At 39.2% G+C, this 126,216-nt stretch overlaps 2 protein-coding genes across 4 annotated transcripts; both read right to left on the reverse strand.

Moving 5' to 3' along the window:
* Positions 1-3,963: 3,963 nt before the first annotated feature.
* LOC119048245 (cytochrome b5 reductase 4) lies at positions 3,964-91,504 on the reverse strand. Of its 3 annotated transcripts, none has more exons than XM_053664851.1 (16): positions 91,298-91,504; positions 86,969-87,122; positions 55,406-55,506; positions 52,018-52,099; positions 44,304-44,333; positions 40,334-40,394; positions 38,740-38,797; positions 35,944-36,037; positions 33,886-33,918; positions 31,951-32,073; positions 24,366-24,506; positions 22,975-23,127; positions 17,764-17,914; positions 17,345-17,431; positions 8,904-9,068; positions 3,964-5,372 (listed from the first exon to the last, which is right to left on the reverse strand). In XM_053664851.1, the coding sequence occupies exons 1-16, from the start codon at positions 91,370-91,372 to the stop codon at positions 5,318-5,320; spliced, it is 1,563 nt and encodes a 520-aa protein (XP_053520826.1). In that variant the 5' UTR covers positions 91,373-91,504; the 3' UTR covers positions 3,964-5,317. The 3 variants fall into 3 exon arrangements, with proteins under 3 accessions (XP_053520826.1, XP_053520827.1, XP_036999714.2); XM_053664852.1 differs by lacking the exon at positions 91,298-91,504 and adding an exon at positions 71,824-71,904 and having other exon boundaries at positions 86,969-87,056; XM_037143819.2 differs by lacking the exon at positions 44,304-44,333.
* A 2,165-nt stretch (positions 91,505-93,669) lies between these two features.
* RIPPLY2 (ripply transcriptional repressor 2) lies at positions 93,670-97,674 on the reverse strand. The gene is made up of 4 exons (XM_037144035.2): positions 97,565-97,674; positions 97,298-97,373; positions 96,905-96,969; positions 93,670-93,842 (listed from the first exon to the last, which is right to left on the reverse strand). Exons 1-4 carry the CDS (start codon positions 97,672-97,674, stop codon positions 93,695-93,697), a joined length of 399 nt encoding a protein of 132 aa, XP_036999930.2. The 3' UTR covers positions 93,670-93,694.
* Between the last annotated feature and the right edge of the window lie 28,542 nt (positions 97,675-126,216).

A 126,216-nucleotide genomic window follows, 5' to 3' on the forward strand; every position in this document is an offset into this window, starting at 1 on the left:
TCCAGTCACAACACAGCAATGGACAGACCGCACTTCAACATGGAAATGACCTGTTCCCCGTTCTCCTTCATGGAGACAGAGTTAGGACTTTCATTACCTAGGGTGTTTCCCGTCACGGTCCTGCTTGTCATTAGCTGCCTGCCTCTCGGGCTCGTCCCCTCTAGGATGGCCTCTCCACTCTGCCACGAGCATGCTTTTCCTACGGTTTGTCATTCACATTTCAACGCCTCATGTTCTATTATCTAGTTTACATTTTTATTGTGCTCAAATCTAAATTGATTTGTGTCTCTAAGCTTGTTCATGCCCTACACATTAATAGCTGTGAAAGCACACATATGGTTCACTGTCGCACTATAGAAAATGTTCAAGAAACTTACCTGATAAAGGACTTGCATGGGGAATATGTAAAGGACACTGAGAATTTAATAAAAAGAAAAAAACAATCCAGTTTAAAAATGGCAAAAGGTTTAGATAGGCACCCTGCAAAAGACAATACGCCAATGGCTGATAAGCCCATGATGATGACGATGATGATATGTTCATCACTAGACATCAGACAAATGCAAATTAAAACCCCAATCAGATACCACTACACACTAAAATTTAAAAGATTAATAGTTCAAAGTAGGTGAGGATGTGGAATAATTCAAAGTATCATACAATGCTGGCAGAAATGTAAAACTGTACAACCAGATTATAAAAAGAAAACAAAAATCCTAGCATTTCCTTAAAAGTTTGAAATATGAGGTTTGTATGGAAAAAGTTCAGCCATTGTTAATACAACAAGAATGGTTTGCATGACATGGATGTAACCTGGCAGCCTAAGAGCGTGGACTGGAATGTGCAAGCATGTACAGTGATGATTTCACTGTACTGGTCAGTGGGGGCGGTAGACACTGTTGAATGAACATGTGTGCTGTGTGGCCATCACATTCAAAATGACTGAGCAAGTATAGCAACAAATCTGCATCACATTTTGCGTTAAGCTTGAACTTTCCCCCACATGAACTACTAGGTGATTCAGAGGCTACAGCTATGGGTAACTGGTGAATGGCAGCTTCATCATGACAACGTGCCCACTCATGCATCATGATTCGTGCATAGGTTTTTGGCAAAACATCAAATCAGCCAGGTGACTCAGACCCACTACAGCCCAGATTTGGTGCGCTGAGACTTCTGGCTTTTCCCAAAACTATAATTACCTTTGAAAGGGAGCTATTTCAGACTGAGATTTTTTGATGAGATGTAAAAATCTCGTCAGAAAAATATGGTGGGGCAGCTGATGGCAATTGGGAGAACTGTGTGAGGTCCCAAGGTGCCTACTTTGAAGGGGACTGAGGCATTGTCCTGTATACAATGTTTCTTGTATCTTTTCAATAAATGTCTCTATTTTCCACATTATATGGTTGGATACCTTCTGGACAGACCTTGTAGTATATTCAAAGAGCCTGATTATTTATCTAGTATACATATATGCATTTGACCTAGAAATATACAGAGAATAAGTAGGGTTAAAAATACAGTTACTACAAAACCCAGCAATTTCATTTCTAATTATTCATTCTAGAGAAATGAAAAAATATGCCCCCCCCAAAGGCTTGGACATAGATGGCCTTAGGGATGCGGACAATAGCAAGCTTCTCCCTAAATGACAGGGCATTCTAAAAGCCGAGCACATGCTGAAGGGGTGGGGGTAGGCAGCAGCCTCAGGTCCGCTCTCTTGCTTCCCCTTGGAATGGGGCCACTGCCTCCTTTCACAGCCTGATATTGGTGTGCTGCACTCAACGCAGGGCTTCGGTTGCATAGTGGGGATCGGGCAGCAGAGAACGTTAACCAAAAAAGAAAACGTGCTTTTGCATTTACATAGATCACTGTCTTTGCTTTTGAGGCCTGCCACACCACCAACCCTGGGTGAAGGTAATTCACAATAAAACCAAAGCAGAAAGTTACCAACAGACTGGGACAGGTCGAGGTTTCACTTTTCCTTTTTGACCACTTCGCCCCAATTCTGTTACAGAATAAACAGACTCTGCTTCATCTGCATAAAGAGAGGGGTCTGTGGCTATCAACAGATGCACCCTCAAACTAGTTTAGGTCAAATTCATGTGACCAAAGGGGGAGTTGCAGCCAAGTCCTCGCCAGTACGATGACATTGAATATGAGCACGCCTTGTTTTATTGCACTTAGCTTCATGGTGCTTCACAGTGTTGGAATTTTTTACAAACTGAAGGCAAGACCCTCCACCAGCAAAAAAGATTGCAACTTGTTTTACTGCGACATTCACTTTATCAATGGTCTGGACACGACCCCGCTCTGTCTCTGAGGTATGCCTGTCTTCTGGAGCCTGAAAGCCAGTCTCACGACACTGTTACACCAAGGAAAACACTGAGGGCCCACAGTGGTATCCAGACAAAGCGCAATTCTTACCTTGGACAAGCTTCTCTTGGTTCTTTACAGACTGTGGTAAGCAGAAAAGCTCCCCCAAGATGTCAGCACCCTGATGCTTGCAACCTTTGAAAATGTTATGTTAAATGCAGCCATCAGGTTATAGAGACTAAGATTGGGAGATTATCCCAGATGACCTGGGTGCACCCCATCTCATCATGGGAGGCCTTAAAAGCAGTGAACTTTCTCTAGCTGGAGCAAGAAAGAAGGGAGGTTCGCTGCTCTTACAAGCAAAGACTGGTCCCCAGCTGACAGCGAGCAAGGAAGTCGGGGACTCAGCCTACAGCTACAAGGAACTGAGTTCTGAAAACAACCTGAATGACCCTGGAAGTACAGGCTTCCCCCGGGCTCCCTGGAAATGCCTGGGCCAGCTGGCAGTCTGATTTCAGCCTCGTGAGGCCCTCAGCAGATGACCCTGCGGGGCTTGGCTGTGCCCACATGTCTAAGCTACGTAAATGTGATGTAATAAATGTGTGTTGTTTTTAAGTCCCTAGGTTTGAAGTGATTTGTCCTGGCAGCAATAGAAAAGTAATACTTAACACATTTTTAAACAAAGAAGCAAGTAAGCAGAATTCTAAGCCAAAGTGACTTTGAGTATCATTTTTTCCCTCACTGCAATTAAGTGATGTAGGAGTCTTTGAGTTCTTTGCTCAATAGTTACAATGTGTACTCCCCACTGTGCCCCACTGTATGGAGACTGAGGCTCTGGTCAGGGGATGTTCTCTCCAAGGCGTCTGAGGACACACTGGGATGGAGAATGAGCGTCAGGGAGACAGGACTGCCGCAGGAGGACCAGTGAGGAGGCTACCACTCCCTCAGCAGAGGGACTTGGGGGCGTGGTTTATCTGGTACGGAGATCGGATTGGAGAGGGAGATGCTGATACTTAATGGCTCTAGAAAGGATGGTCAGCGGGTGCCAGTCCCAGTGAATTAAAGACAGAACTCAAGAGGAGGACTAGACTTGGGGAAAGATGATCATAAAAGTTTAGTTTGGGACAGGTTGAGTTTGAGGAGCTCAAGGAACATCCAGGTGGTATCCAGCAGGTCAGTGAATACTGGAGAAACAAACTCAGCTGATTCTTAATTTGAAAATTATTAACATATAAGTTGATAAAATCATGACAGTGAATGAGATAACCCAGAAGAGACATATGCGTTTTCTTTTGCTTTAAAGGGTAAGAAAAGGAATGAAGAAAAGGTATGTACAGAAAGTAACAGAAGGTTTCTTTGCTTGAGGTAATTAGAAAATGATTAGAGGATTCCTCTTAGAGGAGAAAGAGGAGGTAGTTGGGAGGCGTGAAGCTAGAGAATGGCCACCAGTGAGCACTGCCAGCCCAGGACGACTAGATGCTGCCTGGGTGAATGATGACGTGGCCGCTCATAGCACAGACACTACCAGAGGGAAAGGGGCGTGGGGCGGGTGGAAAAGGGGGTATAAATGGTGATGGATGGAGGCTCGACTTTGGGTGATGAACACACAATATAATATACAGATACTGTATTATAGAACTGCACATCTGAAACCTAATAATTTTATTAACCAGTGTCACCCCAATAAATTCAGTGAGAAAAAGTACATATATAAAAGCGGGAGGCACAGGAAAAGATTACAGTGTTCAACTAGCCACTTGTCCCCAGGGAGCTTGGTAATAAGCTGGTGTCAGTAATTCGAGCAATGTTAACACTGTGTTCCTCTTGGGTACATTCATTCAGTGAAGACTCAGCTATTACAAAACCATTTACGGGGATACTGGAGACTCCCCCCCACCCCGTTTCTGTGAAAGCACTGCTATCTGAAACAAGACTGCAAGATCCATTAGCTCATACAGTAGCCACCTCTGCAAGAACGGTTTCCTCACGAAAGCTCACACTGACTTCTCCTGATGCCCTTTCTGGGTCCCAGCCTGGGAAAGCGCAGGCAGGCTGCACTCACGGCAGGGAGGGAGACCAAGTGCCCCCCGCCCCCACAGAGCACAGGAGGGCTCCCTGCTGCACTGCCAGCTGTGAGAAAGCAGCCATCGCGGGGAAGGACCGCTTTGGACACAGTGTTCCTCATCTTCCCAGCTGGTCTGGACAGGCTCAAAAAGAATTAAAGTTTAACCCACTCCAAAGCATCAAATGATTACTTTGGGCCACAGGACCAGATGCTATGCTTCATTATCTTTCCTGAAGCCTCTGGTTTTGGCTAAGAATAAACACAGCTTTCAAAGTAAACTCTCTAACACACCTGACTCAAGCTGCACGTCTGAAGCATCTCCAATATCTTTTACTGTTTGCCTTAGACACAGACCCAGTGTTGCTGCATTCAGACACATTTCTAGGACAAGGATTAAAAATACGTAAGTATATTTTTATCCTCCTCTGTATCAATGCCAAACACACGCACATACAGAAAATGTTTAGATCACATACTAAGTTATAACATTCCATGTTTTAATATTAACAAGAACATACATGATCATTTCCTGAGTTGACAGTGCAATGTAAAATTTAATCTGTATTGCTAAGATATTTTACAGCATAGAAACATGATCAAAATGATCGTTTACTTTATCAAGTCATAAAACACAGGAGCTCATTGTCGAACAGTGATACAATTTAAATGGCAAGGAGCTGTACGATTCATAACAAACCACCTGTATGGGTTTGTTGCCATGACTGACTTTCCTGACCGAAAGTCAATAGTAAAGTAAGTTATGGTACAAAATAAAGCCAACAGTTACCTATACTGAAGGAACATTTGATTTCATTTGAGAAACTGAAGCCTGGAGCCTGGTTAACCTTTCAATATATAAAAAAGTTGTCTTAAAAAACCCTAAGCAATCACAAATTTAGATAAAACAGCTGAGTAACAGACAGTGACGGCTCTTCATCATCCTGTAAAACTATGGACCTCATCTTTGGAAAAGTTCAGATCGTGCAGCACCCTGAAAAAACAAGTACAAAGCAAACGAATCTTAGGGAAAATGTTTATAAATAAAGAAGTAAATTCAAAGTTTATAATCATAAATATAGTACTTAAAAAACACAATTATCACTCCTAAAAAATTAATGGTAATTCTTTAATATCATCAAATATCTAGTCACTTCAATTTTTCAATTGCAAATAAAGGCCATAAATTTTAAAAGTTTGTTTCAATAAAGATCCGATTAAAGTCTACATCTTATGATTAGCTGATAAATCTTTCAAGTATCCTTTCATAAGATTCCCCTCCATCTCTCTCTTTGTCCTGCCATTCATTTGACCAAGTAAGACTTCTCCGTGCCAAGTCACCCCCAGCCCTCATTTCGCTGCGTCCCTGTGGTACGTGTTAATGATATGTACTCCATCCTCCTACTGCCCATAATTTAATACTTGGATCTAGGGGATGGATCACACACAGGTTAAATTCTTGTTGACAAGACTCCTTCATACGGAGTATTCTTCCATCAGGAGGCATGTGTGGTTGCTTCTCTTTCTTAATGCTAACGACTATCGATGACCTACGTATAGATCCATTATCAGTTCATTAGGGACTGAAATTGGTGATATTCTACTTCTGTCACATTCTTTCTTCATTTATAAGCTGAGAAAGTCTATAAAAAATCTCATTTATTATGCGGCTGCCCTGTAGTATAGCTCATATAGAAAAGGCTAAATAAACGCTGGCGTTCCCCAACCTCTATTCACCAGTTTTCAAAGTAAGCAGGAGACGCCCGCAGCACTGCACCTTCACTCTCTCCACTGAACCGAAAAGCAGAAACACTTGGACGACACTCTAAATGAAGACACGTCTTACAAACAGCTGTTTAAAATGCTCCTGAACATAAGAAACATTTATCTAGTACTTACTCTCTGAGCTAAGCACTTCACATGTGAGTATTACTTATTTCCTTTCACAGGCGAGCACAATAAAGCTTAGACGGGTTAAGTAGCTGACCTAGGACACCCAGGTAACGACAGTAAGATGACTGTAGGTGGCAGAGATGGAATTCAAACCCAAATTAGCAGCTTCCTGAGCACACACACGTGTCCTGGCCAAAGAAAGACCAGGATGCATGGCGCGACACGCCCCTCCCCATCTGGACCCACTGACCCGCCTTCCCAGCTGTGCCTCCTGTCTCCCCTGGCAAGTGGCTTCACACCGGCCACGCCAGTCTAGTCTTCTGAACACCTGCATCTCTGTCCCATCTGCTCCTTCTCACCCTGCCTGTACCACGCTTCTCCGCCTCCTCTGACTAGCGACGTTTTAGTCCTCATTCAAAGCACAGGCCTTTCTGACTGTAAGTGGAGTTATCTCCACCACGCACACCCCAAGGTGAGAGTAACTGGTCTCTCCCTGCGTTTCCGTAACACCTTGTGTTTATTCCTAGTAAGAGCATTTATGGTGCTGTGGTCACATTTCAGTTATCCGTCTGCGTGTCTGTTTCCATCACGAGAAAGCTGGGCCTTGAGAGCAGAGCCTGTCTCATTCGTCTCTATAATAAACAAGGTGGGCATCTAATGGATAAAAGAAACGTTACTGGCCAAATAGTTTTGAGCTTTTATTTATATGAAGGAAATAAGTTTCTGAGTTGTCATATCATAAAAACTTGACAAATTTTCACCAAATATGGAGAGCATGTTTGGAGTAGTTATGCTTATACTACAACCTGTGCAGTGGACTAAAATTAACTTTGGGGGGGCACTTAGGAGTGGGTATCCCAGAGAAAGAGTCATATTTCGGGGTAGAAAACACTATGATATCGTAAGAGAGCCACGTACCTGCCAAGTAAGAGAGCTATGTCACATCCATTACAAGGGTGAGGACGGGAAACCAAAGAAATAAGAGTCCTGGGCTGAAATTCACGAGGGCTATGAACTGCAGGTACTGACTTGAATTAACTACATCCCCCAGGTAAACTCTATGCAGCATGTTTAAGGGTGAGCGGCAGCAGGGATCCACCCACATATGCTGATTGACAACACTCCTGAGCGATTCCGGGCGAGTACAGGATAGAAAGGTCAGCTCTGAGGTAAAGCTGAGAGAATAAAGCTGTAGAGATTACAGTGAATTTTAAAAATGCAGAAATACTGGAACCATGGCTACCTTCTCTTCAGTTACACGTGTACTGAGGCTCCAGTATGCGAGAGCAGGCTAAGCTTTGCATGGAACCAAAATGAAGAGCCCCAGAAGCCGATAATTCCTGGGGGAAAACAACCCACTCCCACACCCAACAAGGGGTTCCTCCTCCGTCAGCGGAAAGTGGACTAAGTGGCCTTAGCATCAGCCTCTTTCTTGAGGAAGAGTTTATGATTCCCATCATTTAAAAGAATTATTATACTGCAATCTCCAAAGTAAACATTAAGATACTTCCAAAATAGAAGTGTCAATAAAGTAGAAGAATGTAGCTCTTAGTCTTTTCTGAAAATTATTTTACTTCAAACCATATTATTAGCCTTCACTAAAATTTTAATAGTTTTCTTTGAATTTAAAAAAGTAAAACTTTAATAGTAATTAAAACTATTTTTAAGTTAAAAGAGCTTAAGTGGAAGTACATTTTCCTGAAAGTATTAAAATCCAGAAATACACTTAAATTTAACCAAAATAGCTTTTAAATTCTAGTAAAAAACACTTTTTTAATATCTATTTACTTTTGAAGCCAAACTTTTTCATAATTAAGATTAAAAATAAAATAGTAATAAATGACTATCTAGAAAATATTAGGTTTAGTCACATACCAAATAAAGAAAAACATGGCATTTAAGGCAGTCATATTTTAAGATCACCTAGAAATCCAACAGTGACTATATTTAACCAATATTTTAAAGTCTCATTTTTTGACTTATTATGTTCTAGCACTGCCTTTTTGACTTGCTGTCTGGCTTTTAATCACTGTATAATTTACTAATTTTCACCCAGTTGCAAAGCATGAAGAAAGATCGAAAGCTACAGTGAGATCACCACTGCTTATTAACTACTAGATGTTACAAAGCTTTGGTGGAAGAAGAGGTTGAATCCAGGGTCCCGGATGAGCTTGTGGCACCAATCCCGTGAACGCACCCACACTGCCAGTGATCAGCAGAGACACAGAGCTGGCTGCTTCTGACTGTTGTGGCCACATCTAACTCTACACATAATCCTGGCTTCCAACCCTCCGCCTGCATTAAGAGTAAAACCTGTCATTTTCTTAGGCTGTAAGAGACTATTAAAAGTGCAGATTTGGCCCTGGCTGGGTGGCTCAGTTGGTTGGAGCATAGCCCTGTGCGCCAAAAAGACTGGGTTCAGTCCCTGGTCAGGATGTGTGTGGGTGGTAACTGATCTGTGCTTCTCTCGTTCTCTCACTGCCACCTCCAATCGATAAAAACATCCTCAGGTGACTTTTTAAAAAGTGCAGGTGCCTATGAGTAGAAGGAACCGAGAGCCAAGTCAGCTGTTTCTTACGGAAGATCTTCATTTCGGTCTCGAGGAGTCTTTTTCTACCACAGCGCTGCTCACCTTATTCCCTGCTCTGTAAATGGCATTGGTCCACAAACGCAGATGAGGACTTTGGATCTGTCTGAACTTCTTTTCAAAAATTCAGAAAGGAGACCTGATGAAATGTATCCCGTTTTGCCATTCCATTCAGAAGTAGGTGCTGAGAGAACAAATTCAACATCAAATCTAGGAAAAAGAAACATGTTTGAAGGTCTATTATGTTAACATAGGATTAACATGTTCAAGTTTACTAAAATATCTTTTTTGCCCTTGAAAGTGACATAATATGTAAAAACTGGTAACACTGGTTAGAAAAGCAGTGGAATAGGTTACACTCAAAGATTTAACAAAAACATACAGGTAAATCCACGTTTACTGAGGATTAGCTTCAGCTACAAATGAGAAGAGGACTTGGCATTTTCTGAACTCAGAAAGAGGTCTGAGGGACCTCAGAGAACTACACATTTCTATTAATAATCTTCTCGTATAAGTCAGAGTAAACAGCAATTACCAGTGACATGCGCCTTTTAATCTCTGACTCAAACCTTTTGACTTCTAGACCCTTATTTACAACCAACAGCCTGTCTGACTTTTTACTATTTCCGCCTCAGCCTCATCTCGTAACCTCCCCAGCCCACACCTGACTTTCCCTTTGGGAATGGCGCCACGGTCCCCCGGTTGCATAAGCCAGGACCTGGGATTTCTCCTGGGACCCCTCTCTGCCTCACCCCCACATCCACATCCTCAGCAAGCCCTTCACCGGCACCACACTTCCATTCTCCTCTTCCTCCCGGAATGCTTCTGTCATCACGCCCCATTCTTCAGTTCTTAGCTAAGCACCACTTCCACTGCAGCCATGGGGTTCTTGGTTCTATGTGTTGTAGAAACAGTTTCCTTTTTCTTTTCCTCATAGAGCTTAGTTCAGGTTTTAAATGCATGGTCTTTAAAACCTGAAGTAAACTTCCTGAGAGCAGAGAGCACCTTCGCTCTGGCTATCACTAAGTCCCTAGTGGCCAGAGGCACGCAAGCACTATGGAATGAAGCACGTGAAAGAGACAGAAAGGGTACAGAATAAAAACGAGAAAGAACATCAAACTAAGCTTCACAGTGTAACTATGGACCATTTTCCCTCCACAGTTTTGTAATCTGTTAAGTGAATGGTTGATGAAGAGCCACGTAAATGATTCAAAATTCTATGCTGTACCTGCTCCCATTACTCCATTTCAGCAAAACACAATGAATTCTTACCATTTTCAATAGTATTACACCAAAGGCATTTCTACACTTTCCAGTGAGTAACTGAGATATTTTCTCATGAGTAGAAGGAATGAATTATATATTAATCTACTAAGGAAAAGTTGCAGTTTCTCTTGTGAGGGGCCCGAGCAGTCAAATATGAGACTGCAAACATGGCGTGGCTGGTGCTGCCGCCCTCACGTGGCTGTGCTGCCCTCGGGTCACGGTTCCCACTGGCTGATGGGCCCAGTTCAGGCACACAGACCAACTCCGGGACAGAGAAGCAGGCCCAGCTCCCACCTAGACCCCAGCCTCTAGGTTTTATTTGTGCATTTGTGGAACAGGTGGGAAAACGACACCATCTCTTATAATTGTAATATTCTGGTTTTATATTTTTTAAAACCTATACAGATTTACATCTTCTTTCTACCTTCAAGGTTCCCATGTAGTCCTAGCAGGTACACAAATCCACCTTATACGAAACAGCCTCCCCAAATACTTTCTTTCACTGACTTACTTTTCCTTTCTGGCTGTGAAATTAAGATAGTTTTAGATAAATTTGGAATGTAATATTTGTTTAATATACCATGAGAGCAAGATCCTTATTTGTCTTGTTCAATGCTGTCCCCCAGCCTGACTCAAGGCAAGTGCATGAAAAACACTTATTGAATGAATAGAGGAATTTATTTACAAAGAAGCCACAGTGACTAAAAATAAAAACTGAGTGGAGGAACAAAGCGGTGAGCTGGCATCTGTAACACCACACAGAAGAAGGCCCGTGGTTCCTACGTGCCTTCTTCTAGGAGGAAGGGCCGCAGCTTTTGTCAGATCAGCCACGGGGACCCAGAGCAGCTGCAGAGCCCCTTCCTGAGGACATTTCCAATTATACACAAGACAGCTGGGTAAAAGATAGCCACTGCCTTGTTAAAATTAAAAAATGTCCCCTGGCTCTGTTTCCAACACATCCATCACTGGAATAAAACTGCTAAGATACATAAATCTGTCATTTGAAAATATTCATAATTTTCCTTTGCTGGGATGCTTTAAAGAAAAGAGCCTAGTCAGTGGCGGCATGCTGTCCGCAGGTGTCTGCTACAGAGTGCTCCGTGCCTGAGACCCTTACATAGAGGCCGAGACCGTCCCGTGCATTTTGTATTTATTCACATAACGGTCCCTTGGCCATAACTTTTGGACACTCACTAGAAAAAATTAGGAGGGGCATGAATACAAAGATAACTGTACAGAGCCTGCTATCCTGCTTCTCTCCACAGGACCAGGAGAGAGCTTCACTGGAGCAGGAGCAACCCCAAGTTATGACTCAAGACTATTTGAAAGAAGGATATCTTACACCGCATCTAGGCACCAATGGGTCCCATGGAATCAACCTCTTCTGAAGTGTTCTGCGTGAAAGCCCACTCCCTCTCTAAAGCAATTACAGCCTCGAGGTATGAGACGGCACAGATGCAGCGCCTGCGGTCATCCTACAACCAACTCTCCTCTAGCCACTCGGCACCAAAACCACCCTCCGGCCCATTTCTCACACACGCCCCCTACCTTTGTTTTCACTGCCACAACTCCAAATAAGGCCCTCGCGTCTCTTGTCTAAAACACTGCTCCGATAGCCTTGGCCCCAGTCCATCTGACATACCACTGCCAGCAGTTCTCCTAAATACCCAGAGCCAATCATACAATAAATATCTTCGCTTAAAAAGCATCAGTGGTTTGTCACTGCCCACCGAGGATTATTTCATAGTATTAGGGGCCCGGCCTTTTCTGGTTTCTCTAACTAAACACAAATTACTACAAAAAAGAGGAAAACTTGGTGTTTGCTCACAGAAAAAACAGCTCACAAAATAAACAACTACAAGGTAAAATTACACAAAATCTACATATTATGAAAGCGTTTCTCAAAATGCAGCTATGAAACACCAGTGTTCCTTCAGATGTAGTGGTATTTCACAAAAAAAGGCTAACTGTCAAATACATTTTAGACTACTGGGTTTAAAATAAGTTTAACAGATTTCTTTAGAATTTCTCAAAGCCCTGAATATGTTAAGTTTAGGGTAAATCTTCAACACACAATTTCTCAAAGTTATTTAATCACAGAGCCCTTTGAGGGAACACACAAACATTCAGGAAACACATTCTATGCAACGCACTAGCTGAGGAGCATCTGGGAGGAACAGAAAGGGGTAGAAGGGCCCAGATTAGGGGCCCACATATCTGTGGGCATCACAGGCTGGGGAAGAAGAAAGGGGTTAAGGCGCACTGTTCGATTTACTTATGCTTCTGCAGTCACGGGCTTCTGCTGTCTTAAAGGGAATAACACACCGCTCGTCCCAATACTGACGGTAGGGCACAGAAACGTGGTGGGTCGTTACCTCCAAAGCCCGTCAGTAATAAAGGGAGACAAGCTGCCCAGTCTTGATGGGGCTTCCTGTGGCCATCCAAACACATTTATTTAATATATGAATTACATTCAAGGTCTCCTATCGCCTGACTTTAGCCTACAGGTTTTTTCAACTGTAAAACAAGAAGATTAGAAGGGATTGCCACTAAGATGCCATCTAATATATTCATAAAGGTTTAATAATCATTTTATTTTTACCAAGTTATTTCACATTGTTCTCCTTCATGCACTGTATTTACTTCAACAAAACTGGACCCTTACTCTTGCTAAAAAAACTCTGAACATCCGGGCCCTCATGTTCTCTGCTCATGAAGTCCTACAACCCAAATTTCTTTTCCTGTCCACCAAATGCCAATTGTCTCCCAAAGCCCAGCTCAGAAGCCTGACTCTCTGAAGCTCTTATCTCCCCTCACAAAACTAGAATTACTTTCCCTAGACTTCTCTAACTAGTGATTTGTTACTCTCAAAGCACAGACTTTACAGCTACTGCTGTACTTCAGAACTTCTCCCCCACTAGGGTATTCTCACCATTTCATGGCTGTTTCCAACATTAAACACATTTTGCAAACAGCCAGCACACAAATGCTTGAAGTGAGGCACGGGGTCTGCTGGTGCATGTAGCTGGGCACACGCTCCTTTGTCTTTCGTGCCCCACTCCTTTGCCGTTCGGAATCCTTTCTTTTCCTCTTTCTAGTATGCTCCAACTGTTGCCCTCATCCTTTCCAGAGGGAAAATGAGGACACTAACAATATTGTGTGTTAGGTACAACATTTTTTACCTTCCTAGAGGTTATTTGTCAAAATGCTTCAATTTCAATATCCTTACTACACTTTCGACTTAGTGACTCTTAAGATGAATTTTTAGCCTGCATAGTTACAGAGGTACGACCAACTTCTATTCACTACGTCAAACAGTAGGGTATTGGTTAAATAAATTATCGTATGCTTACATGACTGAATAAAATGCAGCCATTAAAAATCCTGGTGTAGTGCAGGTTTTCCCAACCGGCACTATGGGCATTGCTGGCCAGCTGTTCTCTCTTGCGGAGGCTGTCCTGTGCACTCAGGACATTAGCGCCACTCCTGGCCTCCCCCAGCTGGGCACCCATGGGATCCCCACCATCAGCTGTTACCATCAAAAATGTCTCTAGACATAAATGTCCCCTGGGCCATAGTGGGGGGAGGGAGACAAAATCACTCCAGATTGAAAACCAGCGATTCAAAGCATTCTATACATAGAATATATAAAATACACTAAGTAGAAAATGCAATTATAAAAAGTATAGCCAGAATAACCATTTCATTTAAAAAATACAGATCAAAAAAGTATGTGTGTAGGTGTCAGTGAGTATGTACGTGTGTATCCGAGAGCAAGGGGGGAGAGAGAGCAGGAGGGAAATGTGGAGAATGGAAAGAGACAGACCATGGATGGTACTAATTGTTCTTTAAATGACAGGGTTACGGGTGATCTTCCTTACATTTTTCTCTATATAAATATGTATTAGTTTTGTAAACAGAGGGGGGAAATCAGCAAATCAACAACTTCTACTAATATACAAGTATATGCTACCAGATTTACTAAAATTATTGTCTCCAAAATTACTGCTTTGAAAAGAAGGAAAATACTTGCCATATATAATAAATGGTGCCCAGAATTCAGCCTCATTGTCAAACTGTCCAGTCCCTTCAAACTAATCTGCGAAGGCCGATACCTCACAGACTCAGTGGATTGTGCTGAGGGGAGGGGTGCACAAGTGCATGACAGAGTCGACTGGGCCTCACAGCACTGCTCAGTAGTTAAGAGCTGGGTGTACTTAATCTGGATTTCAGTTTACACAGTAATTAGCTACATCTGCTACTGTACGTATTGGCTTTCTGCTTAGCAATGTGAGAAAATGAAGATGCACATTCCTGGACTACATAAGAAAATAAGCCCGCACCGTATCTTGCTCGCTGCTGCACCCCTGCATACAGGCACACAGCAGATGCTCATATGTATTTCATGGATGAGTGAATGTTACAAACATGCTAATTCTGGGCTAGGCACCTACATGTGCTATCTCATTGTCCCCCATCCAAACAATTCTGTACTGTAGGTATTGCTGTCCCTGTTCTGCAGATGGAAAACCTGAGGCTCAGTCCAATTAAGTACTTGCCCAAGGCCATGAGTTAATAAGTTTCATTGTACAATGACATTTCTAAGAATTTCATTTGCTAATCAATGATATTACCAAGATAAACTCTGAGGACAAGCATAGCACGCTTGCTGAAAAAAAATATTAGACCCTAAACCACTCTCATCACCTGCCCTCCCTATCCTTCCTTGCTCCACAAGCATTGAGCAGCAGCTAAACCCTAATCCAAAAGACAGCAGTAGAGTATTTCACTTGTTTTAGCTATAGGTGTAAGGAAAAACAATTCTTATTTTCATAATCCAATAAAAATTTAACCAGTGAGATATGTTCATATGTCCATTTTGTCAGCAGAAACTTTAGTTCTAAAACCAGAAGTGGCATAAGAGAGTCAAGATGTAGAAAAGGGTGATTTAATATATAAAAATATAGCTTTAAATGCTAACTAAATAATAAATGAGAGTAACTAAAATTACCATATAGTAAATATGAATGATTACTTTCCTTTCATGTATGAAACATCAATTATGTTTGTGAATAAAGAGTACCAAAAACCCATCAATAAGGCTCGGTCTCTCCTATATGTGCACAACGCCTCAGAATATGGTATAATTCCTGGTAAATGTTCCAAAGCTATGTAGACAAGAAAAGCTTTTCCCTGTCTGGTGCGGGCCTGCCCAAGTCTCTGGGGACCATAAACTACCCAGTGCTAGAAGTCAGGGCCAGAGTGCCTCAGCAAGAAGCCCTGTCTCCAGAAAGAGGACGAAGGTTAGGGAGCAGGCAGGTGAGAGCAGGAAGAGAAAGAGGAGGAGAAGAGGGAGGAGGACGAGGCAGGCCAGAAGTCCGAACACTGTCACTTCTCCCTGCACGCTGGGGAGTCTCCCTCACCTGGCGAGTGCTGCCGGAGCCAGTCATCCAGCAGTGGGGAAAAGGGGCCTTCCCTCAGCCTCCTACGCCACTGCACCAACCCCAATTATGTAGACCAAAACAAAACAGGACAAGACAACACAGTTGACTTTGTTAAAGGACACTTTGTGTTCAGAGGCTCTCAATACGTTCCCTTTTACCAATTACATCTTAAATTAAGTTAAACTCCTATTAAGAGACTGAAAATACAACATTTGCTCATTATAAGGGAACTATCTTAAAGAATATAAAAACACTGCCAAAAATACTTTTTAAAAACCTAGTTAAAAAAGGCTTAGCTATGTGTATTTCATTCTTTTAAATGTTTAGGAAAACAAGAGTTCAAACAGTGAATACAGAAATGAAACCCATGTGTATTCAGGTCCTCTATAACCACAATTCAAATATCTGAGGTAGGGCTTCAGTTTCCAGGGCATTTACACTTTTCTAAGCAGGAAAGTTGAAAAGATATTTTATTTTGAAGCTAGACAAACAGGCCCTCAAATTTAACTAATTTTTAAATAAAGTTTCAAGCTAGTGAATGTAGAATGAAAACTAGAATTTAGGTCTTTAGGCTTTTCAATAAATGCTACTTCCACTTCAAAAATTGGTGTAAAGACTAGAAAACCTAGGACTTTGCATTTTGTTATAAATCATGCTCTGAACTGCTATACAACTACCTATATATGGTAAATACTGTTTATGTAAGGTTTATGTCTTAACTGTGTGAGAAGAGTAAATACTTGAAGGACGAGTAAGTTCAGGTCATCATTAATTTGTGAAACTCCTTTATTAAAAGAGAAAGAAGAGGGTGGGAGACAACAGGAAGAAAAAAAACTAGAAAAGACCATGGCATTACCTTATTAAGAATATTTGGAAAACATTCAGAAGTACCTGCAGCCACCGGAAAAATAGCTGAGTTTGTGATGTCTTTAACTTTTATAAAGCCTAAAACTATTTATACTATACTATGAAATAGTTACTTCAGATACTTATAAGGTTCTGAAATTATTAGAAATAGCTTTTACTAATTACAGAAGTACATTAGGTTATCCGATTCATTCTTTTTCTAAAAAATTTACTTAGAATTTCTTACTGCTTTCAAATTTCTTTAGGGGATGGGGATACAGCCACTTAGACGATCTTGTTCCAGCTGCCTGTGTGCGAGGGCGCGTTTTTGGAGGAAACACACGTTCACTGTGCTATCTATCCTGGCTGCCTCATGCTCCACTGACTGCGTTCCAACTAACTCGAATTTCTCCTTCCGTCTACACCAGCATTTCCCGAAGTGTGCACTGAGGACCACTGGTGATACAGCTATTAGTGTATCTTAATGTACACAAATGAAAATGAAGAGAATCTTGCTAAACAATGGAAGAAACTCCCTCCCCCCACTTTTTGGAAAGTCACTACGGACACTGGCATATGAAAAGCTCCAAGAAATCCTGCAGTGAAGAAACATGCTTATTTTTGCTTAATCCATCTTATCAAATTTATCCCCGTTATAACAAGAAAATCTTGGCCACACTGAAACCCAACTCAGTATAAACAACATCACATAAACATCAAACCAGCACGTACATGATGTCACACTGATCTTATCACACTATTTTTTCGGAGGAAGGTGTAACATTACTTGCATTTAGAAAGTTGTTAATTAGTTTATTTTTCCTTTGAAGAAGCTTCCTGGTCAATTAATAACTCCACCCAAAGGAAATAATGGCAAGACTCACTACATATGCAAAATATTTAAATACAGAGCTAGTACCAGCTTAATACCTTTTATCTTTAAATGATAATTTCTCCAACTGGCTTCTCCAAATTATATCATCTTCTGTTTTATTGAAGAACATCAGCTTCACTTTCCTTAAAAGAAAAACAACAACTACTCAAAAAAACTATTTCAATTAGTTTAAATTTAAAATATGCCTGAATAGAAATCTAAAATATGCCTGAATAGAAATCTAAACGTGAACTAATACAAATGTTTTTTAGTGCCAATAAAGTAACTGAAAGAATCAAAATAAAATGAATCAAATTAGTTAAATTGCCAGGACTTGAGGAGGCAGAGTTAAGAAATAAATGAGGAAATGAGAGTATGTCTATATTAAGGTCCACTGAATAATTAAATAATTTAGAATACTTTATACTAATCTAACAGCTTCACAAAGATAGTAGTTAAAGATAAAATTACATACCTGAGACTGGGTACATTATTCAAAGCATAATTCAATACTTTGACCATTGGTGTGAAGCCTGTTCCAGCTGCCAATAAAAAGAAGTCTTCTAATTCTTGGAACTGGGATATTTTAAAATTGCCCTCAGGACTGCTTACAGAAACAAAGTCTCCTGAAAAATGAAATATAGACTAAATCAGAAAAAAAAAATCAGAGGAACTGAGAAGGCTACATCTAGCTGAATGCAGAACACTGGTGAGTAACAGGATGAAAGTTTAACTTTCAGACTATGTCTCAGACTTAGTTTATGTAAGGAGTACTCATTAGACCCCCAAGTATGTCTGGATTATATCACTATAATCAAAGTAATAACGAGGTTTTATTCATTCACTTCCCAACATTATTTTCCCAAACCATCTGGAGTCTCTAGTTTACAAACTATTGCCAAATACTTAAGTACAAATTGTCAATAAGTAGATGGCTAAATTATAAGCACCTCAAAAGCAGAGTCCATGTCTACCTGTCTTGCATCGTACGGGGTAGAGAACAGGTTTTTGCTACTTTACTTCTATTGATTCTCACCCATAATATAGTAATAAGACTAGTAGGAGAGAAAATTGAAATAAAAATGTATTCTAAAATCTTACATTAGTAACTGTGCTAACTTCACCTTCATCAAATCTTTGAACAGACTAATGGATGAAAACAACAAGAGCTGTTCTGAATTCAATCCCTATAAAAACAAAGCAAGATCAGAAACTGTACTTGGAGCATGCTACTTCCCAATATAGAATCTGAACAGTTGAAAAAGCATTTTCTGAAATGCAGTTGTTATAACCAATATATACCATTCATATAAGGGAATTGCCTTTAGGATATTTCAGAAATGTTTAATATAATTAAATAAAAATAAAGCTGTCCATATTTTAAAAGCAATTGAAAAATTTTAAATGCTTGAATGCTCATAATTTTTTCTTTCTTTTCCATAGCAGGATAATCTTGCGGTAAATGATGACTTAAGCATTAGGAAGTAACAAAGCTCCTTGTTATAGTTTGAAAGTAACCATAAGATCAGAATATCCACAGGATATTATTGGGTTGGCCAAGAAGTCTGTTCAGTTTTTCCCATACCATGACTCTAGCAATGAGTGCTTAATTGTCTTAACTTCATTTGAAACAATTCTATTAGACTGTACTGTGACAGCTGTCATATCAGCATACATTAAAACTTCTCAAAATTGAATTTTCAACACAGCCACTTTAATATTGAACATGGAAGAAAATACTCAACATTTTCTGTATATTATGCTTTATTATTTTAATAAAGGTAAAAATGCAACTGAGATGCAAAACAAGATTTGTGCATTGTATGAAGAAGGTGCTGTAGCTGATCGAATGTGTCAAAAGTGGTCTGTGAAGTTTCTTGGTCCTATTGACATTTAGGCCAAATACTTCTTTGCTGTGGGGCTGTCTTATGCTTTGAAAGATATTTAGCAGAACTCCTGGCCTCTACCCACTAGAAGCCAAAAGCAAGAGATAGCTGACATACTCAAAATCAATAAAGTTATTGATGAAAATGAAAAGTGAGCCTTTTATTTTACAGAAAAAACATAATGGGCATTTTGGCCAACTCAATAATAAAGAAGTTTCACAGAATGATGCTAACTTGGCAACTTTTGTACACAGTCCAGGCCTTCCGACATCATAAAACTGATTAGACAAAGGCGCAGTACCTGGTGCTAATCAAATTCCCAGGAGATGAAAGTACGCATGCCAGGATGGCCACTGATTTACAGCCAGGCTCCCTCCATCTAGTCACCTGAATAGTACACACCCCATCTAGGGCATCATATTCATTTGACATGTGAAAGGCCAACATAACCATATAAAAGTTGCTTGGTGAACATGGGATTGAGACAGAGAAGTGGGTAATGTCACCGCACCGCCCGATCAGGCGATGCTGAGGCTGTACGACTACCACTGCCATGCCAGGCCAGCTCCCTGGAAGTGAAACAGGCGTTGGTGCCACGTCTGGGTCCCTGTATAAAGTTGAGAACTATATGCTTGGAGCTTTATGCTTTACTTTTCCAAGTTTTAGGATAACTCTTCACCTTGCTCTGTTCACTCAATCTCTATAAATAGGCTACAAATACAGCTGGGTAAGTTTTGGCTTGCTATTACAGTCAGGTGTCAGTCCCTCCCAAGATGACAGTAACCTTTGCTGGATTTGTGGGCATTCCAAAATTCTCTTTTTTAAATTTGTTTTTTATTTTAATTTTATTATGCCATTACAATTGTTCTATTCCCCCCTTCATTCCCCTCTACCCTGTACCCCCACCCCCACTATTCCCCCCCTTTAGTTTATGACCATGTGTCTCAAGTTCTTTAGATTCTATATTTCCCATACTATTCTTACCTTCCCCCTTATCTATTTTCTACCTACCGTCTATGCTACTTATTTTCTATCCTTCTCCCCCCTTCTCCTCCTCCCACTCCCTGTTGCTAACCCTCCACGAGATCTTCGTTTCTATGTTTCCTCTCCTGATCTAGCTGTCCTCTTAGATTGCTTTTGTTTTAGATGCAGTTGTTAATAACTGTGAGTTTGCTGTCCTTTCACTGTTCATATTTTTTATCTTCTTTTTCTTAGGTAAGTCCCTTTAACATTTCATATAAGGGCTTGGTGATGATGAACTGCTTGAATTTGATCTTATCTGAGAAGCACTTTATCTGTCCTTCCATTCTAAATGAAAGTTTTGCTGGATAGAGCAATCTTGGTTGTAGGTCTTTGGATTTCATGACTTGGAATACTTCTTTCCAGCCCCTTCTTGCCTGTAAGGTCTCTTTTGAGAAATCCGCTGACAGTCTGATGGGAACTCCTTTGTAGGTGACTATCCCCTTATCTCTTGCTGCTTCTAGGATTCTCTCCTTCATTTTAATCTTGGCTAATGTAATGATGATGTGCCTTGGTGTGTTTCTTCTTGGGTCCAACTTCTTTGGGACTCTCTGAGCTTCCTGGATTTCCTGGAAGTCTATCTTCTTTGCAAGATTGGGGAAGTTCTCCTTTATTATTTGTTCAAATAAGTTTTCCACTGGTGGCTGTTCCTTTCCCCCTTCTGGTAACCCTATAATTCGGATGTTGGAGCATTTAAAGATGTCCTGGAGGTTCCTAAGTCTCTTCTCATTTTTTTGAATTCTTGTTTCTTCATTTTTTCCTGTTTGGTCATTTTTTCCTTCCTTCTGGTTCATTCCCCTGATTTGAGTCCCAGTTTCCTTTCCATTACTATTGGTTTCCTGTGCAATTCCCTTCACTTCAATTAGTTTAGCCTTCATATGTTCCTCTAATTTGTGATTATAATCAACCAGTTCTGAGAGCATCCTGATCAGCAGTGTTTTGAACTGTGCATCTGAAAGTTTTGTTATTTCTTTGTTGCTTAGAGTTATGGGCTCTGGGGCTCTGAGATCTTCTTGAGCCATTTTTGGTCTGTTTGCGCCCGTTAAGTATAAGGAGAGGAGCCTTAGGGGCGGGGTGGGGCCACCAGGGCGGGGTCCCTGGTTTGTGATGCTATATGTGGGGGCGGGGTCAGAGCTGGGAAATGGCGGCTTTCTCTGCTGCCTCCTCCGCTGGGGCCTGCTCAGTCCCACCTCACTGCCCACTCCCTCGCCGGTCTATCTGCGCATGAATGCACAACCACAGTCAATCGGCCACCCTGCGCCCTCACTGGGTCTGCTGATCGCTCACTAGGTCCGCCCACTGCAACCCCACACCTGGGATTCGTGGGCCTGAGTCCATCTGATCGAGTTTTCCAGTGCAACCCCACTCCATCAGCTGCTGGCTTTGCCCCTCTTACTGGTCAGGCTGAAGAATTCGTTGTCATCAGACTTCCAAAAAGTTCAATTTTCTGTGTTCTGGCTGTGTTTTCTGTTGCTACTATTTTGTTTTCTCTAAACCTGGTTGTGTGAGAAAGCACGGCGTCTCCACCTATGCCTTCATCTTGGCAGAAGTCTCAGGTGTTTTTCAGTACTCCAAAATTCTTTTGGTTCACATTTATAGTCAATATTTTGACTCTGTAACCAAAGATGACTAATTATATCGTTACATACAGATTTCTAAGCTTAACTTTCAGAAAACAACTTAATTTTCTTTATTTCAAAATCTTAGTCATCGATTTCACTGTTACTCCAAGGTGCTGCCTTACAAAAGGGAAGAACAGGTTTACTGTTAGGTGAAGGCGGTGAAACGCTGAAGACACAGAAGAAGGGGTGGAAGCAGAAAGATGTTCTGAACCTTAATAAATTTCATTAGAGTACTTTTATTTTTTTCAAAGTATTTTCACTAAGAGCCTATGATATGCCAACTGCCATGCCAGGTGCAGGAAGTACAAAGATAAGTAAGACACTACCTTTAAATTCAAAGTCTTGTAAAGAAGAAATATTACTTATTCTTATCCCAGAGCTATGCACAACATGTTAGGTATTTCAGGGGAAGAGGCAAGATTCATAAAAGAAGTGGTATTTCGTTTGGTTCTTCAAAAAAGGGGCACTTTATAGGTGGAGAAAGGGTCGATAAGCATCCTAGGTGAGGCAACTGTATTTCTCTATAAGTAAGGATGATGAGCCTGTGGAACCCTGAGTAGCACAAGGATCTGTACTCAAGAGATGAAGCTGGAGAGATCACAAAAGTCTTTGTAGGTCATGCAGGGGGGGTATGTAATCAGGTGATGGACACCCAGCAGAGGTTTCAGAGAATGACATGGTTCACTCCGTCCTCAGGGCGGCTTGAAAAAAGAACTGATAAATAGAAAGAGAAAGTCCCCAGCTACAGGGAAATAAGAGAGGCCAATTAGAGGCCAAGAGAGAAATGATGGAGGTTTGATCTAAGAGGGTGGCCAAAGAAAAAGAAAAACTAGCAAGTCACTGGCAGGTTGGCTCAACAGAACACAGTGGCTGACTGGACTGGGGGGAGAAAACAGGAAGACTCTAAGATGGCTCAAGTCTCTGCACTGGGTCAAGAATGAACAGTGGGAGAGGCTGCAGATGAGTATGGAGTGATAATGAGTTGGATAAGACAAAGAGAACATGACTCTGATTGCAGAGATGCTGAGCTTCAGATCTGTGACAGGGTCCCAGATGGAGACAGCTAGAAGGCAATGTAACATGTGCTCCAACTGAGAGCACAAGTGAAGTAGAAAACAAAACAAAAAATAAACAAACAAAAAAACACAAAATACTAACCAATCTGAAGATGATCAAGCTGTGGTGTGAAGAGACCAGCAGGATAGATTTTGATCAGAAAGTAGATGTATTTATTGTTGGGAAGAACTGGTTCCTTGAACTCTGAGAATAAGGAATCAGGTACAGGTGTATATGGCTTCACTATTTCAGTTCCTAGAAAAAGTCACGACAAAGAAATTCAATTATAAAAATCTAAAAAGCTCTGAATGAAGATAAAACACACACATTTTATAATGCAATCAGTATATATTTAAGCCTGTACACCTAATGTTTACATAATTCTAACTATGTTCCATATGTATATAGTACAGGTATATATATATATATCCCAAGCCCATATGTGCTGAACTAATTTTAACAGATCAATATTTTATCAGTAATATAAACAATGTTTTTATTAAGTGTGGTATAAAACCAGGATTTATGTTAATAAACTCAAACAATCTTATATTCTACCAGCATGCAAACCTGGTAATAGGACACAAGAAAAATGGCATAAAAAGTTTAGAGATTTGAGAAGGTACTTACATAATAATTTTAATTATACATCAACATTTTAACAATGGTTACTGATCATTTATTTGGGTGTGAGAAAGGGAAGAATTTCACATTTTACTTTGTCTATTTTAAGTTATTTTAATGTTTATTAATTTACTTTGGTAACTGAATGAAAAGAATATTAATCCAACTACTTTTGAATGATGGCCTGACATTAAATGATGCAGAGAAAAACATCATGGTTCCATGATAACAGGCCATACCCACCAGATTCTGGCTGGTGGTCCATTAGACCAGTTGCTGGGAACACCATGATGAACAGGAGAATGTTAACTTTGCAGTTTCAGAAGGCCAAAAAAACATTAGACATCAGTAAGAAGGATATTTGAAACAAATAAACGAGGTAACTTTAGGGTGAAAAAAGGAATTCACATAGTAAGGAATACATTTACAGATCTTCTTATACTGGGGAAATGTATAAAGAAATCATTTGTAATCATCCACTCATCTTGAAATTTTATAAATTCAACCTTATAAATGACGATAGTAAGTGGCTTCTAAGAGATGCTGGTACGTGTTTCTAGGAGCTGTCTTCACGGAGGGGCACGTGTGCACGCCTCACTTCTTTCCTCGGAGGCTTCTTTGGTGATAAATTACAGTGCCAGTGGGACCACCGCTGATCGGGGGCAAGTCCTTTGTTCCATACGGCACAGCTGCAGTTCCAACATGTGGGAACACTGCACCCACAGACCTAGAATCTGGCCATCCCTAAATCTAGCTGCCCAGAAATATTTCCTAACAATCTAAAAGGGTGCTTTCTAAAGAGATTAGGAGTGATTTTGAACCGTTTATAAAAGAAGAAACTCTTCCCCCAGAGCTTCTATTTGCCTTACCTGTAATAGTTAGTTTGAGGTAAACATGTTGCCCAACTGGCACCTGAAGGTGAGTGCTTCGTGGCAGCATCAGACAGAAAAACTTCACATCATGAGTAACAGTTTCCTTGGAAATTAACTGGCACTTTCTGTAGTACAGACCTAAAAAGTGATTCATTTTCTGTTATTCATGAATATACTAAGTAAGAATAACACTAGACCCACTAAGTGAAAGCACAGACTCAGCTTTGCTCTCTGATTGGGCCTGAATTTCACTAGGAGACATACATGTTTTTAAAATTCATCAGTATTTTAAAAACCTGATTGTGTTAACTTTTTTCATTTTATTTCCTGAGTATCTATTTGCTAAAACCTGGAAAGTATAAAACCCTTTCTAATTTCAAAATAAACTTTATAAAATGAGTATTATATTGCTCATGTCTGTTATTATAGCATGCTAAAAACATTACTAGGAAATTAAAACCTAATTTATTTCTTCCTAAATTCACTTTTTTATAATTCTATCTTTTAAATCCTTACATTTACAAGTTATATAGTGAATTATGGATATGAAACGTTATTTGACAAACAACAAATGTACATTCTAAATTCTTTACTTATAGGAAAGAAAAGTTCTGTAACTCAAATATTGAAAGTTTAATGATATTAGCACTATTAAATAACTTTAGAAATATTTCTTTTATAAAGGCAGGGAAATATACATTCTTGTGTGTATACATTTGTATATCAGGTCTGTCCAGAGGTATCCAGCCATATAATATGAAAAATAGAGACGTTTATTGAAGAAGATATAAGAAGCCTCGTACACAGAACAATGACACCTCAGTCCTCTTCAAAGTAGGCACCTTGGGACCTCACACAGTTCTCTCAATTGCCATCTGCTGCCCCATTGTATTTTCCTGAATCTCATCCACAGTATGAAATCTCTTCCCTTTCAAAGGTGATTTTAGTTTGGGGAAAGCCAGAAGTCTCAGGGCACCAAATCTGGGCTGTAAAGGGGCTGGTCACTGAGTGATTTGATGTTTTGCAAAAATGTCTGCATGAGATGTGATGCATGAGCTGGCACGTTGTCCTGATGAAGCTGCCAATCACCAGCTGCCCATAGCTTTGGTCTTCTGAATCATCCAAATAGTTTCCATGGAAGAATGAATGATCAAGCTTAATGCAAAATTTGACATGAATCATGTGAGCAGGTTCACTGCTCTACTGGCTTAGTTTGAATGTGACAGCCACACAGTACACATGCTCACTCAACAATGTCTACTGCCCCCACTGACTGTTACAGTGAAGTCATCACTGTTCATGCATGTGCATTTCTGTCCACTCTCCTTGGCTGCCAGTTACAGCAATGCTGCTCAAACCATTCTCGTTCTCATTATATTAACCCTGGATGGACATTTTCCAGACAGACCTCGTATATGTATTCATATATAAATGAATTCTAGAACATTTTAACTGTCAAAAATGATTAAAACAAAAAAATATATTTCAGAGTGTAAGTCTTGATTAGCTAAAACACTCAATTTAAGTGAAAAACTGAAGATACCAGGTTTGTGGTACTAAAACACAAATAAATAAAAGGAATCAAGTAGTTCTATAAATATTACAAATATTTTAAATTAATAACCCAAGTTCAGAAAATATTATTTGTATACATAGCAAAATTATACCACTTGGGTTAGAAGAACTTGTTATAAACCATCTGAAAGCCTTAATATTTTCACCTGTAAATTCTCTTTTGGATGTAAACAGCACACCAGAGTAGACTGATGATAGCGGTTTGTTTCATTATTTCCTTTCATAAAAAAGCATTTACATAGATGTATCAAAAATCAACCTTGAAAAAGCATTTCTTATATTAATTAGTCTTTCTCTCTCTACTAACCTAAAAAAATTTTCAGTATGTACCAAAAAATGTATTCAGATCACAGGACAGGAAGGCCTAATATCTAATAATCAATGGTTAGTAGGAGACTAAAATTCACAAATCTAAGACATTTTTTAGGCCACAATTTCATCCAATTTCTCTCTTCCCTTGTCCCTTCTGAGCCCCCCAAACCCCAGTCACTAAATCTTTCTACCTGCTAGCACAGTAGCTTGGTATGCATATGCGTTTAGAGTGCATCGCTGTACGCAAAAAACTGAGGCATCGTTCAAGTCACTGCATTCTAGTACAAGAGCATAGCTGGGACCAGATAACAGCTAAGGGCACCACCCTAATGTTATTCAGGAGGCCTAATCCAGTACTGGGCTGACAAAACATCAAAAGATAGGCTTACAAGGAGACATGAAGGTTCAAATGCACTCATCACTTCCAGACCCTTCTGAAACCCAGACCCAGAGAATACAGAGATTCACATACTACATGCTTAAATATTTAGCTTATAAATAAGATGAATAACTGTTAAATAAAATATATTCTGTGCTGTATCTTGAAATATGTCTTCATAAATATCTTAGGAGGCTAGGTTCAGATTCCAGATTCTTGAACTCCTCACAGTTCCATGCAGGAAGATGGCAGAGAAATGAGAGCTGCACCCCCACTGACTGTCTATGGCCTGCCACCTTTATCTCTCGGCCCTGTCTCTGACACTGAGTGACGTGCAGGCACACCCTCCTACAGCTCTCCCTCGAAACAGCCTTGGGTAGTATAGCACCAGACGGAAGTGGATTTGGAGCCACTCAGGCAGGGAATTCTGGGGTTTCCATATCTGAAATGTGGTGTTAAAGAAAGAGCGTGAACTCTGGATGGGACTTTCTTGGCCTTGCACACTCATTCTCTGGGAAGGGCGCAGCTGGAAGGGAGCCACTGTGGAGTTCTCCAAGTGTGAGTCCAGGGCAGCTGCCCCTCTAGCCCAAGTTCGAAGGCTACAGTGCGTTCCTCTAATCAAATTTACTGTGTGCCCTTCTGAAAGCTTTACTGCCAGAGGAAAGAGTTCGCCTCCTGACTCGACCATTTCATGTCAGCTCTAGCATTTGCTGGAAGGGATCTGCTACAGTAAGTCTGCTACAGTAAGTATGCATCTTAATCATACTTAGAAAACAAGGAAGCCGTGGGTGTTAGAGCAACTTACTAGCTTCCCTTCTTAGAGATTTAACACAGTAAGAATTATTGCTATTTAACACCACTGAGGAAATTTAAGAAAATTTTCATATTTCAATTGGGCTGAGGAGAGCGAGAGAGCTACAGCTGACATATGAGGGACAAGGAGTGTGAATCTGATGCCCTGGCTACTGCAGTAGGGACAATGCCATCATTTAAGTTTAAGTGTCAGGCTTCGGGCTTTGTAAGCATGGATAATTATACCACAAAATGAGAAGGTAAATTCTAGGTCTGACACGAGAAGGCACTGCATTAAAAGTCTTCAACTTCTATGTTATTTTCAAACTAAAATCCCTTAGCTAACAAATTTCAGTAAGAGGAAGCCAGTATGCTAATCTGTAATTTTAGTAATTTATACTGAAGACCGAAGAACCAGGTGATGGACTTAAACATTTAAAGATACTGACATCAAGTTAATCATAATACATTGATGATATAAGCATTCAGATTTGCTATAGTGATTAAAATAATCTATGGGTTTTGTCCTGGTTTAAAGAAGGAAAATGACAAAGAAATTATTTGTGCTAATTTAGTCAAATAAATGAAAATACCCCCTAAACTCTGAGTCATTTTCCAAAGTAGAAAACCCAACTCACTGAAAAATACACCTGAGGCTCCAGTTTCAGACAAGAGAGCTAAAGCTAACTATGGTGGTACCTGACTCGAGGAGAAGTGTATGGCCACAATGAAGAGCTCATGGAAAGCCTCAGGAAATTACAAGGGAAAAGTGAGCAGTGTTCATTCTATTTCCAAATGGAGGTCAGCCTTCATTCTCAGCATCATTTGTTTCTTAGATTTGGCTTTTACTGGGGCAAGAGTTTCACTTTAATAATAGGTTTTCATTTTACTGTCTTTCACCCAATCTCTTTGGATATGTTAGATCATTCTGTTATTCCTCTATGTTCTCTCTCTCCACTTAATACCATAAAATTCAGACCTACTACTCTGGTAAAATTAATCTCTTTAACCTTTCCCACACATGGCTTACATTTTTCTTTCTCTACAACCTGCAAAATGCCTGGCACAATAAGTACCAGTAACAATTTAAGGCTCTTACCTGCAAAAGCCTTCACAGCTTTTTGTCATTTTTTTGGAAAGCTACCTTCAGAACATTGCTTGAAATCTACCTCCTTCAGGGAGTTAGTTCTTCAAGGTCAAATTCATCTGCACCTGTTCAAGTGGGATAACCTCAGAATGTGCTCAATTTGTACAATATAACTTGCCCTTGTTAGCTTGTCTCATTATTAATGTATTCTTCTACCTCATATTTGTGTATGGTTTTTCCTCCACCTGGGAAAATAATTTCTGATGCTTTCTGTTTCAGACCACAGTGCCTAAAACAAAATAGCCTGCGCACGATGTGTACCCGAAATATGGCTACCTGATGCTTTTCTGTAAAGTAAAATATTATCCACAAGCACATTTTTGTAATTTTATATATTCAAAGATGGTAAACTGAATACACAGTTAGTTCCCCTAACAACCCCCAACTCAAATAAAAGCAAAGATGTTTTGTATATGCACTTGGTTGTTTTTTAAGGCATAAGGCTGCAAGGACAGAAGAATGGAATGTTAAATAGCAGCAATACTCTGGGACCTGAGAAGTCACGGAGATGACTGACAACTGACATGGTAGACTTGATAAAGCTGAGTCCAAAGCTAGGACAGAAAGCCAAAAATTAAGGACCTATTTGTAATATGAGATCCCTTTAAAAAGGCTCAGAAATCGGCAGAACCAAAAACCTTTGGATCGAAGTGAAGGCAGAGCTAAAACCACTTTCTGGACAGAAAATTCACTTTAGAAGACTAGATGCCCTCCCGCCCTCAGCTTTTCTGAAGTCCTCCCCCTACTTAGCACGCCCTGTCTCATTCTGGCAGAATATTCGAAGTTTGCTCTCCAGTGAGAGTAAAATAAAAGATCTTTGAATTTGAGTATATATTATAGGCTAAACTGTATCCCTCTCAATTTTAATATGCTAAAATCATAACCCCAGTACTTCAGAATGTCACTATATTTAGAGACCCAAAAAAAAAGAAAGAAAAGTACTTAAGTTTACAGGCACCCCAGCATTTCCCCTACGACATCACTTGTGAATTGTTAGGTACAAGGTACAAGAATGTTCACTCTGGAGACTCTGACAAAATACTGGCATCAGATCTTCCCAAAGAAATGATGCGACTGCACAGTGAGTACATTGTCAACAAGCCACACCCACACGCACAGTTTCTAATCAGCTATTTTAGAGTGCCACCCTGAAATATGGGTACATATAGTCAGGGGTACGCAGACTCAGAGAAAGCATCTACTGTAAAAGACAGACTGAAACAAACAAGCTTTGAGGATATGGAAGTTACGTACACAGAAAAAAACTAAAAAATAATACTTTAAAAAATATTTTAAAAATATTTTTAAAAGATGTTTTTTTAAAGATGAAAAATATTTTTTCAAGTATAATTATTTTATTATTGCTTCATTTTAGTTTTCTTATTTTTAGCCAAAAATGGAATATTATTGTAAATTTAAATTTAGGTAACATACTTTATCAACAGGGGTTTCTGTGTTTGCTTTTTAATTCAGCCATGCCTCTGAATTTGCCTCTTTTTTATCCTGAAATAAGCTTAAATATCCCATGAAGGATTGAAGATGGTCTTAGTTTTTTACAAATGTGAAAGGTAACTTTTACATCACCCTTGCTCTCAAATAATAGCTTGCCTGTTTAAGATAAAAAATATCTTTTAAAAGATAAGAAAAGTTAATAAGAATAGAATACTAAAAGAAACAAAAATCAAAAGAGTCTTTAGAAGCTAAAAATATGAAAATAGAAATAAATAATTCAATAGAAGAGCTGGAAGACACAGCTGAAGAAATCTCCCAAAAAGTAGAACAAAAGAACTAAACTGAAAATGAGAAAGACAGAGGACTGGTTAAGGAGGTTTAAAATAAGAATACTTCTGGAAAGTTGCCTTGGCTGGTGTGGCTCAGTGGATTGTGCACTGGCCTGTGAACCAAAGGGTTGCCGGTTTGATTCCCAGTCAGGGCACATGCCTGTGTTGTGGGCCAGGTCCCCAATAGGGGGCGTACAAGAGGCAATCACTCATTGATGTTTATTTCCCTTTCTCCTGTCTAAAAATAAATAAATAAAATCTTTAAAAAAAAGAATACTTTTGGAAAGCAAAAACAAACCATGAAAGGAAGGAAAAAAATCAGTATTTCCCAAAACTGAGGGTCATAAATTTATATAATAAGATTAGCACAAAGGATGAACATCAAGCTCAAAGATGAGGAGAGACCCACACTAAGGCATATCAAATTGTGAAATTTCAGAACATATTCCAAATATAGTGTGTTCACTCTGAAAAGTCATCAAGTAAAGCATTTACATTATGCACCCTTTTCTACAAATACATTATGGTTAGATAAGATACTTACAAAATAAAGGAAGAAAGGAAGTAATGAAGAAATGAAATAAAGAAATGAATTACATCCTTTAGAAGTACACTGAAGAAATTAGTTTACTTAAGCAGAAAAACAACATGTTCTTCTTTTTTTAATAGAAAAATATTAGACGTGCACACAAGGCAGAAACTCGTCTTGGCATCTTTTATAAAATAGACTTACCTAAGAAAAAGAAGATTAAAAAGATGAACAGTGTGAAAGGACTGCAAATACACAGTTACTAACAACCACACCTAAAACAAAAGCAAACTAAGAGGACAGCTAGATCAGGAGCAAAACCATAGAAATGAAGATCACATGGAGAGTTGGCAATAGGGGAGGGGGAGGAGGAGAAGGGGGGAGAAGGTACAGAGAATAAGTAGCATAGACGGTAGGTAGAAAATAGATAGGGGGAGGGCAAGAATAGTAGGGAAAACATAGAATCTAAAGAACTTGAGACACATGGTCATAAACTAAAGGGGGGGTATGGTCGGAGAGGGGGTGTGCAGGGTGGAGGGGAATGAAGGGGGAAATTGAACAACTGTAATGGCATAATCAATGAAATATATTAAAAAATAAAAAATATTTTTAAAAAGTGAAAAAATTATTAGCTTAGGAGCTCTGATGAAATGCAACTCTTTAAAAATTAAATCAACTTTAAAAATTATGTTGGTAAAAAAATTGACCTTAGAACTCCATTAATTTTTAACCTTATTCCAAGGACAATAAACACAATCATGTGAACATAAAAAAAAAAAAAAAAATAGAACCAGAAGAAGTAAATGGTTAGACAACAGCCCAAGCACGGTGGGCTTCTCCACTGACGTATCGTTACTTAATGACTCTGTTATGCCCAAACAGTAGATCATGGATCTGATCATTTAATCTCTGTTAAAAAAAAAAAAAAGCTGAAACACATCGCAACTTCTTAGTGGGACATAGGAGAGCTCTTTCACTCCTCCCAAAGTGGCCTTCCACACTCTGGAAAAAATGTTGCACCAACACAATTTCGTAATCATGGAACTTAAAATAACAGCACAGCATACCTGTATCTTTCTTCAGAATAAGTAAATTATGATTCTCCAGGGGACGACCAAGACATTCCCACGAAGTATTCTCCTTTTTCTTTAGGACAATCTCTATCTTTCCCACATTCTTGACAACCCGCACTGAAAAGAATGTAAATTTCATTATGTTCACTGATACCCAACACAAAGTTTTACTTTAAAAACAATCTTTCTCAAATGATCTAAATGTTCCACTGTATCAATGACACAAATAAGTAGTAAAATTAATAAGATTTTGTACATATATTCATCAAAATTGTTTACAGCTTATATGATGTTAAATTCATCTTAATTTATTTTAGATTCAGATGAACCTCTTTAGAGCTAATTCATCAAGGACCAAACTAATATATATTACTAGTTTTCATACTAGCTCAAGTATGGCCATGGCATAAATAACACATAGCTAAAAAAGGGGTAGGGAGGCGCCATATACAGTGGCCATTGAATGGACCCATAAAAGCAAATTTAATTTACAACCGTTCAACATTTCTTAGTTTAGATCGGAGGGGTTCTTATGAATGAATTCAGTAGACCAAAACTGAGTCTAATGAACACAGAAACCACCTCAGTGAATGAGTCTCTATAAAACACATGTGAATCTTTGATGATTAAAAGCCTCATACATTTATTTTTGAATGATTAAAACAGTTTAGACTACATGGGTAAACTAATAAACTATAGACTTTTACATACTGATTAAATTTTATGAATTGAACGTGTGTTTAGAGACCTCAACTGTATTTCATTTGTCCCTAGAAACAATCCTCCTGTTCTTCCTCACCATTAACACAAAATTTCATAGCGATTTAACACCTTATGACAGGCAAATAAATGACTTCAATTCAACGAGCACTAATTTGAAGCTTACCAAACATAAAACAGTTTGTGACTTTAAGGAGCTAAATTTAAAGAATTTATAGAGTTACTATGGTACACAGAGAAGGAGAGAGAGAACCAGTGCAAAGTATTCTGACAGTATTTTCAAACAAGGGGAAAAAAGGAATATTATTCAGCCTTAAAAAAGGAGATCCTGCCATGTAACGACACGGGTGGACCTGGAGGATTTAATAAAAAATAAGCCAGACAGAACAGACAAATATGACATGGTATCTGTTACATGTGGAATCTTGGGGGGAGTGACATAAAGAAAGAGAGAGTGGAACAGTGACTGCTGGGGGCTGGAATTGGGAGGTGCACAAACTTTCAGTTATCGAAGGAATAATCTGAAAATCTAAAGCATAACATTGTGACTATAGGTGGTGACACTTCATTGTATAATTTAAATTGGGTAAGAGAGCAGTAGAACGTGTTCTCTCACCAAAAAAAGGTAAATATGTGGGATGACAAATATGTTATATAATGTTGTGAGAATCCTTTCACAGTGTATTCCTGTATCAAATCATGCTATATATATTAAATATACTTTTATTATACTTAAAATAAAGCTTAAAAAATCCCAAGAAATCACCATTCTATAATGAGTGTTCTATTGTTAAAAAACTGTGCAAAATCCACATTGTGTATTTGTATGCAATATTCATAATTTAATATGCTTTGTCAACATTAAACATTCAAATACATATACCTAAGAACAATCTGTCTGGCCTAGTCTATTTCTACAAGCTGAATGTCAGGAGTAGGGCAGAAATAAGGAATAAAGGAAGAATAAAAGGGAAACAAATGGTAAAGGGCGAAGAGATGGAAGGAATAAGGGGAAAGAAAAAACTGAATCAGAGGGAGATGAGTATATTTAAAAATTCATATATTTTTCTAGTTTATCTAGGAAACATCACATTTTTGTTTTGCAACGGGCATACATATGGTAGAACAAATTATTTCCATCCCCTTCACATAGCATACATATGTATATGTGCATGATGCATATATGTAATTATTTTTTGTAAGGTTTACCAGAAAAATCTTCTTGAATCTCATGGCTTAGTCCTAGAAAAGAAAAATATACATTTAGTTAAAATCCAACCTTAATTCATACAGTTCATGAACATCAGAGATTGTTTAAATGGTTCTTTTATGAACCACTTCAAGTGTCTCAAGATAAAAAAAAATATAAGGAAATACCAAAAGAAAGATATTGCATAGAACTGAAATGTGGAGTCAAATTATTTAAACATACTACATACATTTCTTCATTTTTCCATTTCTCTCCCTATTAATTAAATACCCAATTGTTCACAGGTGGGTAACCCGCACCGTTCTAAGTATGGTCCCAGACTGACTATCCTACGAACCAAGAGGAGAGCAGGCAGGGAGAGGCACGCAAGTTCCGGTGTGTGCGTGTGCACTTGTGAATACAGGCCACACCGGAATCTCGCCCCATTTTTCCTTTCTTACTGTTCTCTAAAGTTGAATGCTCCTTCAGTTACTGAGAAAAGGTTACTGAGCGCCTGTGTGTGCCATGCACTTTCTAGGTGTTACGGGTACAGCAGCTGGTGAAAGAGAAAAATCCCCGCCCTTATGGAACTTAACATTCCAGAAGAAGAAGATATAAGAAATATTTTTACAGACATTTGCTCTAAATTTCACTGTGTTAATATGGTTATCTGAAACTAAAAGTTTTATGTTATTTTAGTCTTCTAATCCATATTACCAACCAAGAGTTTCATATTTTTTAATGTTATTTTTGTTTGCTTTTTATAAGTATGCCAGATATGTTAGCTATGTATAGCATGAATGAAATCAGCCATAATATTTAAAACATAATAGATGCTGGGCACAGAGGTTTTACAAAAAGAAAAGTTATGACAGTGCTAATAAATAACAATACTTTCCTAGAAATGTGTTTTCTAGACATCTCCTATAAAAGGCAATTTATTAGGCTAACAAAAAATAGGATAGGACATATTTCTAGGAGAAAGGCTGTTGGTATGAGGTTAATTAATCAATGGAGGAAAATAAGAAAGAAAAAGACATTTATCATTCTGACCAAATTCAGAAATACAGGTACCTCATTAATATAACAAAGCATCAAGCAGAATCCTAAGTCAGCTGAGACCTACGGAATTTCAGTCTGTGTTTTACAAAAGTAAATGAAATGTTCTTTATATAAGAACTCATGCTTAAAACAACAACCAAGATGATTTTCTTCTTCCTGTTATTTTTGTTTGTTTCATTTCTACCTTGTAATTATAATGTAACCTTCACAGAATGAGAAAAGGGTAAAATACTAGAGTCAAGTTCATTATGGGTCACAGCTGGATTCAGAATCCAGTATCTTTTATTCCATATTCAGTCCTGATTTTCTTTCTTTCTTTTTTCAACTTCATTTTTATTATTGGCACTATTATGGATGTCCCTGTTCCCCGCCGGCCCATTTGCCCCCTCCAATCAGGCCCCGCCCCCTTTCCCTGTGGCCATCACCCCACTGCTGTCTGTGTCCGTGGGTTATGCATGCATGTTCTTTGGCTGATACCTTTACCATCTTTCATGAAGTTCCTCCCTCCACCTTCTAGGTCTGCAATCTCCCAAAACAAACTGCATGCTTGCTCTCTGACCATGGAAGTTACAAGAGAGCCTTGCAGCCCATGCTGCTTTGGTGCAGCCTCTGACTGTCCCATGACATAACCGGCAAGAAACAAGCCGATGAAAACTAGTGCCTTGTGATGAGTGCTCAGCAGACGATGTAACAGACAAGCTGCCAGAGCTCTGTGTGTAGGAGTCGAGTGAGAGTCTTACGAAGCTGGGCCAACAAATACTTCATACTATTACACAATTTTTACATCGAACTGTTTCAATTTTGGAAGGTGAGATTATACTGCCATTTGACAGCAATGTCATTAGTATGAAGAAGTAACAAAGAAATTGATCAAAATGATAAACCAAAATAACATATTAAATATTAAATAAAAATAACAGCAGATAAAATATTTAGTATCTAAACTTCAGACCAAGTTATTGCCACAATTAAAAGAAATTGGAGTTGTTCCCATTAATAAGGAATAAGATACTTACCAACATGTACAAGATATGAATAATCCTTGATGATTGTTTCTGCTCTAAAGGTGTCGAACTGATGATCAACTATTACTGACTCTAAATTGATATCCTTAAACAGAAACCAAAAGAGAAAGATTAAAAAGTAATTTTCCCCAAACTTCAATGACTATACGATGAGGTTTGTCCAGAAAAAGTCAATTGTTAATATAACAAGAATGGTTTGCACAACCTCGATGTAACCTGGCAGCCAAGGAGAGTGGACTGCAATGCATATGCATGAACCATGCTGACTTCACTATAACAGTCAGTAGTGGCAGTAGATGCCATTGAGTGAGCATGTGTACTGTGTGGCTGTCACATTCAAAATGAGCAAGTAGAGCAATGAATCTGCATCAAATTTTATGTTAAACTTGAACATTCCTCCATGGAAACTATTTGAATGACTTGGAAGGCCACAGCTATGGACAACTAGTGACTGGCAGCTTCATCAGGATGTGTCTGCTCATGCATCACAACTTGCGCAGAGTTTTTTGGTAAAACATCCAATCACTCAGGTGACTCAGCCCCACTACAGCCCAGATTTGGTGCCCTGAGACTTCTGGCTTTTCCCAAAACTAAAATCACCTTTGCAAGGGAAGAGATTTCATACCATTGATGAGATTCAGGAAAATATGATGGGCCAGCTGATGGTGATTGGGAGAATTTTGTGAGGTCCCAAGGTGCCTACTTTGAAGGGGACTGAGGCGTCATTGTCCTATATACAATGTTTCTTGTATCTTATATTTTCTTCAATAAACGTCTCTATTTTTCATTTTACATGGATGAATACGTTCTGGACAGAAGTCGTACTTCTAAGATGATCAGTTAGCACTTCACATGGCACTTCTTTACAGAACCCATGAACATTACTACTGTTTGTTTTTTTTTTGTCCTACAACCCAGTTCTCTTCAAACCACATACTGCAATCTGAATTATATACCTATCTATACTTACTACCTACCTTACTCATTTGTCTTTCTCTAAGCTCTAGACATAAGAAACTGCACAGAGAAGTTTTTAATCTTCACCCAAGAACACATTTCCATTGATTTTCAGAGAGAGAGGAAGGGGATGTGTGTGGGGGGAAGAACATCCATGTGAGAGAGAAACATCAATTGGTTGCCTCCCGTACGCACCCCAACCGGGAATGAGACCTACAACAAAGGTGGCATGTGCCCCGACCAGGAATCAAACCAGCAACTCTTTGGTACATGGACTGATGCTTCAATTGAGCCACAAGGCTAAGGCTGCATATAGAACACTGCTTGGCACCTAGTAGGTGTTTAATAAATATTTGTTGAATAAATAATTTGGCAAAAACCATTATAATTAAACCAGGAGCCAAGATACATGTGCTCATTTTATTCTGGTGACTTGTGTGATGCCAGCAAATTACACAGCCTCTCAACCTCAGCTTATCACAAAAAGAAATTCAGTAACAACGTTTTAGTGTGTCTAATTACCACATAGCCTTGGTGCCAGTTATTTTAGTACCTATCATTTACAGGGACCATTTGCAACCAGTGTGCCACAGGCAGGTTTAACACATGCAATACCTAACTAGTCGGGCACTGCTCTTTTCCCTTAGGTTGTCAAATAAAAATGACAACAGCCAAAATAACAATAACCATCTGGTGTGAATGAATCAAAATTATACTAATTTTTTGCCAGATTGGCAAAAAATATATTTTTTGGTGTGTCACAGAATTTTAGTAATTACTTTATGTGTGCCATGGGATGAAGAAGGTTGAAAATCACTGACTTATATTATACTCCGAACACATCACTACACATGGAAGACTTCCCCCTTCCCTTGGGCACCCACCCTCTGTGCCTCACTGACACGACAACTCCCCTAGGCCCTGCCTGCTTGGTTTCGCACTGTGCGATGAGGAGACTATAACAAGAGCCAGTAGAAGGCGGGACAAGCAGTGCCTCTGGCCCTCCTGGCTGTATCAGGCAGAGGCTGGTTGCTCTTATGGAATGGTCACTTCGTGCCGCAAGAGTCAGAGGAACTCACTGGCTCAGAAGTGGTTCTGCTACTACAGAAGCAGCGTGGGTTCTCACAAACTCCTAGCTGCCAGAACTTGTTTTTAAATCCACATGGTCCCCCAAGTGTGAGAACCTTGTCATTTGTTGAAGGATGTGTTTGGAGGTGCTATAAGGTGCCTGCATATTTATTTGATTTCCCAGCTGGACTACAAGCCCAACGAAAGCCAAATCTCTGTGTCTAGTGTATTACTGGATCCCTGCCATCTGAGAGAGCACTGCAAATAAAGCGGGTGGTCAAGAAACAGTGAATGAAATATGTCCTGAATTTCAGTTTCAAGAGGGCACGTGAACCCCATCAGTGGTTTAAGCACACTAAGCCACAACAGTGCCATCTCTCCTGTCTCTCAAATCCCAATTCATGGCAAGAAATTAGTTCTCATGATGAAGTTAAATGGGATTCTCACTTTTGTCATCTGTGCTTCAAGAAAAAAAAAATAGAAAGGCGCATACACTTGCTAGTCTAGTTTTCTCTAAGAGGACACAATGTGACTGTTAAGAACATACGCAGTGGAGCTAGCCTGGTGGGGTTCGAAAAGCTAGATCTGTCACTGCGTGACTTTGAGTAAAGTACTTAACCTTTCATTGTTTTCTTACCTGTGAAGCAGGGATAACAAAAGTATTTACCTCATAGAGTTATTGTGAAGAGTAAGTTAATACAAGAAAAGGGTTCAGAGAAGTACCTGGCACCTGGCTAACATGGATCTTAAAGATGCGCTTACCTTCTGTTTAGTATATATGACAATGGTGACTGAAGAGTCTGTTTGGAACCAGTCATAGCTGCAAAACATCAGGAGAAGAATAACTATATCGACAATCATGTACATTAACATATACTAAATCATTAAATGTTTCACATCTACAATGAGAAATATATTTCTCTAGGGAAACTTTTCCCCTAAGTGATCAGTGGTTTTATCAGCTGGCAATTATTTCCAAATTTAAAATACCTATACTCCCATGTGTTCCAACTTGGACTCAGAAAAAGTTATCTTTGACAAGACACTTTTTATAAAAATTGCACATCTCCTTACAGAAGCTTCTTTTATCAAAGCAATAACAAAACACAGTATGTTTCCTTAAAGAACATGACAAAATCGACAAGCTTTCATTCCTCCCTGTCACAAATATATTACTACTCAAGAAATTAATTCAAGTTTGTTATCGGATAAACAGTAAAACTTAAGGAAAAACTAAGCCTTCTGTTTTGTAATAGCTATTAATCAAACTGATGCATTAGTCACACATCAGTGTGACTAAATACTAAAGGAGGTATCCTTAGGCCCTTATCCTATATAAAACATTTAACAGATTGCATATGAAATAACTCAACAAATTTAACAAATTTAACAAATATAGCAGGATGCTGCTGATAAAATATAGATTGATAGGGAGAAAGACAGAAAGAGAAAAAAGCTACAAAGAATACACATAACCCTGAGGGCACTTGAAATGGCACTAACAAAAATATATATGAATTACTTAATTTACTAAGACAGCTGGCATGTAATAAATACATTTTAAAAGATTTCCATTAAAGTGATATAATCAATTAGAATACAAAAAACAGAATAAATTAATTATAGTATGGTTATATAATGTAATACATACAAAAATGCTTTTACAGAATATTTAATGACATAGGAAATTAGTCACAGAATATATCATAGTACTAGTAATATATATCAAAAGGGAATCATTTGGAAATAGGTATTATATGAATCAAACTGGGTGAAATAAACCAAATATTAGAGCATGTACCTAGGGGTTGATGGGATTATAATGGATTTTTATCACTTTCTTTTGTATTTCTCTGAATTTTCAAAGTTTTCTACCATGAATGTATATTTTATAATCAAAAATTTTTTTGAAGTTTTTTTTAAGTTTTGGTGTTTAAAACAAGTCAAACTTCAGTATGTTAAAAACATATTTACAGAACAGTTCATTCACCAATACTGCCTGATAAAGCACTGTAGTTGTTTTTTTTTAATATTTAGAAAGTGGGAAAGGAGGAAGACAGAGAGAAAGACACGTTGATATGTGAAGAAGCATCAGTCAGTTGCCTCTCACATGGCCCCAACTGAGGACCCAGCCTGCAACCCAGGCATGTGCCTCACTGGGAATCGCACCACCGACCTTTCAGTTCGCAGGCCAGCAATCCACTGAGCTGTACCAGCCAGGGCCACTCCACAGTTCTTGGGGCAAAGAAGTACAACTAATACAGTGAGCAGTTGGTAAACCATGGCTGTTTTTTTAATGTGTATGTTTTGATCTAGAACTAACTTAGCTTTAAAAAAGTCAGAGAAGAACGCCTACCTTGGAGAAACAGGGCTTTCTTTGGCCAGCATTCCTGTCACTTGGCTCTTAGGAAGCATGCCTTCATAAAAAAAAAGATAGCCACGGTTCATCAATGGAGCATTTTTCTTTCTTTTAATCTTTTCAGCAAACTTATTGAAATATTATAAAAAGGACACAAATGACAGATGTGATACTGTCACATTCATAAACATCCATAATAAATGTTTATGAAGTACACATAACACTTGCAGCCAGCACCTTGTCTGCGTCCCTCCCAATCACCATCCCTGTTCTGACTTAACATCATGATTAGTTTATGCCTGTAGGTGACCTTTCTAAAAATGGAATATGATATGCTCTCTTTTGGTCCAGCTTTCTTCTTTTTTTCTCTTTGGTCCAGCATTATAGACCTTACAGTTCTGGTGTCAAATAAGCATGATTGAGTATGCAATAAATACACCTGGAGCTATCACCATGATGTTGAATGCATCAGTAGCTTGTCCCATTTTTATTACTGAGCAGTATTATGATGTAGGACTGTACCAGAATCGATTCATCCTTCTGTTTGAGAGTTTTAGTTGCTCCATGACCTCACTAATATGTTTTTCCCCCACTTCATTCATACTTGTGGGCATATGTCAACAAACATTCTAAAAGTGCAATAAAGCTTGGTTTTCAAATTATATTAGAAAACTTTGAGACACGGGAGAATTCTGGAGATTCTGTAAACTTTAAATATTGGGTTGGTCAAAAAGTTCATACGGTTTTTTCCATAAAATAAAAAACATGTATTTTATTTTCATCAACAACTTTATTGATTTGGGTATCTTGAGTATGTCTGCTATCTCCCGTGTGATATGTTTATTGTTATCAACTACTGTCTTGATTTGATCACTGTCAACTTAAACAGGTCTACCCAACAATGGAGCACCACCCAGAAAGGAATCTCCAGCATGAAACCTCACAAACCACTTTTGACATGTCTGATCAGCCACAGCACTTTCTCCACACACTGCCAAAATCTTTTCATTTACATTTCAGTTGCATTTTTACCTTTCTTGAAATGATAAAGCATAATACAATGGAAATGTTACAATTAAGTTCTCCTAGAACCATCTTACGGGAAAAAAAAAAAAAACTTTTTGGCCAACCCAATAGTCCCTCTACCCCCCACAACAGTAGTGCATTGTTGTATCTATAAGATCTTATTTTGGAAAAAGAGTACTGCTGAGAGTTGAAAAGCACTGCATTGATTATATTATTATTTCTCAAACTGCACAGGAAAAAATAGTTAATGTTTAGTCTCTGGTGAGTCTTGAAATTCTGAATCAAAAATCACAGCTGTTATGTAACGTTAGAGTAGGGAGGTACCTTTAAGACAAGCTAATTTAGAGGTTTTCGAGATTCTTTTTAGTCACAGAAGCTTCTGTTGAAACATTAGCTTAAGTGAAAGCACAGGTTTCAAACAGCCACATTTTTTTTGGATGAGGCTGACTGTGAACCTGAGTTCAGGTTGTACTCAGCATCCCATGTAATTCTGCAGGACACTCTTAATTTTCAGATAAACAAAGGAAGTCTGGGAGATGTGATAAAACAAGGCCAAAGATATCAAGCAATCAGCAGTGAGCCTAAACAAGAATGCTTCACCACAAATATACAGGTGTAATAAAACAGGTAAGACTATAATACGTAATTGAAATGTATTCTTTCTACAATGACAAAAAACCTTATTAAAATGTTTGAAAAGCTCTAAAAGATATTTTATGAAGCAATATATGAAGGAGTACCCCCCAAAACCTCAGAACTATCTTCTGGAGGGCAGGCCCCTTGCAGTCCAGGCTTCTCCCACTAAGTGAGTGTTCCAGGAGCCCATCTGTATCAGTGAACCTGCTGGCATCGTTGTGAGAGGCTGTGTTTGGCTTCAGTGAATTTTTTGGAAGATGCCTTCAATGTGTTTGCCCACTTCATAATGGGTGAATTTCAACTGCACCTGCCCATACCACGCTCAATGTTTTGCAGTTTTTGACCAAAAAGGGCATGACCCCCTGTGCCTCACCCTCCCTAAGACCTGATCTCACCCCAGTGACTCTTTTTTTGTTCCCTTGGATGAAAAAAGTCCTCAAAGGGAATGTCTTGCCAATGTGAAAGAGGTGAAACAAAAAACGGCAGAAGCACTAAAAAAGCATCAAAATCAACGATTTCAGAAGCTGTTTTGAGCCGTAGAAAAAACATCTTAATAGGGTACTGCATTAAATGGAGGAGAGCACTTTGAAGGTGACTGAAGTTTAAACATGTAAGAATAAATGCACATTTTTTAATAAATAATTCCAGTGGTTTTGGGTGCCCCTCATATTCATATATCATCTTTTGGAGGCCTCTTACATAAATAAAAGAAAACAAACATGTCACAATCTAAGAATTTTTATAAGAAAAAGCTATCAACAGAATTCATAAATTGTCACTTAATAATTTTGATCTTATATCATCTTATTAGGACCAGAAAATCTGGACACTGTGATTTTATGAAAAGCACTGATGCCTCTTCTTCAAATTCAAACTAGTACAGAAATCTGTCCTGCAATCTCATGAGAGAGCAAATAAGGCAATGCCTGAATATTCTAAAAACTACATAGTACCATACAAATTTAAATTATTACAAGAGAATAATACCATGGGCCAAATAATACACAATACCTTACACATACTATCCTTGGGATAAGTTGAAGGAATCTGATATGTTAATATGAGGTGGAATAAAATAATTAGGTAAAGTAAGCTAGACTGAGTGAACATTCTCCCTCCCAAAAGTGCTGACCTGATGGATGGATACCACTTTGGAGGGATCAGGTATCTAATGGAACACTATAGTAGTCTACCCCACTCAGTATTTTAAACAACTGTATAGGGCAGGCAGATCACATCTGCAAATACACAGACTGACCACATGTACTTAAATGAGCCAGATATGAGAAGCAGCTAATGTGGCAAGAGTAAGTTTATAGTTGTAAGTATGCGAAAAAGTTCATTCCTGTATTATTATTATTGTAATCATAACCTACTTGTCTTCCCATACAACCTTAAATCTACTTTTGCTCATCCCTGTATATATATGTGTGTGTGTGTGTATAACAATGCCAGAAGATCTAAGGTCTTAAGAGATAACAATGCTGGCCAGACCACTGATATGCTATAGTTCATTTTTAGGGGCACCTGTAATGGAGATACTAGTTAAATGCAGTGCATCCAAAGCAAGGCAATAGGAGAGTAAAGGTTCTGGAAGCCATATGTGATGGGAAATAAAATGCCCAGTCTATCAGTAATCAGTCTTTAAATGAAGGTTGTTTGCATAGAATCACCGAAGAGCCAATCATCAGATGGAATTTAAGATCAGTGCCTCCTTTATGCAGCATTATACAATGGACTAGCAACTTCAGTTGTTACATTGCAAATTGCATAAATTAGTCCACAATATAAACTATTTTTTCTAGTTATAAAATGGTAACTCATCTGACAATGTAGCTTATTAGCTGAATTTCTAAAACTTTCTTTTAAAGAGAGAAAATACCCTATTTCTAAACACATATGCATATAGTTCAGTTGCAATTCCAAGTCATACTGAGTGGCTGAAGAAGCCACCGCTGCTGAGCCCAAAGAAGAGGTCAACAGGCTACTGAGCATCTGCATGCAAACACTGGAGGTGAGCTTACCTGCCTGGGGAGGGGACTTGTTCAGTCCTGCTTCCTAATGACTACAAGTCTTCAAGCTGAGGGCAGATGGACACATTCTCAGGGATGTCACAGAAGGGACTACTATAAGTGTAATGGCTGGAATATGTGATCTATAATGTTCTGTCAAATCCTCTAGGTTTGAGCAAGTATAGACATCTTGAATATAAAAAAAATATCTATATACCCCAGATAATTCTGTGAAGCAACATTATACATAATCATGTTAGTATGATTTTTTTTACTATAAATTTATGACTTACCATTTAAGACTTTCTTTTCCTCACGACAGTCTGTACAGTGATTTAGAAAAAATCAGATAAGAATATTATAATACCAAAGTTAATATTATTAATTTAAAAGTATCAGCCCTTTTTTCTTGAAGGGCTTTCTTCTAAGGCTGGAGAGGGAAATAAGACTAATGAATAGATGGCCCGTTTTTCAAATAAGTTTCATCTCTGACACTTGCCTGGCCATCTGTCCAGGTGTTTGTCTTCCATGTCTCTGGGCTTTTTTTCCCTGGACATTTTTTTCTAACATCCTGGTAAATTATTTTAGAAAGCATATAAAACCCATTTTGCAGATTATCATATTCTAAATTAGTCAAAATTAACCAGAATTTATTAGATTATATTTTATAACTCATACATATTAAAACCCCCAAACTGATACCTTATTGTTTTGTTGTAGATAGGCCAGTATGTAGTGGGGTACAGGGTGAGGGGTACCCAGGAAAATAGTAGAAAGCCCCCACAGCCTTTGGTTGGGGGATGTGGGAAGTGGAAGATATGGCTTAGAATACTTTTCATAATAAAGCCTAGTTTATAGCTGTGCTACTGCCTCGGGGAAAAGTGGGCATGACTCAGACTATACATGTAACCAAGTAAGGTGGAGGCCCTTGGGTCACTAAGTCACATTTGCCCTGTTGGGAGATGGCAGCTGAATGAATACAACTATACAGGAAATTGGCAAATGTAGCTCATTGTGGGAAGTTGGAGATGAGGTCATGCAGCAGTCTCTGGGTCAGGATTTAAACTAAGGATGGGCAGCCATGAGGGGATTTGGCCATGCAGCTTGGAAGGGAGTGGAAGAGCCAAGAGAGAGCCACGATGCAGCTGGTACTACAGGAAGATTCCAGCAGTCTGTTAGTAGTGAGACAGGAGCCATGTGGGCCATAGGGACTGGTCTGCCATTGGCTAGTAAGGAAGCAGGCATGCTGCTTTGTCCGTGCCTGCTCTAGCTGACTCTGAGGCCCTGAAGAAACTCTCCTTGCAAGACACTGACCCACTGTCTTGCAAACCCAGGCTCTTTCTGTACTCTTGGAACTTTCCTGGACTTCACCATGATCCAGTTTAACACAGCACATGCTTTCTTGGACTATTACAACAGAGGCTGATGACAGTGCACCCAAGATTCTAAAGGAGAGAGCTGCTGTGAGACTGGCTTAAGCAACTAAAGCAACTTAAGGTGTTTAAGCAACTGGCTTAAGATAAGGAAACAGGGAACTACTGGGCTTGGTTTTGGCTTATAGCCTATTGGGGAACAAGGGAAGTGCTAGGTCTAATGGGAAAGAAGGGCTCCGAGCATAAATGCTCCAACCACTCCCCTCCCACCCCAAGGTTAGAACATTGTAAAAAAACAAAACAAAAACAAATGTTTCTCCCAATACTGATTGTTGGATCATTCACCAAGGTGCCATGTGGATGGGCCCCTGTCTGCTAGTTTACAAGTGCTTAAAATCACCACTGTTACTCCAAATTTAAAGGGCCAAAATGCTAAAAATATGCTGACTTTCACATGTATATACAACACAATCATTAGTGTCACAACTCAGAAAAAATCTTAGCAGGTATTTTCTTTCAGGATTGCAGCTGGCTCACAAATCTATACCTTCATCACAAGAGTTATACCAAACAGTCAAAATAAACCCTCAGTACGTTGTCAGGTTTTCTATAAAAAATTGAGTGGCAAGCTAGTAAACAGAAGAAAATCACTTGTTACTGTGAAATCATACCTGTTTCATAGAAAAAGAAATGTAAAGCTTTCAAATGTTTGTGTTTTGATTTTCCATTAACCAGAGATCTCATAATTACCTCCATTTCGCTCACCTGTCATAAAATAATCATGATTAAGGAGTCAGAAGACCAGTCTTTTCTTATTTTCCAAAATAATTTCATAGCTGAAAGGGATCTTAAGATACAGCAAATTACCAACGATCCCCTCATGTACAACTGATGGTCAGAGGTCAAGGACTTGACGGAAACCCGCAGCTCTTGAGCAGCAAAACCAAGATTATACTTATCTCTTCTGAAATTAGCACCACACTTCTCACTGTGCCATTACTAGAGTTAATACTTACTGAAAACACAACAGACCTGAAAACCATTTAAATTGTAGTTCACAATGAGCTTTGTTTATCAAATGGCAGATAAAATCTAGTCATAACAATACACAAGGGACTGCTGATGGCCCTGCTCCGTCGCTGCCTCTCAGTCAGTCAGTTTCGTCTGTCTTTGCGACTGCGGTTGTGATTGTTTTATCTCAGGACAAACAACAAACTTGCAGTACCACAAGTAAATGTATTTTCAGTGTACCACACAGCAGGCAGGCACTCAATCCACTGAGCCACACCAGCCAGGGCCCTGGGTCTTTTTCTGATACAAAAATTAACATCAGGAAGAGAACTTCTACTTAATGATCTAAATTACCTTTAAAAACTCTGCTAGCCTACTTTTGCAGCTCTTCAAAAATTGAGCCATAAAAAAATAAAATTACTTTTTTTGCTATTAAGTATATTTATATCTGAATCATTTTAGTCACATGAGACACTTTCCCCTCTAACAAGAAATGTTATCCTGTCTTGACAACTAATTTGATCATTTGGTTGGCTCCAAGGCCAAGAGAATTGATTCTTTTCTCATAATGCTGTGTGAACTGCATTATTCTGATTAGAGCCCCTGCTTTCTGGAGAGGTCAGCATCATTAGGATGGCTAGCCCTGTGATCTATTATCACTCTACTCTTCTTTGGTAAGAAGGCTGGGTAAGGAATTTTAATCGTGACCTGGTTCTAGTTTCCCTTTGTTGAATGGAGCCACAGGCAGACCCCCTATGAAAACAAAACAAAACAAACCTCCTGCTTTACCAGTATGCTCATTCTTAACAAATAATCTTTGATCATGATTTTAACAGGGATACTGACATAATAAGAAACCAATGGATAAAAAATTAGGAAAATATAAACATACATTCAGTTTGTTTATGCATGCATAGAGATTTGGAAGGATTCGCACTAAATGTACTGATGTGGTTCCCTGTGGGTGTGCATGGCAGGGGAAGAAGGTAGATGGGAGACAGGTATGATAAGGGCACTTCTCATTCTTGAATTGTGTGAATGCATTCCTTATTCAAAAATTAAGTAAACCTAATTAAAAGGAAAATGCTGATATGTTCTTTTTTATGTTTTTTAAATAATTTTATTTAGTTATCTTTCAAGTACAGTTTTTTGTCTATTTCTTCCATCCCAGCCCCGCCCCCGCCCAGTGCTCCCCACCTCCCTCCCATTTCCACCCCCCTTAGTTCTTATCCCTGTGTCCTGCATATTTGTTCCTCCAAATCCCTCCCCTTTTCCCCCCTTAAATTCCCTCTCCCCTCTGGTCACTGTATGTTCTTTTTAATACCACGTGATACATGCTGTAAAAGAGGTGTGTAGAAGGTGGTATGGAAGCCCACAGGGGGTGCCATCTGTACTTACAAGGAATTTGAAAGGACTCCACTGAGGAAGTAATATAATAGCTGTCTTTTAAAACTACATAGGCATTTGTCAGAAAGGCCCTGAAAAAATATTTTAGGAAGACAAATACTGAGCATTTACATCTGAATGTTTTACATTTGTCATGTAGCTACATTATCTCATCTTCCCATCTCACTCTAAAAGACTGATGTCCTGAAACCATCAGATACGACTTCAGTCTTGTTACCCAAACGTTCCCTTCTGTGTTCCCTTTACTGCTGGGCCTTGCCAGAAGACTTGATGGCTCTGCTCTCTACAATGTGTTTAACAGCCATTTTTCTCTAGAAAGTTCTTCCATATCTCTAAATGGAAGTCCTCATAACACAACTTAGGCCTCATTCTCATTCTTGTTTCAAAAGTTACATACTCGTTTCTCCCATCTTATAAATTTTATTTCTAAACTATCTATCTTTACTTTTTGCTTTCCTCTATTCATCTTTATAATCATCTTCTGAATCATCTTGAAATGTTATGCATCTTTCAAAGATTAAGGCCCAAAATTACTCTTTATCCCAGAAGCTGTTTACCAGTAGAATTAAAACAAAGACTGAAGAGTTCAAATAGGTACTCAGATAAATCCCAGGTTTAAACTCAGGCAAGAGATTCTAGCTGCAGAAGCAAAGTAAGACAACCTGACCGAGATAACAACTTGCTCATTCAATACAGGCCATTTCATCATGACACCCTGCCCCTCTCCCTCCACTAGTGACTGTCTTGCTTCTCTCCTACCACCAACCTCAAAGCTTCTGTTTTGCCCACCCACCTGAGCCCTGAATTGTCCTCATCTTACCAATGAGGAAACTGACATTCTAGGAGAGAGAACTTTGACTCTTACAGAAGGTGAACTTCCAGCCCATCCAATGCTATCTTGTCTACATACCAGCTTCACAAACATGTGCCACTAATACCATCAACTTTAAGAACAAAAAACCTAATTCATATAGGAAGGTTTCTCTACTTCGGCACTACTAAAATTTGGAGCTGGATAAGTACTTATTGTGGGAGTCTATCTTGTGTGTTATAGGGTACTTAGCAGAATCCTGGACTTCCCATCCACTCACTAGAATATCAGGAACATTTAGCTTAGTTGCAGCAACCAAAATGTCTCCAAACATTGCCAAATACCCTCTGGGAACAAAATCAACACCAGTTAAAAACCACTGGCATATAGCAAAGGAAAATTAATGATGCTTTCAAAAGTAGGTTAACTTTGATGAGGTGATTCTTTGCCTTACAAAAGAAAGCACCCATGCTTTCTTTAAGTGGTGGTATTAAACACCTATAGCTTTTAGTAAGGCACATACACATACATGCCTCAGTATCCTCACTTCTAAACCGAGAGAGTTAAAACAGGTTTAAATACCTCTTCCCTCTAAGTATTCTATTGATCCATGTTCTAAGTTACTTGCACTCATTAAGTGATCGAGAGAATGGACATGAAAACTAAAAACATAAAAGTAACAGAAATCTTGAAAAAGCAGTGAGAAATTGAGAAGAAACATTCCTGAGACTGTACTATGTCATTGGAAAATATGACATTTTAAAAAATGTGACTTATGGTAAATTTTTTTGAAGTACATTTATTGTCTAGAACAGCACTGTCCAGAAGAAATACAATGCAAGCCAGGAGTATAACTTCTAATGTTCTGACAATTACATTAGCAAGGTAAAAATAAACAGGCTAAGTTTTAATAGTGATCTTTACTTAATACATTATATCTAGAATATTATCACTTGAACATGTAATCAATATAAAATTATGAGATATTTTACCTTCTTTGTTTCATACTTAAAGTCTCTAATGCAGTGTGTATTTGGTCCTTGTAGCATATTGCAATCTGCACTAGGCACATTTTGAATGTTCAACAGCCACAGGAGGCTAGTGGTTACCGTGACAGCAAAGGACTAGGATAAGGGCAAAAATTAAGAACACTTTTCATCTTTGCCAGAGAATGAGAGTTCCACATAAATAAATTATTAACAACTAAAACTTAAGTTTTTGAAGTTTCTTTTTATTCATTATTGATGTATTTCTAAAGATATCAATACAAACCGTAATATTTTTCAAACAAAGGATTATAAAAATCACCCTGAGTGCTTAACGAGGATCCATTTAGTATCATTTCACATTCTGACTCTGCTGGCTTTTCCGTTTGCCTCCTAGATACCCAGGCATCTCACCACTGCCACACTAGAAACCACTGGGTAAAGTGAACACTACACTGCCTTACTGTGGGGATGCCCTCGGAACGCCAATTCTGGATCCCCCTGCATTGGTGTCTGGCAGGTCACCCCACCTAAAAGACGGTGTCAGGGGTCTGATACTGAGAGAAGCCCATGCATATATAACATTCCTCTTTAGTACATCCACAGTCCCCCCCCACCCCCGCCCCACCTCCACAAATCATCTCAGCAACAATCTCTTTCCACCTACTACTCCCAATTTAATTGTTTTCATCCTCTGTTCTTATCTCACCCAGGAGTTGTAATGATAGAGGAAACACATGCCCTGGGTCGCCAGAGTCAGTGCACTCCCTCTTATCCCAGCATAATTACTAACAGAACCCTCTTCCATTATCGAAACTGCCCCAGTTCAGACGATTACACAGTTATCCCATAACGCAGTCTCTGTCTTAAGAAACAGGCACTGGAGCTAGCTCATCACTCTGGACTGCTGTTTCTAACTGCCCTTTTGTTTACGAATGTCTGGGGATTTCCTTGTGATTGAATCTGCTCATTTTAAGTGGTGTTTGTTGTATCTGGTGAGGCATTTTGAGGATTATTTGTCTTTCATTTCCAGGGAGGAAGGAAAGAAACCAGAAAAGTCTTTTCACTAATTGGCAGAAACCTAAAAAGCCTGGCATATGTTCTGATTACCCTGAATGGTTAAGAACACATGGATTTTGGTACCAGATTGTGCAAATAAGATATATAACATTCAGAATAAGGTAAAATTATTCATTCAGAAATTTTAGCTATAATCTTATCTCCTACAGGCAATGAATCTGTGAACTTAGGGACCAATTAAAAGGAAAAAGGGATTGGTTTACAAGAGTAAATTGGTTGAGAGAATTTCCAAACACCCAAGTTCAAAATAGTTTGCTTTTGGTATATACATACATAGCTTATTTGTTTTTGTAGTAATAGGAACAAAAAGAAAACTTTTTTTTGAGCATCTGTTTACTCTCACTGTGCAAGGAACTTTACTCATATTAATTCTTAGCCTACGAATCACTGCACAGATTTAAAAATTGAGGCTCAGGGATCAAAACTGGCTCAAAGATTGCACAGCCAATAGGTCTTAGAGTTGGGGTTCAATCCAGGTATGCCTGTGCTATTTCCATACTGCTGATGCAGGCCTCTAGCAACAAGGCCTGGAATTACAAAACTCACTGAACTAAATATAAATGGAAGGCTCGGGTCAAACAAGCCAATTTATTCCTATTTGTGTGTCAAAGTCAGGAGCGCCCGAAAAATAAATAAATAAATAAACAAACCAGATTCCTTCCACAGTAAAGGATTAAGCAAAGTATTCCTGCTATTCCTATTGCTTGTCTAAATTTTCAAACAGTACTCTTCTGAACAAAGCTTAGGAGATAAAGAGATAAACTACAAAACCCTGCATATTGTACAACCACAGGTTAGAAGGTAAGGAGAAAATGGATTGTATTTTATAAGTTGCTTAAAATCAGAACATGGGTTTTCTATGGTAATGAATCAAGGACTTGAAACGTTGAAGGCAAATGGGAGACAAAACGGGGAGGAAAAAATTTCACTGTATAACTCTTTTTATATTTCCTCATTTTTGAGTTATGTGAATATATTACACATTCAAAACATTAATTCTAAAAAACTAGTCTAAAAGTCAACTCTGACCAAGTGCTCTAGCAAATCTAAGAAGAGAATAAAAGACTAGTGAAAACTAGATATAGAGGAAAGGAAGTTCTTTCACTTCCATAATACTTAATACTCATAGCATGAATGTTCTTTCTAAATGTCAAAAATTTAAGGTTAAAGTCTGTGTTTCATTCTAAAGAACTAAAGTAAAACCTTCACAGTGGCTAGACCAGGAAGCCAGTGAAAATGAGAACATAGTGATTTTTTTAAATCTATTTGTTAAAATCCAACTTCCAAAAAAACCACGTGCATGAAACATCAATGCCAGCTTGGCAGTGGCACCGCTTACCTTTAGGAACAGCAGGTTTAACTGCCATTCTGCCAACCAGGCATTCTCTCAGCATGGATTCATAGTTGACCCAACGATGTACCTGGTATGGGATAAAAGTGACACAAAAGCACCATGACCAACTCCATGAGATGCTCTGATTTTATTCTATGCAAAACTAAACATTTTTTACATTGCTCTGAAAAGATGAAGAAGCAGATTCAACTTGCCAACAGGAGAGTGACAGAAAGGCAGCACACAGGGTAACGATGGTCTCGAAACGCTGTCTATAGACCTCTGGGGGTTCCTGATGCCTTTTCAGACACCCGCGAGGGCTCAATTAGTTTCAAAATACAAGGTGAGGCAGAAGTAATGCCTGCTTGAGTGTGGCTGGTAAGGTAATAATATGGGTGTAATAATTTATAGTTTTCATTTGAACATTTCACCTGAAATGTCATAGGGTGTGTTTGAGTGTGATATTGTTATGTTACAGAATTACACGCTTATAATTTTGTAATAAGAGACTTTGTAATTAAAAGGGGGGCGTTATTTGTGCCAGACCCTGTACACTAAAGTTTATTTGCCCTTTTCATTATGATGACATTTGTGTTGATGTAAAAAAAGCAATGGCTGCTAAAACTGCTTTCATCTTAGCACAAATTAAGGCAGTGATTTCCATCATCATATTCTTCACCAGACCCAAGGGAGGAAGGGTGGGGATTTAGTTTCATTTAAGAACATCCTTCATGAAGTAGAAAATACTATTAATTTTCTTTTTTATTTTTTTTAAATTGAATTTATTGGGATGATATTGGTTAATAAAGTTATATAGGTTTCAGGTATACGATTCTATAATGCGTCACCTGTGTATTATTATATCGTGCGTTCACCATCCCGAGACTCCTTCATCACCATTTATTCCCCCATACCCTCCTCTACCTCCCCCTCACTGCCTTTACCCCCTGGTAATCACCATACTGCTGTCTGTGTCTATGAGTTTTATGTATTTATTGTTTTGCTTGATCTCTTCGCCTTTTGCACGCAGACCCCCAAGTCTCCTCCCCTCTGACAGCTGTCAGTCTGTTCTCTGTATCTATGTTTCTGTTTCTACTTTGTTAAATTATTTTGTTCATTAGATTCCACATATAACTGAGATCATATGGTATTTGTCTTACTCAGTCTGATTGGCTTATTTCACTTAGCACAATAATCTTGATGTCAATTCATGCTGTTGCAAATAAGATTTTTATAGCCCAGTTAGTACTCCGCTGTGTACGTGTACCACAGCTTTTCACCCACTCTTCTGCTGATGTACATATGGGCTGCTTCCGAAGCTTTGCTACTGTTCTTAAATAGCAAGCAACCCTTGATTACAGGTCTCTTTTATATTCTGTGTGGCAAAATGGGAAGTTCTCAAAAACACTTCTACTGCAGAGCAAGACGACAGCCCTGAGGAAAAACACCAAAACAATTGTTGGATTTGCAAATTGATCTGAATTTCTTTCTTAAAAGCCTGTTCATGCTTACGAGGAAAAGAATGACCTATAAAACAAGTGGCTATTTGGACTCGAAGATCTGATAAGACATTTTCTTGAAAAAGAACAAAGTGAGATTGCCATTTCAAAAAAATAATGTAGAATATTTGTTGCCAGTCTTAGGGTGGGAATTAAATTTAAACAAACTTTCTGAAGGACACCTTCTCAATAGACATTAAAAGCCTAAAAATATGCAGCTCTTTCGTTAATTCAGAAATTCACCTGAGAAAATATCTCCATGTGTGCAAAGATATAAGTATGAGGATACTCATCACAGCACTGTTTCTATCATCAAAATGCTGGAAACAACCTAAATACCCAATTGTAAAAGACCAGTATAGAAAAATTATAATATACCACAATCTACCCATAAAATACTCTATAGTCACTAATAATCAGGTCAAATTATTCTGATGTCAGAATTTCTATGCATGTTCTTATACACTAAAATAGAAAATATATGAAATTACAGATGGACATTCATTTATTAACATTAGTTAAAATTTCACTTACGAAATACTTATGGCGCATCCAATAATGTGTGAAGCACCACCTCTGGGGCTATGGAGTGGGGTAGAATTTTAACTGATAGATGAAGGAGAAAGGTATTCAAGGAGGCACAGGTTGTGGCCTGTCAATCATGGAACTAGAGACTTGCTCAAAGCAAGATGAATATTGAGAATATTTATCTTCATACAGTCTTTTCAGGACCTCAGATAATGACTTTAAATTTATTCCACTGTCAATGATGAACTCTCCACGTTGGAGAACAAGGTATTAATACGACTGTCTTTAAGAATCCAGTAGTCCTGCCCTGGCCAGGTGGCTCAGTCAGTTGGAGCATTGCCCTGTACACCAAAAAAAGGTTGTGGGACTGATGGCTGTGGGACTGATCTCCAGTCAGGGCACATACCTAGCCTGTGGGGTCAGTCCCCAGTTGGGATGTGTACGGGAGGCAACTGATTATTAATGTTTCTGTCTCACATAGATATTTCTCTCCCTCTTTCCCCTTTCCTTCTCCCTAAAAATCAATAAACATACCCTGAGAACTTTAAAAGGAAAAAGTAAAGAATAAAGTAGCCCCCTCCATATCCACAGAGGATAAGTTACAAGACCACCTCCCCAAAGTGGATGCCTGAAACAGTGAAGAGTACTAAACTCTATACATTCTCTGTATTGTTATACCTACATATCTCTGATAAAGTTAAATTTATAAATTAGGCACAGTAAGAATTACCAATAACAAAAAATAAAATAGAAAAGTTACAATACTATAATAAAAGTTATGTGAGTATGGTTTCTCTCTCAAGTACCTGATCATACTGTACTCATCTTTTCACTTCCACGAAGGACTTGACGGCTTCTCTCTGGCACATAAGAACTGCCAGCATCACTACTCTCACGCTTTGGGGTCATTATTAAGTGACACAAGGGTTACCTGAACACAGCACTGTTACACCAGAGCAGCCGATCCAATGAGTCAGACCACTGCTACGTGACTCTCAGGTGGGAGTGTACACTGGGTGGATATGTTGGATAAGCCACATTTTGGTTGGGAGATTCTTATTACTGATTTAAGGCAAATGCCCATTGTGATTTGTTATTTGTTACTGCCTTGAAATGCAAGCCAAATAGAAAAGTTTGGGAACATTTTTCATTTCCATGAAAACTTGTCTGCCTTACCTTTATATCTGTCCTATAACACCTTGTACTCTTCTGCAAGAAGAATTTCCAGTATAATTTAGTTCTCTTCATATTCCTCAGTGTTGTGAGGTTACATGAACCTTATTTAAGCAAGCTTGTTACAACTATCACTCTGCTAAATCTGAGCGTACTTTTCCATTGTAATACTATGATTATTTTCAGCACCTTACCTGATCAAAAAGGTCCGTGCCATCTGACCCTGCTGCTCTCATTAGTTCATCTTCTCCACCAGGATGATACTCCATATATGGGCTGACATTATAAACAAGCCCTGTGTCAATGCAAGGAAAAATAATATCCTAAATGAACTTCCTGAAAACTGTACAAACTACAAAAGTTTTCCAATAAATCTTTCCAAATTCACCCTATTTATTATGTCAAAGACTTAAGAATACAAAGGGTCTCATATTTCTTCATACTTGCAAGCTAATAAGTTAGCCTGCCACTTTCATGGGTCCTGTAAGAAAACACAGGATTCCTAAGTCAGAGACATAGGACAGTTTAGTACCCAAATCAGTAGCAGCAGCTAGAATATCAGCAGGTACATCAGTTCTCTGAACCCAAACTCCCACAGAGCTATGTGAAGAGTGCTCGTTAGCCCTGGCTGGTGCAGCTCAGTGGATTGAGCGCGGGCCTATGAACCAGAGAATCGCGGTTTGATTACCAGTCACGGTACATGCCTGGGTTGCAGGCCAGTTCCCAGCGAGGGACAACCACACATTGATATTTCTCTCCCTCTCTCCTTCCTTTCCCCTCTAAAGATGAATAAATAAAATACTTAAAAAAAAAGAGTGCTGGTTAATACCTGTATACCAATGAGCTGCATGACACCAGAGAAATGCTGAGCTTAGAAAACTCAAATCTTTCATAATGGGCAGTTAGGTATGCCTGCCCTTTGTTCCACCCTTTGTTCCGAAAGGAGACATAATTTACTGAGAAGTAAGCAAACCTGTCAGAGGAAGACAGTAGCTCTCCTATCATCTGAAGTTGTTCACTATGCAAACATCCCTGAAAAGATTGTCCAGAACAGAGAGCGAATATCTCTGCTTCTAAGATACCACCATATCTCTACCCATCTCTCTCTCCCCCTCTCTTCCTTTCTCTCTCATTTCCACCCCATCTTCTACTGCCCTGATCGCAGAATCTGATGAAATAGAACTGAGCTCACATCATGGGTCCGATCACCTCAGGAAAGGCGGAGCAATGGTGACCGGGCCTCGTAGGCGTGCTCTGTGAAAGGGAGCACAATTCTTTTCTGCAGTTGCCCAAGGAACAAAGAGTATTGTTTAGATCTTAATTATTTTATCTTCTAAAAATATTCATTTAATCTGTTCATACATTTAACTGTAGTTTTATCTTTTCAGAAAAAAGAATAAGGAACGAATAGAGAATAGCCAATGCCCAGCCTTACCAAGGAAGTGCGCTGCTTTTTAACCCTTTACTTGTAACCTAATTAGGCAAATCCAGCCCTAAAGACTCTCACAAGTACAAGGACAATAACTGGTTTTCTCACATCTAGGACTATGCCCTGCGTAGACGATGACATCCATGAATTCAAATAACCTCAGACAACTTAAAATGTTCATCTCACATAATAATCTAGGCAGGAAAGGAAAAATTGCATTTCAGATTCAAGAAATCTACTGCAGTTTTTCTCGAATTTAATTTTAGAAAATAACCAACCAGTCAGGATTTCTTCATAAAATTTCTCAAAGGCAATTTAGGCAACAAAAAGAAATCACAAAAATCTCTTTCAGCAGTCCTCAAAATAAGTATGAACAAAAGAAAAAGAACTTCTGGAGTCCTCTTCTTTCTCCTTCCCATACACTTTTCCCCACCAAATTTAGAAAGAACTTGTTGTTTAGTCTTCCAAAATCCACACACCGGAAATGTCAGAGATAACAATTAGGGTTGAAATTACTCCCAATAGACTTTTTTAAAGGGAACGCCCCTCCAAACAAAAGAATTCCAAATTTTCTCTGCCACCAAACTTTGACGAGAGTTCCAGTTTCTCAAAAACATGAAATCCACGACACATGATCATCGCACCTTCTGTGATGGCGTTGCATGTGGTTCAGCAACCAGCAGGAAGGTAAACAGGCAGCTTTAACTTCTACCAATGATCAGCACATAAAGCCTGAAAGGTCCCACATGTGTTCTCTGCTTCCTGCAAACTCTTCAGATTGAGACTTATCCTCTCGGAATCTTCCTATCCTTTCTGATAGGCGGGGATCCAGAGCTAAAGAACCCCCCGGCCTCTTCAAAAGGACAAAACTAGGAACGCCTATAAAATCCCACACCTAAAACAAAAGCAAACTAAAAGGACAGCTAGATCAGGAGTGGAAACATAGAAATGAAGATCTCATGGAGGGTTAACAACAGTGGAGTGGGAGAAGGGGGGAGAAGGTACAGAAAATAAGTAGCATAGACAGTAGATAGAAAATAGATGGGGGGCAAGAATAGCATGGGAAATATAGAATCTAAAGGACTTGAGACACATGGTCATAAACTAAAGGGGGGTAATGGTGGGGATGGGGGTAGGGTGGAGGGGAATGAAGGGGGTAATAGAACAACTGTAACAGCATAATCAATCAATCAATCAATCAATCAATAAATCCCTCACTATAAGGAATTAAGACTGTTAGATCCAAGAGCACTTGGCAACCTCAGTGATTTACTTAAACCCCAACCCTGCAACTGGTGCACTTCCACTGGTCCCGAGGCTCTTTCTTCCCTTTTCTTCTTCCCTTTTACCTCCTTTTTTTCCTTTTCAAAAGTATTTCCTAACAACTAAAACTTGGACCCCTGAATGTGACAGCAGAAAACAAATTCAAAGAACTTCATTTTATGCTTTTCCTTCATGCTTTACTGTATCCTATTTGTACTATACACGGCCTTTAGACAGCACTATCTCCTGTGCAAGCTTTTTGCTTCCTATGAGCTCTTACTACCTGGTTTATAGAAACTGATTTTGCAACTCTAAATTTTGCAATGACACAAATTAACCTCTTCCCATAGCTCTTATGGCTCAGGAGTGGCAGATATGCACAAATGACTGCCCATTAAATATTAAAAAAATAGTATTTATGGACCCACACACACAATCTCAATTTGATGCTCAGTTATTAATTCACCAAAACCTAATAATGTCATTAAGAACAAACACAGGCAGAAACAGATTCATGAAACATCATTAATGCTGCTTTTAGATTATTTACATGGGTGACCTTCAGTGGCACAGGGAGAGTTAGGGAGTCTGTCTGTTTGTCTACCTATCTATATCTATCCTTTACACTAATACTTTACTTGGTTTTACATTTTGTTTTCCAAACTCTAACCAGAAGTAGATACAATAAAAGGAATGACCGCTGCTAAGAGAAGCAACTTAATTTCACAATATATACATATGCCAAACAATAATGTTGTACACCCTAAATTTATACAATGTTATTTTGTGGGAATAATATTTATACAATGTTATACAGTGAAACTGTGGGAAAAGTATTAAAACATAAGGGAAAAGAGAGGAGGAAAGGAGAGGGCAGCAGCAACTTATTAAAATTAAAATAAAGCAGTTCTGTTAAAAACTGTATTTAAACATACATGCTATAGGTATATTCTAGGTGCGTATGTTTAAACACCTGTATTTAAACATATACACTAAAGTTTAAATACATCATTTTAAATGCCCTAGCAATACTCAGGGGCACCTTTTACAGCTGACTCATCCTAGCAGAGCTGCACGGCAATTGAAAACACACATTCAGAACAACTATATTGAGCTCTTTAGGCAATGTACTGGTAATATCTATTCTAATATTTTCACACTAAATATCTCTTTTGTGTTATATGTCTTGGACATTGAGCTCTCAAATAAATTCTTAGAATAAGAATTACCCCCTTTAAAATTACTAGTCAGTGCTTTGCACTGTCAGAAATTGATACTTCTAATTCAATCAAAGAATGATAATTTTAAGGCTGAAAGAATTATAATGGCATTTTTAAACTGATCTCTCATTCGTTATAAACCTCTACAGAATCTATAGACAGACCACCATCCAGAATCTGCTTGAACAGTACATGAGCCTAGGAGCTCACTGCTTGTTTAAAAACTTAAAGAGCTGTGTCTGGTGCAGCTCAGTGGATTGAGTGGGGGCCTGCGAACCAAATGGTTGCCAGTTTGCTTCCCAGTCAGGGCACATGCCTGGGTTGCAGGCCAAGTCCCCAGTGTGGGGCACACAAGAGGCAACCATGCATTAATATTTCTCTCCCTCTCTTTCTCCTTCCCTTTCCCTCTCTCTAAAAATAAATAAAATCTTTAAAACAAAAAAGCTTAAAGAATCAACATTACCTTTATGCCTGAAAACTAAAATTGCCATTTTATACAGAAAGAACTCTTTCCCATCTTTGCAAATGCTGCCTCTAGTTTTTCACATATACTTTTTGTATTTATTGCAATTTAAATCCCAACTGCTACTGATAAAGACCATGGGCATCTTACAATAAAATATTTAAGTTTGTGTGTAACAGTTTAAAGAACCCACACCAAAACATGTAAAAGAAAAGAAAATACACTAGCTGCCTCACCTAGCTAACAATGTTACTACCACTGAGCATTAAACCTAGTCCTGAACTTCCTAGCAGTCAAAGCCAAAAGAGGCACTAGTAACAGTGCTCTCTTTATCTGAGCTTAAAAAAGCATTAGGAGGACATGAGCAAAAAGCAACAAAAGAGAGATTAGTCAGTTAGTCAAAATGGAGAAACTCTGGTGAGTGTTTGCTGTTGATACTGTGGAGAATCGTGAGTCCCCACGCAGGGGCCACTGACCACAACAGATACTACAACCTGACAATACGCAGAGACATTCTCCAGGTAGCATTCCTCCCACCCTCCCCAGCCCTAGGACACTGCTAATGTACTTTCTGCCTCTTCAGATTGCATACTTTGGGCATTTTATATAGATGGAATCACACAGTAGGTGGGTTTTTGTGCTTGCCTTCTTTCACTCAGTATTTTCAGTCCATCTAGTTGTTGCACGGATCAGTGCTTCGTTTCTTTTCATGGCTGAGTAACATTCCATGCGTGGATATGCCACACTTTGTTTATTCACTTATCAGTTCCTGAACATCTACGTTGTTTCCACTTTTTGGCTATTATAAATAATGCTGCTATGAACATTCATGTCCAGGTTTTTGTGTGGACATATATTTTTATTTCTTTTGAGTATGTACTTAGCAATGAATTTACTAGGTCACCTAGCGATCAATGTTGAACCTTTAGAGCAGGTGTGTCAAACTCATTTCCACCAGGGGCCACATCAGCCTTGGGGTTGCCTTCAAAGGGCCGAAATAATGTTAGGGCTGTATAAGTGTAACTGCTCCTTAACTGTCAAGGAGCTGAAATTACATTCGGCCCTTTGAAGGTAACTGTGAGACTGATGTGGCCCCCGGTGAAAATGAGTTTGACACCTCTGACTTACGGGAACTACCCGACTGTTTTCCACTCTCAGCAGCAATCTGTGAAGATTCCGGTTTCCAAGAGCGCCTTCTCGGTCACTACTCCAACGTCCTGTCGGCAGGCAGCACCTTTTCTCACCAGTGGAACCTGACTCACACATTTCTCAGAGAGCCGAACTCTGAACGGGACTGCAGCGCGCTCCAACTTATTCTCAGCCCCCAGCTCTGTGAGAGACAGTATGGTGTTAGACTTCAGGGACACTTTTTACCTGCCTACTTATCTTCTGGATGAGATCTGCACAACTTTTCAGGTTAGGCAACTGTACGTGGGACCCCTAATTACCCTCCAATAGGAAGTGACCTGTACCTCCATGGTTCGGCTACGCACTCGTCAACTAGTAATTTTTCATGTTTTCTTTTTCCTATTTATAAGTCAGAGTCTACAGCATGGTCCAGGGACTTCTGAAGGAGCTCAAGACTTTTTGGGTAGTCCAAGACTAACATTTTTACTAATAATACTAAAATGCTATCTGCCTCTTAAAAAACTCTTTCTTTCTTTCATGAGGGTCTAAGATTTAACACAGAAGGTGACGTGAGAATACAGCTGTCATCTAGTAAGCCACACAATAAAAATATTTGCCACAAAGTAAAATACCAATTTTCTCACTAATTTTTTGCTTTATAAAATGTAGTTATTTTTCATGTATTATTTATAACATAGTGAGTTTATTTTTAACTTTTAAATTAATTTTAAAATATTCTTTAAATTTCTAAATTTTAATTCCTGAAGGGTAAACATCAATAAAGACATCATAAACAAAGGCCTTTAGGGCCCTCAATCTTTTTTTAACTTTTATTCATTTATTTTTAGAGAGAGGGGAAAGGAGGGAGAAAGAAAGGGAAAGAAACATTGATCGATTGCCTGTCTCATGTCCCCAACCGGGGACATGGGCCACAACCCAGGCACGTGCCCTAACCAGGAATCCAACAGGTGACCTTTCCATCCTCAGGCCAGCACTCAATCCACTGGGTCACATCAGCCAGAGAGGGGTCCTCAATAATTTTAAAAGAGTAAAGAGACTTTAAAACCAAAATGTTTGAGAACTACTGCTCTATGTAAAAGTGGTGTTTTTGTAATTTGATTTAAAAATAATTGTTTTAAAATTTAATCACAGATTTAACTTCAAAGCTCTATTTATATTGATTCAACAAAAATTTATTTAATGCCTATTATGTATATGCCAAGTACTATGGCACTACACTGTAGTATTTCTACTAATTTCATTAGTCACCACTGTTCATTTTGTTGGCTCTAAAACGAATGAAGGAAAGTACGTTCACATAATAAAAGAATGGCACACAGAGCCATTTTTGCAAGCACTGTGACAACTTCGCCATCTTGTGTCCAGTAGACAAATTGCACAGTAGTATCATTTTATGTCCAGTGATGTTTATCTAGTTCTAACAACTGCTATGAGTGGGTGTTAAAATATGCAGCAATAATTGTGGATTTTAATTATCTTTCAATTCTAGTAATGTATGCTTCATATTTTATGAAACTTTATCAGGCATACACATTCTTTTGGAATTTACAGTTACCATTTTATTAGTTTCCGTCCCTAGCCCCAAGTTTTCTTCACCATCCCAGCCCTATAATTTTCCGTCTCTGTTCCTCTATTTCCCTGACTTCTTTTGGATTAGCCATTTTTTATTAGAATTTCATATTACTGGTTTTTTAGTTATACCTTTTTGCATTATATTTTAAGTGGCTGTCCTAAAGATTACAATATATATTCTTAACTTGAACAAGTTTACTTGAGTTAATATTGTACATCCCTTCACATTTACTTATTTTTAAATATATTTTATTGATTATGCCATTACAGTTGTTCTATTCCCCCCTCATTTCCCTCCACCCTGCACACCCCTCCCCCACCATCCCCCCTTTAGTTTAATGACCACGTGTCTCAAGTGCTTTAGATTCTATATTTCCCTACTATTCTTGCCCTCCCCCCATCTATTTTCTCCCTACCATCTATGCAACTTATTTTCTGTACCTTCTCCCCCCTTCTCCTTCTCCCACTCCCCTGTTGCTAACCCTCCATGTGATCTTCATTTCTATGGTTCTGCTCCTGATCTAGCTGTCCTCTTAGTTTGCTTTGTTTTAGGTGTGGTTGTTAATAACTGTGAGTTTGCTGTCCTTTCACTGTTCATCTTTTTTATCTTATTTTTTCTTAGGTAAGTCCCTTTAACATTTCATACAATAAAGGCTTAGTGATGATGAACTCCTTAAATTTGATCTTATCTGAGAAGCACTTTATCTGTCCTTCCATTCTAAATGAAAGCTTTGCTGGATAGATCAATCTTGGATGTAGGTCTTTGAATTTCATGACTTAAAATACTTCTTTCCAGCCCCTTCTTGCCTGTAAGGTCTCTTTTGAGAAATCAGCTGACAGTCTGATGGGAACTCCTTTGTAGGTGACTGTCCCCTTATCTCTTGCTGCTTCTAGGATCCTCTCCTTCATTTTAATCTTGGCTAATGTAATGATGATGTGCCTTGGTGTGTTCCTTCTTGGGTCCAACTTCTTTGGGATGCTCTGAACTTTTTGGATTTCCTGAAGTCTACTGCCTTTGCCAGATTGGAGAAGTTCTCCGTTATTATTTGCTCAAATAAGTCTTCTACTTGCGCTTTCTCTTCTCCTTCTGGTACCCCTATAATTCAGATGTTGGAGCATTTAAAGATGTCCTGAAGGTTCCTAAGTCTCTCCTCCTTTTTTTTGAATTCTTGTTTCTTCATCCTTTTCTGTTTGGTCATTTTTTTCTTCCTTCTGGTCCACACCCTTGATTTGAGTCCCAGTTTCCTTTCCTCACTATTGGTTTCCTGTGTGTGCATTTCCCTTCATTTCAATTAGTTTAGCCTTCATTTGTTCCTCTAATTTGTGACTAAGATCAACCAGTTCTGTGAACATCCTGATCACCAGTGTTTTGAACTGTGCCTCTGATAGGTTGGCTATTTCTTCATCACTTAGATTTATTGGCTCTGGGGCTCTGAGTTGTTCTTGAGCCATGTTTTGATCTGTTCGTGCCTGTTATGTACGAGGAGGTGTTCACCAGGGCGGGACCACCCAGGTTGCCGGTTTGTGACACTGTATGTGGGGGCAGGGTCAGAGAGGGACAATGGTGGTCCCCTCTACCACTTTCTGCCACTCAGGCCTGCAGGGTCCGTCTCACTGCTTCGCTCCTTCACCGGTTTATCTGTGCTCGAATGTGTGACTGTGGTCAGCCCTCAGTGGGTCCACCAGCTACTCCAAACCTGGGATCCGCCCACGGCTGCTGGCTCTGCCCCTCTTACTGGTTTGGCTGAAGGGTTCGTTGTTGTCAGACTTCCGTGTAGTTCAATTTTCTGCGGTTTGGCTGAGTTTTTATTGCTAAAACTTTGTTGTTTTTAAACTTGGTTATGTGAGAAGGCGCAGTGCTTCCACCTATGCCTCCATCTTGGTGGAAGTTCTCCCTTCACATTTAATATAAGGACCATTTACCACTCTCCATCCCTTCACTTTATATAATATCAACACAATGTTATAATTTTTGCTTTAAATAGTCATGTATTTTTAACAAGATTTTATCTATTTATTTTTAGAGAGAGGGGAAAGGAGGGAGAAATAAATGGAGAGAATCATCAATGTGTGGTTTCCTCTTGCAGGCCCCCTACTGGGGACCTGGCCCACAACCCAGGCATGTGCCCTGACTGGGAATTGAACCAGCAACCTTTTGGTTCACAGGCCAGCGCTCAATCCACTGAGCTACACCAATCAGGGCATGTATTTTTTTAAAAGGAAAATAAGTAACTTCATCTCTTTGCTCACATATTTACCATTTCCTAAAGATCTGAATTTCCATCTGGTGGCATTAGCTTTCAACCTAATGAACTTCCTCTAGAGCTGTTTCTGAAGTGGTTCTGTTGATATTAAATTCTCAGTTTTGGTTATGCAAAAAAATCTTTATCTCATCTTCTCCCTGAAAGCATTCTGTATCTTTAAGAATATAGAACTCAGGATTGATAGTGTTTTGTTTTTTTTTTCTCTCTCTCCAGCAGTCATTTTTATTGTTTTCAGGTGTGCTTTTTTTCTGGCTTCTTTCAAGATCTTTATCTTTGGCTTTTGTAGTTTGAATATGATGTACCTCTATGTAATTTTCTTTGTATTGATCATGCTTGGATTTACTAAGATACTGAATTGACAATTTTATGTCTTTAACCAAATTTGGTCAATATTTCTTCAAATATTTTTCTGTTCCACTCTCCCATTCTTTTCCTCCTGGAAGTCCAACTACACACATACTAGGTATTTCATCCTATATGTCCCTGAGCCTCTGCTCATTTTACTTCCAGTCGTCTTCTCTCTATTATTCAGATTGAATTATTTCCATGAATCTGCCCTCACGCTCAGTAAGTCCTTCTTCCATTACCTCCAACTTGCTATTACACCCATTTGGTAAAAATTTTTTACTTCATATATTATATTTTTCAGTTCTAGATTCCCATGTTTTAATAGTTTCTATTTCTTTGCAGATATATCCTATTTATGTATTCGTTATATACATATATACACCTTTACTTCCTTGAGTTATAATATGTACTTTAAAATCCCTGTGAACTAAATTCAACACCTGGATCAACTCAGTGTCGGTCTCTAATAATTAAATGCCTTTTCCCTTGAGCATGTCTAGAAACTTTATATTCTGGTCATTGCAAATAATATTTTGTAGAAACTCTGGATTCTACTACATTCCTCCAAAAAGTACTGACTATTTTAGTAGCAAATTAACTGGACTGGACTCAAACTCTTTCCCCATAGGGAGAATGAAACTGAAACCTGCGGTCAATGCTTTCAACCTGAGTTGGGCTGTGTTGTCCATCCTTAAGCAAGATCTGGACAGTTTATCACCCCACTGGGTCTCTCTTTTTTTCCAGATTTTCTCCCCCACTTTCCAGTTGGTCCAAATGCCCTAAACTCTTGTCATCTGAAAGTCTCCACCTGAGTTTCAGCCACCTTCATGGTACCAACCTGGGCATGATGTTAGGTTAAATGCCACAACAAATGGGAAAACCAGGTAGAGACAGTTCCCTCTTCTGAATATATAGATGACCCTTACCCTCTAGTTTCTGCTTGTTTTTGGTTGCTCACCAGTGCCTCTAAGATATATTTTTTAATGTCTTGTCCTGAGTTTATACAGTCAGTATTTGCTGGAGTGTTATAACCAAAAGTAGAACTCTGCATGTTATTTTAGAAAACTAGGTAATAATTCCTTGCTAATTTCAAAAGAGAGTAATGAAAAAGAAACTAATGAAAAATAAATGCTAATTTCAAAAGAGAGTAATGAAAAGGAAACTAATGAAAAATAAATGGATTTTATAATGATTTAAAGTACTGCATTTTGCCACATATAATGTGCTCCCATGTATAATGTGTATGCACGTTTTAGTGTGCATTATACCCAGGATTATTATACCCATGGTATGTAATCATTATACCTATGTATAATGCACACCCTTATTCTTCCCTCAAAAACGTGGACAAAAAAAGTGTGCATTACACGTGGCAAAGGATGGTAAATACGACCTCGGTACCTAGATTAGTAACTAGAATGTGGGTGTCTGAGGTGTTTGGATAGTAGAGTATTTTAGTGCTTTGGGATTAAAAGCATTCATTTGTCTCTCACACTCCCCAAAACTTCTAAAATAACTGTAAAAAATAAATAAGGCATGAAACCAATAGAGTCACAGAAGTCAAAAGTGAAGATGGCAGCAAGAAAGTTTTGAAAGCATGAAAGCCAAAAGGATGTGCAATTAAATACCTAGCAGAATGAAAAAGGTGAAATAAGGCCTATGATTGAGTCGGAGGAGTACCTATAAGAGAGGCAGTATGTGCAACAGAACCCCCCCAAAGATGCAGGAATCAGAGATTCCAGGTAGTTCTGAAAGCCAGGGTGCAGGACAGCCTCAAATTCAATGCAAGCATCAGTGTGACCCTTAACTCCCTCCTTCATCCCACACAAGCAAGTAATAAGCCCCTTCCCAACCCTGCAGGAATTGTAGGTTTACTCTCTAGAGAGTATGAACCACAGAGATGTTACATGCAGGGAAACAGACACACTCACTGGGTATGGATTTCAAACTAAAAACAAGAAGCCAAAGTCTGCATGTCAAAACATTAAGACCCACCTCCTACCACTCATCTGATCAGCTCCTGTTCCCCAAATGACCCCCAGAACACTTACCTACTCAACAATTCCAGATGACTGGAGGACTTCAGCCCAACAAGAGAAAGACTTACATACAGTAGGTTGGAGAGCCCTATCAATGCAACTAAGCAATTCATTTAAAAAGTTCTCACACATGGAACTTCCATTCAGTTTTCTGGGCCATCACTCTCACAATGAAAGGACAAACATTTGAGGAAAACTCTAACATTAAAATGAATGTCGAAGCAATTCACTAAATTGTCAAGCTTTAGTATATGATTTTTAAAATAGAAGAAGAATGAGAAGAAGAAGAAGAAAAAGAAGAAGAAAATGAGACCGTCACTACCTCACAGAAATGGGAAAAAAGACAGGTAGTAACTGTCCTGAATAACTTAGAGCTTCTAACTGCACCAAACGACTCCAGGATGGCCAGTGCAACTAATAGAACAGCTCAAAGAATCTGATCCAAATGCTTCGGTTTGCAGGAAATTTAAACAGAATGTGGCACAGGCCTTTAAGCATTTCAAAAGGTTAAGAAGGCATAATTATCAAAGATCAACTTATGTGACATTATTAATAATTGAAGGAAACAGATGTGACAATAAACTAGAAGGAAACTGACCAGTAAAAGCATTAAAAATTACCCAATATTCTGAGTAATCAGTTATATACTCTGAATATTTTTTACAAGATCCACAGACTTCTCCCAAGGAGACTAATGACCAAACGTCCCTAGCAGCAATCACATCTACTATCCCTAAACTGAGTGCGTAACTCACATCAACACTAAACAAGGTGCACTTTCTCTAAACGATCAGATTTCCTGCCTTTCCTCCACCTTTTTCCTATTTCATGGGACCATTTTCTATGTGCCTGAGGTCTACCAGTGACAGCCACCAGCATTTAACTGCTCTGCTATTAGTTACTTGGGAAAAAAGTCAGATATGTCCTTGTGCTTTGGATTACTTCCTATTTTTCAAAATACATCAGCTGCAAAGATTAATTGAGATGTAATTATCAACTTTAAGAAGTAGAAAAACACAAGAAAAACTGCTCCCATTCTTAATTTAAAAAAGAAATCCGCAAAAATCATGTTTTTGAATCTATCAGTGAGGCGAGGTCATAAAGCTACCAATGATCTAAATTCCAAAGAGTGGTAAGTCCCTCTGAGAAGAGACACATGATTTATTTCACCTTTGATGAAGCACAGAAAAAAAAGTGATGTCACTATAAAATACCTGAAATTTGAACAAACTCTTTAAGGACCAAGAGTACATAGTGACAACACAGAGCCCTGAGAGCCTCAGGCACAGGGAGAGTCTGTACCTACTCAACAATTCCTTTTCCACAGTCTCCTACCTCCGGAGATGCTCATGAGAAATAGTGTGAACAAGGCCGACCCGAGACTGGCCCACTGGTGGCACAGATGTGTAGTACCTGCTCCAGCATTTAAAGGTAGAGCAGCACCAAGAAAAGTCCATCCACACCTTGGTTAGCATGAATACAAGGTGGTCATCAGCTGTATTGCTGGGATAGGAGAAAGAAATTCACCCATGCCCCAGACTGAACCCTGACATGGCAAAAGGACAATAAAAACTTTTACCCTTGAGTACCTACCTATACTGACATCAGGCAAAGATTAGTGGCTGCTGCAAAGGGTAGGAAACGTACCTCCTTCACTCTGTACTGACAACTAAGCAAATGCAATCCAAACAGGAGGAGGTGGTAGTATGCCCAGTCACGCCAGACTCTGCACTGATATAAAACAGAGCTCTTTTAGCACTGGAAGAGAGGTAGGAAAATTGCTCACATTCTACACCCGCTGCCCTATCCTCCCCCTCCCTTACTGATACAAGACAAAGCTTAGCTGTTATGCCGGGGGACGAGGCAAAAAAGCTGCCTGCATTCTTGATCCTGCCCTGAGCAGAAGGCAGAGTATCACCCCTGGGGAAGTGACATAAGTACTGAGAAAGCTCAGTACCTGGGGCCTGGTGCACAGGAGCTGCCTAGGACAGAAGCTAGAAGAGAAAAATTGCAAAACCCCACTATCCGTCCCCACAAATAGTGCTCCAAGTAACAAGTAACAGCAGTCTGCTACTGGGAGAAGAGCAAGAGCACAGACACCCTACGCAGGTATGTAGGACAAGCGGTCAGCTAAGAATAGGACAGAAACAATGAGAAAAATCCTCCAGTCCTGCTGGACCCACAAGCAAAACAGGCAGAAGTAACCCACTGTTGAAGGAATTTGAAGTCTGTGGGGCACAGATGGTATCAATACCAACAATAAACACCAAACTCAGCTCAACAACTAACTAGACTAAGACAACCTAATTGTCTGACAGAAAAGGTACACCTATTTCTGCGTATAAATCTTATTCTGGGTATATATTGCATATATATATATGCAATGTGTGACATTCAATCAAAAAGTATGACATATTTTTTCAAAAGATAAAACAATCCATGTCAAGAGAGAAAAACAGCAACACAAACAGAATTAGAGATGATGCATGCATTGCAACCCTCCAACAGAGACAGTAAAATAACTACAATTAGTACCTTAAAATATCTATCAGGATGGCACTTAACAGATGGGAAATTCTAGCTGAGATGAAAGCTATAAAAAAGAGTCTAATGAAAATACTAAAAATAAAAAATATGATATCAGAATGCAGAATTCCTTTGATGGGCTTATCAGCAGACTTCACACACAAAAAGGAAAGAATTAGTAAACTTGAAGAACGTTCAACAGAAATTACCAACTGAAACACAAAGAGAAAAATGAGTGAAAAAGGAGAATGATGCATCTAAGAGTCATGGATCACTACAGTCTAATTATATGTGATTGGAATCCCAGAAAAAAAAGAAGGAAAAGTAAAAGAAAGACTTGAGGAGATAATGGGCAGAAATTTCCCGAAATTAATTTGTAAAACCCAAAGCAAAATAAATACAAGTAAACCAAATTATAGTCAAATGGTTGAAAACCAAAGATAAAATCTTGCAAGCAGAGGTCAGAAAAGAAAGAAACTTTACCTACTATGAGAAAAAGTTAAGAATGATAGCAGAGTTTTTAATCTATGCAACTAGAAGACTGAATGACATTTTTAAAGTGCTCAGGAGAGGAAAAAACCTGTCAACCTGGAATTATATTTTATTTTTAAAAATATTTTAGAAAGAGGGAAAGGGAGAGAAGAAGAGATGGAAACGTCAAAGTGTGAGAGAAACATCAACTGGCTGCCTCTCACATGCCCCCAACTGGGGACCTGGCCCATAACCCAGGCATGCACCCTGACTGGGAATTGAACCAGTGACCTTTCAGTTCACAGGCTGGCACTCAACCCACTGAGCCACCCCAGCCAGGGCTCCACCTAGAATTTTATACTGGACAATATCTTTAAAATGAAGGCACAAGAAGGATGTCTTCAGATGATCAGAAGCTGAGGAAATTCACTCGCAGCAGACCTGCATTACAAGAAATGTTAAAACTAAGTTCTCCAGGGGAAATCTGGGCAAACACAAAGGAATTTCAAGCACTGAAAATGGTAAAACTGTGGGTAAATATAAAAGATGAAGTTTTTAGTACCTTAATCTCTTTAAAAGCTACGTGGCTATCTAGAGCAAAAACAGCAACATGTTTTGGGGTTTACAGCATATGTAGCAGTAAAATGAAAACCAACAATAGCACGAAGCACACGAGAGTGAAACAGAAGCACCTGATGAGGTTCTCACACTACAGGTGAAATGGTATAATACTATTTGCAAATACACTGATAAGTAAAATGCATATCGTAAATGTAGAACAGCTACTAAAATGAAGACAAAGAAGTATAAAGAATTAATAATGTAGATAAAATGGATTCATTAAAATATATTACATCAACGATGAATAAATCCAGGCAGGTAAAGGGTTTATGGAGTTGACTCCATCACTCTCCTAATTTTTTTTTAAGTCTGAAGCTTTTTTTTCAAAAGAAAAAGTTCAGTTAAAAATATTTAGTGACCAATGGCCCCTAAGAAATCTTCAATATTTAACCAAGCCCACAGTGCACAATACCGAAAAAGGAAATGAGGTTATATAAAGGAAAGAGAAGATATTATCCCTTCAGCTTATTGCTCACATTAAAAAATAAGGCTCAAAAATAAAAAAAGATCATTAATATATATTCAAAAATCATCCAGAAATAACAGTTTCTGATTAAGAAAGTTGTACACACCCTAACTCCAACAGCCAATAATCTGGAAACAGCAAAAAATGAAAATCCCTCAACTGTTTACTATTTTGTGAAATCATTAAGATATCCCTACCATAATGTGGTTTTGAAGTCTTGTATGTGATTCAAAGAACATTCACTGACACTGTGAGTCATGCCCTGTGATAGATGCTAGGGCTAGGGAGAGAAGCAGTGTATTAATATCCTAACACTCAATTTAAATGGATACACATCTTTGAAGATGGTGGAGGAGTTAAGTGGAAGCTACACTAACCTCTACCCAGGTCCAATCTGGAATTACAACTGAACTGTAGAGAAGTAATTCTGAATCACCAACAGACACTAAGTGGAGAGAAGCCTCATAAACATGTACAGACAGAAGAAATGCTTCACCACACAACACTGGTAGGCAGTGCAGAGGAGGCCTGAAAGGGCTGGATGGGCTCTCAAGGCAGCAGCTGAACCTCCAGAGGGGTATTTAATGGCTAGAAGGTTTCCCCTGAGAAGTGTGGGGTCTGAACCCCAAGCTGGGCTCCCAAGCCTACAGCACCAGAGTGGGAAAGGATAACGTCCAGCTGTGAAAAGTAGCAGGGTTTCTGTTGGCCAGGGAGAGATGCCTGGAGACACAGAGAACCTCTTAAAGGGCCAACACGCAAAATTTTGTTTGCAGCCACTTACCTTGGGCTCCAACAGAGGGGAGGGCAAAGTGAACAGGAGGTGCTTAAGGAGAGTCTGGAGCTGGTGGATCTGGGGAGAGAACTGAAGGAAGAGCCACTAGAGTTTCTGTGCTGAGTCATTACACTGCAGGAGCACCTTTCCCAGGCAGAGCACTCCTCTGGGAAAGGCATCAGCCTGAGGGGAAACAATAGCCCCGCCCATACAAATTACTCTGCCCCACCTCCTTGTGCTTAAGCCAGACTGCTGAATGCAGCTTAATTAGATTCAATGGCTGATTAGTTTAATATACAAATGGTAAATACAAAGAAGCAGCCAAAATGCAAAGACAAAGAAACAGACCCCAAATGAAAGAATACGAGAATTCTCCAGAAGAGCTACATGAAATAGCAGCAAGCAATTTATTAGATAGAAAGTTTAGAGTAATGATTATATGGGTACTCAACATCATGAAAAAAGACATAGAAGCCACTAAAAAAAACAATCAGAAATAAAGAATACCATATCTGAAATAAACAATATATTGGAAGGAATAAATAATAGGTTAGATGAAGCAGAGGACAGAATCAGTGTTTTGAAAGACAATGTAGAAAAAAACACCCAGGCAGAGAAACAAACAAACAAACAAACAAAAAAAAAGAATTTTAAAAAAATGAAGAGAGTTTAAAAAACATTTTGGACAATGTTATACCCAGCTAGGAAAATTACAGCTAGGGCATTACCCAACCCTAAATCTGCAGTTCCTGGAACAGGGTAATGAACAAACATCCGGGAACAATTGGGTTTAAAATTCTAGCCAAATAAGGTAACTAACCCGGGCCCGCCAGAAAGTGCCCGCCAGCAGCAGCACCCACCAATCAGGGACCCTCGCCGTTTTTAAATAAGCCAATAGCTAACCACCACCTCTGCTTCTGTATGCCTTTGCTTGCTTGCTAGAAAATATAAATACCCAGTAGTCTGTAAGCCAGGCGCGACTTCCATTTTGTAGCTCTGAGTAGCTACGTGACTCCGGTCACAGTTGGGGAAGTTCGCCCCTGCCCAGGAAAATTTTTGGCCATTAAAATTTTTATCAATTCGGTTCCGGACTCCGAGAGTGTGTATTTACCCGCCGATCGTCTACAACAGACAACATGAAGAATAACAACATTAACAGCATGGGAATACAAGAAGGAGAAGACAATGAGTTAGGGATCGAGAACCGATTTAAAGAAATAATGAGCAAAAACTTCCCTAATCTGGTGAAGGAAAAAGTCATACAAGTCCAGGAAGCTCAGAGGGTCCCGAACTAGTTGGACCCTAAGAGGCCTACACCAAGACACATCATAATTAAAATGACATGGTTTAAAGACAGGGAGAAAATCCTGAAAGCTACAAGACAAAAGTGGGCAGTTTCCTACAAGGGAACACCAATTAGACTGGCATATGATTACTCAACAAAAACATTTCAGGCCAGAAGGGAGTAGTGTGAAATATTCAAGGTGAGGCAAAGCAAGGGCATCCAACTATCATTTGAAATTGAAGAAGAGGAGCTTCCCACATAAGAAAAAGCTCACGGAGTTGGTTAACACCAAACCAGTAATGCAGCAAATGTTAAAGGGATAACTTTAAGAAGAAGAAGAAAAAGTGAAAGAAAGAAAAAGAAGGAAAACAGTCTAACAATAAAATGGCACTACATAAGTATCTATCAATAATCACATTAAATGTAAATGGCTTAAATGCTCTGCCCAAAGGACAGAGGGTAGCTGCACAGACAAGGAAATAAGACCCATATATATATATATATATATATATATATATATATATATATATATATATAGTTCCTTCAAGAGACCTGTCTCAGATCAAAAGATACACACAACTAAAAGTAAAGGGTTGGAAAAAGATTATTTCATGCAAATGAAAAAGAAAAAAATGCTGGGGTAGTAGTACTTATATCTCACAAAACAGAGTTTAAAACCAAGGCTACAGTAAGAGACAAGAAAAACACTACATAATGATAAAGGGAACAGTCCAACAAGAGAATATAACCATAGTACACATTTATGCACCTAAATATGCTAAGCAAATCTTTATGGATGTAAAAGGAAAGACTGACAGAAATATAGTCATGGTATGAGGGTTTTAGCACACCATTAACTTCAATGGATAGATCTTACAGGCAGAAAATCAACAACCTTATACAGCGAGCAGCCTTATATAACACACTAGATCAGATGAATTTAAATTTGAGATTTAAATTTGATATTAAATTTGATGAAATTCAGAGAATTTCATCCCAAAGCAGCAGACTATGCATACTTTTTAAGTGCACATAAAACATTTTCTAGGATAGACCACCTATTGGGACACAAAACAACTCGCAATAAATTTAAGAAGACTGAAATCGTATCATAGCATGACCACAATGCTATGAAATGAGAACTTGATCACAAGAAGAATACTGAAAAACACTCAAGGACACAGAAGCTAAATAAGATGTTACTAAGCAATGAATGGGTCAACAATGAGATCAAGGAAGAAATCAACAGACACTTTGAAACAAAAGTAAATGAGGACACAACAATCCAAAACCTGTGGGACACTGGGGAAAGCAATCCTAAGAGGGAAATTCATAGCATTACATGCCTATCTAAAAAAAGAAAAGAAAAAGCTCAAATAAACAATCTAACTTCAAACTTAGAAGAACCGGAAAGAACAACAAACAAAGCTCAAAGTGAGTAGAAGGAAATAATGAAGATCAGAGCAGAAATAAATGAAAGAATCTAAAAAAAACATGCAAAAGATCAATGCATCCAAGAGCTTTTTTTGAAAAGATAAACAAGATTGACAAACCTCTAACCAGACTCATCAAGAAAAAAGAAAAAGGACTCAAATAAATAAAATCAGAAGTGAAAGAGGAGAAATAACTGACACCAAAGAAATACAAAGAATTTTAAGAAAATATTATGAATAATTATATGCCAACAAACTGGACAATGTGGAGAAAATGGATATTCCTAGAAATATAACCTTCTAAAAATAAATTAGGAAGAATCAGAGAGCCTGAATAAACAGATCAGAACTAGTGAACCTGAACCAGTAATCAAAAACTCCCAACAAACAAAAGCCCTGGACCAGAGAGCTCACAGGTGAAGTTTACCAAACATTCCAGGAAGAACTAACACCTCTACTTCTCAAACTATTTCATAAAATTCAAGAAGAGGCAAGGCTCACAAACTTATTTTATGAGGCTAGCATTATCCTAATTCCAAAACCAGATAAAGACACTATAAAAAAAGAATATTATAGGCCAATATCCATAATGAACACAGATACTAAAATCCTCAACAAAATATTAGCAAAGCAAACACAGCAATGCATCAAAAAGATCATGCACCATGACCATGTAGGATTTATTTGGTGAATGCAAAGTTGGTACAACATTCACAAATCAATAAATGTGATTCACCACATAAGTGAAATGAAGTATTAAAAACATGATCATATTCATAGATGCAGAAAAAGCTTTTGATACAATCCAGCACCTGTTTGTGATCAAAACTCTCAGCAAAGTGGGAATACAGGGAACATACCTAAACATAATAAAAGCCATATATGACAAACCCACTGCCAGCATTATACTTAATGGGCAAAAAATATAAGTGTTCCCCTTAAGATCAGGAACAAGACAGGGATGTCCACTTTCACCTCACTTATTCAACATGGTACTGAAAGTCCTAGACACAGCAATCAGATAAGAAGAAGAAATAAGACATACGAATTGGAAAGGAAGAAGTAAAACTGTCTTTATTTGTAAACTATTAGATGACATAATACTTTACATAGAGAACCCCAAAAAATCCACCAAGAAACTACTAGTACCGATAAATGGATTCGGCGAAGTAACAGGATACAAAATTAATATCCAGAAATCAGTTACATTTTTATATGCCAATAATGAACTAACAGAAAGGGAAATTAAGAAACCAATCCCATTCACAATTGCTTCGAAAAGAGTAAAATACTTGCCCGGGCTGGTGTAACTCAGTGGATTGAGTGCCAGCCTGTGAACCAATGAATCATGGTTCAATTTCTAGTCAGGGCACATGCCTGGGTTGCAGGCCAGTTCCCAGCAGGGGATGCATGAGAGGCAACCATACATTAATCTTTCTCTCCTTCTCTCCTTCCCCTCTAAAGATAAATAAATAAAATCTTTTTTAAAAGTTTTTTAAAAAAGAATAAAATACCTAGGAATAAACCTAACAAATGGGTGCTGGATTTTATCAAAAGCTTTTTCTGCATCTATGAATATGATCAATAGAAGATCCATATGAGGAAAATTACAAGATAATGAAGAAAGACACTGAAGAAAGAAACTGAAGAAGATATAAATAAGTGGAAGCACATGCCCTGTTCATGGGTAGGAAGAATTATCGCCACTAAAATGTTCACAATATCTACAGATTCAGTGCAATTCCTATTAAGATTCCAATGATGTATTTCACAGAACTAGATCAAATATTTCAAAAATTTATACGGAACCACAAAAGGTCCCTCATGGCAACAGGGATCCTGAGAAAGAACAAAATTGGAGGAATCACGCCACCTAATATCAAACTATACTACAAGACCATAGTTTTCATCAAAACAGCCTGGTACTGGCATAAAAACAGACACATACATCAATGGAACAGAACAGAGAGCCCAGAAATAAGCCTTTAGAGTTAAATAACATTTGACAGAGGAAGCAAACACACACAATGGGCTAAAGATAGTTTATTCAATAAATAGTGTTGGGAAAATCGGACAGATTCATGCACAAAAATGAAACTAGACCATCTTCCTACACCACACACAAGAATAAATTCAAAATGGATCAAAGACTTAAATGTTAGACCTGAAACCATAAAAATGCTAGAAAAAAACATAACATAGGGAGAAAATCTTGGATATTGCTCATAGAAATTTTTTATTAGCTATATCTCCCCAGGCAAGGGAAACAAAAGAAAAAATAAACAAATGGGACTACATCAAACTAAAAATGTTTTGCAAAGCAAAGGAAGTCATTAACAAAATAAAAAGACAACTCAAAGAATAGGAGAGCATATTTGCCAATACATTTGATAAGGGGTTAATATTCAAAATTTACATAGTACTCAAAAAACTCAACACCAAACAAACAACACAATTAAAAAAATGGCCAAAGGTCCTGAATAGGCACTTCTTCTAAGGGAACATACAGATGGTCAATAGACATATGAATAGATGTTCAATGTCACTAATCATCAGAGAAATGCAAATTAAAACCACCATGAGATAGCATCTCACACCCGTCAGAATGGCTATCATCAATAAATCAACAAACAAGTGCTGGCGAGGATGTAGAGAAAGGGGAGCCCTTCTGCACTGTTGTTAGGAATGTAGACTGGTGTAGCCACTATGGAGAGCTGTATGGAGATACCTCAAGAAATTAAAAAGTGGATCTGCCTTTTGACCCAGTAATCCCACTTCTGGGAATATATCAAAAAGACTAATTCACAAGAATTAGCCTTATGTTCATGGCAGTGTTATTTATAATCACTAGGATATGGAGGCAGCCCAAGTGTCCATCAGTAGCTGAGTGGATAAAACAACTATGGCATATTTACACAATGGCTGTAAAAAGAAGAAACTTTTACCCTTTGCAACAGAATGGAGAGACCTGGAGAATGTTATGTTAAGTGAAAGAAGCCAGTCAGAGAAAGACAAATACAATATGATTTCACTCACATGTAGAGTCTAATGAACAAACTGAACAAGCAAAACAGAGACAAACTCATAGATGGAGAACAGATGACAGCTAGTAGGGGTGGGAGTTAAGGGGTGGAGGGATTGAGCAAAAATGAACAAGGTCTCATGGACATGGACAACAGTGTGGTGATTGCTGGGGAGAGGGAGGTATAAGGGGACTAAATGGTAATGGAAAAAATACAATTAGGATTAAAAGAGAGGAAAAGAAAGAAGAAAGGAAGAGAGGGAGGGAAAGAGGAAGGGAGGAAGGAAGAAAGGCCCAAAAATGTTATAGTTATTCTAACAGAGGTCCTACACTAAGTGCTAAGGATGAAAGCAAAGTCAGAGAGGGCCAGAGTCAGGTCTTCAAAGATGAGAAGACTGGAAGGAAGAAGCTTTTGGCAGAAATAGAGGAAAGAACTAAGGTTGTCAAACAATGTAGGATGAGCACCTAAGTGCCTAAGATCATAGAGGAGGCTGGAAAGAGTAAGAGCACACAGAGGGACTACCCTTAGAAAAGGGAGTGTCTTTGAAGGGAGGATGTCCTTCTGAGGCAAGAGGAAGGGAAGAACACAGACATCTCTGGCTTTATGTTCCTTATATTCACAATGCCCGTGTGTCCTGTCTCCCCCCTCTCTCACACAGTCGTGCCACCCAACCTTTGCACAAGCTTTTGGTGGAGCCAGGAATATTGTTTCCACTCCTCTTTGCCTAGTTAACTCCCATCTATCCTTCACAACTAGGCTCAATCTTCTACAGTCTTCATCAGCACAGCATCTCTCTCCTTCACAATACCCAGCAGATTTGAATAATACTCCATGTTCCCTTCCAGATTGGAAATTACATAAGAGCAGGGGCCACCTCTGTTTTAAATTTCCATGTTACCCCCCCAGAACCTGGTACAGTACATGACACATAGCAGACCCTTTAGAAATATTGATTAACTAAATGAATCGAGATAGAGAAAAAGTTAAAAATCTTTCTTTTCTATTTTTTATGAATGACATCTAAGAACAAAGCCACAAAAAGTAAAGCTATGTTTCATTAAATTATTAAATTAAAAACTATCTCAGAAGAATATCCTGTATGACTGTTAATTAGCAGTGTTAATTAGCACAAGGAAAGAACTACAAGTAATAGACATCCCCAGCTAATCTCTTAATGAATGAGTTTATACATGGCACTCAAAGTAAGTAAGACACAAATGCTAAAGCAGGATTAAACCTAGAGTTGAACATGGCAAAACAGAAGGGTATACAATTTAAGCATAACAGCTGAGAATCTGGCTGCCTAAGTTAAAACAGAGGCTCCATACTCATTAGTTATGTCTTCAGCAAATTACTTTACTCTCATTAATGATTTCTCTACCAGTATCCACTCCCCTTCCAGCAATAAGGTCAGTTTGTTTTTCATGGAGCCATGCCCTCCCCAGCTCTCAGTAATGTGTGCCCCAGTTTGGCCCCAGTGAGGCTACAGAAGGAGGTTTGTGACCTCAGTTTAAGGGATTAAGTACATCATTTTGCCCTAAATAGAATTATTGTCACAGCAATGTGAACATGATCAAAACTGTGTCATGCAGAGCCTTGACTTGGCTCAAATTCAAGACTTGAATTCTAGTTATTAGATGAATAAAACAGAACCTGACATTAACTAGTGGGAGAGTTGCTATGGTCATATTTCTGTTGCTATAGAGTCCTAAAATGAAGCAATTCCCAGAAGGGAAACAAAGACAGTGGGAGAGCAGGTCCTGGGGACACTATCTGAACTCTGCACCAACCTTCACCTCAAGCCAGCTGCACCTGTAACTCTGTAGTCAATTTTTGTTTTCTACCAGACCAGGTCAGACTGGAGTTTCTGCCAGTTCTATCCATGAGTCGCCACTGATATACTCTTTTTAGCTTCAATTTCTTCCCTTGGACATTAAGGATTCTCCTAGCTTCAGGACCCTCATCTGTGAAGTAGAATACCTAACGACCTCATAGATTTGTTCTGAAAATCAAATAGTACCCAGCACAGATCTGAGACATCATCAATCTGCTAAAATATTTAAAAACAGAGAACACTCCTTATAAAGAGTACTGAGCTATGTATGTGATTTTAATTTAGAACAATGAAAATTATATCACTGGGTGGGTACTAAGTTCAAGCGAGCGAAGGGATAATGACAATAGCTACAATCTAAGTCAGGATAAAAATCACAACACTGAATTTGCCATTATACAGTAATTCACATATTCACCAGGAATATAATGAGAGCTATTCCAAATTATCTCTATAAATATATTGATGCCAAAGCTGAAGAAAAAACTCTTAAAATAGCCACCTCCCTGACAACTGGTCAACAGACATATGAAAAAATGCTCAATGTCACTCCTCAACAGAGAAATGCCTATTAAAACTACAATGGGATATCACCCCATGCCTGTCAGAATGGCTATCACCAATATATCAACAAACAAGTGCTGGAGAGGATTTGGGGAAAAGGGCACTGTTGGTGGGAATGCAGACTGGTACAGCCACTGTAGAAAGCAATATGGAGTTTCCTCAAAATATTAAAAATAGAACTGCCTTATGACCCAGCAATTCCATTTCTGGGAAAATATCCAAAGAAACTTAAAACACTAATTCAAAAGAATATATGCAGCCCTATGTGCACCCTTATATTGAAACATTTTTACAATAGCCAAGATCTGGAAACAGCCCAAGTACCCATAATAGATGAGTGGATAAAAAAAGCTGTGGTACATTTATACAATGGAATACCGCTTGGCCACAAAAAGAAAATCTTACCTTTTGTGACAGTGCGGATGGACCTAGAGATTAATATTCTCAGTGAAATAAGCCAGTCAGAGAAAGACAAACACCATATGATCTCACTGATCTGTGAAATCTAATGAAAAAATAAACTAACAAACAAAATAGAAAGAGAAGCATGGACACATGGAACAGACTGACAGCTGTCAGAAGGGAGGAGGGTTGGGGGCTAGATGAAAGGTGAAGGGATTAAGTAAAAAAATATATATTATATTATTTTTATATGTGTGTACATATATAGATATAATATATATAACATGTTATATAACTGTAATATTGTATCTATTATATGTATGTATTATACGTATTATACATAATGTATATAACATTATATTTATAATACCTATATATATAACATATACACACACAGGCACAGACAACAGTGTGGGGATAACCAGAGGGGAAGGGGGTGGGAGTAGGTGGGGGTAGGCAAAGGGGGCATAAATGAGGATGGAGAGACTTTGCCTTGGGCAATGGGCACACGGTGCAGTGTGCCAATGATGCTTTGTTGAGTTGTACACTTGAAACCTACACAGTTTTGTGAACCAATGTTACCCCAATAAATTTTTTAAAAAATACTAGAAATCAGTGAAACAGAAAATGGACAAGCAACAGAGACTATCAAAACAAAAAGTTAGACAAATTTGTAAACTTCTAGTAAGACTGATTAAGGGAAAAAAGAGAAACCAAAAATTAGCACTATCAAGAATAAAGGAGGGCATATCACAATAGGACCTACATACGATAAATATATAAATAAGGGAATATTACAAACAACTTTTTGCCAATATGATCAATAACTGGGATGAAATTAACAAATTCACTAAAAATAACATAAAAACTGACATAAGAACAACAGAAAATTTGAATAATCCTATATCTTTGTTTAAAATTGAATTTGTAATCCAAAATTGTCCACGAAGAAAATTTCAAAATGTTGGTTGAAGTCTGTTCAAACACCTGAGGGTCAGACAAGGCACTGAGACCACAGTATTTTTCCTCTATTCAATTTTTAGTGACTGGAAGGGAGGTAGGGAGAGAGGAAGAGTCATAAAGGAAAAAAAAAAGGAAGAGACAGAATGACAGTTAAGCAGATCAAGAGAAAGTAAAACAAAGAGTTTTGGATGTCAATAGGATAGAACTAACAAAATCAGCAGACTAGATTATCTGCATTAATGGTGTCAAATGGGCAATCTGAAAAATCTACGGTTGGGCTAGAAATGGATGAAATGAATAAAGGGAATTGTACCTGTAGAAATGTTGATTTGCATCCTAAACAAGCAAGTGATAGTGGAACAAAGTTGTTCAAATTTCTGTGTCAAAAGAAGTAATGAGGATAATACACAAAGCACATGAACCACAGAATAACTGAGCTAACTGTGAGAGCAATGCATTATTGTTTCCATACACTCTATACTACTATGATAATACATCCCATTAGAAATTAAAACATTAGTTCTAAATTTAAAAATCTGTTCCTAGAAGAAAATTTTCAGATAGAAAAAGTTTCCCTGCGAGAAACAAATAATAATGCAGATTCTCAAAACAGAATTAAAGCAGGGCGCTAAGGAAAACTACAGAAAGAAACTTGTTTGAAAAAGCAGCTCTATTCTTGGTGGGTTTGGATCTAACCTGAAAGGTATAAACTTACTTTACTTTATTATTACTGCAGTATAAATACAAAAGCTTAAAGAAATAGTCAATTCTCTTTATGCACAGCAGTTAAGTTCTACAGACTCATTATGAATACTGAATTAGCAAATACTGAACCGTTGTTCTTAGCAGAAAATACAAGGTTAGGTTACCGAAAGCATCAGCTCACAACCTTTTTTTCTGTGAAAAAATTAATACATAACCTTGTCTAATGTTTGTTTCCGTTTAAAGAAACCTTATTTGATATGTAATGCTGTTTCACGAACACTGAACTCACAGACAACAGCACGGCATTTTATGCCTGAACAAGGCTCACCTAACAGGTGTTTTCTCCATAAGGCATATTACAGCCTTCTTACGACAGCACTTCAGTATTATCCTCAGGGCTGTTTTAAACAGCCAAGTCACCAATAAAAAGCACAAAATGTGAAACCCATGGCAGCGAACAGACTGCAAAAGAGACTTGTGCTTACAGTATAGTATGAACACAGAAACAAGAAGTCGGAGCATCGCCTTGTTTCCCCTCAGACACAGACAACATGTATTTCCGTTGCACTGTGCATGACTGCAAACGACTGAAAGCACTGTGAGTTATGGACTTGGGGCTACAAACAGGTTTTAGTGAGTAGGCAAGATTGGAACCCCCGAGTAATGAGGATTAACGGTATACACAACTTACAATGAGTCAATCTTAAAAACGTTTCCCATCAGTGAACCGAGAAATCTAGGAAGCTGTGATAAAAATAATAGGGCCATCCACTACTTCTTAGAATAATTTTCTATAATTTTAAAATACGAAACTAGAAAAATACCAACCCATTAAAAGTCACTTTTTCAGGGGTGACCTCTTTAATTTACTAGTATATGCCAATATTTAGAAGAAATCAAAGCTAGTTCATTTCTAAGTTATAAATTAAATCCCATTTGGAAAATTTGACCCAATACATTTTTTTAAAACAAGGCCATCAGTCTACTGACTGTAATTAACTATTACTCAATACCATTTATTCAAACGGACTGCTGATCAGGCCACACTTGGCCTCACCCTCATGAAGATCAAAGGCTGCACCACGCTGCCAAATGATGATTTCAAACTCAACACATCATTACCCACACTCACTACATACTATAGCAAAACACAGTACAGAAAAACAAAGTCTGAACTCTCACAGATGAGCAATTTAGATGTTTGCTCAAAGCTTTACATGTTTGTAAATCAACATTAGTTCTTAAGAGAGGGAGAAACAGTAGCAGGCAGAAAACCACAGAAGCATGAATTAATGGTAAATTCAACAAAGTTTTTGAAAAAGCATTATTTCCCCCATCTATTCCCTTAATGTTCCAATGAACTGTCATTGCACTAGAGGGATTATCATATGCTTTAGAGAAAATGGAGAGAATTAAGTGAGCAAATTAGGAAGTCCATATTACCTGCCTTACAGAATGCCCACCTTTCACAGCTCATACATTTCAGTCTGCTGCCAGCCCAGCACTCTTTTTACACTGTCATTTCAGGAACATGACCTTAGTACATCTGAACATCAAGAAGAAACACTCCTATGTCCATCCCCCCGCCAAAGAAAACAGTCCCCAAAACATTACAGATAAAAACCCAAAACAAAGTGTATGTTTTCTAAGATTTCTTGGAGAGACGAATGTGTCTCCCACAGCCACCCAATCAGCTGATGTAAAAAAGAGGTGATTGTTAAATGTTAAATTATTAAAGTAAATGAAGAATTTAATACTTAAAAAAAATGATAGCATGATACTATGCTTCTCTGTGCTACAGCTTTGACTCAAATGTGGGTCCAAACATTATCTCTGACCTGCAGAGCCAATTCTGGCACTCATTCCCCCTTTACGAAGGTATTGTTAATATTTTAAATTAGAATAGCTAAGAAGAAAAAGTCAATTACATTTACTTATTATGTGCTTTCTTTTTTTTTTTTTAAGATTTTATTTATTTATTATCTTTAGAGGGGAAGGAGAGAGGGAGAGAAACATCAATGTATGGTTGCCTTTCGTGGGTCCCCTGCTGGAAACTGGCCTGCAGGGAAGCAGCCTGCAACCCAGGCATGTGCCCTGACTGGGAATCGAACCACGATACCTTGATTCACAGGCCCACTGAGCCACACCAGCCAGGGCATATTATGTGCTTTCTTTTACTTTCATTTAGGATCACGTTAGAAATTAACAGTAATCTGTTTGACTCACATTCATCCTAACTTTCCAGTGCCTTTGTCAACATCCTGGTTGACCTACTGCCACTTGAACTTCTGTAACAAGCTAAATGCCTTCCTAGACCTGTCTCCATTCACTACACCCGCCATCAGACTGATCTTTCCAAAGCACACTCTAATCACTGCCCCCACATTCAAATACTTCCCATAACTCACACTGTTGTCTAAATTAAGAACACACTTCTCAGCCTGGCTTTCAAGGCCCTCTACAATCTGACCTAACAAATCTTGCTCCAACAGTTAACTCAAGTTCCAGCACATACCTCAAACTTTTCTGGGTCTCTATGCTTGTTTAGACCTTTCCTCTGCTGGATGTACCTACTCCTCATTTCCTGTTGAAATCCTGTCCACTTCACAGCTTATCTCTACCACAAAGCGCCTCTGATTTTCCTAACCCACGTATCTCCCTCTTTTCAATCTGCTATCACTTTCTATATAACCCTCTATGGCACTTCACTCAGACTTGTCTAACAGTCACTTATTTTCTACGAGAGTTGAATCTCCAGGGGCGGGGCCTGCACTGAATGTGTTTCTGGATAAAATACAAAACCAAACTCATCAAAAGGTGAAAAAACAAAAAGAGAAAAAGACATCTCTTACTTTGACAAAGAAGGAAAAGGTCTTATTATTAAGAGAATAGAAAAAACTCTCCAACAGAAACCTGTAAAGAATGTATCCTTAAATCAACACTCTACCAGAAGAGGTGCAATGCTTTCACATCAGTACAGGAGATATGTACCTGGGATCACTGTGTATTTCAAACACAGCAAACCAGTCCCTTACCTCCATCAATACATTAAGTAAAAAATAAAGTATCACTATATTATAATAGTGCTTCATTTATCTCACATCACTAGGATATGAGGGACTCACATGAGTGAGTTTTCTGAAGAGGCTCCTACTGAAGAAACAGATCAGACACACCTGTAGCCTGGGCCAGCTGAGAGATGCTCGTGGGAAACTGACCCCCCACTGCACCCAGTCAAGCAGAAAATGCACAAGCAGAGTGGGAAGGTCATTTTGTACCAGTTACTTATATCCGGTAAACAGGTAGGCAGCAGGGAGGAAGGGCCGAGAGGGTACTAAAACCCTATCAAATGACAAAAGGAATGTTTGCATGGCAGAATCCTCATTCCAAGCCGTTGGTCCTATTCATGGTTGCACCTCCCTGAGAAACCTAGGGGAGGTAAGCCACTGTTCTTCTGTCTAGGAACAAGTTACGTCACCATTAACTGAAAGATTCCATCCTTTTTGCCACTGAAAAAATTTCACACTCCGATTATTTCTGTTATGGGTTGAATTGTGCACCCTGAAGTTCACACGTTGAAGTCCTAACCACCAGTACTACTCAACATGACTTTATTTGGATATAAGGTCAGTGCAGATGTAACTAGATGAGGTCAAACTGGAATAGGGTAATGAAATAAGACTGAAATAAATCTTCTTATAAAAACAGAAAATCTGGACACAACTACACAAGGAGAATGCCATGCGAAGATGAAGGCAGAAATCGGGGCCAGTGCTTCTACAAGCCAAGAAACTCCACAGATTGGCAGCAGACCACCAGAAGCCAGGCAACAGGCATGAACAGATTCTCCACAGGCCTCAAAAGGAACCAACCCTGCCAGCACCCCGAGCTCAGACTTTCAGCCTCCAGAGTGGTGAGACTATAAATTGCCGTTGTTTAAGCCACCCAGTCTATGGTACTTTGTTTGGGCACTCCTAGCAAACGAATTGGGATTTACTGGTGTTTTCCATTATCATATCATATCACCAATCAACTGTGACAATCACACACCTCTTTAAGAAACCAAAGTTCTTAAATATGATCTGTGTTGCACTCACCCAGCAAACAAACATGGATGACTTGTATGTGCCAGGCTCCAAGGACAGAACAGTAAACTACATGGTCTCTGCCTTCATATATGTTACTGCAATTAGGACAACTGACGACAAGGCTAAGTTATGCGATGAAAAGTTACAACTGCGGTAACAGTAATAAATGGCACACTTCCAACAGACAGCAGTGGACATATTAAACCATGTCTGAAGGACTCAAGGAAATCACAATGGAGGCCCACTGTACAGTTCTGCACCCTTTGAATGGTTTGCTCCCACGTAGATGCTGAGTTGTTGGTACTGTTAGGTCTGCTTTTCTTAGCTAACCTCTTATTTCTCTGCTCACTTTCTCCAATCAGCCCATTTATGCTTTGGAGCTTTTAATTTTCCATGGGATAGAAAAATCAGGTAATTAATATAGCTAAGAAACATACAATAAATAGTAAAGATGGCTATAAGCAAGAACTGCAGATTTAGCTTTAACGTGGGCTTTCTGATTTACTTTAGATTCTGAGAGACATTTTTCCGAAAAAACTCTGTTGATAGAATTTTGGCACTAAAGTGCAACATTATTCTATATAAACTAGGTGTTACAGAATAATTTTACTACTTCAATATAAATTGGTTGGAAAATACTTGTTTTCTTTCAAAGGGAAGAAAACAGTTATGGAAGAAATATTGTAAAAAGTTATGAAGGGAAAAAATACTGTCCAAAATTGGAATTATACAACTTATTGCCTAGCATAAGGCACATTCTATTATCTAATTGTGAATCATACCACCAAATAACAGGAAGCATTACAATAAGAAGACACAGCCAAAACTCTTTGCAGAACTTCATAAATACCACCTACCTCTTATGCATATCCAGCAATCATTTTTTGTATTGTGTTTTTTAAGTTCTTCTTCAGTTACTTCAATTAACCTGCCTTTTAATCCTGTTAGGTCCTTCCCACTTTTGGTTAGTCGAATCCAATCCATAAGACTTCTGCCCTGTTTTAGAGGAACCTAAAAAAGGAAAAGGGAAGAATTAAATGTGGCTTCTTCAAGTTAGCAGATTTTCCTTTCCCTCCTACTGCTTGTCTTCAGACTACTTCATTACAATAAAAAAATATATTTATTTATTTATTTTTGGAGGGGGAAGGGAGGAGGAAGGAGAGGGAGAGAAATATTGACCTGTGAGTGAGATCGATCAGTTGGCTCTTGCACATGACCTGATTGCGGACAGGCCAAGAACCCAGTCGTGTGACCTGACCGGGAATTGAACCAGTGACCTTTCTCTTTGTAGAAAGAGTGTGGCTTCACTCTGTCGACAGAGTGAAGCCAGTGTGGCTTCAACCAACTGAGCCACACTGGTCAGGGCTACTTCATTACTCTTATTCCCATTCAAAAGAACTAAAAAACAAAAAGCAAATCTAACAATTTCACAAATACTCTTTATAGCTTTAGGAGGCTGTACAAAACCAGTTTTTACAACAGAACAGAAATGTTGGCCATAACAGTAACAAGAATAGTACTAAACTTGGAATCAGAAAGCAACTATTGGAATTAGGACCTATATGGTCCTGGCGCTATCACTAACACATGATAGTCACTTACCAATTTGGGCCAACATTTCTTTGCCTTAAATATCAAGAGAGATTTGATAGACAAATCATCATAAATAACTGGCTAAAGTTGACTTTCTGGATTGTTAATATACACAGGATACTGGAAATCATGAGGCAGCAATTAATTTTCTAAGAATCCACTGAGAAACGAAGGTTATCAAATAACAGAAAATAATAAAACCGTAACCCTCCAGGGAAGGGGGCAAATTGGCCCACACCTGTTTTTTATAGCCCTTCAGCTAAGAATGGTTTTCACATGTAGTAGTGGTGGTGGTAAAAAGACTAAATACCTATGTGACCCTCGAAGTCTAACATATTTATTATCTGGCCCTCTGCAGAAAAGTTTGCCTATCCTTGTCTAGAGGATTTAATAACAAAATGTTTGGTTTCTTATGGCTTTTTTCCCCAAAATACCTTTTCAGGACTTTTAGGTACTTACAATGCTTTAACCAGTTAAAACAATATGGTAGAAATTTTCACAACATCCCTATAAGACAGGAGTACTGTCTAAATCTGTATAACTAACTAGTTTGTAACACAGGGCCAGAGGAATGTTTAATGTGAATGAGGGCACACTCAAGGAAGTTTATTGCCACAGATTTAAATCCTAAACCCTAATGTGACATTAATTAGGAAGTGGGACCTTTGGTAGGTGAGTCAGTCATAAGAGCGGAGTCTTCATGAATGGTTTCAATATCTAGATAAAAGTGTCCTGAGAGAGATCCCTCACCCCTTCCTGCCCTGTGAGGACCCAGAAAAAGTCGGCAATGAACAAGGCCTTTACAAGACACAGAAGTAGTCACTGTTATTGCACTGATCTTGAACTTCCAGCCTGCAGAACTGTGAGAAATAAATTTCTGTTGTTTATCAGCCATCTGACTTGTGGTGTTCTGTTATACCAGCCTGAACCAACTTAGAACCTTTATATACCCCGCTTTCCTGAATCATACCTATTTCAAGCATTTGTTTACCCCCTAAATAACCAAGTCTATGGTGCCTTTCCTATTTTACATTCCTTCCTATCAATCTACATCATCTCATTCTCACCATCACTAAAACTTTCTAGGTCTCTTGGTCCCAATAAAGTTCCAATACACTAAATGTGAGAATGTGATCTTTCCCATCCCAAACCAAAATCACTTGTCTCGCTTGTCTATGTGGATTCCACAATCCACGCAGTAGTTAAAAATAATCTTTTGAAAATGCAAAGCTAATCATGGGCCCTCCCTCCTTCGGTTGCTCTTCACATTACCTTATAATAACATCTCTATATTCCCTACGGTGGTCTACTAGGCCTTCAGAACTAGTCATAGTTTACCTCACCATGTTTTAACTTGCTCCTTCCAATTTTATATGCCTTAGCTAAATGGGAACAGGCTCCTGATTGCTATGGAACACTTGCTCCATGCCTGCATCTAGCCCACTCCCCACCCCAACCCTCCAGACATCATTTCCTCCAGAAGCCTTCTCTGCCCCAACTCCCTCATGGGCATAACACACTCTTATAGTATAATGGCATTTATCACTGCCTGTTTACTAGTCTGTGCAGCCTATTAGACTCAACTCCTTGAAACCAGAGACCACATCTCTAGAATAAGGTGGGTTCTCAAAAAATATTTATTGACTAGTAGAAATAACAATGGCTATGATATATTGAGTGCATACTTTAGCCAAGCACTGTACCATGGGATTTACACAACAAACATGATATTTAAGTAAAAGATGACAGGTATTTAGTTACAGTTAGTGAGTGCTTCCTATATACAAAGACTGTGCTAAGAGAGAAACATGATCTCATTTAATCCTATAAACAATCCTATGAAATGGGTACTGTTATTCCCATTTACACCCGAGGAAACCGACAGTCAAAAAGGTTAAGTGATGAGTTAGGAAAAGAACCTGGGTCTTTCTCATTCAAAAATCTGTGCTTTTTAACAATTATGATATACAACCTCCCCATCTATTCTATTTCTCAATCTACCCATTTCATACAAACCTGACTCAGCTTCTAAAATGATCAAGATAAGCTTATTTCACAAAGGGGTAAAAAAAGTCTTAGCTTCCCTTCGAATTGCACGATAATTTTATTTTGTTCCCTTTTTGGACCCGAAGACTCACCTTTTTCATCACCACCTGAATCTTTTGTCTTTGCCTCAAAACTGTTTTCCCTTAAATGGGTTCTGAGAACATGATTGGTCGTTTTAATGGAGAAGGGTAGAAGCATATTCTAATTCATAGCTTTGTTCTCTGGAAAGGAAATACTATTCAGACAAATATTTAGCTGAACAAACTGGTCGAATATCAAGAAGGGGACAAATGATTAGATGGCTGGACAATATAGAGAATAATAAATAAAATGTCACAGCCAGAGTCACATCACATCAAGCCTGTAAGATCTGGGGCAACATTCCTTCCCAGTTTCCTTTTCTGTGAAACAGAGATAACAAATGCACTCACTTCACAGGATCACTGTAAAGACTGAATCAGTGAATACATCTAAAGCAATAAAAAAAAAAACCACTCTTAGAACATACACAGCCATCAGTAAGCACTGAATATGACACTGAGATTTATTTCTCATCTGTATTATTCTGATAGGTGAGGTACAGACTTCCAAAAAGCTAATGAAAGCTACAGATCTCTGAACCTCTAATTATGATCAAGAGTTAAAATCCAGGTCTAAGTGGAGGAAAACAAAAAATAAAGTTAGTGAAAGTTCCAAATGATGCTAAGACCCAAAAGTTCAGAAATGAAAAGAGTGGTTCAAGCAGGTGGTAAACATGATGTGGTTACAGAATGAGGAACCAATAAATAACAGGACCAAGCAATTCATGATGCAATGAACGAAGGAGACAATTTTATTAAATTTTGCAAATTTAAAATACATTTGTATTCCACTTGTTGCTAACTGTAACTATGTTCAACAAAAAAGGTAAAGTGTACATGAGCTTCAGAGTCATCAAGCGATATCAGAAAAGGCAGTGATAAAACACTTAAGTACCAGAGGAACAAAGGCAGTATGATTTGGAGACGTCTCCGTAATCCGAACGGGAGATTGCAGACATTCGTTCTCCCTCCTCGGATCTCCCCTAGCTTGAGGAATTCCCACCCTTGCCAAAGTGTCAAATGCAACTGGGCACTGTCGCCACTGCCCAACCTTTCCCTCCTGCTAAGGAATCCGCATCACTCAGAACTCCTTTCGGAAAGTGAGGAACAAAAGACTGTAGAGGAGGATAGTTTGAGGGAAGGAAGCTAATACTCAGTAGCTATAATTCTGCAAGCACAGTGCATGGCCCTGTCATTCACATTTGACTTCAGTTCGCGGGGAAAGACTTGGAGGCGGGAATGGACAGAAAGGGATCAAGGGCCGGGAAAGAAAAGCGACTAGTAGGTGTGAGGGAGGTTAGGAGAGTTCGAGAACTGGAGAGTGAATGGGATCAGAAAGAGGTCGCCAGCTAGGGCAGGAGGTACCGAAGGTTAGACAGGGTAACTGGAGGTGGGAGTAGATTAGCAGGAACACGAAACACTGGAAGTGGGCAAGCGCTAATCCAGACCTTCCTGTTAACCGCTTACCTTGCTACGCCCCCCGGAGGCGGCGCGCTGCTGCGAGCTGGGGGCCGGAAAAGACTGGGAAGGGACGTTCAGCATCGTGGACACCTGGCTCGGACCCTGCCCGGGGTCCACCGCCGGAGGGCGGCCGTTCGACAGGACGGCTCTTCAGTTCCACCTCCGGCTCCGGCTCCGAGGCCGGGGTGCGGCCAAGCCCCCGGCTCACTTCCGGGGTCGCCCGGGGTGATGCGCGCCGTGACGCAGCACGTTGAGCCCGCGGAGGGCGGGGCCAATGAAATGGACAGTGAGACGACAAAGGGAGAAGAGGCGGAACCAGGGGAAAGTACGCATGCTCCGTAAATTCTGCGCACTGAACTTCAGCACCGCAAGGAGGTGACAGCTATTCCTCGGAAAGATTAGAGAGAATGAAGCTGTTCCTTAGCCTTGGTGCTGACCGAATCTGAGAATAAATTCTTGTACAGTCCTGTTAAACCACAAGTGTCAGTATTACCACAACTAAAAATATGGAATAAAATAATACTATTAGAGAAGTTTGATTTCTCTGACACTCTCTCAAGACACCAGGCTGTAAGGGACAGAGAAAATTTAAAAGCCATAGTGTCAAATGCAAACAGCCACTTCTGTAGGGTGAAGAGAAAACGTCATCATTAAGAACCCTTACTAATGACTGACATTACGAGTCAAAGTCTTTTTCTGCTCCATTCATCTGCTCACAAGTTCTTCCTCCTCATCTAATTTCCTATTTTCCCTGAGAGATACAGGAAATTGTATAGTGATGCAGCCCACCAAGAACTGCGGTAATTAAGAGTACTTTAGTATCTCAAAGCCTCATTTTTCTATCTGCATAGTTCATTTCGGTTTTAGAAAGAATTATGTCATATATAAACTACAGAATCCACTGCCTGGTTAATGTCAGGCATGCAATAAATGGCAGTGGTTCTTCATTCTATTCCAACATATCAATTAGAAGCACAAATACTGTGCAGGTAAACAGTCTTTAATGCTGAAGGTCCAGACTAGGGACCTGGTGAGTTTTTCCTTAGGGAATGTACACATCCTGAGAATAGAAGGCAGTGAAGGGAGAAAGTATTCAGCAGAAATGTAGTTCTATATAACTCTTCCCTAGTCTCATTCCATTACTAACTTTTCCTGAGTCTGAAACATGGTTTGAACTTGCCCTATTTCAATTTCCTTTTCCTTAAAGTGTCTGTAAATTAATGTCTGTTGTATCTTTTCAATTAGAAGAAAAAGTGTGGGTATACAAGTATACATTCAAGTAAAAGGCATTTCTTAGATAGGTAACCATCAATGATTTTCACCTATGTGCATTATCATTCTAGAATATTATAGGAACATTCTTTATTTGCTATTGAAATGCTTATTGTGAAAAAATGTATTTCAGCTGAAAGAACTTCACTACCATAATGTACTATGTTACCTTTACCTTGCAAAGTGCTCCTGTTTTCTCTCCCATTAGAAGATTCAGTTTTCTATAAATCTACTTTAAAGAACTAATCACGAGAATTCTTATTCCACTTCCCATAAGAAAATGTTTACATGAGAATATCAGGAACAGGGAACCAGAGCAAAGCAAGGTGATATTGTTGAATGTTTCACATCTGACAAATTTCTTAGCTCCCCCTTGGACAGAAAGTGGAAAAAATACTATCAAATTCTGGCCTTGTGGCTGCCCCTTTCTAAACTCAATTTAAATCATACGCATTTAAACATTTTGTTTTAATTTTAGAGACTCCTTAATGTACTTCCATAAATACTGACCACCCATGCTATTTTACTAGCAGACTTACAGACAGCAGAAGAGTATTAAAGAGAGAACTACTTAACTCATCATTCATTAACAATGTCTAAAATTTAATAGCCCTAATAATTATTCCCATCCTCAATTATAGACAATGATTTAAAGTGCTTCTCACCATCTTCTAGCAAAGACATAATAACAAGGTGTATAGTAACATAAGGTAATTTTCTTCCTTACCTAAGAACATTCATCTGTAACTACACTATCCAGTGGAAATATATAGGAAATAAAGATGTTGCAAGATTCAGTTTGAAAATATTGTCATTCTATGCAAAGTTGTAACTAAATGTTTGCAAAATTATAACTCAAGTTGTAATTTGATTAAAGGATTAAAATTGTTTTTTGTAAGCTCCAAATGTTTATGGTACAATCAAGACATTTGTAAATGGTACCTATTTTTAAATTCCAGCATTGACTAATAGTGTAGGGATAAAAAAAGGCCCAACTACCATAATAATTACAAAATATTCATTTTATTAATAATTTATATACAAATAAATAAGTTTAAAGAATTATGATACATTTGCACACTAAATTTAAATCCTAAAAGCTTTTAATGTCATCAAAAATAACTAATCAGATTAATTTTCACAAATCAGTTCCTCAATTTCATCTTCACTATCAGAATCTTCATAAAACGAAATTGTGGCTTGAATTGGAAAATTTTTCAGAAGAGCTTCTGCTTCTTGATATAAGTAATCATAACACTTTGATTTTGGCCAAAATAGTCTGAAAAAAGCAGACAAAATAATACACTTTATCTTTTTCATATTTAGAATAGTTATACTCACTAAATGTGAAAATTCCAAGAGCTCCATGTATCTAACAATTGATTTATGCATTTAGACAGGGCTTTAAGGTAAAGTTTTAAAATGGTATTATTACAGCTCTCAAGGAATCTACTTGCCAAAGTATCAATAATAGGTCAATTATTTTAAATCTTTTTCCAAGCTGTAAGCCTAAGATAATTATTTAGCTTACTGGAGTTGTTATACAATAAATATATTTATTCTTTAAAAACTAAACAGAAGGCTTGTCTTCCAATTTCCAAATTTCATAGGGAGAAAATGAGTCCTACCACTGCATTAAAAATTTTGATGATAGCCAACTTCGTTAAAACATCAAAATATCATGTCCTTACACGAAGGCAAAAATCACCTAGTATCCTGCTTAAAATTCACACATTTAACTCTTAGTTGCAGATGTAGCCAATATAGGTTTAGGAAAGTACAAAAGGCAACATTTTAATAAGTTTATCTATGCACTCAGAGCCCGAGGTTCAGAAAGGCACCTCTAGCCCAACCCTGCCTCGGTCTCCCTCCCCTCCCCCCACCCAACTTAATTTGGGGACACCATATTGAGATATGGAGAATGACACTGGTTTCTTAAAAATAATTCACATGTAAACAGGTTTACCTCAGAATTTCAAATTTCTGAAAAATATTGAACTTGCCATCTGGTCTTCTATTTTTTTTCATCCGAGGAGAAGAAAAGGGATAAGGCTGAATCCCCAACTACAGTGTAGTCATTTCCATGTAAATAGCCCCGTGCACAGAGAGATGGGACATTATCTTCAGCAGGCTTCATTTTAAAAGGCAATGTAATTTATAATTTTTTAGCAAAGTGGTAAAAAATAGTTTATAATTTTGGTGTGAGATTATTAACCATCAATAATTCAGTCAATCAATAAATATCTTAGTGCTTTCTTGTGCTAGACATAATTCATAATTCAAAGATGAATAACTCATGGTCCCTACCCTCAAGAAGTTGACAGTTGAGTAAAAAGAATCAGAAACACACAATACTACTAAAGACAGAAATTAAGAAAAGTCACTTAAAAGAAGTAAAAACACAATGCTACAGTGATTCAGAAAAGGAAAGAATTGCTGATATATAAAACAATTGACTTTTTAATGTGTTACTGAAACTGCCAAATCCAAAGAATGTTGTTTAATTGCTATCATATTCTCCCCAGAATTTCTCACTGACTATTTTTCTTCCAGGGACTCAGTCTGCTCCTAAATTTGCCCTGTTCTGAGTGATTCTGCTCTGTCTCCTTTGTGGACCTTCTTTCTCTGAATATAGGTTAGAGGTTGGCCTTCCCCTATGGTTTGATCACAAGTGGTCATCTCTCTGAGTCCACAGGACGACTTGACCCATTGCCATGATGTCCCCGAGTGTTCATTTATCAAAGCTCCCAAGTTTGCATTTCTGCTTTATAACCTGATGATGAGCCCCTGGTTTACATGTGCAGTTCTCTGATGATCATTGCTACTTGGATGCCTCACAGGCACATCAAATACCATAAATGGAAAATTGGACTCATTATCTTGTTCCCACATCTGTATTTAGCCTTAATTTCCAATCTGTCAGTACAGCACTCAACCTGCATCAGTCATAAACTTGGAGACCATTCTGTCTTTTTACCTCTACTTCACCTACCATATCCCATATGTTAATAAGCCTAATCTATTTTGTCACCTACATATTTCCCAAATTTACCCAGTTCTATCCCTACTTCCAATGCCTTAGAATGGCTCTATCATTCTGGCCTGAACAACGGCAATAACTTCCCATGTCACTTTTGGTATTCTAACTATAACTATATACTATTTCCTTAGTGATTTTTTCTGAAACATAAATCTGACCACAGCACTCTCTGGTTAAAAATCCTTTGAGTAATCCCCAATACTACCTACAGGATCAGGACAAAACTCTGCACCAAGGTATGTGAGATCTGGGTTCTGGCTTCCCTGCTGGAATGATGTCCACAGCTTCACACACCATAATTCCAGCAACTTGATGCTCCCAGAAGATCCATGCTGTTCCACGACCCTGTTCTTTCTTTCCCTGTGCTATTTCTTCTGCCCCTGCTTCCCCACCTACCATCCATTTGGCTAACTTCAAGGCCACAGCTTATTAATACACAATTTCCTGGCTCTCACTCCCTCTGACAGGCACTTCATGCTCTGGAGTCTAAAACTGACCAAATTAAATTCTATTACAACACTACCCACAGGGCTGGGATTATGTTTTTCCTGTGTCCTTCACTAGTGCTAGCTCATGGTGAGAAATTAATCAAAATGCTATTTGGAAACACGCACATTTTACAAACATCAGCTCTTCACCTAACAGCTCCCTCAACCAGGCAAACTGTAACGTCATCCTCTTGCCTATATAAAAGCTACCAAGAATCCTACGAAAAGGCCGACTTCCTTGACTAGAACAAGAAACTAGCTCCTCACTGATATGCCAAACAACTTGTGTTCATTTTTATAATCCTTAGTAACTTTAGAATTTTCATCACCTTTCCATTTTCTCTCACGTGGCAAGCTCAATTTGCTCTAAAATTACAACTGTGAACACCATTCTTCCTTCTGGTTTGCAAAGGAATAATGTGTGAAGTCAATTTCATCTGGACTTCCTGGCATTAAAAAAAAAACTGTTTTGCAGGCACAAGATGTCAACGTTCAACAGTAAAAGTTGAACGTTGACATCTTGTGCCTGCAAAAGTTTTTTTTTTTTTTAATGTATCATCCAGTTTCCCTCTTTTTACTATATTCCTTGAGCTTTTACTGGGTATGCACTAATTAACAACTTTTCTAGGTAAGAGCTTGAGCTGCTACATTTTTCAATTCGATGAATAAAGGACCTCTGGGACTGGGAAGATAAAGTAACCTTGAAGAGAGATTTTCCAATGCAAAAACTGCAGGACCGGCTGCTGAACCGGGCTATGCTAAGTTCCCAGGGGTTGGAGAAGCAAGAAACCTTCGGTTTGGCCTGTTACTCACCTGACTGGGTGCTTGTATCGGGAAAGCTTTCCAGAGGCTTCGGTCATTCCGGGGCCATTGGGCATCTGGGGATGTAAGGAGATGAATTACAGTTAACAAGCACCTTTTCTGAGAAACTGGAAACGCGCAAGACCCAGGGTTCCTCGCGCCTGCAGCGAATGTGACCCTAGTGTTCGCAGCCTCGCTCTGGGTCCGACCCTCGTGTCGCAATAGTTCTGGAGAGCACACTCGCCTCTTCAGCACCAACAGGGCCACCGGCAGGAGGACCGACAGGCGTGATCTTAAGCAACTGGCGTACCGGGCGCGCGCGTCTCCCTCGGGCCGGGTGTTCCCAGTTCTGGTGAACGACCTGCGTCCCTCGGAGGAGCGGCTAGCCACGCGCAGCTCACTCACCCTCTTCTCTGCTTGGTGAGAGGCCTCCTCCTGCTCGCCTCGGGCATCAACCCAAGGTCTCCAGAAGCCTGCGGATCTGCAGGGTGAAGAGGAAAGGCGCACAGACAAGACGTGAGCCCAGACTCTGCAGAACCAACGGCAGCCGAGTGCGGGCCCGAGGGAGTTTGGGGCGGGGGTGGAGGGTGGAGGGCGGAGAGGAGGAGCTGGGGAAGCGAGGGCGAGAGGGTTGGGGTAGGGGAGGTGCAGGGCGGTGCAGAGACGCTGTACCCGGAGTCTGCGCCGGCGAGCCGCGTCGGGCAGTCGGGGGCCCCGGGCAGCGGGCGGCCACCGCGCGCGTACTCGCCAGCTCCGCTCGCGGAGCGCTCTGCAGTCTCCATGGCGCCGCAGGGCTCGGCAGACAACTCGCAGGCAAACCAACCCGTTTCAGAAACCTGGCTCGAGCCCTGAGTTTATATAGCCTCAGCAGCTTGTTGTACAGGGAGAGATTCGCTTCCTCTCCGCCCTTCTCTGCCCTGCTGGCCCCGAAAACAAAAAGGCTGCGCGTGAAGGCGCAAAGAACCGAACCCGAGTGTGAACGCGTGCAGCTCCCAAATGGCCCTGGAAGGGGTTTGTGGAGCAAGTGCTAATCGATCTTCACACTTGGCTCCCGGGGGGAAAAAAACAACATTTGCCCGAGCAGCCAATTTCCAAGAGAAGAGGTTAGGAGGGGATAAAATTAAGCGATTCTACACGTTTTGTGTATTTCTGCAAAAAGACTAAGTGGCTGGTAATTGCTTGACTCCCCCAAGTTTCAGGGCTTTTTGGCCTATGGGAAATGAAACTGGTTCTGCTCCCCATATTCTAAAAGATGGGATGCTGGAAAAAATTAAAGGAATGGCCTTAATTCCTCTTTCTGGCACAGTACAAGATGGGTGAATGAATGGACTCCTTACGAAAGGAACATAGGTTATTCTTTTAAATGCATTAACAGGCTTGGTTCATATATCTGCCTATCATTATTTGAAGGTAATAAAAGAATTTAGAAGAGATGAACTGTAAAACCTTGAATGTTCCAGCCCAGAGGGCCAGAGACTAGAGTCATGCGATTTATTACCTTCTCATAATATAATGTGATTTCCCCCAACAACTCATTAGTCCCCGGAAGCAATTCTGTCACTAGCTGGCATTTTGTCACTCAATGATAATTAGAAATTTATTTTGGGGGGTGTAGTATGTGTAGAATGATAATAAACCCTTGGAAAACTATGATATGGAACAAGTTAGTCAGCTTCCCTGCCCGGTTTCTCTTGTTTAAATTAACCCTCACTGCATGTTCACATATTTCATTTCAATATCGCACACGTCCAGTTCTCATGAAGTTATATTAATTGCGCTCTATGTATTTCGAGGTTTTATAAATTTCAAAGTGTACTTTATATTTGTATTGAGTTCCTAAAACTTTGAATTATCAAAACTTCCTGCTGAAATAAACTTGTTATTAAAAAAAGAAAATTACCCCTCCCTTATATACAGAGGTCCATTAAACATGGTAAAAAAAAAAGTGTTATACTTCAAAAGAAAGATGATGTATAAATGCCATACTTTTTCAAAATGTTTTCAATAACAGTGCTGACTTCCCCTTAAAAGTTGTAGATTAAAAAAAAAAAAAAAAAAAACAACTTGAGCCCTGGCTGGTGTAGCTCAATGGATTAGCCTGCGAACCAAAGTATCCCGGTTTGATTCCCAATCAGGGTACATGCCTAGGTTGCAGGCCAGTTCCCAGCAGCAGACACATGACAGACAGCCATACACTGATATTTCTCTCTATTTCCTTCCCTTCTCCTCTAAAGATAAATAAATAAAATCTTTAAAAATTAAAAAAAAAAACTTGAATGTAAGCTATAGTGTTTCGGCTACTCAGTCAGTTACTGCATAGGAAAACATTCCATTGAATTAATACCTAAGGGTCTATAAGGACAGCCCATCAGGAAGGTGAGACAGGTTTGCTTCCTATAATGCAAATCAGTAACGATGGGTACTTAATGTGTGGCTCAATGCCCCAGAACAGTGACTTTCAACCCTTTTCAGCTCATGACACATATCAAGTAGTTACTAAAACTCTGCAGCAGACCCAAAAATATATTTTTTGCTGATGTGACAAAAATAGGCATAACTTTGATTCATTCACACATGCCTAGGTGTGAATGGCTGTTGTCATTTTTTAATTTGACAGTCCAAGGGGAAAGAGGTCAGTGCCCCTGACTGAATAGTCAGGTACTGCAGGTTTTAAAAATTCTTCTGGCACATCAGTGTGCCTCTTGCAGCCACCAGTGTGCCACACCACTCTGTCCTAGAATTATTGTTAGGCAAAATAAGATAACACTTACAGAATGCTCGCCACAGTGCCTAACTTCTAGTAAGTCATCCACAAATTTTAAACTGGGGGGAGCAGTACCTGGGAGGAGGAAGGGGGTGGATTGGAGATGTCTTCAATAGTGTCACACGCACACACACACACACACACACACGCCTTTAACAGATGTTGAACTATCTGATCAAATGGCCTATCATTTCAGTCTATAAACATTTTGTGAGGCACCTATAATATACTAAGGACTGTGCTTTCCAGATAAGTGGAAAGCACATTTTACTCAAGAGAAGTAGCATGAGGGAAGAAATAGATATGTCTGTTTGGGACAACTATGAAAAACTTCTGTGAGTAAACGAGACCTAAATTGGAATTTCTACAAGAATCAGTCAGAAAATAGTATAGCGTATGTGAGGGGTAGGGGGAGAGGAATGGGAGGAGAAAGAACAGTGATTCAGGGTTAGGTCTCGCTAGAGCAGAGCTGTGGCTGAAGGGATAGAAAGGACAGGCTATTAAGAGCCTAGTCGTCCACGATGAAGCATTTCAGCTTTATTCTGTAAGTGCCAGGAGAGTGGAATGGTCAACGTTCGCATTTGAAAATTACTCTGGAAGCCATATGGAAGATGGATTTAGGGAAGACTGATAATAGAGACAAGAAGATCATTCACAAAATCACTGCAATGGTTGAGGCAACACATAATCAGAAGATGTTTATTAAGGACATACGTGAAAGAATGTATTTGAGGGATACTTAGGAAATACAGTCTACAGAACTAGACAAATCATAAAATGTGGGTGGACATGAAAGTGGAGGCCAGACGCGCTCCTAGGTTTTCTAGCCTGGTTAAGTGGATAGAGATGGTGGTGGCTCAAAGACAAACAAAGCTGGGACACAGGAGAAGAGGCAGGCCGGATGCTTTAATGCTATTTTATCTGTTAATAAAGTACAGGGAAAAATTAATGAATTTGGTTTGGGATCTTGAATCAGGTTGGGCTGGGCTCTGTGGCAACTCCAAAATCTCATAGGCTCGACTAACTTAATAGAAGTTCATTTCTCAGTCAGGTCGTAGGTCCATTTTTGGTTGGTGGGAGATCTGCTTCCCACCACCTTCACATAAGGACACAAGCTGATGGAGCCTCTTTCCTCTGCAGTGTTGCCACTTGTCATAACAGGAGGAAGGGAGTAAAATTATGCGTGTGCCAGTTTTAGAGGTTTCTGCCTAAAAGTGACACACATCACCTCCAATATGTTTCACTGGCCAACTAAAGTCATATGGCACACCTAACTTCTAAGTAGCAAGTATACAGTTCCACCAGGGATCCAGAAAGAGGAGGAACAGAAATAAGCAGCATTGTAAGAGTACCATAATCTGCCCTTCTGGCTACCAAATATTCAGTTAATTTTCCATCGTGCACGTAAAATGCAGTCAGTGCAAAGAAAGGAACCCAGAAGTGATCTAATAGATTTTAGAAGGCTTAGTAACACGTAGGTGGAGAAGATACCCAGGGGACAAGCAGAGATAAGATCTGGAGTTCAATAGATCATTTAGGGCTAAGATTTACACGTGGGCATCATCATAGAGGAGGTGGTGACCAAAACCATAGGAACTGACTGGTTTTCCCAGAGAAATTTTGTAGCTTGAAAACAGGACCAGTGATAGAGCTCTGAAGAGCAATATTTAATCGTAAACTGAGAGGACATGCAATTAGTTAATTAATTAATTAAATAGGATCTCACAGAAAAGGGATGAGGGTGGTAGAGGGTGCATTTGTGGAGCAGATGTGGTGGGAACATGGGATGAAAGAATTCCAACAAGGAAGGAAAGGTCCAAGACATTAAGTTCTACCAAGGGGTCAAGCAAAATAAGGATTCATGAAACTTGAATTTGTCAGTTAAGGGGTTTAAGCAACTTTAAACTAATATCTTGAGTGTATGGGGACAGAAACTTTTATACAGCACGTTGAGCTGTAGTGGTGAAGAACAAAGACAACGAGAGAGGCTACCCTTTGAAAGGAAAAAAGAGAAGGAGAATCCTGGGTCAGTAGAGGGGTTTGGGTTTTAGGGTACAAGAGAGAATAGGATGATAGGATGACAGGAAAACAGAGGCTTCTGGAGAGAGGGGACTGGATTATGGCTATGGTCCCCTAGGAGGCAGGAAGAAGTGAAATTAGTAGCCCTGAGGAAGACTCTCATGAAGTCTGGAGGATGCATCAGTGATATATAAATGATGCACATATAAAAGATATATAAATGATGTAATCCATATCTGGGAATGCTGGAGAAACAAGTTTACTTAAGGTGACTGGATCTGGTGTGGAGAGGAGAGATGTAATGTGATAATAGGACATAAGTCTGAGAAAACATCAATTATCTTAAAATCGTGGGGACAAAGGAACGCAGTAATAGAAAAAGGGGAGAATCAATAAATATATGGCAAGACTGACCAAATTTAGGTAAACTGAGAAATATAAATATGGATTATTGGAGCTAGAATATCCCAAATTTTCTGTTAATAAATTCCGTTTATGCCACCTATTTATATAGCTGTTGAAAGTGATTTCCAGTGTGGACAGGCCCATATAACTTATTCATGTTACATTTTAGATTTATTTTAGAGTTCTATGAGAGTCCCACTAGAGCATTTAAAATATGGGCCTTAAAAAATCGAGATATAATTGACATATAACATTATATTAGTTTCAGATGTACAACATAAGGATTTGATATTTGTATATTTTGCACATATTGCAAGATGATCATCATCGTAAGGCTGGTTCACATCCATCACCGTGCATAGTTACAATTCCCTATTTCGTGTGATGAGAACGTTTAAAACTTACTCTCTTGGCAACTTTCAAATAGACGTACAGTATTACTCACCCTAGGCACCAGGATGTACTTTACCTCCCCAGAACTTATTTTATAACTGAAAGTTTGTACCTTTTGACCACCTTTACCCATTTCACTAACTCCCATCTCCTGCCTCTCTCTCTGGCAATCACTAATGCACTCTCTATATCTATGAGTTCGGTTTTTTGTTTTGTTTTGTTTTTTAGATTCGACATGTAAGTGAGGTCATATAGTATTTGTTTTTCTCTGAACTGTTGCTTTTACCATAATGCCCTAAGGGCTGTTTATGTTGTCACAAATGGCAGAATTTCCTTCTTTTTACAGCTGAACAATGTTCCACTATGTGTGTATGTGTGGGAGTGACATCTTTATCAATGGATAAAATGGGTAAAGTGTCCGTTGGTGGACACTCAGGTTGTTTCCACATCTTGGCAATTATAAATAACACTGCGGCAAACGTGGGAGTGCAACTGTATTTTCAGTATCCTCTTTTCATTTCCTTTGAAGAAATACCTAGAAGTGGAATGGCTAGATCACATGGTAGTTCCATTTTTTGAGGAACCTCAACACAGTTTACTGTAGTGGCTGCCCCAACGACCATTTACAGCAATAGCACCAAGTGTCCCTTTTTTCCATCTCCTCACCAACGCTCGCTATTTCTCGTCTTTTTGGTAACACCTATTCTATTAACTTGAGGTGATAGTTCACTGTGGTTTATATTGGCATTTCCCTGATGATTAGTGATGTTGGGTACCTGGTGGCCATTTGTGTCTCCTCTTTGGAAATATGTCCATTCAGGTCCTCTGCCCACTTTTTAATTGGATTGTTTGTTCTCTTGCTATTTAGTTGTATTTGGTTTTTTTCTACCTTTGAATTTTAACCCCTTATCAGACATATGATTTGCCAAAGATATTCTCCCGTTTGGTAGGTTTGCCTTTTTATTTTGTTGATGGCTTCCTTGGCTGTGAAGAAGCTTTTAGTTTCATAGAGTTCAACTTGTTTACGTTTGTTTTTCCTGCTTTTGTTTTGTCTTTGATGTCAAATACAAAAAAAATCATCATCAAAACCACTGTCAAGGAGCTTCGGACTTATGTTTTCTTCTATGGTTTTTTTATGGTTTCAGGTTATACGCTGAAGTGTTTAATCCATTTTTTTTCTGGAGTTGCTCTTTGTGTGTGGTATGAGGTAGGGGTCCAGTCTCACCCTTTGGTGTGCGGCTATCCAGTTTCCCCAACGCCACTCACTGAACAGGCTGTCCCTTCCTCACAGGATGTTCTTGGCTCTGTGTCATAATTTAATTTACCGTATGTACATGGCTCTTTCCCCCCTGGGCTCTCGATTCTGGACCTTTGATCTATATGTCTGTTTTTATGCCAATACCTTATTGTTTTGGTTACTTTATATTTGTAATATGAGTTGAAATCAGGGGCCATGATGTGTCCAACTTTAGTCTTCCTTCTCAAGAGTATTCAGGGTCTTTTGTGATCCCATACACATTTTTAGTATTATTTTTTATGTTTATGTGAAAATTGCCATTGGAATTTTGATAGGATTGCATTAAATCTGTAGTTTGCTTTGGGTAGTATGGATATTTTAGCAATATCAATTCTTCCAGTCTATGAGCACATAATATCTTTGCATTTATTTGTGTCTTCTTCTATTTATTTAATCCGTATCTTACAGTTTTCAGTGTATAGGTCTTTCACTTCCTTGATTAAATTTATTACTAGGTATGTTTTTTTATGTAACTGTAAATGGATTATTGTCTTAACTTATATTTCTGATAGTTTGTTATTAGTGTATAGAAAAGCAGCTGATTTTATATTAATTTTGTAAGATATGAAATATTTACTGAATTTGTTTATTAGTGCTAACCATTTTTCTAATGGAGTCTTTAGAGTTTTCTATGTGGAATTTCATGTAATATGCAAATAGAAACGGTTTTATTTCTTCCTTTCCAATCTAGGTCCATTTTATTTCTTTTTCTTGCCTAACTGCTCTGGCAAGGACTTCCAATGCTTAGTTAAATAAATGTGGTGAGAGTGGACATTCTTGCATTGTTCCTGAACTTGGAGTAAAAGCAATAAACTTTTCACTGCTGAGTATGATGTTAGTTGTGAGTTTGTCACATAGTCCTTTATCCCATTGAGGTACATTCTCTCTATGCACACTTTGTTGAGAGTTTTTAAATCATAAATGGATGTTGAATTTTGTTGAATGCTTTTTCTGCATTTATTGAAATGACCAGATGATTTTTAATCTTCATTTTGTCAATGTAGTGTATCACATTGCAGATGTTGAAACTTCCTTGCATTCCTGGAATAAACCCCACTTGATTATGATGTGATCCTTTTAATGTATCGTTGAATTTGGTGTACTAATATTTTGTTGAAGAGTTTGCATCTATGTTCACCAGGGATATTGATGGGTAATTTTCTTTTTCTTGTAGAGTCCTTGTCTGGTTTGGGTATCAGGATAATGATGGCCTCACAAAATAAGTTTGAGAGTATTCCCTTCTTTTTTATTTTTAGTACAGTTTGAGAAGAATTGGTATTAATTCTTCAAATATTTAAGAGAATTCACTAATGAGGCCATCGTGGCCCTGGATTTTTGTTTTCTGAGAGGTTTTGTTTTCTGAGAGGTTTTTGATTAGTGATTTAATCTTCCTACTAGTAATTAATTGGTTCATATTTTCTGTTTCTTTATAGTTCAGTCTTGGTAGGTTGTATTTTTGTAGGAATTTATCCACTTCTATAATATGTGCTTTATAACAAATCAAAATGCTTTTCATAACATAGCAATGAAATAGACAAATCTACACAGTCATTTAGGATTAAAAATATTAAAAACTTTATTCAAGAAAGAACTTCATTTGATTTCCTCAACAAGTATTTCTTTTTCTTTAAAGATTTTATTTATTTATTTTTAGAAGAAAAGGGAAGGAGAGAGGGAGAGAAATATCAATGTATGGTTGCCTCTCATGTGTCCCCTGCTGGGAACTGGCCTGCAACCCAGGCATGTGCCCGGACTGGGAATCAAACTGCAGTCCTTTGGTTTGCAGGCCCATGCTCAATCCATTGAGCTACACCAGCCAGTGCCTTCCATGAGTAGTTCTTAAATACCTCCTATGTGCCAGGAGCTGTTCTAGGAGCTTGGTATATGTCAGTAAACAAAACAGACAAAACTTTTACCTTCATGGAGCTTACATTCTAAGACATCTAAGCCACCAACTTTTATATTTTACTAAAAGAAAGTACTATAGCCCTGGCTGCTGTGGCTCGGTGGATTGAGCGCTGGCCTGTGAACCAAAGCGTTGCTGGTTTGATTTCCAGTCAGGGCACATGCTTGGGTTGTGGGCCAGCTCCCTGGTAGGGGGTTCGAGAGAGGCAACCATACGTTGCTGTTTCTCTCCCTCCCTTACCCTCACTCTAAAAATAAGTAAGTAAAATAATTTCTGAAAAGAAAGTATTACAAATTCACCTTACACATGGTGTATGTGTGCCTAACATGCTTTTGAAAAAATCTTCGGATTTCTGTATGTCTATGAAATGACAAAAAAGAAGCACACCTTGAAGAAAGGGTGCTGGGTGATGTTCCCTGAGGAGGAAGAATGGAAGAGATCAAGAGCACATAAAAGCAATGTATATTGCTTTTTCTTCACCACAAAAAGCAATATATTTCTGTGTAATATTCTCTATTATCCAGAAAATATTAACCAATGAAAAGAAAAACTAGGGCTTGGACTAGGTTCCCATTTTAAATGTGACCTGATGTTGCCCTACCCTTTTCGATGGGCAGAATGACCTCAGCTAGAGTATGACGTATTCTCCACTTAGAGACTGTGGTGAGCAACAGAAGCATTAAAGAATGAGAGGAACACAATGACTCACATCTGCTATTTGTGCCATGTGCCATCTGAATAATGCCAGTTTTGCTTGTACAAAAGCGGGGCAAGTCTCAGTTTACACACATCCCCTTTTATCCAGAATTTTATAAAAATTACTTAAGGAAAACTATAACATGTGCCTAATTAGTTAGTCTCCCTTTAAAAAAATTGTACATACAAAATGTGCTCCTTTCTAGGAAAATTATTGATTATGTCTGAATGTCAACAGAGTCAAATTTATTAACATTTTTAGTGTTTTATTTCCAGTATATAATTATTTTTATGTAGAAAAGTTGTGGAAAAATCCAATAAAAAACCCTAAACGTAAAATGTATGAGGCATCTTTTTGGAGTGAGGGAAACATTCTAAAATTGGATTTAGTGATGGCTGCAGAACTCTGAAATTTACTAAATGTCATTACCATGCGCAATGCAAATGGGTGAGTTTTATGGTGTGCAAAGTATAGCTCAAAATAAAAACTTTAAAAATGACATTAAAGGATTTCTAACACTTAGTCTGGACTTGAACAAGTAAACACCACAATCAGAAGCCTATTTTAAATATTTCTGATTTGCATGTTTTTAAGAACATGCATCTTTGGTAGGAGAAGTGATTTGTAATAGTGTCTTTTAGAACTTTATAATTCGTTTTGAGGACTGCAATGCATTTATATTGACTTCTTGGCTGTCCTAGGTCGTTTTTTTGCAGGGCAGTCTCCCTGAGGCTCCACGTGAGATGCTCTGATCAGATCAGCTTCTTCAGAAAAGATTACATTGGGTCTGCAATAAGGAGCTAAATTTGCAAACTACTGAGTGCAGTGATAAACTATCCGTCACGTCTTTGTCAATTTGGTCTCCACTGCTGCTGATGTGGCAGAACCCAGGAGCTCACAGGGAGGCCAGTGTATAAGGAGCATTTGCATCCATCCTTCTTACATGAGATTGAACTTAAGAGCAAGCAAGTGCTTAAATTGTTAGGAATTTTATTTTGCATCATTAGTAAGTTACACACACAAATGTGTTCTAAACTAATTAGTAAGGAAAATTACTCTTCCTGCTCTCGCTCCTTACAAGTGGATGGGAATTTCTGTGGTCAGCATTTTATGTCAGAAAAAAAATGATTTGAGATAGTTTATTTAACAGAAGTCTTTTTTTTTTTTCCAATTTGAGGATGAGATTCTTAGAGAAAGGTGGCATATCCAAACTCCAGGCATTTGAGAATCTTCCCAGGTTTAAGTAAAGATAACAGCTGTGGTAAAAACTACTTAGAACTGAGCAGAGCTAGCTAGTGTTGTTTTAAACCGAGAAGGTGCTCCCAGATGGCTCAGGGAGAGATTTAGCAAGTCTGTGCTAATCACACTCATACATGGGAATACCTCCATCGACAACAGCCAGATTTCACTGTATCCTTCAAATAACTTTCTTATTTGATTAATAACAATAATAATGTATACTATTAAAAGACCTAAAATATATGAAAAATAATTATCTAAAATATTATCAGAAGAATAATTCATGAACTAGGTGCTTCTTCATACTCACTGATTCAGTGGGCTCTGGGAGTCTGGAGCTATCTTGCCTTTGATTATGGCACTGTGTATGGTATGAAGTCAAGTTTTCTCTACATTTGGAAAGGGGAGATGACAGGGTAAACTGACCTATGGGGATCAACCATAATTGCTGAATGCCACCTGGAGAAGATTATATACAAGAGGAAATGATTTGTCCATAGTATATTTATTTTCTTATAAATTTTAATGTATCATTTCAAAATTATGAAAAGGTTGCAAAGACTCATATGCACTTTACCTAGTTTCACCCATTAAACATCTTCATTTTGCCCCACTTGGTTTCTCTCTCTGTATATATATATATTTTTCTTGATTATATGGAAATACATTGCAGAGATCATGCCCCTTTGTCCCTAAATACCTTAGTCTGTAATCCTAAAAATCAAGAACAATTTCTTTCATAATTGCAGCACAATTTCCTAAGAAATAAGGAAATTCTACATTGATATAATGACTATTATCGAATCCCCAGTCCATATTTAAATATCACCAATTACCTCAATAATGCCTATTCTACCTTCTCCCTTTTTCCTGGTCCAGGATCCAGTCTAGGATCACGCGGGGGGGTGATCAGAATTTCAACATAAAAACATTAAAGAGACACAAGCATGAAGTTTTTGAAATTCAAGCTTTGAGCACAGTGTAATTTTTGAGTAGTTTTTTAATAGAAAAAAATGAAGCAAGTCCTGGCATATTATAACTATCAAAGATTTGGAAGCATTTAGAAAATTATTTTAGATAAAGAAACTGAAGCACCGGGATGTTAGTAACTTGTCTAAGATCACTTAGCAGGTAACTGCCAGTGCTCAGGTTTGAACCCAAGCAACTCGACCCCAGAGACTGCTCTGTGACCACTGCATCATGAAGAATTAATGACCAGAACTGAACACTGGCAGTACTCACCAGAGTGCACCGTGTCTGGGTGGCTCATCTTGGAGAGCAGGTTTCCCTTTCCTGGGCTGGGGTTTGTAGTCATGGATTCATCCTATTCCCAGAGCAGAGGATTATCAAGAGCTAGGCAGGCCTCAGCCTTAGAAGAGCCAGAAGAGCCATTTACATTTACATTTGTAAATGATAGCTAAGATAGGTTCTATTAAGGGAGACACATAAATATTAAAAATTTTGTAACTTATCCATTGCGCTACTGGCCCCGTACAGAATTTTGTAACTTATATGGCAACTGATTATTTACAATCTGTCTAAAGTCCCTGTAATAGGTACATTTATCCCTCCATCATTTCCGTACAATGCCCTACCCACACGTCAGCCCAGCCTGCTGTTCTCAGATCCAGAACTTGTCAGGGTCCAGCTGTGGTCAGGGAGAGTGACTGCCCGGTGCATGTACTGGGGAAGGGGAGGGGTGCATCCAACTGCTGCAAAGATAGACTTTCGACTAATTCTTCTGCTTTTAGCATCTCCCCACATTCTCTTCTTCAAAGGTACCTGGTACCCTTCCTGGGCTCTGCAGCACAAATCAGCTTATTTCTGGCTGTTGCCTTGTCCCACTGCTGACTTAGGTGTCAGCTTTCCCCTGACTGATGTGTCAATTACTAGTCCTCCGCTCCTCTTTGCCCTTAAGTGTGTATGCTTTCTTTCATTCCTTTACCATCATTTGAGTAGGATTTTAGGAGACAACTGAGATAAATGTGTGTATTCCATCCACACTTTCAGGTATCTCTTTATCAGATGTCATTAAAGGTAAGTTGGATTGAAGCAGAACCAAGAATAACCTCTAAGTCAGCATAAAATCAAAAGCATAGACTCTTATTTTGATAAGACTGTTACTGATAGCCACTGAGGCAAAAATTAGAGGAATTTTTTTTAGTGATTGTTAATTCTAGTAAGATTGTACTAGAATTGGTTTCTGTAGACAATTTTTCTATTTAAAAACGTGTCATAATATACATAACACGCATATGAACATATAGTATACACAATATATACTGGATGTTAAATCCAGTAGTTTATTACACAGATTAATGGAGAGTCACACAGTGAGTTCAAAGCTGACTGTTTAGGGAGGGTGATGGTATTACTTTTCCACCTTGCCCACTCCCCACCTGTCTTCTCTCCTGCTCACTGATTGTTCTATCAGTCTGACTGTGACTAACATAAGGGAAGTAAATTTATCAGAAGAACATCAGGGGCTTATAAACCCAAAAGGATGCTGCATGACAAGAACAAAGAGACTCAGAGGCACAGATGCCGGAAGCAGGGAATATAGACAGCCACCCATGAAACAGCCTGGCCAGCATGTTGCTGCTGAGGCTGCTGCTGCATGAGACTGAACTTCCAAGTGCTCCTATCCTTGCTCTGCTCTCTCAGGATTCAAGGTCTGGGGATGTCCTTGCCTATATAGGAGGATGTTATCCAGTTTCTCACAACTGTGGGGAACTGGACTTGGTCCTGCAAGGACTTTTCGTGGTGTGTTCAGCCTGCCTCTCAGAGTCATCCACTCACTGATGAGGTGCGCGTGGGTTGGGCAGAGGACAGATCTGTACCACTGGTTGTCAGCTTCTGAGAACTGGGAGATAAGAATGAGGAACCCATGTCTCCAAGGATTCCCTATAAAGAGACCAGGGTGCTGTCAGGAAGGGGGCTGTGCAGGAGACACTGGCTGGTCCCACACATCTTCTCAGCCTCAGCACTGTTTACAGCCTTGGTTTTGGCAAACGGTGCTGTGTGGGCTTCAGCTGGCTTCCCGCTGGCAGCGCCTTGCCTGCAGCATGCTGCTCTGAGTGTCTTTGCTGCCTGCCCCAGGGCATTGTCCCAGCACTCTGGAAGACGGCTCCCAAGGCCTCCACGCACAGCCCTGCGGTTGGGAGAGTTATTGCCCTCTGGGGCCGCCCTCAGCCCGTGGGTGATGGATAAGTATTTCCCCCCTCTACAGATGTGAAGCCATCTATATGCTGCACAGCAGGCCATGGTAGGAGCCAGCCCCAACTGCCCCACACAAGTAGTAAATAACTTGATAAATTAACCTTACAGTAGTTTCTTCTTCTTCCCCATTTTATACTCTCCGGTCCCTTACTCTTGTTCTCTGAGATGACATGCCAACTAAACTACCTGCACACATCTTTTATTTCAGGCTCTGCTTGGGGCAGGGGGAACCCAGGCTAAGACAGAACAAATGCGGAGGGTCCAGAACAAAGCCAGTTGGAGGACTATGTCTGTGAAAGCATTGAGAAGTATTTTTGTGGGTTCTGTTCTTTTTAATTTTAAATATTAGAAAAATAATAATAATATAGTGTATCCAAGGTATCAGCAGAGGCCCCTGGCATGGACAGACCTTGCATATATAGTTTGGTCCCCCTCTTATGGAACAGGCCTTTCTACCACCCCACTATCTTATTGGGTATCCAGGATCTGACTTTTCTTGGGTGGACAGGCATTGTGAGGTACAGTGGGGTATCACCAGGGGAAATCAGAGAAACCCCAGAAAAGTCTTTTTTTCCAATATGTCCTTTCTACTGTTCACTCACTGGGTTTGGTGTTCTCTTGGGAACTAAGAGCAAAATTAGTTGCTGTTTTAGACATGACAGGTGAGGCTATACTGCATTAACACATATACCCCAGATTTCAGTGGCTTGAAAGTTCATAATACAATGAAAGTTTATGTCTCACTTATACAAAGTCCTCATCAGGCAACTTTCAGGACAGATGTCCTCCATGTTCTTTCCATCCTACAGATTCACTGTTTACATTTTTATAGTCCCCAGGGAAAGCAGGATCAAGCATAGGTGATTTCCGATATCCCAGGCCTGAAAGCGGCACTCATTACTTCCATCCGTATCACATTAGCTAGACCAAGCACTCAGCCCCACCTGCATGCTGGGGGCTGGACAGTGTAGACTCCTTGAATTCCTGGGAGGAAAATGGAAAGACTTGGTGAGCTAAGGAGATTCTCTGCCTCATCAGGCAGGAGGTTTGTGCTCAGTGAGAGTTGAGCCATTCATGTCCCTTCTCGGGCCCACTCTCTTGGCACTGGAATTTCCCCTTCTTAGACCACTCCCCCCAGATTAATGAATCCAGGCTGCTGGGATCCCATCCCATAGTGCCCATCTCCTGCTCCCCTCCGAGTCTCCTCCATCCTCGCAATTTCTTTGCCTCTTTCCATGGCCCATGTTTTCTCATAACCAACTTTAACGAATCATTACATGTAAAGCCTAAATCAAAAGCAGCTGAAATAGTCAAATCCCTTTCTCTAAGGGTATGAAAAGCTCAGGATTTGAAACTACAGCAGGAGTAAGAAATAATCACATTCTACCCTGTTAATTCAGCAAAGAAGTGGATGGGAAAAGCACAAAACGATGAAATTTTTATTCTGAGGGTGATTGCATATATGTTCTGCTATCACCGTTTTCTGTCCCTTTTCTCTACCCACATTGTCCGACTCCCAGTTCAGGTCCTAGTCCCCTCCTCCCTGCACTTGTCCAAAGTCTTTGTCTCTACACTACAAACATTGTTGTCTTTAACACGAAAATCTGACCAAGTATAGAAACCTATAATAATAGTTCCTGATAGTCTTATACATATTCTTACACTCAACAGCATGTTACCTATGGTAGGCAAAATAATGTCCACCCCCATTGCCACAAAGATCTGCATGTCCCAGTCCTCAGAACTGTGACTATGTTATGATAAATGGACTTTGCAGATGTGATTAAGGATCATGAGATGGGATATTCTTCTGAACTGTTTGGGTGGGCCCAAGGTAATCACAAGACTTCTTATAGGACAGCAGCAGATGGATATCAGAAGGAGACGTGCCAGTGAAAGCAAGAGATTTGGGCACTGTGGGGGAGGGGTCAAGAGTGCAGGAATGCAGGCAACCTCCAGGCGCTGGGGGAGGCAACCAGTGTTTCTCCCCTGGAGCCTTCAAAAGGTACTGGCCCTAAGATGCCTTGATTTTAGTGCTGTAAGATTCTTTCCACCCTGCTTCCAGGATACTTTTCCACTTCATCTGCTGCCCCTTTCCCTTCTATCTCCTCTAGCCACAGTGGTAGAATCACTGTTTTTCAAATGTTTTGAAACCCTGCTTATTCTACCCCTTAACTCCTGCTCTTTACTCCTGCTGATAGGTGATTAAACTCTTACTGAGGTTCCAAGGTTCAGCCCAAACTCCCTTTACTTAGGACAACACTATTCTTCCATCTCTTATTACATTTCCACCACTTCGAATATGCCTAATTTTTTATTTAGACCTTTCACCCCTTCCAGAGCATAAATCTCTCTCTAGAAAAGATCATTTAAGGATTTCTATTTTTTAAACCAATGCCTAAACTACTATGCTAATAAATACCTACTAAAGGGATTGAATGTTACACATTTGTCCATGTGAAATGCTTAGGTATGAAAAAATGCACATCAATGGGTGGAGTCATTTTCTACATGATAGGGACTCAGGCTTTATGAAATGTGAGGCAATCTTCTCATCTATACCATCCCCGCCCATTTTAAAATTGTCATCGGATCAGAAGTAATAACGATACCTGGGTTAACATCGTTTTTTAGATCTGGGCTGAACTTTCTAAATCTCCTTTTAGGTGACTGCTAACATTTACATTTTGTTATGTAAGCATCTGCTATGCCTACATCACCCATAAACTTGAATGTGCACAAAACCTTCAGGACAATATAATGATCGTAACAAAGTTTCATGTTAGTGAAGTTAACAAACGCCTTTGAGTGAACATTTTAAGCAAGTGAAAACCTCAGATTTTAAGGAGTCCGATCTACTGTGAAAAGAAGTCTTTACATAAACATTGTGAACAGACAGAAACTCGTAACCTCGACACCAGTTACACATTATGCAACACAGCCGCTAAGGAACTGATCTTGAGCCAGAATTTCCAAACCTTTGACTTAAAAAATCAGAAGCCTAAACAGTTTTGAAAATATGAATCAGAAAAAAAGTTTTGGCTTCCCTAATGTTACCGCTTTCTCTGACTGAGCAAGAGAGGCACACTTAGTGGTACGCCCTGTAGAAATCTAGCCCTTTCAGAATTTACAGGAAGAGCAAGAAACACTGCCCAACCACAAACCCATCCACAGTCGGACGAGCTGAAGACAGGGCAGCAGTGGGTTTTCACGGTAATCTTATCTCCACCCCATAGGGGAGGAGCCTGACACCAGGGGGCTGAGCTACTCCACCGCTGGTCCCACAGCCAGTGAAACTCGGGGGTCAGGCCAAGCTCAGGCCATGAGGTCCAGTGCCTACGGTCCGACTGCAAAGCTGCGCTGTCTTTGAGGGAGGGCTGGCTGCTGTCTCCAAAAAGGGTCACTGTTTTCTAGGTGGCCTCCACCATAGGTTGGCTGCTTAACACCCAGTGGTCACAGTGAGTGAGTAGGGGCTGAACTGGACTAAGTTCAACACAGGGGGTGTGAATACTCCTGTCTCCTTTGTTGGCTGAAATTGCTCCAGGCTCTCAAAGGCTGACCGAAAGGTCTAGGGGCTCCAGGCCCCTCAAGAATGTCTGTCTTCTTGATTGACTTTATAATCAAGCTCTGTGCAGCAGTACTCTTTCTATGAGAAATAATCGACTCCAGATTGCATGGCCTTTCCTCTCCATAATATTAGATTTAATTATTTGAATTTTATTTGTGAAATTTCATTTCCAATGTAGAATGAATTTATTAGTAGGGACCCAACTTAGTTAAATTCTCAGACAACTAAAGTCTCCTCATACAATGAAACAGGACATTGTTATCTTTGGGAAACCCCTCCCCCCAACTGGGTTCTTGTCTGAAACCACATTTCTGGTTCTCTTTTCTGTTAGCCTTGACAGTGGAATTAAGGCCTTTTGGACTCACAGGCGGGTATGTACACTGTTCTCCTCTCTTCTATCCCTGGCCTGGAAGGAGCTGGAGAGAATGCTGCCACACAATTGTATACAATAAATATGCTTTCGCTCTGTCTTTCCTGAAGATTTCACTTTGTCTATGGCCCTACTTATGGGAGGAACAAAAGTCAAATGAAACTTCATGGTGGGTTCAAATCTATGTTCTCTGAGGCCTGGGTCTTTGACCCTGAGAGACCACACTCTGTTCCTAGGCTTTGAGTAGTGCCTAGTGGAAGAAGCCTGCTGCACAGGCTGTAGGCTTACCCACGCTCCTCGGCCCTAGGATGACTTTGCTCAGCTGTTGGACACTAGCTGGTGACTGCTGGGATCTGGCTCTGGAGGCAGAAGGAGCTTCGGGGATGCTCAGGAAGTGGGTGTTTGGTAAGACCCATAGACTCAGCCCCGATAGCACCTGCTCTATAAAGCTTTCCCTTGTCTCCGTATCCCCCGAGCAGAGATATAATCACCTCCTCTGCTGTGCCTTTCCCACCCCAACATGCATCCGGCATGCTACCGATCATGTTATTATAACCATTTGTTCACATCCATCTCTTTCTTTCTGACAGACAGCAAACTCTCTGAGGAACAAGATGACATTTTCTTCATCATTGTGTCCCTGCTACCCAACAAGATGCCAGAAACCAATACTATGGAGGCATTTAATAAGTGTACGTATGACTGATGAATGAATGACTGAATGGGTGGATTTTGTGTGCTCCCCTCCCAGAATCTCCAGGAGTAAGATATTGTGAATGACAGGTCTGCCTAACAGCAACCATCTGCCATGCTCACCTCAGACAGATTGGGCACTCATCAGAATACTCAGAGACTAGAGGCAAAATGGGGCTGATTCGGGCAGCTTCTCCCCACTCTGGCCTCTTGAGGTGCTTGGCCTCATAAGCTATTTCCTGGAAGAAGTAGAAATGAAGAGCTTGCTAGTTGCACAGGTTCCTGAGGCTGTCCTTGGAGCTTCCAATAATAGGAACAGGGCCAGGCTAGTCTGTAGGAGTGGCAACCCGCTCAACAGCTCCCAGCATTAAGCTGCTACTTCAGCACAGGACTGGCTGAAGGATAGTGACTCACTATTCTCCTCCCCACTAGAGCCATGAATAGCTATGCTCATGTTCTCGGATTTGCGAATGGGGGTGGGAGAAGGCTGTCAGATAACTCCTGCAGCTTGTCCAGGTGTCTTGTACTGGCATTCTGAGCATGGGGATAGGGGACCATCAGAACACCTTATTTTGCCCTGAGGACTTCTAACTAGTGGGTCGCCAAAATGGCCATTTAGATTTTCCTGTAAAATGAAAGATACATTTTTTTATTTTCACCAATAACTTCATTGATTTGGGTATTTGGGGTTTGTCAGCTATCTCCTACATGGCAGAACATTAAATATTCTCAACTAATGTCTCAGTTTGATTGCCATCAACTCCAACTGGTCTACCTGACCATCGAGCATCATCCAGAGAGAAATCTCCAGCATGAAACTTCACAAACCACTTTTGGCACTTTTTCTCTGTCACAGCACCTTCTCCATACACTGCACAAATCTTGGTTTGTTTTTTTTTTTTTTTGCATTTCAGTTGCATTTTTATCTTTCTTGAAATAACAAAGTATAGTATGCTGAATATATTGCATATTTTCTCCCACCTTCAGTATTAAAATGGTTACACAAAAATTTACCAATTTTGACAAGTTTTTTTAAATGCCTGCTGATATGACAGCTGTTACAATACAATCTAACAAAGTTATTTCAAATGTAGTTAAAGACAAAAGTGCTACTAGAGCCAGGTAACAAAACAAAACAAACTTTTTGGCCAACTCAATAGTGAGAACTGTGTTCTCAGCGGCAGAACAGAAGTTTCTTCTCTGAGGAAAAGATTTAATAGAAAGTAAATCCATACTTTACATTCAGTTAGAAAGATGCATAGAAAAGGCTAGAGCCTCTTATTCCCAATAACTGTTTCTGAAAAAAGGGACAATAGTGTGGTTATTGTTAAGGGATGGGGGTGGGTGGAGGTAGAAGAGAGTATAAAGGGGATAAATGGTAGAAAAAAATTAAAATAAATTTAAATATATATGAAGTCTGTCCAGATGCTATCCAGCCATGTACTATGAAAAATAGAGACCCTTACTGAAGAAGATACATGATACAAGGAACATTGTACATAGGACAATGACATTTCAGTCCCCTTCAAAGTAGACACCTTGGGACCCCACACAGTTCTCCCAAGGACCATCAGCTGCCCCACTGTGTTTTCCTGAATGTCATTGACAGTCTGAAGTCTCTTGCCTTTCAAAGGTAATTTCATTTTTGGGAAAAGCCAGAAGGCACAGGGCACCAAATCTGGGCTGTAGGGGGGCTGAGTCACCTGGGTGATTTGATGTTTTGCAAAAAAACTGCACAAGACATGATGCCTGAGTGGGTGTGTTGTTGTGATGAAGCTGCCAATCATCAGTTGCCCATAGCCGAAGCCTTCTGAGTCATTGAAATAGTTTCCATGGAGGAATGTTCAAGCTTAACACAAAATCTGATGCAGATTCATTGCTCTACTTGCTCACTTTTCTAGATGCAATGGCCACACAGTACACATGCTCACTCAATGGCATCTACCACCCCTACTGACTAGTACAGTGAAGTTGTCATTGTTCACACATGCACATTCTAGTCCATTCTCCTTGGCTGCCAGGTTACATCTTGCAAACCAACCTCATTGTGTTAACAATGGCTAGACTTTTTCCAGACAGACCTCATATATGTGCAAGAGTGGACATAAATAAAGAAATGATGAAATAAACTATGCAGCCCAACACTCAAATTTCAGAATACTATAGTTTTTTCAATGAGTAAGGAATATCTGTGAGCACTGACAAGTAAATAACTCTATGATATACGTTTTTTTATTCCTCACCCAAGGATATGTTTATTGATTTTAGAGAGAGAGGAAGGTGGGGTGTGAGGAGAGAGAAAGAAAGAGAGAGAGAATCATCAATGGGAGAGAGAAACATGGATTGGTTGCCTCCTGCATGTGCCTGACCAGAGATCTAACCTGAAACCTAGGGATGTGCCCCGACCTGACCTGGAATCAAACCACAACCTTTTAATGTGTGGGACAATGCTCCGACCAACGGAGCCACCCAGCCAGGGCAATCTGTGATGCGTATATATATTTTAAAGATTTTATTTATTTATTTTCAGAGAGAGGGGAAGGAGGGGGAAAGGGAGGGAGAGAAACTTTGCTGTACAAGAGAAACGTTGGTCAGCTGCCTCTCACTCTCCTCCGACCAGGGCACTGGCCCACAGCCCAGGCACACACATGCCCTCAGGAAACCTTGCGGTCCTCGGGGTGACGCCCAGCCACTGAGCCACACCAGTCAGGGCTGTGACAGACTTTTAAGTGAAAAAGCAAATGATCTACTGTCTGTTTAAAAAAATAAGCACCCTATAGATGTGTATGTATACCTATGTATTTGGTAAAAGCAACTGTCCATAAGAAATATGCAAATAGTTGTGTCTGTTGGAAAGAAGTGGATAGAAGATAACTTTAATATTTTTGTTTTTATTTTGTTTAAATGCTTATTTAAAAACAAAAATTAAATAAAAAGAAAAGTGGGAAAAGGAAATAACAATTTTTAAAGAAACCAAATAGTCACTTCCCCAAAATTTGAAGTGCATATTTTAACTGGCTATAAAGGAAAGCAAATTAAAGCAAGAGTGATGTACCACTTTTGGCATATCCAACTAGAAACTGTTTTGTTAGTACTAGCGAGTAAGTCAGGGTGAGAGTGTGACGAGACAGACAGGTGCTTTCCTACTGTGGTAAAGTTTATATCATTTACTTTAGCATATCCAGAACAGTGCAGGAAAAATATGTTATTAACCTTCAAAAGTTTTACATTTAAACATCCCCATTATTGAGCCTTTTCAAAGGAAATAATCAAAGATATGATCATATATTTACATGTCAAAATACTAACAAGTTCACTATTTATAACACAAAAGATAGAAACAATTTACATGCTCAATAATACTGAAATTGTTAAAGGGTAATACGGGGCCATTTAGAAGTTTGTGCACAAAGAATATCTAATAATATGTTAAAACCTCATTTTATAATGCTCAGTGAAACCAGAGATGGGAAGTGCTTAAGGTATGAATTCCACTTTGTAAGTAAACGAATACCTAGATATATATATGCATTCACACAAACATGAGAGACTGGAAAATATATAGCAAAACACTAAAATGTGTTAGAGCTGGGTTACAATTACAAGTGACCTTTATTTCTTTAGAATTTTCTATTTTTCAACAATGTTCTTATTTTCCACTTACAATCAGGAAAGATAGTAAAGTTAAAAATAATACCAAAAGTAAAAAGGAATAAAGCTTACTATGGTTTCTGTTAACTAGCATCTAACAGAGAAAGCACTAGCCATGTTCATTTGGTGTACTACTGTTAGTGAAATGTGTTTTAGAGCAGAAGAAATTTTTAAAAAGTGGATACCGACTACTTGTAATGCTCCCTAAACTTGTAAATGTAGAATATATTATATTTTCGAATTTCAAATTGTATAGTTCTCACATACATATAACTGCTTTGAAAGGTGCATTAAGTATTTTTACAATATCCAGGGAATTCAAATAGACTCAACTGGGTTGTATGTACTAAATACAGCCAGATAGATATATAGATAATAGATAAATAAATAGATAGATGATAGATACATAGATATAGATAGATGATAGATAGATAGATAGATAGATAGATAGATAGATAGATAGATAGACAGATAGAGATAGATACATCTGACATTTATAGCTGCGAAGAGTCTGTGCTTCCACAGTTCAGTTCTATCTCGGACGAAGCTCTGCAGTAGAGCGGGCTGGTAAGGCATCTGTATGTTGGACTCGGAGGCTGGAAGAGCTCCCTGTATCTCACCGCGCTCTCGAGGAAACAAATGTTCCAGATAGCAGGCCTGGAACCAGCAAATGCTCCCCAGTTGTTCCCACGAATGCCTGATGTTTGCGTAAATGTTACTTTTGCTAAGAGGTTGTTTTTTCTTTTAGTATGAGGAGAGAAGATTCTAGGGGGAAATATTTTTAAACATCACTTGCCTTAACAAGGATTTCTTAAAAAGATAACTGTATATTCTATATGCATGATGTTGCACAGACACCATCCTTGATAAGAAAATTTCTGCCCAGATCCCCATCTTTCCTTAGGAGGCCAGGACCACAGGAGAAAAGGTATTAGAGTGACTCCCACGATTTTCTGTCCAAAATTGCTCTATATCTATATCAGAACGCATTTAAGAAAACAATAGCAACAACCAAATTTATTAGGACACTGGTCAGTCTGGTCCAGATTTTGTAAACATTTATACTTTGTACTTCTTTTAAAATAAACGGGAAACTCTGGTGTTGGAGGAGACTGGCCTGTGCGTGCTAATGCAAACACCCCACGTGGTCCAGGAGGCGTGTGACAGGCCGGTGTCACTCACACAGCACCTGGGAAAGTGCAGCCTCCCACACGGCATGGACAGCAAACTTTGTCCTGCTAATGGGATTTGTCAAGATACTTTCAAGTTACTGACCTTAAACCTTTGGCTTCTCTAACTAGTCCCAGCAGACATTTGACTATGCTTCTGATTTAATATCATCTCGTGGAGAATGAGAGGTTATTCAGTATTTGGGGTAATAAGACTGGAATTTAAACTCATTTCACTCAATCTCCACATGACTTGAGGCATTTTTTTTAACCATGGAAGGCTCTTCATAGAAACTATTAATTCAGAGGCACTTCCTAGGAACTCTCATGACTATTTGTGCATTATTTATCTTAATTTCCAAATTATGTAATCAATGGCAGAGTCATCTAAAGAGGGGGCAGGGTAGTTAACTAGTAAAGTCCAACGGCTGCCGATGCCATGGGGCACGCCTGTGGCACAGCCATCTGTGCGGTACAGGTGACGCACCAGTGCAGACTCCTCTTCTGGGCCGTCGGCGGGTCAGTCTGTGGGTTGAGAGTGAACTGGCTCTGGGGCGTGTGTTCTCTATTCACCTGTGCCAGTCCAGACATCTTTGAATATCTGAGTGATAAAAAGCTCTTTGAAATCCAGCCTGGGTTTTGATCCTCTTCAGTTATGTAAGTCTAACTTTTTCATCTTCTACAACACATTCTGACTGCAGTATTCTAGTTGATCAAATAAAACGGCATTTTGTGAAAGAAATTAGATATCAGTAAAATCGACAGGGTATTTCTTCTCCTTTTTCTTTTTTTTTTTTAACAATGAGGGACAAAATGGAGATAAAAGTTTCCAAAGACTACAGAGGCTCCTCCTGTGTGAAAGCCAAAGGCCCCCGAACACACATCCAGCCCCTGCTCACGGACACAGCTGTGTGTGGCTCAGCCTCTGTGACTGGCCTGCCTTCCGGGGGGAGGGTGGGTTTCCAATGTGCCTTGATCCTAACTGTGCTGTCCTTAGAAGTTTTTCTTAATCTGGGGGGTCCAGATTCTCTTTAGTAACCCAAGTCCATCATCTTCCACGCTCATTCCCCTAGATCCAGAATGTGAACATTGGTTTGAACCAAATTCAGTGATGTCTTTGGACAATTTATAATCTTACTTACAAAGTCTCAGTTTACTTATTTATAAAATACCTGTCAGATATCTGGCAAGAATTAACCAAGATAAAGTATGTAATATGCTATCAGAAAAAACATGCAAATGGCCAAGAAGCACATGAAAAGATAGATCTCAGCGTCATTAGTCATTTGGGAGCTGCACATCAGAACCACAGTGAGACATCACTTCACGCACCTGGGAAGACTGGAATTAAAAAAGTGGAAAATAACAAATGTTGGTGAGGATGTGGAGAAATTATGCTTTGCTGGTGGTAATGGAAAACAGAAGCTGTGAAAAACAGCCTGACAGTTCCTCAGTCAATTAAACAAACAATTAGCATCTGACCCCATCGTCCTACTCCTGAGTAAATACTGAAAACGGGCAAAAGTGTGTACGTGAATATTCAGAGCACCACTACTCCCAACAGCCAAAACATATACACAGCCCACTTGTTCATCAGCTGATGAATGGACAATCAAAAGGTGGTATACCCATTAAACGGAATATTATTCAGCCATAAAAAGGAGTGAGGTACTAATTAATATATGCTACAACCTGGATGAAAACTTAAAGACATATGCTAAGGAGAAGCAGCTAGATCCAGAAGACTCTACATGTTGTATGAATGAATTTATATAAAATATCCAGGCTGGGTAAATCCACAGAGACAGAAAGCAGATTAGCAGTTGCCAGGGACTGGTGGGAGGGGAGAATGGAGAGTGTGACAGATACGGGGTTTGCTTCTGGACTGATGAGAATGATCTGGAGTCAGAGTGTAGCGATTGTTGCACAACATGGTGAATAGACTGAATGTCACCCCTGACGAATTATATCTTACATGTATTTAACCACAATAAAATATGCTATTACTTAGTAAAGAGTCAACAAATATCCATTATCATTACTAAATAACTTCTGCATTTTTATGTATTTTCAGAATAATATTACCTGACAATTATTATGTAATGAGACCATGCAGTGGGTTTAATTCTATGATTGTCTCACTGACATACTTCTTGTCTCTCTAAGCTGTGTGCTTCAGCAGATCAGAGCAGGACCGCACAACCTCCTGCCAAGCCATGTCTGTATATAGACAGAACTTCCTGCATGAATTAATTTCCCGGGTGCTGAACCTCTTATCTGCCCCACGGTGTTTACCCCATGGGCCCACTTTGAGCTCTGAAATTCCACATTCCAAAGGAGCTCTGAAGACTCCTTTGTGTAAGACATGGTGTCTCTGTTGGGCCACTGTTGGAATGCAGATCTATTATCTGGCAAACTTAATATAATGCACCGATAGGATAGAAAATTTAACACTTTAGTATGAATTAATCCAGTCACTAAAAGAGGTATTTGAGGAAATAGGACCCTGTACCAGAGACGTGGTGGGAGATGACTGAAGTGACAGTTTTGCTTGGTGAGCTGAACTTCAGTGAGTGGCTCTGAACCACCAAGGCAGAGGGAGAAAACGGTGCTCTGGAGGGCAGCTGAAAGGGGGGTGAAGAGATTGCAGAGGCAAATTTCACCTATTTGACATTTTACCAAGGTCTTATGTTACACCCAAAGCCGTTATGCCTACCCCAATGGAGTGAGCACACTCAGGACGACAGCCAAGGTCCTTCTTTTGAGTGAATAAATGAGTAAATGGATGATGCCTGGAATAAGTTTTAGAGGATGTCCTTCCTATATCCCTCTCTTTTATTACCATTATAACTAAAATAATAATGCCAGTAGTTAATAAGACTTATTGTGGGCTAAATAATCTATGCAATTATTTCACTCATTCTGTTCATAATCCTGAGATACTACTATTATCCTCAATTTATAAAATATTTTTAAAAAGGAAACTGAGTTAGAAAATTTAAGCAACTTGCCCACATCAAAGCTCGGTGGAGCCAGATGTCACCCACCCAGACCTCTGCTCTGACCATGACACCGACATGGCTGCAGGGGTCTGAGAAAGTGAGTCAGAGTGAACAAGTCATGAACACGGAGGGGCATAGCCCCAATTTGATCATCTCTCTCTGGCCCTTCCAGTCACCCCACACTTCCCACCTGAGCGTGGCAGCTGTCATTGTTAATATCAAGGCAAGATCACTGTAGCCCCTATGGGGAGAGCACATCAAGTGCTCATTCCAGTTTGGATTGGCCAGTTTCCTTGAAAAGAAAACTAAGCAAAAAGACATATTGAAATGATGGATCAAACTTACAACTCTTACTGGTTGTTAGATGAAATTCATTGCAATGTTTAGCTTGTGTGGAGTATCTACAAGTTATAGACTACTTTTTAAATTTTGCTTCAACTTTTCTATGGAAGAGTCGTTCATGAGTTATAGTATTTACTCAATGACTTCTTAGGATAGAATTATGAAAGCAACTTTGGACAATCCAAAACCCTGTGTGGAATGTTCCCTAGCTTTGACAGTAACTATTACACAAACCGGGCCAGTTTTCCTTATGATTATGCTGTTTGTTTATTGCATTTATAGTCTTTCAAAGCAGCTGAAAGAAAAACAGGGCATTAGATCCAAGACATGTGGGCCTAGAGTGTTATATAACTAACTCGTCTGGTATATTTGGGATTTTTCACTATCCAGTCCAATGTTTGGACAATATGTGCAAGTTAATCTGCATATGCATAATTTGGGGATAAAATCTGTAAGCAGACTGAATCTATTTAGTCATCATTTTTTCTTTTTCTGTATATCTTTCTTCCCAATGGCTCAAAAACTCAGTGCGGCTTTTATCTAGAATCGCTATTATTTCCTTAATCTGGAGGATTTTACTTTTATAGCTGAGGAATTGCTAGGCTGTAACTTTTTCACCCAATTAATTGTAAAACATTAATCTATTCCACAACGTGATGGCCCCCAGAGGCGCTAAGCAGGGAATTAACGCATCAGAGTTTAAATCTAAGAGTGATGTGACCAGGAGCATCTGTCCATTTCTTACTTGAGCAGAGGGATGGAGTGGTTGGGTACACATTACAAACCCAGCCATGCACATGTGGTAACGTGTTACTCCAAACACCCATCACTCCCACACACCCCCTCACTCCACACACAAACCCACATGCTGGCAAATGGCAAAATTAATGCAACCAGATGGGTGAGTGGCTTTCGAGTAGCGGAGACCATATGATGCAATCAGAGATTTTACTTGAGGGAGATGTTAATTACTTTGTGTCGGATAAATACTATAATATATGGGGAAAGGAACTATTACTTGGAGTTGATGCCTGATTTAGAGCTTGAGCTGTCAGGAAGCTACTCGGGTTGGTAGCTTTAGAATCTACACCCTCAGCAAGGCTTCCTGAAAAGATAATTAAAGGACTTCCAGCCCAGCTAAGCACAAATGTTTACATAAGGCAGATAGTAACGGAAAAACTTTCAAAATTTGTATTTTGATTTCTGCGCTTCTGCAAGAATTCCTATAAACTGTGCTGAGTTTAAGTGTTTATATGCTCACAGGGTGCTTGTCGAACCTTTCTTACTTTCGGAGCAGGGAGCTATCTGTGACTCTGAAGCGAGCTTGACATGAGGGCAGAGCAATGCCCCAACTAGCAGTCAGGAATGCAGCAGGCAATTACTTACTGAGTGGCTGCTCTGTTTTCAAGATGGTACTGTGCACTCCAGGTAATAAAAATGTTCTTTCTCCCCTTGAGGAGACTGTAGGCAAGAGGAAAAAATGCAAGACAGGAGCAAACAACTAAACAAAATGCCTATGCAAGAGTTATTTTTCTCTTTCCCAACAGAATTCTAATTTTGTTTGGCAGTAATGTGCCCTGCCCTGAGTAATGAATTATCTCAGCCAATCATGGCCTGTCTTTTCTCTTTTCCAGGAGACTTCTTTTCCTAGCCTCTTAAGTTAGGGATGACACACTTGCCACTGACACTTCCTTCCACCTTGGAATATTTATGTGAGGATGTAATGTCTGAGTCGCAGTAGCAATCTTGTGATGGTGAGGTTAAAAAGCACATAGATGAAAATCCAATTGGCTGAGAAGGGTGAAAAGAAAGGGTAGAAAGACATTTTTGAGTTGTTGATGAAGCTTTGGAAGCACCCAATAAATATCCTTAGGGTTTAACCTTCCATGAAAGTGGTCTTCTATGACATGTAACTGAAGGCTTTCTACACTGATACAACATATATTCATAAGCTGGTTATCAATCAAGCACTAAGAAGTTCTAAAATCTGGGATGTTGAGTACTAGAGAAAGAACTAAGATGGAACTATTTATCAGACACTGTGTGTAAGGTGTTCTGCTTGATGTCATGAGATACACACATGGGGAAAACCAAGTTACTACCTCTGCTGCAACAGAAGAAGTAGAACTTGAGCTAGGCCCTGGACAGTGGTTAAAATCGAGACAGGTAAAAGGCAAGAAAGGGGCCCTTCTGGGGAAGGAGAGCAACATACACAAAGGTAAGGTGGAATGAACAGTCTTGGCAGACTAGGCCATGTTGAAAGAAGCAGAGGAGAAGCACTGGGGAGCAAAGAGAAGGCAAGTTGTGGTGGGGGTTTGATTGTTGAAAGTCAAGGATGTCACATGGATGAGTTAGGGCCTGATTGTTGAGTAACTTGGGAACCACTGAAGGCCAAAGGGAGTATACAAAGAAAAGAATTACTAGTTAAATGCAGGATGGAATGGAAGTGATAAGAGTCTGGGGATAGATAAACCAGTTGAAAACAGTTATAGAAATAATATTAATAACACTATAATAACAATAATTAAGCATATATAATATTCATTATGCACCAGACCCTATTCTTAGTAAGACATTTAACACTGAAATG

This window comes from Artibeus jamaicensis, unplaced genomic scaffold, assembly GCF_021234435.1.
Source record: "Artibeus jamaicensis isolate MK-2021 breed Jamaican fruit bat unplaced genomic scaffold, CSHL_Jam_final contig_387, whole genome shotgun sequence".
NCBI lineage: Eukaryota > Metazoa > Chordata > Mammalia > Chiroptera > Phyllostomidae > Artibeus > Artibeus jamaicensis.

Excerpts from the sequence above, each read along its gene's own strand:
- LOC119048245 (XM_053664851.1), bottom strand. The coding sequence starts at position 91,372 with ATGCTGAACGTCCCTTCCCAGTCTTTTCCGGCCCCCAGCTCGCAGCAG. Across the intron at positions 24,507-31,950 it reads TATTCTGAAGAAAGATACAG|GTCTGTACTACAGAAAGTGC; the intron begins GTATGCTGTGCT and ends ATCACTTTTTAG. Across the intron at positions 5,373-8,903 it reads TTTACAGAGCAGGGAATAAG|GGTGCTGCACGATCTGAACT; the intron begins GTGAGCAGCGCT and ends TTGTTTTTTCAG.
- RIPPLY2 (XM_037144035.2), bottom strand. The coding sequence starts at position 97,674 with ATGGAGACTGCAGAGCGCTCCGCGAGCGGAGCTGGCGAGTACGCGCGC. Across the intron at positions 96,970-97,297 it reads CTCACCAAGCAGAGAAGAGG|ATGCCCAATGGCCCCGGAAT; the intron begins GTGAGTGAGCTG and ends TTACATCCCCAG. Across the intron at positions 93,843-96,904 it reads CGATACAAGCACCCAGTCAG|ACTATTTTGGCCAAAATCAA; the intron begins GTGAGTAACAGG and ends TGCTTTTTTCAG.